We start from the raw sequence: 144,179 nt of genomic DNA, 5'->3' as shown, positions 1-144,179 counted from the left end.
AGATAATAATTACATGATTTAAAACAAGATTTGAAAGATGCAAATGGATTAAATCTTTTTTTTGCCCTAAAGCAATTTATTTGTGTTTACCAAATTTTTTCCTACACTAGCAGGGTAATTACATTCATTGATGTTCAATTTATTACATTAATATGTCATACCTTCCAACACATCTTTATTATTTGATGACATACGTGATGAAATGGATCCCTAGTATCTTCATTTATATTTTAGTGCTAAAGCATTCTGTAACACCTTATGTAACACCATTACAATTCAACAAACTACACTGCAATATATGAATTTATGATGTGGCTTAGTACTTGAAACAGTAGTTTAACATTTCATCAACACCATTGTATATCAGCTGATTATGTTATGGTAACTTAAAACACATTTAAGTAATCACTGTCCATTAAATAATATATTTGTGCTAAAAATATGTAAACGGGTTCTTTTATTCTAGTAATTATTTTCACTTGTAATTGATGAATATGAAATCCACTGAGTAGTTCTTCACCATCTAACCCTAGATCCACTTCACTGTCTAGCTTACATAGTAAGTAACTATTACTAATTATCCTACTGAATATTAAAATGAACTCGACGGCATTTAGAGCATTTCCAGGGATTCTTGTGTTCCTTCAATGTAATACATGTACATGTTGACTCCAAAAACAAGGGGAAGATTGGCAGCCATGCCCGGCTATTATCTCTGCCATTATGTACTGACCTCACACTCTGATTAACACCAGCTTAGTAGGTAATACACATGCTATATGTAAGGAAGATCCTTAGGTTCCTTCTAAACTTTCACCACTACCAAATTTTGGTTTAGAGATTCATTCTTCACATCCACCTTGACATATATGCAGATTTACATATTTTGCATTCCTCATGATTTCTATTGAATCCTTTAGTTTATTACATATTCATATCAACCCATGGTCCAGGGAGTCAACTGAATTTCCTAATTCATATGATCATTGCAGTCACAATTTGACTTGAATATTTGCATGTATTCTGCTAATCTCACATACAACCTCAGAGGTACTCATTCTGATTTGGTACAATTTGCTTACACTACTATGAAAGCTCTGCCTTACATGTCTCAGCCTGGCTAAGGTAAAATCTAGAGAAGAGGTCCCCAACCTTTTTGCCACTCTGCCTCCCAGATATTCCAGTCTGCCCCCCAGATATGCTTTATGCCCCCCCGATATGCTTTATGCTCCCCTGATATGATACGCTGCCCCCTGATATGCCACTCTGCCCCTGATATGCTTTATAGCCCCCCTAGATATGACACTCTGCCTCCTGATATGCCACTCTGCCCCCTAGATATGCCACTCTGCCTCCTGATATGCTTTATGCCCCCTATATATGCCACTCCGCTCCCCTGATATGCTTTATGCCCTACTAGATATGCCACTCTGACCCCCCCCAGACTTGCCAATGCACATCCAGACTCCCTGGTGCCTAGTGGGGGCGATGCGTGTAGACAACCTCTGCTGCTGTTCGTCACATCTGCCGGGGCTTCTATGCCGGCGCTCCGTCATAGAACCCCGGCGGAAGTGCCGGCAGCAGTGGAAGTTGTCTGTGAATCTTCTCAAACTGAACAAAACCTACATCCTTAAACAATGCATACCACTTCGCTATATCCTGCCTGATAAGGTCAATCGTCCTTATCCCCCAAATATTGTTGCCGGCATGTAAGCCTTAAAACATGGATGAAGGTAGCAACATTCAGTATAAAGCCTACCTTAAACCCCTCCAGCAAACTCTGGCCACCTATGATGAACATGCAGGCAGTATTGTAGCAGCCCCAAAAAACCAACCTCTGTTGCCAATGCACTCTTTGCAGCAAAAGGCGTTGTCTCCTTACGCTATAATGAGAACTCCACAGAGGAAATTTGCAAATTATTGGGCACCGTGTCATAAACTAATAAATCACATAATAGTACCAGTCAAACTTTATTGTAACCTCATAAAAGCATCACACCATTATGAGAATATAGTCTCACACGTTTAACAGGCTTAATCATAATTATTTGTCCCCTACGAGGTGCACAAGAAAATTCTAACTTCTTCGGTGGAGTTCTCACTTCTGATGAACTCCCAAGGTTCCTAACATAGGACCTCGATTCAGCTTGCCTCGCTGCCGAGTAAACAAAAGTATGGCCCAAGGTCCCAACCATCAACGGAGGCAAACCTAAAACTACAAATCACAACAATTGAGGATGAACATAAAAACAGAACCTATCAGACCTCCATCTCCCTAACCTCAGTGCTAGCTCCAATTTTGAAGGAATGTGGAGAAAATCATATTGGATCAACCCCACCCAGAACCTTCCGAAAAACTGCATCAAACTGGAAATGGTTAAGCAGATCTCCATCTGCATGAATCAAGAAAGATTCGCCCTGCAGTAATTAAGCCCTCATGTAAGCCTAGGCCGACCTCACTGGACAACACAAAACACCTGTTGCATTGATAACATCTCTCACACCCCTATAGCTCTGATTTGTCTCAGAACGTTTGATGAACCACCCTAAATAAATGCTTGTGACTGCTACATCCTCAGCGTTCCCATTGCAACCAGTTCACCCACTCTAAGAGCAACAAAAAGGCCAATGAGTGAACTGCCTGGAACAACTGCACTTCCAACAAGCTAAAGCACATATGCTGTAAGGCACCAAGAATCCTAAACAACTTGCCTGCCAGCCCAAAGTAATACACAACAATGATGTTGTGCTCAGCTGTAGCTCCAGAAGCCCCAGCTGCTTTTAGGATAGTCAGGTATGATCTAGCCATAATGCCTCGATTGCTGCTCTCCTGCTCAAAGTCAAGTACTCACACTATACCATTATATATGCCTGTCACAAACCTGGAGATAGCACATCTCTGCAACAGCATCAAACCATTGAAACAGGCACTACCTTCCTAAAAAAGGCCCATCTGCAAATTAGAAGATTCAGCCGCAATCAATTTATCCCAGCCTGGAATGTGCTTACCTTTCACCCACATGTTATGCTGTAAGTACCTAAGAACCAGTTGCCTAAGCACTTGAACCCCCCACCGCCGGTGCTCCCTAGCATGCAATCACAACCTCACTGTGCCACACCTCTCTTCTCCTCCCCCCATGTAGTTCAGATAAAATAAACAACAAATATAGCATTGCAGGTATAGATCACCTGAAAAACATACAAACTCAGCATTGAAAGTGTAGATCAAATAAATGATGCATAGAAGTCTTTAATTGCAGGACTTGCCAGAGCACCCAGATTATCTATATCTCCCTTTTCTCCCTATCTCTCCCTAGTCCCTTTTATTCCTCTTCTCATCTCTCCTCTTTCTCTCTCTTTATTACTACTTTCCATCTCTCCCCCTTTCCATCTCTACCTCACCCAACATAGGAGACCTGGGGCTACACAGGCAGACTACGAAGGACACTATGCTATGGCCCCTCTTGGATACTGCTGTCGCCCGCTATAGGAGGCCTGCACCGGTGAGTACCTGATGGTTCCGCAGCTTGACCTCCCGCATCCCATGTGCTCTGGACTGGGGCTAAAGCCGTGAGGGGGACCTGTAACCCCTAGCCCAACTCCTGGTTGATCGCTGATGTGCCTCCTCACATCCCCGGCTCTTTGCAACCGTTGATTCTACTATATGGGCCCGGTCCATGTCTCTGAGGAATTCCCTATGGGTGGCTTCCAGCTTTATCATCAATCCATTGACTACTACACAAACTACTGAAGGGTAATTTGTCAGGCAAAGAGGAAGGCCCCAAGCATACATACCTAGATAAACCTCTCAACTGCAACATTTTTGCACCCCATTAACCAATGACCCTTGTCATACTGACTGGCCCAGAATAGGCCTGCATCCCCCAATACCATGTAGTCTTTCTTTCATTTGCAATTGGCACAAATTCAAATGCACAAGTTTATTATAAAATACGTTTTTCTTATGACAATTAAGGACAATTCAAGGGACTTTTCCAAGCTCAAATAGTGACTTTGAACGGACTCTTGAAACAGCTGGACTATGTGTGTATTCTTTCTAAAGGTACCTGAATGAAGGTAAGATTTGCTATGAGAATTAATCATCAGAAAGCCCTGCTACTACTTTAGTGGTAGGGAACAGAATGGCCAAGTAACAGGAACATGTATAGTTACAGGAAATAAAAGTGGAAGCAACTAAGTGCATTGATGTCATAAACTTAATCTTAATCAACATCTTGGTACTGCATAAGTTATTTGTACAATAACTTTCAATAACATGTTATAGTTAATTCGTATTCCACCCAGTGCCTCTTTCCCTTTGCAAATAGTACAAGGTATACTTTAGACCTTAAGCAAACCTGCTTTTAAAACATTTCTGACACCTGTTACGGGCCAAGGTGAAGAAAGTGGAAAAGAAACACATTGTGTAAATTTAAATTTAGCCACAAAGTGCATGATGAATTCCCCAAACATGTGCCTTTTGATTGTTAAGACTGGTGCATGCCACACTTTTTCATTTAAATATAAATAAAGAGAATGTCTTTCAGACATGTTTGTGAATGTATTAGTTTTGTATAATGAAAATACTTTACAAATAAGGGAGAGGCTGTACATAGGGCTAATGAACCTTTTAGAGACATATTAAGGCAAACATTTTATGTGTATATTGGTGTGCGTGTGAGCTTTTCACTGACCAGAAGAACTCAGGAGACTGTGGAGCATGGCGGTAGTATTTACAAAGAGGCGGGAAATAATTTTTATAAACCATAAAGAAAGTATTTCATCAAAAGAAGAATAATGTACTATACAGGTGAAAACTTTAGTTTTATAAATTGTATTTTTCACAGCTTATAGAAAAGTATTTGTTTTGCAAAGTTCCAAAAGAAATATTGGTCAAGGAAGCAATGAGGAACAAACTGGGCCAGTGCAGAGGAGAGCTGGAGGGGGCAGTGTATATGTGCAGTGCATATGGGGCAGGAAGGGGCTGGAAGGTGCAGACGGAAATTACAGTAGATTGGAGGGGGCTGGTTACAGTAGAGGAGGGTAGACCAAAGTAGAGGGGGCAGGAAGGGGATGGCCAGAGGAGGTCAAAGCAGGGGGGTGCTAAAGACAGTAGGTCAGAGCAGATGGGGCTGGAAGGGGATTGGAGGAGCAGAGTGGTGCTGGAGTGGGTAAGAACAGTGTGTAAGTACTTTACCGACTTCAGCATGATCGACAATACTCACAGTCACAAGTAGGGTGACCACATTTTATTTCTGCCATTCAGGGACACACTATGAAGCGCATGAGATTACACACACAGGTGTAGATATATATATATATATATATGTATACGCATTACACATGCATCTTTAACTACATAATATCTACCGTGATTGAAATATGATTCAGAATAACAGCTGAACTGGTAGTTAGTTTTCATTCTTTAATATTAGCCCTGCTGCCGATATATATTAATATTAGCCCATGCTGCCAATAAATGTGAATATTAGACCCTGCTGACGATATATATATATTGGACCCTGTTGACAAATACATTTTATATTGAAAAAATTGGACCCTAGGCAAGCATTTTCTTGGGACCCGCTCCACACTCCCTAGCATGCAATCATTCCCTCCGGTACCACACCAAAAAAATGTTTGCCACACTGAATGCAGATTAGGGGAAAACTGTGAGAGTCAGTGCAGTCTTCCCTCCTTCTCTACCGTAACATTGAGAGGTTCTCTCCCCCATAATCATCCCCAGAGTCCATTTGTCCCCTCATTCACTAAGCCATACCTCTCTTTTACTTACTCCCTGTATAGATCTTGTAAACAGCACTTGTGTGTATAGATCAACTGAAAAGACATAAAAACTCTGTATTTGCAGGTACACATAAATAAGTTATGGAAACATAGCATTGTGCATATAGATCAACAGAATAACACGCAAACCCAGCTTTGCAGGTATAGATCAATTGGAATTCACATAAAAACTCAGCATTAAAGGTATAGATAAAATCCCCTAAATTACAGGCATAGATGATAGGTTGCACACCCCAAAGCCAACCCTGGCATCTACACTGCCCACATAGAACCTGACCAGCACCCAAATTACACACACAGGACGTGCCATCTTTGTCCCCAAACAGCCCAGCATGAGTCAACTTTGTCGCCAAACAGCCCAGTGTACAACATCTTTGTCCCCAATCAGCCCACCCTGTGTCCTCTTTGTCCCATAAACACACTACCTGTGCCATCTTTGTCCCATAAACACCCTGCCTGTGCCATCTTGGTCCCCAAGGCTTGAACACCCTGCTTGTGCCATCTTTGCCTTTCCACAATTATACATCTATGATACACACAAACACTTATACAGTCACTCACTAATTCCCACTTTCATTCACACAACCATTTATTCTCTCACTCTTTCACACAAATAATTTACACATATTTATTAATGCATGCTCGCAAATTCATTAATTCTCTCACTCATTCACACAATTCATCCACACATTAATTCTTTCATTCTCTCTCATTCACACAATTTATCCACACATTAATTCATTAATTTTCTCACTCATTCACACAATTCATCCACACATTAATTCATTTATTCTCTTACTCATTCTCACCCTTATTTATTTCAATATCCTAACCCCTTTCTCACTAGCTACCTCTCCTCCCTGTCCTCACTGTCTACCCCCTCTACCCCAGTTCTCACTATCTACCCCCTCTCCCCCCCTTTCTCTCTATCTACCACTGCTCCCCATCTACCCCTCCCCCTTATCACTATCTACCCCCTCTCCCCCTTCTCCTTTTCACTATTTATCCCCTCTCCCCTTCTCACTATCTACCCCCTCTCCCTCCCTTCTCACTAACTACCGACTGTCTCCCTTCTCACTGTCACAGTCCCGGGTCCCGGCCGGCACAGGCAAGTGATTGCCCGTACGTGGCAAACTCCGGGATCCCGGGCGGCATCCTCAGGTCCCGGCGAACGCAGGCAAGCCGATGCCTGTGAACACCGGGCTCCGGGATCGCGTGTCACTGACTCGGATCTCGGCAGACACAGGCAAGCTGAAGCCTGTGAACGCCGGCCGCCGGAGTCAAGTGTAGGGCTTCCTCCGGGGGTCATTCTACCACGCAGCAGCAGCCTGCCTGCAGCAGTGGAGACCCCCAGAGTCAGAGACTTACCCGAACTCGGTCCCTTCCTCGTGGCAGGAGCGTTTCGTTGCCACGCAACTGGAGGCGTGGTTTGGACGGCCGACTGGAGCTTCAGCGGTGATGTCATCTTGGGGCGGGGTTAGGTTCTGGCGCCAGATTTAAAAGTCAGGAAGTGCTCTATCCAGTTACCCTGTTGTGGTCTTTGCGCTCAGTTGTGTTTCAAGTTTCTTCCAGTTATTTTTTTACCCTTTGCTTGCCTGACCTCTCTTTGCCTGCCGATTTTGTACTGTTGCCTTGCTGATCCTATTGCTGAACCGTGGTTGTCTGACTACCCTCTCTGGATCTCGACTACGGCTTACCTGACTACCCTCTCTGGATCTCGACCACGGCTTGCCTGACTACCCTCTCTGGATCTCGTCCTCGGCTTGTATTGTTCCTGTGTTCGTGTCCTGATTAGGCTATCCAGTCTTTGCTAAGCCTTTCACCTTGTACTGCCAACTCCGTTCCTACTACCTATACCTACCTTATCTGGCCTCCTTGCTGTTGGGATCATCTAAATCCTGGGGTGCTGCTGCCAGGGGCTCCTCCTTTGGTTGTAGTAGTCCAGGTGGAATAACTTCCGCGGTGAGTGCCAGTGTAAGGGAGGTCGTGACAGTACAACAGGGTAACTGGCTAGAGCACTTCCTGACTTTTAAATCTGGCGCCAGAACCTAACCCCGCCCCAAGATGACATCACCGCTGAAGCTCCAGTCGGCCGTCCAAACCACGCCTCCAGTTGCGTGGCAACGAAACGCTCCTGCCGCGAGGAAGGGACCGAGTTCGGGTAAGTCTCTGACTCCGGGGGTCTCCACTGCTGCAGGCAGGCTGCTGCAGCGTGGTAGAATGACCCCCGGAGGAAGCCCTATACGACCCCGAGCTCGGTGGTTCACAGGCTTCAGCTTGCCTGTGTCTGCCGGCATCCGAGTCAGTGACACGCGATCCTGGAGCCCGGCGTTCACAGGCATCGGCTTGCCTGTGTTCGCCGGGACCTGAGGATGCCGCCCGGGATCCCGGAGTTTGCCGCGTACGGGCAATCACTTGCCTGTGCCGGCCGGGACCCGGGACTGTGACACTCACTATCTCTGACGTCATATTCCGGAGCTCAGCATAAAATGAGGGCACCGCGACCAAGCTAGAAGCCTCATGTAGAAGACTGAGAGGCTTCGATCGGTTGCTGAAAACGTATTCGAGAGCAACCGCTTGGCGCCCCTCACTCTCCTCCGTGTCAAAAAAAAGAAAAAAAGGGGATGGCATTTCAATTTCGGGACATTGCAGTACTGTCCCTGGCAATACGGGACGTGGTCCCCCTAGTCACAAGGCTATTATATATTAGAAAAGTTGTGCACTTTGGATATATGTGCAGGAAAGTGGTGTTGGTAGTAATATCTGGGTGCAGATTATTACTATTTAATACGGATTTAAAACATCATGAACAAACAGAAGCCATACTGGTCTAGAAGTAGAAGCAGGGGTAGGTACCAACATTGCTCATGGTAGCAATCAACTAAGGCCTTGTACAGACACTCTGCTTATCCCTGAGTAGAAGAGAGTCCTGCTCTTGTGAGCATACAGTCTATTAGGTTGCAATGTTGTAAATCTGCGTCTGTGGGGTACAGTATGTGCCTAGCATAACTGTAAACTTTTAGAATGTAAAAAAATTGAGAATACAAATAGCATGCCATAAACATTTAATCGTCAGAGAATAATGTGTGGCCCACTGTGTGGCTCAGATGGGAATATTGAAAATGGAAGGGGGGCAAAGGGGCAAAGAACCCACAGACCAGTTGTGTGGGGGCAATGATGGCACAGACCAGCTGTTGAAGTTGGTGGTCTGGGGCAATCTTTCGCACCAGGTGCCCATGGTTTCTAGTTACCCCTGCCCCCACCCATGTGTAATACTTACTAATAAATGAAGGACCCAGTTTATCCATCAACCACTAGGTGCCGCTGATTACACTCAAATATATACCGTATTTGCTCGATTATAAGACGAGGTTTTTTCCAGAGCAAATGCTCTGAAAAATACCCCTCATCTTATAATCAGGGTCGTCTTATAATCAGACCTCAACTAGGTCTGACTATGAGACTAAGATCCAGATGCCCCGCAGCTGCTTTTCTGGTATGGTGCCATGCTTTATACCACTCTTGCAACTGAAACTCTTTTTGAAGAGTTTCATTTAATTATTTTTTATATAGCACCATCATATTCTCCAGCACTGTACAATGGGTAAACAGGACAATATGACAAGTATTATACAACATAACAATTAGACTTACAGAAACAACAGGTGATACACATATACACACACATATGTATTAGAGGAAAGGTCCCCTAATTTGGGCCAAAAATGAGGACTGAAGCTCGCCAATAATTATCTTTGGTTGGCATTCAAAGGTACGGGAAAAACCTCTTTGGAGATGGACCTCTTCCTATACTGTAAAGAGTATGAGGGGGGAGGATGGCTAGGCCATGAGACTGCATCAGCTTCAACGTTCAGATCAGCGCCCAGTTTGTTTCTGTCAAGAATATAGTAGAGTTGGGAGTAGTAAACAAGGCTATTTTAGCCAACTCGCCTTGACTACCACTTCACATTCACTCAACCTTTAGTGAATTTACACACAAAGTTTGAAAAAGAGGTATTTAAATAAGATTAAATTCTGCCTTAATACTATATAGTACGGCTTTGGTTTTTCAGATGCCTTAAGCAAGTGCAATATACATCATTGACCTTCTTTTCCACCAGGTTATCACATTAAATATTGTGGCAAATAATGTTTATTTGCCATTATTTATTTATTTATTTTGATAATGTGAGCATTAGGCCGTTTAAACTAATGGTAGAAGAGCGTTCACAACGTGATGTTGTGTGACAGACATACCACGGTTATCCTATTAAGTCATTCTAAGCACTTGTTATAGGTCACCCCCACCCTAGATTTAGTAATTTACTGTAAATTGAATGTGCACCTAAAACTGAGATTTAATTAGAAGTTCACCTAAGAAGCTAGACATCCATCCAGCCTGTTCTGACTTATAGGAGCCCCGAGTAGATTGAAAGCAAGTGGTGCTGACTTGTCATGGCCCAGAAGATAAAATATGTTTTGTTTTGCTAAACTCAAGAAAACAAAGATAATAGAACATAAAATCACACAAATTAAGATTGTATCGTTAAATTAAAAGCAAAGACTGAGATATCTTTGCACCACATATCTCAGTTTTCCATGAAAGGAGAATAGAATGGAGGTGGAGGGGGTGAGGCTGAAAATCCAGGCATTACCACTGCAGGGGAGAGGAACAAAGACCATACTTGCCAGTATTTAAATCATGTGTCTAGACTAACCTTATGTGACGTCACACTTAACACATGTCTTGACCCCTTTTGTAAATGTACAATGCCCATTTAATCAAGAAACAGCGATAGCCCTGCCTCCTTAATTTTGACATACCCCTTCCTGCCACCTAAAAGAATCATGACAGGGGAGCTAAAGGAGGAAGTAGGCCTGGGAAGTCCCCAGCTATGACTATTGATAGCTTTATATAACTAAGGCATTTATGAGAAAGATAATTTATTATATTTACTATGTCTATTTATGTATAACCCACGTTCTGCTATTTCTACACACATTATTGTGACCTTTAAGGCTGTAGAACACCATGATACACTCATTCACAGCAAACATTCTAAGCGCCTGGTAAAAGAGGGACACCAGGAGAGGAAAGAGGGACAATGAGATTTAGGTCTCAATTCAGCAAAACTTCCAATGATCAGTGAAAATTTTCTGGATTGCATAATATTTCTACACTTACTTCCTAATTTTGATCTTTCATAAACGATAGTGCCTGCCAGCTCTGGGGAGCAATTCCTGTGCATGTACCAGGCATGTGCTATAAAGCCTGGACAGTGATTAATTATTGAATTAGGCGGAACAGACATCATTTCTTGTCAGCTTAAAGTTCAAGTTAGGAACTAGACTCTGAGGAGCCTACATTCAACCTTCATATGTATTTTCACACTGTTTAGATTCCCATACTGTTACCTGTCCCTCCCTTCTGTTCCTCCCTCTCTCTTTTATCCATTCATAAACCTCTGTGCCTTTGATCTTTTCTCTCAATCTGTCTTCCTCCTCGGGCTATTCTCATAACTCACTTATCACATTTTTCCTCTCAGCACCTTGAATACTTAATCATCAATTAATTTTTAGAAAGGGCTAACCCCACTGGCACTCAAAAGGTGGAATATTTAAGTATGTATGTGTTGCATTATTCTACATTTTGCAAGACTATTGGTGATATATATCTCTGCATCCAGACTTCAAATACACTTTTGTCTTTATTGTGTATATCTATCTATCCATCTATCTATACATCTATCTGTCTATCTATCTATCTATCTATCTATCTATCTATCTATCTATCTAATTGTAACAGCTTTGCCCTATGACCCCAAATCACCTTGACCTGCCTTACTTCTTAGGGATCTAAGTATATATGTGTGTGTATAAATATATATATATAGAAACTGACCTCTGGGGAACATTCTTGAGGGTCCTCTCTTCCCTTATGTAGACATGGAAATATACACTTAGCCTTAATATGTGTTTCAATGCTGGAAAAATGTTCAAAATGAATGAGCTCCCAGAGGGTCTCTCTAGACACTACTAGGACCTCTAATGGTCCCCCAAATGGCTGATCACTGATATTGCAATCAACAATACAGGGCTACAGAGCTTTGCTTGCTGATATCTCTGTGAACAGCTGCAGTGGGGATAAAAGTGAAAATAAAAATATGTTCAAAAATAATAAAATAAAAAATACATAGACCCCAGTGATGGTTAGAGAAATTACAGAGATCCCCAAAAGTATTCCCAGTAAAAAATGAAAGTCAAAAAGTAAAAAAAGGTTAGAAAATACAAAAATAGGCACACAAATACCTCATTTCCGTCCAACTAGAAACATAACTTTAAAATGTTTCCCTGCTCTCCAACCTTAAAGATTACAAACAACAGAACATATTGTGTAGTATGTATGAATATTTTGCATCCTTTTTTGTTTATTATTCTACTCAGAGGAATGTGACAGAACATGCACTATATGGAGAAAAGTATTGGGACACCTGACCATTACACCAATAGGGACTTGGGATAGGGATGTTGTTATTTTTTAACATATTACTCTTACTAAATAGTTGACTATAGAAAAAAAATTCTATTGAAATAAAGTCCTTAAAAAGTATACTAAACATAAAAAAGAGGAATCGTGATTGAACAAACATAGTAAAAATGGCAAAAATGCATTGGCCACTAGGGTGGGAAAAGTTAAGGGAACAGTAAGAGGACCAGAGACCTGCCAGAAAAATGTATCAGCCAGCTATATGTCATGGCCATAGAAGCAGATATAATATACTGCCCCATTGTTAACCCTACCCTGAATATGCATACTGGAAATAAGCTAGATCTTGGCACCTTTCCTCAGCTGAAACAGAATACATCTAACTCCCTTCTACACATGTGAAAATAATGCTACATATACTGGAAGTGTAATACACCAAAACTTTTTGGAACATAGTATTAACATCTCCTTCTGCTCACTAGACTTGCTTGTTTTATACAACTAGATTCTCTGTAACTTGGTAATACTAAATGTGAATGCACTTTATTACAAGACATGAAGTGTATGTAGTGTAAATACAGTGGCGAGAAAAAGTAAATTAACCCTTTGAAATTACCTGATTTTCTGCATTAATTGTTCATAAAAGATCTGATCTAGATTCACAGTGCTGGTGGAAAAATTTTTGGCAGCAAAGACCTCAAGCTAGTGCTTCTGGTAGATGCAGATCAGACCTGTGCAACCTTCAGGAGGAATTGTAGACTATTCTTCTTTGCAGAACTGCTTAAGCTCAGCCATATTCTTAAGAAGTCTAGTGTGAACGGCTCTCTTGAGCCACAGAATCTAAAATGGTTAAAGTTCTGGGCTCTGGCTCAGAAAAGGCGAATTTCCTTTTTTTGTAAGCCATTCTGTAGTAGATTTACTTAATTGAGGGTCATTGTCCTGCTGCATCGCTCAGCTTCCACTGAGATTCAGCTGGAAAACAGCAATTCTAACATTATCCTGTATGATACCTTGATAAACTTGGGAATTCATTGTTCACACTATGATGGCATGAATCATGCTGCATCCCCCATCATCCTTCACCTTTGTGATGTTTTATCATGTTGGAATGGAGTGCCCATTTTACGAAGTGCTAGGTTTTCTTCCGAACAATTCAACCTTAGTTTCATTTGTCCCTAAAGCCTTTTTTCCCAGTAGTGTTGTGGAGTGTCAATGTGCTATTTGGCAAACATAAGGTGTGAATCAATGTTTTTTGGAACAGCAGCCTGTTCAATCTTTTGTGTATGGTAGACTCATGAACAGAGATGTTACCAGTTCCTGTGATTCCTTCAAGCTTTCAGCTGTTACTCTATGGTTCTTTTTTAAAACACATTAAGCATTTCGCATTGTGCCCTTGGAGTCATCTTGGCTGCATGCCCACTTTTAGGGAGAGTAGCCACACTACTACACTCACTGGCCACTTTATTAGGTACACCTGTTCAATTGCCTGTTAACACAAATAGCTAATCAGCCAATCATATGGGAGCAACTCAATGCATTTAGGCATGTAGACGTGGTCAAGACAACTTACTGAAGTTCAAACCGAGCATCAGAATGGGGAAGAAAGGGGATTTAAGTGACTTTGAACGTGGCATGGTTGTTGGTGCCAGACGGGCTGGTCTGAGTATTTCAGAAACTGCTGATCTGCTGGGATTTTTACGCACAACCATCTCTGGGGTTTACAGAGAATGGTCCAAAAAAGAGAAAGTATCCAGTGAGCGACTGTTGTATGTATGTATGAAAATGCCTTGTTGATGAAACTGAGGGTACAATTTGCACAGGATCAGCAAAATTGGACAATGGAAGACTGGAAGTACGTTGCCTGGTCTGATGAGTCTCGTCTCGATTCCAGCTGCGACATTCAGATGGCAGGGTCAGTCTTTGGCATAAACAACATGAAAGCATGGATCCATCCTGCCTTGTATCAACGGTTCAGGCTGGTGCTCGTGATGTAATGGTGTGGGGGACATTTTCTTGGTACACTTTGAGCCCCTTAGTACCAAATGAGCATTGTTTAAATGCGACAGCCTACCTGAGTATTGTTGCTGACCATGTCTATCCCTTTATGACCATCGGTGTACCCATCTTCTGATGGCTACTTCCAGCAGGATAATGACAATGAGTTCACTGTACTCCAGTGGCCTCCACAGTCACCAGATCTCAATCCAATAGAGCACCTTTGGGATGTGGTGGAAAGTGAGATTCATATCATGGATGTGCAGCCGACAAATCTGCAGCAACTGCGTGATGCCATCATGTCCATATGGACCACAATCTCTGAGGAATGTTTCCAGCATTTTGTAGAAAGTACGCCATGAAGAATGAAGGCAGTTCTAAAGGCAAAAGGGGGTCCAACCGGGTACTAGCAAGGTGTACCTAATAATGTGGCCAGTGAGTGTTCTATAGTAGTATAATATAGTAGGTTGAAAAAAAGACTTCAGTCCACCGAGTTCAACATTTCACACATACCTAGTTCTAAAGTTGATCCAAAAAAGGGCAAAAAAAAAACAAAACAAAAAAAACCCCCTACTTGGGGCAATTACCAATTATGCCACGACAGGAAATAAAATCCTTCTTGATTGCATAGTCACAATCAGATTACTCCTTGGATCAACTTGCTAATATGTCCTTTTAAGAGTTATAGCCCTTTATGTTACGGTCCGTTTATAAACAATTTGTCTAACTGTGGACTGATGAATATGTAAACTCTTTGAGATTACCGTATTTGCTCGATTATAAGACGAGGTTTTTTCAGAGCAAATGCTCTGAAAAATACCCCTCGTCTTCTAATCGGGGTCGTCTTCTAATCAGACCTCAAATAGAGTCTGATTAGGAGACTAAGATCCAGATCCCCCGCACCGCTGCAGGGGACCTGGATCCTCCTGTCTCACCCCCCCCCCCCCCATCATACACACTTACCGGTGCTTCCTGCTGTATTGCCGGGGCAGCGGGTTGACGTCTACGCGATCCGCGTAGACAACGTCCGCTGCAGCCGGAAGGAGGTGTGGCTAGCAGCGGGGGTTGTCTGCGTCCGTCGCGTAGACCTTCCCCGACTGTCAGAGATCTCTGATCTCTGACAGCCGGGGAAAGTATACGCGACGGACGCATACAAACCCCCGCTGCCAACTCCACCTCCTTCCGGCTGCAGCAGAAGGCGACGTCAACCCGCTGCCCCGGCTGGAAGCACCGGTAAGAGAGGGCTGAGAGGGGAGAGAGGGGAGAGAGGAGAGAGGAGAGGGGAGGGGAGGGGGGGGAGAGAGTGTGTGTGTGTGTTAGTTAAATGGGGGCATAGGGCATTTCTGGAGTGGCGTTAAGGGGGCATTTAATAGAGCACTCTGCCTCCTGAAATGCCTTATACCTCCCTATATGCCACTCTGCCCCATAATATGCCTTTTAACCCCCTAAATGCCAGAGTGGCATATAGGGGTATAAGGCATTTCTGGAGGCAGAGTGCTCTATACAATGCCTTTTAACTCCCTTAATGCCACTCTGCCTCCTGAAATGCCTTATACCTCCCTATATGCCACTCTGCCCCATAATATGCATTTTAACCCCCTAAATGCCAGAATGGGATATAGGGGTATAAGGCATTTCTGGAGGCAGAGTGGCATATAGGGGGTCAAAAGGCATACCATGGGGCACAGTGGCATATAGAGGGTTAAAAGGCATATCATGGGCCACAGTGCCATATTGGTGTGGCAAGCCTGGGGGCAGATGTGCGTAACTGGGGGACAGGCTGGAAAATACAAGAAATAAAAACAAAAAAAATATTTTTCTCAATCATAGCTTTTATTAAAAAAAATAGTTTACATGAATTAACATTTACTGGTAAAACTTTTTTCCTTTAGGGTCGTCTTATATTCAGGCTTTTTCTTTTTTCCTAAGTTAATATTCAGATTTTGGGGGGTCGTCTTATAATCAGGGTCGTCTTATAATCGAGCAAATACGGTACTTTGTAACACTTTCCAGCTTTATGCAAATAAAAATTATTGACTGCAGGTCTTCTGAGATTTTTTTTGTAAGGCATGGTTCACTTTGACAGATGCTTCTTGAGATTAGCAAACTCAAAATGTTTGAATGTTTTTTTTTTATATCAAAGTAGCTAAAACACACCTCACTTTTCATTGAGAGCACTCCAGGTTTGGTAACTTCTGACTCCAATTAGGTTTTGTATAAGTTTTTTTGGCCTAGGGGTTCACATATTTTTTCAAACTCACTTTGTGAATATATATTGTACGCTACTTGTTATGTCCTGTTTATGATATGATGATATGTCCTGATTATGATGATGCTATATGAATATACAGTATACATACTAAAACTAATTTAGGTACACTTATAAATAAGATGTTCCCAGAAACTTACACAAAGATAATCAAAAAATTGTTTTGCCCATCTTACTTAGTCATTCATGTACAGAAGGAACTACTTCAAATCCACTTTGTAGAATTGTGTCATCTAAAATGTATGATTTTTATTTTACTTTATTGTATTTATACTAATATAATTCTGACGTATATGCATGTATGTAGCTTATTTATATTCATTACACACAGACTCCAAACTACTCTCGCAATGTGCAGTTGCTGTCAGTGCTGTAATAATGTTTTGGGGGACCTGTGCGACTACATGGCACCTAAAAACAGCTTGAGTTATACAAAGATGAAGAAAGTACAGAAAATTCCTTTGTGATCATTGGGCATCTGCTGTGCAGGATAACTGCCAAGTTATGCTGACATTTTAACTTCTCCTGTGCCTAATGAATGCAAATTGTCCCATGTCATTTCTTTTATTTTATTTAGCATATTTTTATTTTTAGTTTGGTGACCCTTTTTTATGAGAAAAATGAAGGTTATAAGCACTGAAATATAAAGGCTACACATCACGTTTAAATCAAAATGTAGAAGAAAGAACAATCAAAGAAAATGCAAGAAAGAAAAAAAAAGACAAAGATAAATAATGTCCCTGCAATGACATCACTAAAAAAGAATGTTATGGATGTAGGAGAGGGGTCACAAAGAAAAATGGAGAAAACAATGGCCTGATGTATGTATGACTAAGGCACAAATAATGTAAATAAAACAAATATTTTAGAAGACTGTAAATGATAAGTAGAGACTGTAAAAGGAACATAGTAAGAACAACAGAAGTGGTAAAAAGGGAGGGGTGTTAATGGGGTGCCTACATTGGCTACAGGATGAAGCCCGCTCTCTCTGATCTTGGAGTTTTAATGAAGTAGCCTGTGAGAGAATGGAAGGGATGTAACTCGCTGCACAGATGGCTCTTTGTCACTGCTGACACCTGCCATCTGCTTGTTTGTGTAAATGATGTTGGAGGGGGGATCCTGAGCTTCCAATCTGCTTAGCTGCCTCAGCCAGTTCCTAGTGACCTCCTGACCTAAAGTGTCAGACAGGTCCAGAGAGCTTTTTCTTTCCTTTCAGCTTTAGTTGGTTGTTCCTTCCCTATATTTACAACCCCTTTCCAGTCAAAGATATTCACAGCAGCAGCTGCTACTGGCCCGTGGCTCCTCTCACCAGGTTTCTGTGCTCGGGTTATCATACCCCCTAATACAGATCACTCCTCATCATGATTAAGGAAAGAAGACAAAGATAAAAGAGAACCAATTGCAGGCTTCTTCGCTCCAGATGCAGCAAGAACACATGCCACACAGACTCTTTCAGCCATTTCCCACCCTAATTTAATAAAAAAAATACAAATATGACTCTTTATTGAATTGGACATTAAACACTGCCTCCTCATGAATAAGTACCACATTTCTATAGGCATGATGTAAGGATCTCAAAACATTCCTTTATAAATAATCAATATGAATTATTATCCTACAATGGCATGAAACATATTTTGTTTTCTACTTTGCATCTGATACATAGAAACTTCCGAGAGATAACAACCATTCTAGTCTGCCCATTTTTCGTGACGTAAAGATTCAGACCATAATCAGTTCTTGGTATTGTCTTTAATCCAAAATAGCTTTATGCCTATCAAATTATTATTTAATGTTCTATATAGCGCCATCATATTCTGTAATTCCAATGCACTTGTGTTATCGTTTGATCTTCCTTAACTAAACAAAAATGAATAAAATCTGTGAATTGTATATTTCAAAATAAAGTGTCAATAATGCACATATGCGTAAGTAGCTTGATGACAATAGATGGTTCACGCTGGGTTGCTTCACAATAAAGTTTATTGTGATGGTTAACAGATCGTTACAGTCGTGTCTGTTTGTACGCTAATGATTGAATGGTTTGGGCTCAGTTGTCTGTAAACACTTTTTTTGGACAGGAAGTTCCAATGGAATGATGAAAGTACACACACACGTGTTAATAGGAATTCTGTGCCTAATTTAAGCAAAAGTAACATCTTAAAGGTTTATGCAACCAACACTCTTAGAACGTGAATTAACTATCATTTTTGTACAGTGCATGATAAAAATATCAATGTTCCGGGAAATACAACAATACACTAACTACAAAATGTAATGAAATGGGGTAAAAATGTTAATTGTTTTTAGATTGTTGTTTATTTTGATAACAGATAGTTAACTCAACCTGAAAATTAAAAGGGTAGCATCCCCACAAAGTTTAAAAATAAACTAGGACACTCTTACTAAGGTACATTAGGTCTTTGAACTGTAAAATGAAGCTGGTTAATGAGTACGGAGTTTATCTATCCACCAAATGTGTGAATTACCAAAGCATTAAAATTCCAACAAAGCTGCAAACATCCAGAGGAAATGTAATTCTTTTTGTGACTATATCACTGTGCATTTGTTATTAATCAAACTGACAACCAATGTGACATCTTCGAAGGTAACCCTGCGAGTGCCAGAGGGGTGAAAGTGAGCATGCTGCGTTGCAGAACTCTTTGGCACCCAAAGGATTAATTGGACAAGCTGATTTGTATTACAAAGGGATTTTTTAAATCACCATGCAGCTTCACTATGTAAATCCCTTGCTTAATGTTGGGCACTTAAACAGTGAGCCTTTGGCATTTATGACAGCAAGCTTTTAAGAGCAAATTTTTCTATTTCTGAGAAATAATGGCAAATGTGTGTGTTTCTGTAGTGTTTTTATAGGGATCACAGTTAAAATATTACATCTTTACCCTTGAACAGGGGTATATTTGCTAAATAGTGAGATGTTGGCGAGATGAAAAGTTCAGCGCCAGCATTGGTAACCTCATTCTGCAAGAAAGGTCAAGTTGGCCATTAATAATGCACATTTCATGTTATAGGGGTTTAACCCCTTCAGGACCGGGATTTTTAAACTAGGGTGTCGCTAAAGGACCAGAGCCGTTTTTGTGTTTTTGCCATGTCTTTCTTCAACTGTAATTTCTCTCTTATCAACTGGTGCACCCACACAAATCATATATTGTTTTTTTCAGCACAAGTAGGGATTTCATTTGAAACCATATTAAGCTGGGTAGTACATTGTTTTGTTTGAAATAAACTGGAAAAAGTGGGGAAAAAATGAAAACAGTTTTGTATACATACCAATTGTACACACATTGAATCAATGGGAAAAAATTATCCCAAATATATTCATTAAGTTGTCCTGATTTGGAAACCACCCAACATGGCCAGGATTTTTATCTATTTTGACCAGTATAGGGCAAATATTGCAAGGCATGCATCACGTTTTTGAAATGTAATTTTTTTCAAATTTGGCATGGTAGTCTAATAACTGCAATAGTTGTCACAGATAGCGATTATCCCCCCAAAATTATATGTTTATGAACAGTAGATAAGTCAAGGTGTACAACTAGGGTCATTTTGACACTTTTCAAACAGGGATTTTATCGCCAATTGCTGCCAAATTTTGAGGTATTTTTATATTGGTTTTTTTGCATATGTTGCAATGTTGCTTTAGATTTTATATTATATTTTGTATAGAATATGTGCAACTGCAGAAAAAACAAGGCCTCACATGCATGGTTCATGCACTTTTTGAGGAAGCTATGAGGGCAAAACTGGAACATGCGCATTTTAGTTTTCAAATTTGGAATTTTCAGAAATTGGTTTCCTGGGCCCATATCCCATTTGGGACATTTTGGAAGCCCCCCACTCTAAATTACCCCATAAAAGTATATATTTATGAACAGTAGATGAGTCAAGGTGTTCAACTAGTAGTAGTTTTGACAGTTTTCAGCCAGCCATTTCTTCACAGGGAAATTATTTTATTGCGTTTTTAACACATACATTTCAATGTTGCACTGAATTTCTTGCACACCATAAGTGCAACAGTGGAAGAAAACACCACATTTTGTTCACCAACATCCCATGAGTCCAACAAGGCCTCACATGCATGGTTGATGCATTTTTTGAGGAAGCTATGAGGGCAAAACTGGAACATGTGCATTTAAATTTTTTTTTTTTTTTTTTTATCAGATTACTTGTAAGTGACAGGTTTAGGCCGCTGACATCAATCAGGGAGACCGATCAATAATCAGCGACTTAAAATGTCACCGACAAGTCATCAGGTAATAATTATGATTTTTTTATTTATTAATAATTTGTGTTTTTTCATAATTAACCTAGATGACCCCTCTCTCTTTGTAGAGCAGGGTCATCCGTGGGCTGCCATAATGATCCGATCACTCCTATTGGCCAGGAGCGATCTGATCAGGCCAGCCCAGCATTTGACCTGGAAGCACCCTGGACTTTCAGGTCAGTGCTGTTATTTTTTTTTATTATTATTATTTTATTAATTTTTTAAATTTTTTTTTTTTTTTTATTATAATTTTTTTTTTTTTTTAACTCTTTCAATGCTGATGCTCCATTGAAGCACAGCACTGACTGATATTTAGTCCCCACAAGCTTGTGGGGACTAATATTAACCCCTGCAATGCTGCGATGGGGGTCATACACAATCGCAGCATTGAGGAAGAGGGGGGTAGGGGTTAACTTAGCAAGGGAGGGGGTGGGGGGGCTGGTCTCCACACTCATGTGGAGACCAAAGAACCCTGTCTCCCTGTCCCTGAAGCTGCCTCTGGCAGCTGGGACACAATCTCCCATAAACTGGAGATTGTAGGGGAGGAGTCTCTTTGATCAGTCCTACAGGACTGATCAAAGGACTTCTGGGGTCTCGTTTTTGCTGTTGGTGGGCTTCCAGGCAGACCACCAGCAGCAGAGCCCCCTACAAAACGGGAATTAACCCCTTCAATGCATTGAAGGGGTTAACGCTGCACTGACGCTCTCATGGAGCGATCAGGCAGCAGTGTGGGGGCCCATTCAACACACCACCCCCTTCCCTGAAGCTGCCTGTGGCAGCTGAAAACGCGATTGCAGATTTTTCTGTGGGAGTGATCGTGGGCTTGGGGGCGGGTTTAGAGAGGCTGTGCTGTCACCACGATTGTGGCGATGTGGGGGCAGTTTTTGGAGGAGACGTACCTGGTACGTCCCCGTCTACCGGTGACCGGTAACCAGGAAGTACCAGGTACTTCCAGGACCTGAAGGGGTTAATGAACCCAAAACTGCAGAGCATAAATGGCTAATATCTTGTATTTGCCGGGTATGCGCTGAATTCTTTGTTTTGTGTACTTTATTGATTGAGTTTAGCAGCAACCTGGGAACCTGAATGTTTAAGCTTCTTCTGCATACCACTTTAATGCTCATTTTGTAATATCTGCCCTATAATGGACAAAATAGATGAAAATCCTAGGCATATAGGGCGGTTACCAAATCACAGAAAGTTATTGAATGTATGATGAGTATTTTTCCCTGTTGGCTCCAGCTGTGTACAATTTATAAACATGTAAAACTGTGAATTTTATTTTTTTTAGCTCTACTTGTGCAGAATAAAACAATATATAATGTGCGTGGATACAGTAATTGAGAAATAGGGAATTACTGTTGATCAGAGACATTTGTCTGGTCCTGTACTTTAAAAAAGCCCTGGTCCTTAAGCTATTAATAGTGATGAGCAAAAATCAAACATATCAATTTTTGTGAGGAAGAAATTATGAAAGAATGGGTGACCTTCTCACCCAAAACCTTCATGGTCCCCATCATTACATATTATGATGCGTGAGAAGGATTTTTTTTTTCAAAACCACAGGACAGAGCCATAGGTTTTAAAGTGGCTCTAAGTATACAAAAATCAAGTATTTAAACATTTTGACAAGTTTATGTAACATCATTAATCTTAATTTTGGCCCTTGGCACAATGGAGCACAAGGGATATGCCTATCTTGTATACATGGTAGTGTAGGGCTATATAGACCTTAGATTAACCTTAGATAATGTTACTAATGGCAGTTGGGAGGAAATCGGATTTTAAAGACATGCTATATAAAATAAGAATTTCTTTACATGCTAATTTGGAGAAAATTAAAATCGGTTAACATTCATGTACTTGTTTAAAGTTTAGTGATTGCAATGCACAGGGCAATATGTAATTGGACAGGAATTCTTAACTTGAGCTATCTCTTCTCTTTCTTTTCCTACTTCTTTTCTATCATTTTAATAAATGTATATAATGTACCAATAATTGAATAAGAATGGGGTATGATGAACTCAAAAAACTGCAGAGACAAACCATACTTATCTACAGTTCCTTTAATAAGTGGATTGTAAAAAAAAGTATTATGAGGTGTCCTTCTGCCTTTATAGACTGATTTTTTATCTTTGCTATTTTTCTAATATTGAAAAAGAATATGACACTTACAGACCTTGCAGTATTCATGGCATGGTCTCTGTGATGCATCCACTTCCAAAGTGTCAAGTGAATGAAGAATGAAGTATCGCTAAGGAAAAGTAATGATTTCTACTTCTGTATAGGCTTTGCTTTGTTATACAGAGCTTTGATTTCATGTTTGAAGGCGTACTGCAAGCATAACACATCCTTCTGCAAACACCATCTTATATATTTTTAGTACTGCAAGCAGTAATAATTATTTTCCCAAGGTCATGTATATAATGCCATAAAGTTATTGAAAACAAAGTTTTAGTCCAAATACAGCTGGAATGTCTGTTTCGCTCGAACATGACACAGGTTACAATTCTATTTAATATTTTTATTACTGATATTACATACTGTATTCACATTAGTCAAGTGAGAAATCATGTACATAAATTAAAACAATGTGTCAGAGAGTGAAGACTGCACAAATTTGCAGGGTGTATAATGAGAGATATTAGTAGCAGAAAAAAGAGGTGTTTAAACCACTTTAGAGATCACTCGTTAGACCTTGTGCCTTATAACTCTTATTTTGTTTCACTCTTGTCCCTCTGGCTCTCTGTTCTGATGTGAGCTGAGTTCTGGTCAAGGTTATATCACAGTAAGAGCACGGCATGTAGCACATGGCCGTGAATTGCTTCATGAGGCTGATTCACTTGGTCAAAGATCGCCTCATGTTAGTATAAATATGCAAAGTATGTTTAAAGTTAGAAAATGAATTGATAAATAGTACTATCAGTGAATAAACTAGGGGCAGGGCCGGCCCGACAATGGAGCCGAGTGGGGCAACCCCTCCAGACGGCACTTTTAAAGGGGCGGCAATTTGCCGCCCCAAGCCCTTTTTATTTTTTTATTTTTTTATTTTTTTAAAGCGAAAGAGAGAGAAAGGGGCGCCGAGTGGTTTTCGCTTACCAAGCTGTCAGCACCCGCTCAGCGCCCCTCTCTCTCTCCTCTGCGGCGAGTCTCCCTGTTCGGTCTCGGTGCCGGCTTGTAATGCTGAGTGCCGAACAGGGAGACTCGCCGCAGGACTGCTGAAAGCAAGGTAAATACAGGGGGGGGGGGGCGACGGGGGGGGGGGAGGAAGGGTCGATAACAGGGGGGTGGCATTTTAAAATTCGCTCCAGGTGGCATTTTGCCTTGGGCCGGCCCTGACTAGGGGTACAGAGAAAGATAGAATACCCAAACCTTAACTAAGGGACACTGACAAGCAATATGTAGGGTCAACAGAAGGGTAGTTCTATTAGTCTACAGACAGATAAAAATTAAAATACATCATTGAAAAAATTTCTGCTGATACTCTTGTATCCACTAAATATACTGTAGGTGGCAATTTTTGTTTACATCTGGAGGGTAGAACTCCCAATTAAAAGGTAAATAGGCGAGGTATATAAAGCCTGCAAACTTATCATAGATATTTGGTTTGGAAGCCCAATCAATCTTAGTTTAGTTGCACTGTATTTAAGTGAGGACTCATCTCTGGTGGCAGATGAGCTTATATGGTTTGGCCATAACATACTACTGAAGCCTCATATTTATTGAAAGTAGGCCATTGTAGGTTTGGATTTGAGTATTGCTAATCAGACATTCTTTACAGTGTCTGATGGTAATACTCTGGGATCCACTACTTAAGGAAGTAGCAACTAAAAATACTGTAGGTACCCAATTTTGGTTTTTAAACAGAGATATCACCCCCACTATGGAAGTCTATACCCATTGTTCATAGATACTAATGTTTAAAAAGTTATCAAGAAAAATGTGTATGGTTTTTACCTAATGGTCACACAAGGTAAAAAAACCCAGAAGAGATGAACACATCTGTAGGGCTGCAACAACTAATCGATAAAATCAATAATCGATAATGAAAATCATTGCCAACGAATGTCATTATCGATTAGTCGATTTTTATCGATTATAGAATGAGGGTTTTTTCTGAAAAATACCCCTCGTTTTATAATCCGTTTGCGACTCACAGCAGTTACTACTTACAGTCCCTCCCTGCAGTCACTGCCGAATGACTGCAAGGAGGGACAGGGAGAAAGAAAGGGGTGGGGCCAATCGGCAGTGACTGCAGGGAGGGACAGGGAGAAAGAAAGGGCAGAACCAAACTGCTAAAGCGTCCACATGGCTCAGGAACTCATCTAACTGTGAGTATAAAATTTATATTTGGGCTGCTGAAAGTTAGGGGAGGTGGGGGTTAATTTAGGGGCAGTTATAGTTAATGGGGTGTTTAGGGTTAATTTAGGGGCAGTTATGGTTAATGGGGTGTTTAAGGTTAATTTAGGGGCAGTTATGGTTAATGGGGTGTTTAGGGTTAATTTTAGGGCAGTTGTGGTTGATGGGGTCTTCAGGGTTAATTTAGGGGCAGTTGTGGTTGATGGGGTGTTTAGGGTTAATTTAGGGGCAGTTGTGGTTGATGGGGTGGGGTATTTAGGGTTAATTTAGGGGCAGTTGTGGTTGATGCGGTGTTCAGGGTTAATTTAGGGGCAGTTGTGGTTGATGGGGTGTTTAGGGTTAATTTATGGCAGTTGTGGTTGATCGGGTCTTTAGTGTTAATTTAGGGGCAGTTGTGGTTGATGGGGTCTTCAGGGTTAATTTAGGGGCAGTTGTGGTTGATGGGGTCTTCAGGATTAATTTAGGGGCAGTTATGGTTAATGGGGTCTTCTCTTCAGGATTAATTTAATGCTGAGGACTGAGGGTTAATTTAATTAATTTAATAAAGTTAATTTAAGGTGCAATTAGAGGTAAAGGGGGCAAACTAAGGGGAATCTAAATCCTGGGGGCAGTGAAGATTAACCCTGTATTTATTTATAAAAGTATTGTGTCTGTGAAGGAGTCTGGAAATCTATGAGAGCACAATGGCATATCAGGGGGGTATACGGCATACCTGGGGAGGACGGAGTGGCATATCTGGGGGTATAAGGCATATAGGGTGTATAAGGCATATGTGGGGAGGGCGGAGTGGCATGTCTGGGAGGCAGTGTGGCATATCTGGGAGGCAGTGTGGCAAGCCTGGGCTCAAATGTGCATAACTGGGGGCAGGTTGGGAAATAAAAACAAGACATGCATTTTTACCAAAGTTTTTTTATTCTGCCATTTGTTTTTAACATCCTACGCTGCTTTATTAAATTATTTTAAATAAATGAAAAATTTACATTTTTTTATCCGATTAATCGATAAATCGAAAAAATAATCGGCCAACTAATCGATTATGAAAATTATCGTTAGTTGCAGCCCTACACATTTGCATCATCTAGTTGGCATTTGTCGAAGAAAGACTACTGATTTTTTTTTATTAGTAGATTAATTTTAATATTCCCAACACAACAATTCTGAGAGTACTGAAGTAATCGGAATGTTAGACTGTTGAAAGCAAGAGGAGTAGGATCGGACTGGGGATAACAAGTTGTCCCTGACACATAATGAGGTTAGAGTGGCTGATAGCTGGATGTGACAGGCTTCACATTACATTGTTATGCTAACGTTGCATGCGGCCAGGCATGTCCAGCCCATGGCCACACACGGCAGCACCTTAAAATGTAGTTTATTTTGCACTTTTTATAACCATTCACTAAATAGTTCTGTTATTTGGTCAAAAAAGTATTTGGAAAGCATCCATCCATTGGCCTACTAAGATTAATATGTTTTCCAAACACCTGCAACTTGCAAAGAAATTGTTCCGGTCAGAGGTTGGTACAATGGATCCTTTTGAAGCTTCTAGTCTCTACAACATTGTGTGAGTTTTGCAGGAAGCACTTATCAAATTGACCAAATGACCTCTCTGATGTACAGCTGAGTTTTCTCCAATTCGATTGGCCATAATCCCATTCTTATTCTGGCTCATGTTAAAAGAATGCCTAGATCTTAAAAGTGATAAATTCTTTAGTTACTGAAAGTATTGTACTTTCTATTATGATTTATAATATATTTTTTCTTAATGTTTTATGATAAAAGAACAAATTTAGCAAGCCATGAAAATATATCAGGATGTTGTACTAGTTGTGACCTCATCTATATTGCAAAGTAATAGTATAACAAGGATTTACAGTCGAATATGATATGTAAATAAAGAGTCCATTGTAAAGCATATAGGTAATAAGCTGTTATTGATGCTTATTAAATGTAGATTTCCATTAAAAATGAGGGAGTGGGTAGACCTCACTATCTAAGCATCTGTAAGGCACCTACCTTAAGCCGCTCCCGGCCGTCCTCTTCTCCTCCCCGGCAGAAACGCCGGCACCGCAAACTGGAGCTGGAAGCAGCCGCTCGCGCACGCGGCCGCTTCATGAATATTCATGAAGCTGACCGCCGGCTGGATTCCGCTGCGTCGCTATGGCGACGCAGGACGCGATCACGTCCCGGACGTCGGGGAACGCCCCCCCGGGCTATTTAAACCTCGAGCACAGTATCCTCAGTGCTCAGTTATACTGGTTCTGTCCGTATTACGTGAGCTCCCCCCGTATCCTATATATATATATATATATATATATATCTTGTTCCTGTTCTCCCGGTATCCGACCCTGGTCTGCTAAACGGCTTCCTGTGTTTCTCTGGTTTCCTGACCCTGGCTCTCCCTGCTACTACGTGTACCTCTGGCATCCTGACCTTGGCTATCCAACCCGACTACGTGTACCTCTGGCATCCTGACCTTGGCTATCCGACCCGACTACGTGTACCTCTGGCGTCCCGACCCTGGTCTGCTAAACGGTTGCCCTCTGACCACTCGTGCTTACGGCTACACCACCAAGTGCCCTGTTATCCTCTCCAGGCCCCTTGCGTGTGTTCTGTTCTTGAGCAAGTGTGTTCCAGTCCTGCATATCGGATTCCTTCCGGTAAGACAAACCTTACAGCATCACTGCACTGCTGCATATTCCTTACATAAATAGACTTTTACAAAATTCCTTTATGTTTAACACTGTAGAAGCTATTAGTTTAACAAAATATATAAACCCAATGGATGAATATGTAATGCTGAGTTTAAAGATAGGCTCATTCAAATCAAGCATCGAGCCATTGAGAAAAACGGCGTCACATGATCTTCCGGTGCTCAGTCATAGAAGCTCCAGCGAAAGTGCCGGCCACCAGCAGAGATTGTATCCGCGCATCGCGTAGACTTTCACTGGCTGCCTCTATTAGACATCAAGGAGTCTGGAGCACGGGGGGTAAGTCTTGGGGGTGGCATATTAGGGGCACAGTGGCATATAGGGGGTATAAGGCATATCAGGGGGCACAGTGGCATATAAGGGGTATAGGGCATATCAGGGGGGCACCGTGGCATATAAGGGGCATAAGGCATATTCGGGGGCACAGTAGCATATAAGGGGTATAAGGCATATCAGAGGGCACTATGGCATAAGGGGGATATAAGGCATATCTGGGGGGGCTGAGTGGCATATCTGGGGGGGCTGAGTAGCATATCTGGGGGTATAAAGCATATCTGGGGGCAGAGTGGCAAATGAGAGGGCAGAGTGGCATATCGGGAGTACAAGGCATATCTGTGGGGGCAGAGTGGCATATAGGGGTTATAAGGCATATCAGGGGGCACAGTGGCATATAGGGGATATAAGGCATATCAGGGGGCACAGTGGCATATAGGGGTTATAAGGCCTATATGAGGGGGCAGAGTGGCATATCTGGGGGCACAGTGGCATATCTAGGGGTAAAATGCATATCTGGGGGGCAGAGTGGCATATCAGTGGGCACAGTGGCATATCAGGGGGATATAAGGCATATCTGGGGGGGCAGAGTGGCATATCTGAAGGGGCAGAGTAGCATATAGGGGGTTATAAGGCATATCAGGGGACACAGTGGCATATAGGGGATATAAGGCATATTTGGGGGGGCAGAGTGGCATATCTGGGGGTAAAAGGCATACTGGGGGATAAGGTATATCAGGTGGTATAAGGCATTTCAGAAGACACAGTGGCATATCAGGGGGTTTATAAGGCATATAGGGATGTAAGGCATATCTGGGGAGGGTGGAGTGGCATTTCTGAAGGGGCAGAGTGGCATATAGGGGGTTATAAGGCATATCAGGGGGCACAGTTGCATATCAGGGGGTTTATAAGGCATATAGGGATACAAGGCATATCTGGGGAGGGTGGAGTGGCATATCTGAAGGGGCAGAGTGGCATATAGGGGGTTATAAGGGGGCACAGTGGCATATAGGGGATATAAGGCATATTTTGGGGGGCAGAGTGGCGGGGCAGAGTGGCATATCTGGGGTAAAAGGCATACTGGGGGGGATAAGGCATATCAGGTGGTATAAGGCATATCTGTGAGGCAGTGTGGCAAGCTTTGGCTCAAATGTGCTTGGGGGGGCAGGTTGGGAAATAAAAACAAGAAATTCATTTTCCTCAGTTTGTTTTTAAGATCCTGTTTGTTTATTAAATTATTTTAAATAAATGAAAATTTACATTTATTTTTTTTACCCGATTAATCGAAAAAATAATCGGCCAACTAATCGTTTATGAAAATAATCGTTTAATAATCGTAATTATCATTTATTTACATCTGACATAAAATCTAGCATGTGCAAAAGAAGTCTGATCCTCTCAGTCATTAGGATTATCTAAAATGATGGCTAGAGGTGAGGAGTTGGCTATGGTGTGGCATAATCCCCTAAAAAGTTAAATATGCGCAGCTCCAATCTACTAACATTCAGTCATTTTTAAAAAAATGATTAGTATTTATCTAATTAACATTTTTTTAAATGTCACAAATGAAGCCTCTGCAATGGGGACTCAGCAAAAAAACAAACATGTCAGAACTTAAAAGTGACACCTCTATGATTATTAAATCAGCATTAAAGGGTAGAGGCATTGTTATTGTGGTTTACACTATAGACAAAGCCATTATGTTATAGGCCCTTGCCAACTGATCCTACTAATAAATTGGGAAGGACGTTACACATTGCGCACTTTCACTGAAGGCTGAATAAGTGAAAATAAATTAACATTTTTATATATTAATAATTCCAGATGCTAGATTTCTTATTTAGTTGATCTAGATAGGAAATTTAATATTTGTTTGCGCTTAAGTACACATCTTTCTTTTTTGTACATTATTTACAACCATCTGTTTTCAAGATTAAATCATGCAATGGAGATATATATATATATATATATATATATATATATATATATATATATATATTTGTAGTATATTGCAATATTTTATCCATAGGTAACACATTTAAAAAAATGTTCTAGTTTACCTACTTCCATATAAAAGGAGCAATAATTTGAAAGATTTACAGTAGTATATAAACTATTACAAGAGAGAACATTTTCCTTCTACTAAACAAATGCTAAACGCATTTAGCATTACAAATAAGCATAAACAAATTTATGTGCTATAAATTTTCTTTGTGTAACAGTTTAATTTTGGATGATACATTTAAACATCCATATAGTTCCAAACCTCAAAATCAAGTTTTGTATTTCATACTAAACTACTCATGTCAGTTATATATAAGTGTCATATTGGGGGACAAAAACATAAAGTAAATGAAGGATAGCTTTAATAAACATTTAATAAACATAAAAGTATAATTAGACTAGGTATTGAATCTTTTTAACTGCACTATAAAAACATTAGGACATACTTTTTTTTTTGCAGCGGGGACATTTCCCTGTCTAAGCAGAAGGCAGTATCATGATATTGGACATTCCCATACGGTAGGTTTTAATGCTGACACTTGCCAGTAGGTCTTTACAGGAGAGAAGATATCTCTGATTGCTCACCTTGGTGGCGAATCACACATTGCGATTGGCATTTGAAGGCTATGGATCCATGCTCTCTCTTAAAAAATGGAAAAAAGTTAAAAATGAAAGAAATAAATAAACTTTATAGGGAGCCCTGTGATATAAGAAAGATTTCTAATAGCATCCCTATTCATATTGCACTGGGAACAGTGGAGTAGCCAGGACTTGGTTTTTTTTTATACACATTGGCAGAGTCAAGACAAAGATTTTTTTTTTATTTCCAGCAGGTTAGTGGGTTTCCATAAGTAGCGTCTTACATAAAATGAGTTGGGTTAGCTGACAAAAATTGAGTGGCATACAAATTTTTTGTGCAGCAATGTCCTCAAAGAAGTTAAAGAAGCTCTTTCCTGGCAGAAACTTACATGCATAGTAACATATTTTCACACAAACATACTTACATGCACACACTAACATCCAAACATACATACATACACATACTAACACATACATAAACTAACATAATCACACACACAGTAAAACGCTGACATACTTACACCCACAGTAACATACTTACACCCACAGTAACATACCTACAACCACAGTAACACACTTACACACATATACTAACATACACACATAAAGTTAAATACTTACACAGACTAACATTCTTAATTACGCACACATACTGCAACATAATTACACACACTTGTATTTATTTTATCAAAATCAAAAGACTTAAAAAATTGTTGATAATGAGCTGATGATGGAAAATCTATCACCATATATTTACATTTGGTGAATACATTATGGTACAGATAATGATTCCTTCCTAATCTTTGTATTCAATATTTATTCTACCTGTTTTTCTTTTCATGGTATTTTACTAGAATTGTCATACAATATTCTTGTCAGTTGTTCATAAAATTAATAGCAGGTGTACTCATTTTTTATGCCAAATGTTTCCAGATCTTTAGATGATTTCTAGTAGTAATAGCGAGCATTCCTTTATTGAACTTTTTCGGAAGTATGCTTAGTGGGAGGGAGGACAGCGTAATTCCTAGTCAGCAAAGGCCAACTCATGACAGAGAGAATGCAGTCTGTCTGCCAACTCAGAAGGTTTCCTCATGCTTGGCATCATCTGTTGGTATGTAAGCACTAGCCTCCATGACCTCAAAATGAAAAAGAATTGTCATACTGCACTGGTTTTCTGTTTTAATGATAATGTAAAATTTAAGCTTGTAATCAGATGGAAGGAGAAAGCAGTTCTACTATTGGTTGATCAGCACCAACCCACAAATATACTATCCGTGTTACATGTTCTCATGCACGGTATTTATCATTCTTTCTAAATCCAAAATAAAGAAGCAGAGGCTCAGCACTCAAATGATAAGGCGTGAAATAAACTCACCTTATCATTTGAGTGCTCAGCCTCTGCTTCTTTACTTTGGATTTATTGAAGGACTTGGTGGTACCCTGGCTCGTGCACCATCTCACTACTGTGTGCTGCATTCCTACCTTTCTTTTTGTGTATCATTCTTTCTACTGAAAAAACTACCGGGTGATTACAGGACCCCCAGACCTTTGGGAAGCAGCAGAGCTTTACCCAATCTTGGAAGAGAGAAAAGCAGTAATAGTTTAGGCATGGCCGGCCTTAGGTGTTGAGGCACCTTGTGCAGACTACTCCTCTGGCTCTCCTGGTATACGCCACTGTCAAACAATATGTGTTCAGCAACATCTTCTACAGTGATACCCCTCATGCATGTGTTTGTTGGTTTGTTTGGGGACTCATAGGCCACATTTGGGATTGGGTTTGAATTGGGAGCCTATAAAGAGTTTCCAAATAGGACATTGAGCAGAAAGACCGCTATTGGGAAAATATGGTTTGTAAATGGCAATACGCTACTTGTTCTTATTGACATATAACATGCAAAAAAACCATAACATGATAGGGTATTTCTAAACTCAGGACAAATATTAGAATCTAATTAGCAGGTTTTTTGTATTAGCTTTGGAAGATGGGGAAAATATATTTCAAATAAAAGTCAGGAAAAGTGTTCACCATATATTAGATGATATGATCAAAATAATGGTATGAAAAGAAACCTCTTCTTGTCCTGAAAAAAACAATATATAATATGTTTGGGTACACTAAATGAGAAAATTACAGCTAAACATGAGCACCGCAGAAAAGTTAAAACGGCCTCTGTCACGGATGGTACAAGAAGAAAAAAACAGCTGGGTCCTTAAGGGGATACAGGTTTCCATCAAAGATATGAAGGATGCTCAAAAGCCTGAACTGGACACACCAGTGACAATATATGGAAGTATATCTAAGGCACACATAATTAAAAAAGATCATTAATACTCTGCTAGTGACCTAAAACCATGTAATCAGAGCAGTCCCTTTGCCATAGTCTGCCTTAAAAGGACACTCCAGTGTCCTAATGCAGCCCACCAACACAGGATGCATATCAAAGTACTGTGTATGTAAAAAAAATACATTTAGGGGAAAGCTGCAAAACACCACACCTTAGTGGTCCAGTTGGCAGTGCTTTCTGTGTAACGAATGATAAGGGTCTCCAGAGCCTGGACCTCTCACACTAATCAGTGCTGGAGCACTGGAACAGGTCACCAGAGAGTGAATAAAAGTAATTTACTGAAACTAAAATTTCATGTAGATTCTGAGAACAGAAAGCTAAGAGGGGTGTATAGTGCCTCCCAACAGTCCAGGTTTTTGCCAGATACTCCTGGTTTTCAAGCACTGCCCTACTGTCTTGCTTTTGCAGGCAGTGGGGATCATGGACAAGTTTAACCCCTTCGTGACAATTGCCGGTCCGGGCACGTCACTGAAAATCGTGACGATTATGACAATTGACGTGCCAGGACCGGCACGTCTTTAAACGGGTGAAAAAATCGATCCGTGATCGATTTTTTCACTCAAACGGTGTTGCTCTAATGCCTCGACATCGAGGCATTGAGCAACACCAAAAAAAAACATTCCCGCCCCCCCCCCCCGATCGCTCCTAGGAGCAAAAAAAAAACATGTTTGAAAGACTGCACGTCTTTCAAACATGGCGGCGCCCGCCGCCGAAAAACAGGTTTAGGAAGCGATCGCGAGTCGCTTCCTTTGCTTAGCTGGTGTTGCTAAGATGCCTCAGTATCGAGGCATCTTTGCAACACCTGTTTAGCAAAGGAAGCGACTCGCGATCGCTTCCTAAATGCTCAACTTACCTTCCCGGTGCCGGTGTCTTCGAAACACACGCGGTGTTTCAAGATGGCGGCGCCCATCAAGCCGGGGGGCGGAGCCTGCTGACATCATCGGGGGGGGTGTTGCTGGATGTCATGGACATCCAGTGAATAACACCCCTAGTGGTCAGATCACTCATAAGAGTGATCATGATTTGATAAATCAAAGGCAATGCTTTCTAAACATTGCCTTTGATCAGTATTGGATCTGCCCCCCTCCTTCACTTGCTTCTAGTGAGGGAGAGAGACAGATCGGTGTGTTCTGGTATTTCAGGTATTCCCTAATAAAAATATATATATATTGATCCAAAGGCTCTTATAAGAGCCACCCATATAATATTAACCCCTTCATTGCCATTGATCACTGCATAAACAGTGATCTTGCATAGTGGCAATTGTTTTTGGGTTTTTTTTTTTTTTTACATGTTTTTTTACTTTTTTTAGTTTTTTTTACTTTTTTTTTAGGTTTTTTTTTTATTTTTTATTATAGCCATTAACCCTTTCCTTCCCCACTATTTTTGCTGCAATTCTTACCATGCAGCGGTATACGGCTGAGGAGGCGTATGCCTTTTTGGCCACAGATTCTGAGGCCACTGATACAGCGTCAGATTTTGACGTTGGTCAGTTCACAGATACATCTAGTGATGTATCTGTGGCTGTTAGGACGCCTACCACACGTAGTCGTGGCAGTGCACCAGAGGCATGGGTAGCGCCTAATAGGTACAAGCCAGCTATCCCTCCTTTTTCTGGAATTCCTGGCATCAATATTGATGTTACAGGATTCACTCCACTGCAATTTGTGCAGGTTTTTTTGGGAGACGATGTCTTGGGAGACATTGTCACACAAACAAACATTTATGCCCAGCAGCACCGTGCTGCTAGCCCTAATTCTTTTGGGGCAAAACAGCCATGGACTCCCATTGACGTGCCAGAATTTCTTAAATTCTGGGCACTCACAATGTTAATGGGCATTATAAAAAAGCCCTCCATCCGCTCCTACTGGAGCACCAGCCCCATCTTTAGTACCCCCATTTTTGCCCAAACTATAACTAGGCAAAGGTATGAAATGATTCTTCGTTTCATGCATTTTAGCGACAACAGCCTGTGCCCCCCTAAGGAGGACCCCCAGTTTGATAGGCTGTACAAAATCCGCCCCCTGATTACCCATCTCGCTGCCAGGTTTCCAGAGGTTTATACACCTGGAAAGAATATCTGCGTGGATGAATCCCTAATGAAATATAAAGGAAGGTTGGGATTCAAGCAGTATATTCCTTCCAAGCTCTCCAGGTATGGAGTGAAGGTGTATAAGCTCTGCGAGAGCGAGACAGGATATACTCATGCCTTCCGGGTATACGAGGGTAAGGATAGCTACCTTGACCCTCCAGGTTGCCCAGATCATCTGGGCACCAGTGCCAAGATTGTTTGGGACCTAATATTCCCCCTTATGAACAAAGGCTACCACTTGTATGTAGATAACTTCTATACAAGCGTCCCTTTGTTCAAGCTGCTGTATTGTTTCGATACGGTAGCTTGCGGTTCTATAAAAAAGAACCGCTTGGGTTTCCCACAACGCCTGGTACGAACCCGGCTAGGAAAGGGGGAGACCTCAGCTCTACGCCAAGAGGAGCTTTTGGCATTGAAGTTCAAGGACAGAAAAGAGGTGTGCATGCTGAGCACCATCCACGATGAGAGAACCGTGGAGGTTTCTGTCCGTGGCAGAGCTGGGGTCACTACAAAGCCAGTGTGCATCAGGGCCTATAACAAGCACATGGGTGGAGTTGATCTGTCAGATCAACTCCTACAGCCCTACCTCATTATGAGGAAGACAAAGGCCTGGTACAAGAAGGTTGCAATTTATCTAATGCAAATTGCAACCTATAACGCTTTTTTGCTGCACAAAAAAGCAGACACTGGGCTGAAGCTGTCTTTTTTGCAGTTTCAGCTCGAAGTAATTTCAGGTATCTTGTACCGTGATGCACCTGGTCCCCAAGTAGTGATGGGAACCAACAGAATTGGGGCTACCCATTTTATTTTTAAAATCCCCCCTACAGCAAAGAAGCAGAATCCCCAAAAGAGATGCAGGGTATGCTACAGCAGGGGGCAAAGAAAGGACACCACATTTTACTGTCCAGATTGCCCTGGAAAACCTGCACTCTGTGTCGGTGACTGCTTCAAGCTGTATCACACAGTTTCCCATTTTTAATTTTTTTTTTGTTCCTGCTCCATTTTTGTATTTTTTTTTAATTTTTTGTTACATTTACTGTTTTTTAGCTTTTATTTGCTCCACCATTTTTAAGCGTTTTTATTTGCACTGTCAAGTGACCCCTGTGTCCATTCCGTGGCATGAGGGACCACTTAAGGTGCTAGATCAAATCCCTTCTTGGAGATAGGCCAGGCTTTCTTGTAACCTGTCCCTACTGATAGTTGGGTACAAGCATTTTTCTTTACCCAGATGTAAAATTCCTACTGAATTTGAATTGCTCATGTTCCAAATGTGGCCCTTTTGCCCCCAAACAATCTGACAAACCCATGCATGTGGGGTATCAATGTACTCAGGAGATGTTGCTGGACACATATCTGGGTGTTGTGTGACAGCAACATATACCAGGAGCTGTAATTTCACACCTGAAGTACAAAGTATGTGAAAAAAACACCAAAAACAATTACTATCCCAAACTTTGACAAGGGTTGGTGGTAGGATTAGTGCATGGAAAGGGTTAAACTATCAGCATCTAAAATACCCTGGGGTGTCTAGTTTTCAAAAATATATGGTTTGGTGGGGTAAATTTAATTTGCTGGCTTCAAAGATGCCCCAAATACCACATAGAGACAGAATTACCAGATTCAGAGAAAAATGGTTTTGAATTAGCAAAACGCTACTTGTACTTATTGCCCCATAACGTGTAGAAGAAAGCAAAAAAACATAAAAACATTGGGTATTTCTAAACTCGGGACAAATAGTAGAATCTATTTAGCAGGTTTTTTCAGTAGTTTTTTATGATGAATAAAAGATTTTTCAAATAAAAGTGAGAAAATTTGTTTTTTTTTTCAATTTTTCTTCATATTTTATTATTTTTATTATAGGAAATTACATCATATGAAAAAAATTTTGGTGTCTGAAGAAAGCCCTTCTTGTCCTGAAAAAAACAATATATAACTTGTGTGGGTTTAGTAAATGGGTTAAGAGAAAATTACAGCTAAACACAAACACCGCAGAACCGATAAAAGAGCCATTGTCACGAAGGGTACAAAAAGTAAAATCAGCCTTTGTCACGAAGGGGTTAATGTCCATGGTTTTGGATTACAATGTCACACAAGCCCCTGCAGGGCATTTAACTTGGGTGGGGAAATGAGAAAATACATGCATTTGTAAAACAGACCACATGAAAATTTAAAGGGGCCATGCACCTATCATCTGCATTAAAGTGACATGTGCCAACCTGGTAACATTCGTACTTCACAATGGTTTGGAATGTGCAGCTACAAACCATTGCTACAGCTCTGAAAACCCAGAGGTCATTACATTTTTGCGGAGGAGATTTTCTAGTGCGTGAACTTCATATTTGTCTTCGGCTGAATTCCACAACATCCTTTGCCGTTGTTTTTCCATGGTAAAGAGTAAACCATCTAAAGTTCATGTGTACGTTTACGAACTGTGTACAGCACTAAAGGCCAACAAAAAAAAGCCCAAGACCTCCAAAGAACCTCAAGCAAGCTCTTCTAAAGAATTTTGTTCCAAACCTGTGAGGAAGAAGAGAGGGTCCAAAGAGATGGACAATGGTGGAGCAGATCATGGAGGGGGTTTGAAGAAAAAGTGCAAGACACACCATTGTCAACCCTACAATTGCTTCAAACATAGAAGTAAATAAAGAAAACCCACCTGGCCCAGCGGTGACTGGAGATCCCTCTGTGGGCATCCCAACTGACGAAAGCTGTGTTTCAGATTCCTGCATAGACTGTGGAAGATACAAAGTTATATTTTGTGTGATAAACGATGGCGAATTCTATTTGGTGAAGAATTGAATATAATGTGGAATTTATGCAAATGTAAATATATCTCCCATCCCATAATTTGGGATTTTAAAATACATTTTTAAAAATGTACCGTACATGTCATGTGTCTTATCTGTATTGCCATATACTTCTAATGCATTTTACCCGCTTTGTGACATAGGCTGATTTTAGTTCTTGTACCCTTTGTGGCAATGGTTTTAACATTTCTGCAGTGCTCATGTTTATCTACAATTTCCTTCTTTCTCATTTAGTGAACCCACATAAGTTATATATTTTTTTATGACAAAAAGGGCTTTCTTTAGATGTCATTATTTTGATTGTATCATATAATTGTCTATAAAAAAAAAAGAATAAAATATGGTGAAAAATTTAGGGAAAAATTTTTTTACTTGAAAAAATGATTTTTTCTGACTTTTACTTGAAAAATCTTTTACTTAAAAGATTTTATCTATAAAAGCTGATGAAAAAACCTGATAAATAGTTTCTACCCCATGTGCATTTTGGGACATCTTTGAAGCCAGCTAATGCAATTTACCCCATCAAACCATATAGGGCCGGCCTTAGGTGTTCAGGCGCCATGTGCGGACTATTCCTCTGGCGCCCCCGCCCCACAAAAAAGAAAGGAAATAAATCTTGTAACAAACAACTAGTTTTATTTAAAGATTATTTCTGTGCAAGTGCAAACAAGTACAAAAATATATAACTGGAAACACTGGTAACAATAATGTCCGTTAAATACATTAAATATAGGAAAACACAGCTGTGTAATCATTTTAATCTTTGTAACAAAAATATTTTTTTAAGATTTAAAAAATTGGACCTTAGGCAAGCATTTCCTTGGGCTCTCCTCCACACTCCCTAGCATGCAACCACTCCCTCCGTTCCCACACTAAAAATAAAATAGTTGCCACACTGGCAAATTAGGGGAAGACTGTGAGAGTCAGTGCAGCCTTCCCTTCTTCTGATCCTAGCGTGACTTTGAGAGGTCCTCTCCCCCATAATCATCCCCAGAGTCCCTTTGTCCCCTCATTAACTAAACCACACCTCCCTTTTCCTTCCTCCATGTAGTTCAGGCATAGATCAAATAAACACATGTAAACAGCAATTGAATGTATAGATCAACTGAATAAGACATACAAACCATATATTTGCAGGTATACATTACATATGGAAACATAGAATAGCAAGTATAGATCAATAGAATAACACACAAACCCAGCTTTGCATTTATAGGTCAATTGAAATTCACATGTCAAAAAAGCATTGAAAGTATAGATCAAAAAAACAGAATCAGACATACCAATCCTGCTTTTGCATGTATACAATAATAATGAATGGCAGAGGTATAACTGGAAACCGGGCCCTGGTGCGAAAAATTGCCATGGGCCCCCTAACTTCAACAGCTAGTCAGTGCCATGATTGCCCCCAAACAACTGGTCTGTGCCTTTTTTTCCCTTGGCCCTCTCCAACATACAACATATTTAAACACACTTACACAAATTACACACACTTACTCATACTCACTAACACACACTCCATCTCACTCCACTTACACAATTACACATCCATGCTCATACACACACAAACGTACTCATCCATATATATATATATATATATATATATATATATATATATATGGATGAGTACGTTTGTGTGTGTGAGCATGGATGTGTAATTGTGTAAGTGGAGTGAGATGGTCTCCTAGAGGCATAGGTCCGGTCGCAGCCCTGTAGATATGCCAGTGACGAATGGAAACATAGAATGCCAGGTATAGATCAACAGAACACACAAATGCAGCATTGCAGGTATAGATCAACTGAAAATCACATGTAAACTTAGCACTGAAGGTATAGATCAAGTACACAACACATGAAAACAGCACTGCGGGTATTGATCAACTGAATGAGACATATAAACCCTTTGAAGGTATACAAAAATAATCTATGGAAACATAGCATAGCAGATATAGATCAACAGAATAACACAAAAACACAGCTTTGCAGGTATAGATGAGCTGAAATTCAGACAAAAACTCAGCATTAAAGGTCACTTACTAATTCACACAATTCATTCACACAATCATTTCTTCTCTCACTCATTCACACAAATCGTTTACACATATCATTCAAGCAATTCTCACTCTTTATTTCAATATTCTTACTACCTCCTCCTTTCTCACAAGCTACACACACCCCTTTTTTCACTATCTATCCTCCTTTTTCTCACTTCTTCTTCCTCTCCCCATGGTACTGTCACAAAACTCATACACTCACACATTCGCTATAGGGTGTTGTGACAGACCCCTTTTAGCTATGGTCAATTTTGGGGATCTTAAAACGTCTTTTAGGGCAATATGGCTCAGAAACAGCAATATTCTGGTAACCACATCAGCCATGATTTGTAATTGCCTCCCCACTTGTTCTCCAAGTGTTCCACCCAAAGGATTCGTATCCATGGTTTGCACATGATCTGAGCACAAAATCTAACAAAACATCTCCTTGGGGCTGTATATATACAGTAGTTGTAGTGAAAGATTTCATTGACACTGATTTATTGGGCCAACATAGAAAAAGATGTAAAGTTACATAAGCATTTAGGACTTAGGAGGTCTCTTTGTCTGACGCATTGTTGTTCAATGCTGAAGTGTAGAGCCTCTGTGTGCGTGGTAAACCTCTTCAGTGCTAGAGTAACCACATTGGCTATGCTTTCCAAGACACGTATGAATTTTTCATATTGCTGACCAGCACAGGTAAAGTGCTGCCCTGTAGTACATGGGATGTATAGACTCATGGAAGGGAACCAATTAGTCAGTTACACATACTCCATACTGCAGGGCAGCACTTTATCTGGGCTGATCAGCGATATGGTAAAATTATATGTGTCCTGGAAAACACGGCAGATGTGGTCACCCTATTCAGTGCTCAAGTACTGATCTACCGTGTTTATTGTTAAACTTGCAACTGGGTTAAAACTTTGTCTGTATAGCATTCATCCCAATGTGTCAAATAACCGAAGTATACCTTTGTTTTAGGGCATGTGACTATTGATGTGGCCAGGGTTGGGACCAAAAGGTGACCAGGTTTTTAAAATGAAATCCGGGGCCTTTTTTAAAAAATTGGCAAAGGGTAAAAAAATATTTTAAAAGCATATTTTCTTCAAACTATATATGTATTTGGTATATGTTTATGAAGTGATTGTATGCTGAGGATTAAAATAGACAGAATCTAAATTCCTCGGCATCGATGTGTACTGGAAAAAAGATTACATCAGTGCTAGCCAGATAATATAGGATAGAATCGTATGTGATAGGATAGGGAGTACATCAGTACACTAAAAAAAAGTCATCATACATGGGATGCCTGAAGCCACATTTTAGTGCCACTAATACTGCAGATTGAAATAGAGTAAATAATTGTCAGGAACCACTTTTTCATTGCATGAACCATCACTTTTTCATACCTGTTGTATAGAACTATGCTACCACTAGTGGCCACCCTCCGCCCTCTGGAGCACTCAGAACTCAATTACTGGGATCAGGTGTGCCTTGTTTCCTGCGTTGAGCCCTAGTCCATACATCCAGCTGGTCCTTGTTACCTGGATTACCCTGCCTTTATGAACCTGCCCTGCCCTTCAGTCAGGGCCTTTGCATTGAAGTCTATGGACCTTCCGGCTGTGGCTCTGCACCTGTACTGTTCCTGGTTCCCTGCTTTGTGTCCTGATCAAGTGGATTCCTTGCTTTGTGTCCTTCCAAGTGGACTCCCTGCTTTGTGTCCTTCCAAGTGGACTCCCTGCTTTGTGTCCTTCCAAGTGGACTCCCTGCTTTGTGTCCTTCCAAGTGGACTCCCTGCTTTGTGTCCTTCCAAGTGGGTTGTGTGCCTTTTGTACCCTTCCAAGCGGGCTGTGTGCCTTTTGTGCCCTTCCAAGCGGGCTCTCTGTCTGTCGTGCCCTTCCAAGCGGGCTCTCTGTCTGTCGTGCCCTTCCAAGCGGGCTCTCTGTCTGTCGCGCCCTTCCAAGCGGGCTCCCTGCCAAAAGACTTATTACCTGTATTTTATTTTGCCATACGTCCGGTTACTTGCTTAGACTATATTACCCTTATTTGCTGGTCCTGTTATATACATGAAATACACTGCATTACCTGGATTTCTGTTTGTGGTGTCTTTGTTTGCATAATCATGCACCGTGGGTTAAATACTGAACCCCAAGTATCCCCTGCGCATGGGCTCCTACCTGACCGGATCACCCAAGTCCTGACAATAATACAAAACCTTCACTTTTCCTCTCACAGATTTCTGGGCCTAGAAAGTTTTGTCCTCTGAAGTGACTACAAATTCAGGAGAGCGTTTTATCTCTAGATAAGTAAAAAATAAATAGTTAAATTTATTCCTACAGTAAGTAAAGTGTCAGTAAACAGATGACCAAAGACACACATCAGGACCGGCTCTGCCAGACCGACACCCAAACACACACACCAGGACAGGCTCTGCTAGACCGACACCCAAACACACACACCAGGATAGACTCTGCCACACCCAAACATACACACCAGGACAGGCTCTGCCACACCGACACCCAGACACACACACTCACCAGGACAGGCTCTGCCACACCGACACCCAGACACACACACACACACACACACACACACACAGGGACAAGCTCTGCCATGTCGACACCCAAACACACACACATATCAGGTGTCACATTCTGGAGGTAGGCTAATGGAAGTAGTAGCTTATAATGATTATGGAGTGCCACTTAGCTGGTGTTGTCTCAGCTGATAAACAGGGTAATGTTGCAAGTTTAACTACTCAGGCTCACGTGGATTAGCCTATGAGGCTGTACTGATTTTACATTATAGGTGCCATTTTTGTACTTAATGGTTGAGTATGTTAAGTTGTCCATATGTTATATACCATGCTAGTGTGGCCACTTCTTTCTAAAAAAAATATCATGTGCGCTGTCCTTATTAAGGGAAGGGATAATAGTGGTGGTACTGAGGTCCAAAAGAGAGTTGACATACACTATATGTACAAAAGTATTGGGACACAGGTGCACTTATAAACATTTGTGAAAAAATCGGTCGTTCTGAAGAGCTCAGTGATTTCAAGTGTGGTACCGTAATAGAATGCCACTTGTGCAATTCAGTTCCTGAAATTTCATCCATGTTACATATTCCACGGTTAACTGTAAGTGGTATTATTTTTTGGAAAGTGGAAACGTTTGGGATCAGGAGCAACTCAGCCACAAGGCGGAACACCACGTAAAGCCACAGAAGGGGGTCACCAAGTGCTGAGGCATATGGTACGTAAAATGTACGTAAAATACTCTACATGGTCCATAGCTGAAGAGTTCCAAACTTCTACCTGCATTAACATCGGCACAAAAAGTGTATGGCGGGAGCTTCATGGAATGGGTTTCCAAGCCTTGCATCACAAAGTACAATGCAAAGCATCAGATCGAGTGGTGTAAAGATTGCCACGACTGGAGCAGTGGGAACGTGTTCTGTGTAGTGACGAATCACGATTCTCTGTTTAGCAATCTTATGGGCATTGTATCACCTGTAAAGTTTGGTAGAGGAGGGATAATGGTCTGGGGCTTTTTCAGGGGTTTGGCTGGGCCTCTTCCCAAAATAGATAGACCTGCACATGACACACACACACACACACACACAATATGGACAAAAGTATCGGGAAACCTGACCATCTTAATTGTGATCTATCTTGCCAGAGGAATAATAGCTGAATAAGGCATATAGAAATGGCAGATAAGAACCATTTGTCCATTTTTTTTTTTAAATATGTGAATAAGCAGAAGTTAATACAATTAAAAGTTATGTGCAGAGTGAAAAAACAATAATTAAATAAAAGGACAATGTATGTCGTGGCAAATAAATTGCTTATAAAACTCAGTTTCCTGTCCAGAACATTGGTTCCTAGGAGAGCTCTGATCACAGTTCCCCTCTGAGTTTTATTCTTTCAAAACAGGATGTGTTTTGTCTTAGTTACATCGTCCTTGATGTGTTCTTAGTTTGGCCTGATTTACTTGCTCACTGCCAACGTATATATTAATATTCACTTCCAAAAAAAAATTCTTTATCTCTGTATAACCTGGTTCCAATTAAAAATAAAACATGTACCCATAACACAAGTCAGAAAAAGAATTTGCTCTACATTCTATGTCACTAGTAAAAAGGGCAAGAAATATTAAAGTATAGGAAAAGTATTCCAATATTCATTTTATTTAAGTATATAAGTAAAGTGTACATTTAAGGTATGCTAACATCTTTTTATTGAGGATCTTTAAGACAAAAGTGGCAAAATTTACAAAGCTCTTTGCTAGATTTGTATGAAGCGACATACTAGAAATACTAGTTATATCTTAAAAGATAAATCTCATATCTCAGATTCCAAGGTTTTATCTTGCGACTCTGTTTGGTCCAGGTAAGGTAATGGTAAGAACGTATCTTGGATTTTGCTAGGGAGGAGGCAAGGCTAACTTAAGAAGGCACAGCTAGCTTTACACACGCAGTTATTTATACCCAAGAGACCGGACAGAAAGGGGATTGGGGAGAACAAGGGCAGGGAATAGTCAGTGTCAAGACACATTCACCCAGAGATCAAGGCTGGTCCTGAGGCCCAGAAATTACTGTTATTTCTTGGTTCTCCAGTACAAACCCAGAACTTCATACCTTCAGATATACCTCTTTAAGGGGGACTGTCCTTCTTTTTAAATCAAATAGCTTTTGTCCCTCTTTGCTTTGTTAATGTCCCTCATTTATAGGAGCTCAGACAACTTGCTGGGTATTAGTGTATTAGTGTTCTACAGCCCTTAAAGCCCCAATAAAATGGAAATGTGCATGGAAACAGAAGGAATTTATTTTAAAATTAAACAGTGGAAATAAACTACTTTATTCTTCTTCAAAATGCATTACTCAGATAGAAAGTCAAAAAGTCACATAAAAATCCTCCGTGTTGCGGGAGCGGCGGGTCTTGACATGCTCCGCTCCCCGGCCATTTCCCCTTTAATTGGGGTATTTCCGTGATGTCAGTGGGAATGCCCAATTACATCAGTGTCAGCGGGGATGCCTACCAATGTCAGTGTGCAGTCCTGGTTGCGTCCCTCAAGGGAAGGCTTTGGGTAGCCGGAGTTAAGAAGTTCCCAGGTATGGGTATGGAGTTTCTAGGTATGGATATGAGCACACAGGTAAACTCTTGTAATAAACACAAATAGGCCCATCTATTAGTATAAACACATGGTACCAACTAATTCTCACAATCTGCAATTTATGGATATAACTTTAATCCTGGACTTTCTGCAGATGGTGAATGATTATTTTCATTTGTATTGATATAATTGTAATAGACAATTTGTATATAATAAATATTAATTGTCCTACTTCTAAACAATTGATAACATGGTTAACTTTTAGAAACATTTGCTCTTCAGTTTAAAAATATGGTTTTATTTTGGGCATCCTGGCCTTGACTTGTTTTGTAAAGTTTTTTTAAGGAAGGTGATTCATTCATTGGGATGCTGAGATGTTGTTGTTTCCTGATGAGTCACAACTCCGAAGATGGTTTCTTAATTTGACAAATTATGTTTAAAATTTGTGATTTTTTTCTACACTTAGAACAGCCTATCTGCTTGTGTATTCATTGTCATTCAAAATTACTGCTGATTTGCATATTACACATAACAAAAGTTAACCCCTTCAGTCCCAGGGGTTTTTGGTACCTCAAAGGCCAGAGCAATTTTGCCATTTTTGCGGTATGTCGGTTCAGTGATTATTCTCCTTTCCTGTGAATAGTGTACCCATGTAAACTATATATTCTTTTTTCAAGGACAGATAGAGCTTTCTTTTGATACCATAGTTAGATGATTAGCTGAAAATTTAGGATGAGAATTTTTTATATATTTTCCCTTTGAATCCCCACAAAATTCGGTAAAGTGATGCAAAATCCCCTCCAAGTTTATCAATTAAGGTGTCCTGATTTCAGAAATACCTAACTTATATAGATTTTCCATTCTTTCCCAGCACTTATATGGAAATTTATTTGTAGAATTTTTATGCTTATGGGTTAACGGGTTTGGGGGTTGTGAACGGGAGCAGGAGGGTTATACTTTTTAGATGTTGTGTTAGGGCAATGGGATGTAACTTTTTTTTCTTTTATTATTATTATTATTATTATTATTATCTTTTTTAATATTTTTATTTTATTTTATTTATTTATTGTATTTTTTTTAAATGCAGAGTTATCAGTGCAGTATGGTTAGAGGTCCTCTTAGGGACCTCTTGAACATGTTATTAATGCCAGTGATGTCACAATGACATCACGTAGCTCACTTTATTGTTTTTTATTATTATTATTTATTGTATTATTTTACTGATTTGTTTTATTATTATTTTTTAAATCACTAACAATTTTTTTTCTTTGTTTCGTTTTTCAGCATGGAAGAAGAGTGAGAGACATGGTTTCTGCAGTGACGCGACCTGGAAGGGAATGCCCGATCGCACGATAGGGCATTTAAAAATGTTCGTGCGGGAAGCTGTTACATGAGATCGGGCAGCAGAAAGCCTCTGCTGTAAGGGGGGAGTCCAGCCTGATCTCCTGATCTCCGCTGCAAGAAGGGCAGGATGTACCAGTATGTCCATAGGGGATTCTTGGGATGTGTTTTTTGGACATACCGGTACATCCATAGGGGATTCTTGGGATGCGTTTTTTGGATGCTACATCCATAGGGGACTGAAGGGGTTAAAGTGGGGTAAAGGTGATGGAACACTCTTCCACTTAGCACTAGAAAAAGCATTATTAAACACTAATCTACATCCATCCGACAAGCCAGAAGGCTTGTTTTTTTCCCCTCAGAAATCTTGTGATGCTGCCACAACCACAAGGGATTTTGGGTAGGCGTATGTATATAAGGTTGACAATGATAGCCTTTTGCCTCTATATCCACTTTATACATTGATCCCTTGAGAGCAAAAATCCGCTATACTAAAGACTTTAGACAAAGCTCGGGAAAGAGGTTTACATATTTATCATATAAAAAGACAAATCTACTGGTAACTTTTATCTACTTTGCAATGTCTGCACAAAACTTGTATTTATGACCTTAACAATCACATAAAGCAAAAGGATTCTGTTAGCATGTAAGAATTTTAAAATGTGTATCAAGGGGCATGAAAGGGTGAGAATGCAGAGACTTGATTTGTATGGGTGGCCCTCCAGCATAGGCTTACCCAGGACTACTTTAACTATAAGCAACCCAAACACAACTCATGAGTTATTGCAGGACTAGACTGGCCATCTGGCTTCCATGGCAAATGACTGGTGTGGCACTGGCCGACATCACCACATGCTCCAGCAGCAGATTGGGTGCTGTAGTGTGTGAACAGCATGCCCAGCTGCACACTATGTGACCAAAAAAAAGTAGGATGCAGCCGCGCACATCTAAATGGTGCCAGCAACCTTAAAATGGCCATTGCCATCTTCTATTGTCATTTAATGTCTATGAAATAGAATCTATTAAAACATGCAAAAATGTGAAACCAAATAAACAAGCCTATATTTTTAACAAACACTCCATATCAAAGGAGAAGGAGAGCTTGCTGATGAGCTGTGAGAATTTCCCAGGTTTAATAAGTTCCCTGTGTAACCGATTAAACATCTTACATCCTGTTTTCAAGAATTGTAAACATTTCTGCTAGAAATGTATGTAAATGTTGTGTGATGCTTATGCTGACCATTTACCAAAAAAAAAAGTTTATCACCACCACATCTGAAATTTCCATCATATTGCAGCACTTCGCCTTTTTTGGCCAATTTTTAACCTTTTAAATGTGCAGTTGAACCCTAGAAGTCGTTTTACCACCTCGGTCCAGAGCAGAGCAAGTGAATATGAATTCTGTGTTGCACTGACTAATCCCTGTACTGAGGACAGGCAGACTGATTTGAAGTAAGGGGAGAACAAATATAATGGCCTAGGAGTATTTTATACATGTTAAATAGTAACTTTACTACCTATAGGTGTTCTTTTCTTCCTTCTGTTCTATACCAAAACAATAATAATAATAATAATTAAAAATAAAATAAAAACAAATATATATATATATATATATATATATATACACACATAAAAACAGAATGTTGCAGAATCTTGTAATACCTTTTTTATTGGACTAACAGTATTTAAAATAATAGACGAGCTTTCGGGAGTCCTCCCTTTATCAAGTCAAAAGCATTTCTCAAAAGCATTTTTCAAATTGTGAAATGCTTTTGACTTGATAAAGGGAGGACTCCCGAAAGCTCGTCTATTATTTTAAATACCGTTAGTCCAATAAAAAAGGTATTACAAGATTCTGCAACATTCTGTTTTTTTGCATTCTTATACACTGGACTAATACGGCTACCCCAAACTACAGTATATATACACACACAAATACAGGGGAATTGATCAAAGGTGGATTGTCATCTGATGTCATGAATTAACATTTACTGGTAAAACTTTTTTCCTATAGTGTCGTCTTATATTCAGGCTTTTTCTTTTTTTCCTAAATTAATATTCAGATTTGGGGGGGCCGTCTTATAATCAGGGTCGTCTTATAATTGAGCAAATACGGTATTTTGCAGCTTGCTAATTCTAATCCTGCCATCCCACATAACCTTCAACATCTGTTTCTCTTGTAACAATTATTATTCTTTCACTATGCAGATACATATGACCCTAGGGTAGATAGAGACTGTCATCATAATAATCTGGTTTTATAATAATAGTTGATATTGCAAAGGCTTGATTCAACGTAGTAACACTGAAAGTGCTTTTCTCGGTTTTCTTTTTTGTGTTAGGTTGAGAATAGGTGAATGTGAAAAAAAATTTGATTTTTATGGCCTGCTTTCAAATTCTGCTTGGATTCTTGAAATTATGAAAGTTGAAAATAGATATAGATAGATATCATACCATAGATAGATATGTATCACTCATTACATCAGATGAAAGGACGTTTTATTTTACTAAGAGGGTGGTAAATAGATGGACAACCTCACATCAGAAGACAGAGGGTAACATAGTGAGGGAATTTACACATGCATGGGGCAGGGTTTTTGCCCATTTCATCACGTCCTACTCAGAATCACACAATTTAGCCTTTCTGATTGTCAACAGGCTTGCTCAGGTTGATGATTTATTACTTGTTACATTCCTAAGGAAAATGATAGCTAAGTGTCCCCTTTAAATTGCTGTCCCCTGTGTAAATGCATGGGGGATTCCAAATTATGCACTAGCACTATTTCCTGCTCCCTGCCTTACATGAGATTTCAAGGGGGTCTAGTGAGACTGCGTATGCCCAGAAAGTACGAACAACGTAATTTAATATGTATTTCATGTGTGTAGCTGTATTGGACAATGGAAAGTCCCTTTAAGGTCCCTTTAACCAACCAACCAGCATACTGATTGGGCTATCGGAATAACAGGAGATTTCCTGGGGCCAGTCTTGAGGCCGACCATCTATTTATTCCTGTGCCTCGCCAATGAAGCTGCAGGTCCAAAATACATTTTGACATTGTATCCAGCGCAATGCTGACTGGCAGACGTGAACCCAAGGTAAAATCGAGGCTAACAAGCTGCTTGGTGGTAAAGATGGCACAGACAATTTGTTTGGGGACAAAGATGGAACATGCAATCTGTTTAATAGTACTGACAAGCTGTTTGTGGACAAAGATGGCACAGACAAGCTGTTTGGTACAAATATGGCACAGCAAAGTTGTTTGGGGGCAATGGCAAGCTGTTCGCTGATAAATATGGCACAAGCAGACTGTTTGGGGGCAAATATAGCACGGGTAGGATATTTGGTATTGTCTTAAATTCAGGATAGAGTTATGCCTTTGCCATGCATGTTTAAATTAACTCACTGTATAAACCTCTAGCACTTCTGATGGGAAGCTGTCCCTTTTATCTACCGCCAAATAATATATATATAGTAAATATAGTCACAACCAAAAAACATGTGTTCTAACTAATGTTATTATAATAATTGGAACATCTGAGTTAGTGTTTATAATTAATTTGCAAATAAATTTAATAATTTATTTTTTTAACATGCATATATAGTTCTTAATGCAGAGCAGCTGCATAAAAATGGTCAGGTATCTGGTACTTTGACACCCACTGTCACTGTATGCTCAATCATTAGCATCTGGAATTTCCATATTTTAATATTTTGTTGTGACAGTAAAGACAGACGCATGTTCTTCAAGTCAGTTTTACATATCAGCCCACACATTTTGTTAAAACTAGAGACCCCTTTCCTTTATAAACATGATATTGGCCATCTGGCATCTGACCCGCTGTCACAATTCACAAACCCTGATTGCAACATTCATCTGCAGGCCAGAATCCTCTTATTCGTGTACTTTCATGTCATGTTCTTAAAAACACATGTTGCAGAATAATTTGGTTATTTTGTAAAATTGCAACACCATTTTTATTTGGAAATGAAGTTAAATTAAGTTAAATTTAAATTAAATTCTAGTTTAGACACCATGTAGTGTTACACTGGAGGTATTTACTGGATTTGTTAATAAGACATACACATAAGACAACATGCAAATATTTCTAATACTGTATGTGACTTTTCAGTCTCATGAGATTATTTGGGTTGTGGGGCTTCCAACTTTGTGGGACCGGTTTGGGAAGGCTGTTTTCTAATCGAGCATGACTGTGCCCTAGTGCACAAAACAGGGTCCATAAAGATACAGTTGGATGAGGTTGGTGTGGAAGAACTTGACTGGTCCACAAAGAGCCCTGACCTCAACCCCATAAAACACCTTTGGGATGAACTGGAACGGAAATTGCAAGCCAGGCCTTCTCTTCCAAGAATGAACAGAAAAACATGGAATCTGACAGCAGACAAAAAATGTTCGGCCCATCAAATCTTCCCGTTTTTACTGTTTGAAAGACTCAAACATTAATCAGTCCATAGTTTTGTCTTTGATTCAGTATAGCTATATTAGTAAAGAAAGCTTCTAGTTTGAGAATATGACTCATTGTTCTAATGTTTTTCCTCCTTTTGAAATAAACTTCCCTCATGTACTTTGTTAAACACCTTCATGTATTTAAATGTGTTACATCCCTCCTTTCTCTTATCTGCAAACTATACATAAATCCCTTATTATTTCTTGATAATTTTCCTCCTGCAAACCATTCATCATTTTGACAGTCCTACTCCGAACTCCCTTCAGAATGTTGATATCCTTCTGGTGATGGATTCTTAGAACTGTACACAAGTCTGGGGTCTTACTAGAGATCTAAGTATCTCCTTGTTTCTGCTCTATATATACAGCCCTGCAACCTATTTGCTTCATTGCATTCCCTGTTTAAGATATAATTACTCCCAAGTCCCACTCTTGTGTTGTAGCTGACAGAACAGTGTCCCCAATGCTATATTTTGTCTTTGCATTTTTTTATGGTTTATGGTGTTGAAGGGGCGGATTGTGTATGTATGTGTAAGTATGTGATGTTAGAGTGGTGTGTGAATGCATTACACCCTCTTTAAATTATATGATTTTACATATCAGGACATAATAACAATTATGTGTAACTTAGCAGGTCTAAAAAGTAGGTAAATACAACATACAACTTAGATGAACAACAACACATGATATATTACACCATGTCATGACTTATTAAACAAAAATAAAAGCCAAAATGGAGAAGCCAGGTGTGAAAAACTAAGTGGCAGGTGCTGCTTTATCAAACTCCCTTGATTAATTGATCATCAGCAAGTATGCCCACTTCTATAAAAGCCAAAGTTTTAGCAGTTTGCTTCTCCGGGCCATTTAGGTGTGTGTTAACACAATGCCATAGAGGAAATACATCAGCAATGAAGCAATTGTTGTTGCCCATCAATCTGGGAATTTTTATAAACCCATTTCCAAACAATTCCACAGTGAGAAAGATGATTCTAATCTGCAAAACATTCAAGATATTCCCAGTGGTGAATGTCCCAGCACATTCACCCCAAGGTCAGCCTGATTGAAATGTTGTGGCAGGACCTTAATAGGCTGTGCATAAACAAATGCCCATAAACCTCAATGAACTGAGGCAGCGTTATAGAGAAGAGTGGGCCAAAATCCTTCTACAACCATGTGAGAGATTAATAATGCCACACAGAAAACAATTACTTTAAATAATTGCTGCTAATGGTGGTTCTACAAGCTATTAAATCATAAAGTGTACTTATTTTTTCAACCATGGCTCCTCTATTTTGACTTTCTTTTTGTTGTATTAATCATGACACAGTGTAATATGTCATCTGAGGCTGTACTCAGCTGACGCATACAGCCACACCACCCTGAATATGCCTGATCTTGTCTGAAATTGGATGCTCAGCAGTGTTAAGCCTGGTTAGTATTTGGATAGAAGACCGCCTAGGAATACCAGGTGCTGGTGCCTTTTCTTCCAATAACAGACTTACTTAGCTAATGTTTAAGTCATGGCCTTTCCATCACTGTTACCACAGTTACCTACCTTTCCACTATCAGTCTGCCCCTTTCATGCTATTTAACAGGCAAGCTCATTTCCTGCTTGCCCTTGTGTTTTGTTCCGGCTACCAAGTGCGTGCCTGTGTATGACCTGACTTTGTCTGACTTCTCCCCTGGCTACTGTTACCTGTTATTAGTACCCTGACTTTGCTGATCTCCATACTCCTGACCCCAGCTCTTCTGATTACCTGCTTTGGTTACTGACTCTGGCTTGTATTTTTGATTACGTCTTTTGGATCATGATTTTATTATATTTAACATTCTGGTTACTGGTCCTTTACAGACTGAATGTGTAAAGTATCTGTGAGTATGTGTCTGTATGTACGTGTTAGTGTAGACCTGCCTCTGGCCATCATCACACCACAACATACTAATTAATTGGAATACCCAACCACAATCATTATCCCCTAACCACCATAATTTCCATCCCCTACCCCTATCACCCCATTTTGCAATCATCCCCCTCCATTTTCATGCGAATGCTAACATAACTTCTCATCATCTCTATACACATCTTTATGTAAATTTTTACAATTTAACACAGAGGTGTAGCTAGAAATCCGGTGCAGAAATTTTCCAAACAGCTTGTATGTGCTATCTTTGCCCCTAAACAGCTTGCTTGTGTCATCTTTGGCCCCAAACAGCTTGCTTGTGCCATATTTTCCTTCAACCAGCTTGCCTGTGTCATCTTTGCCCCAAACAGCATGCATGTCCCCCAAACAGCTTGCTTGTGCCATGTTTCAAACCAAACAGCCTGCCTGTGCATATCAGCCCCCACACAGCATGTTTGTGGTATCTTAGCCCCAGCTTGTCAGTGCCCTAAACAGCCTGCCTTTGCCATCGTTGCCCCAAAACAGCTTATCAGTGCCAAACAGCTTGGATGTGCCATTGTTGTCTCCGAACATCTTATCAACAAAGAGTTTGTCTGTGCCATCTTTGCCAAACAGCTTGTCAGTCCCCCAAACAGTCTATGTTAACACACAAACACTTACACAGCCATACACAAACGCCTATACAATTACAGATACATATCATGCTCACATACAACTACCAGCCATAACATTATCAACACTGACAGTGTCAGCGGGTGGGGTATATTAGGCCACAAGTGAACATTTCAACCTGAGCGACTTTGACAAGGGCCAAATTGTGATGGTTAGATGACTGGGTCACAGTTTTCCAAAACTGCAGCTCTGGTGTTCCTGGTGTAGAGTGGTCAGAGTAGGGGACTATTCTAAGGATGGATAGCTCGGGTTCTTAGAATATTCTGTCCAAAAAAGCGACACGATGCGCTGTGGGGATCCCGAGCGGTAGCAGTTTAAAGTTTCCCCAGGACAGACCACTATATAGCTGGGCGTGTGTTCCATACCCGTGCCGGCCGACCCCCTCTCTCTTGGAAGTCACAGCGACTGGGGATCTAAAGGAGGCTCCCTCTCCAAACCACCCCTGGCCTGTACCCCACCACCTGTGGGCTAACTCCACAAAAGAGCGCTCTGGTGGGGTCAACGGTGTCCGGGTTATGAGGGGTTTAAGTCCGCGGGCAATTGCTTGGGTCCTAGCTGAGAAACAGTTCCAGAGGATTATGGCCAGGACCTGGTCAGGCAAACGGGCAGTGTGGCAGCTCATTAAAAGTCAACACATCAAGCCTGGTCCGCACTGACCCATTTGAAATGAAAATATTTGGGGCTTTGATCCTAATAATGGGTATTGTTTAAAAACAGACAATCTCCTCCTATTGGAGTACTGACCTAATTTTGTCTGTCCCCTTTTTCTTATATGTTATGAGCACATTCGGGTATTGCAGCCTGCTCAATGACCCCCCACCCACTGGTGCCAAAAAGGCACAAAATGATGCTATAGAGTCTGCTATAAGAAAAGTATTAGGAAGGGCTCCAAGTATCTCTGCCCCTCCTGCCCCTCTCTGCCAGGACTCTGCACTGATAATTATTTCATATCCTATCATACCAAAACTGACTATTACATTTTTTGTCTCTTATTTACGTTCAGTAAGGGTGAGCCACAAAGTCAAAAGGGAGGTGTCTTGAATTGGCACAAATCCATAAAATTTTGCCCTGCAAATTCCAGAAGAAAAAACATAAAAAAACATATGCATTAAAGACCTGTGCATCTGGGATATTTCTGTAATTGGGGGATGCAGCTGAACATGTTTGGCTGGATTTCCCTGCCATGAGGCATAAAAAAATCCTAAGCAACACAGAATTGTTGGTGCAGGAAATTATTGCGACGCTAACTTTGACAGTGTCCAAATGCTTCTGATGAAATTCTCTGGGTTGTCTGCTTTACAGAAATACTTCTGTGGGGTTTAAGAATTAGGGGGTGCTAAACAGTCCTAAATTAGACATAGGACCAGTAAAGCAAGATGTGAACATTTCATGTTTGGAATCGGTAATGGGCATATTCCAACTTGTGCCCTGTAATGTCCAGAAAACCAAAAGAAAACCTTTTGCTTGTGGGCTATTTCCGTAATCTGGAGATGCAGCTGAACAAGTTAGGCTGGATTTCTCTGTCATAACACATAACGTGCAAAAAATGTTAAGCAACACAGAAATGTTTTTACTACATTTTTAATCATGTAACTGTGGAAAAAAGTGCTATCTCTCCTTAAAAAAACAACAATATATAGTTGACATGGGTACATTATTCACAGGAAAGGTGAATAATGGTTGAACCGACGTATTCCAAAAAAAGCTTCGGTAGTGAATGTGTTTGTTTGGAGAGTACACATAAAACTTCTCTCTCTAAACACATCTCACTATTTCTTTTTTGTAAATAAGGTCCTGTACTTTCACCATCCTCTATAAAAACTGAACAGAATTATTTATTGAGGCAGTTGGCTAGATGTTTTAACTCCCTTCATGTGTCTTTATGTTTTATCAGGGTTTTTTTTATTAACTCGTCAATTTTCATCTCTTTCTGTGGTTTGGCACATTTCATAATTTGTTTTGCATCTTTAAGCTCCGCTTTCTATTTGCTCTCATTTTCCTCATTCTAACTTTGCTTATTACTCCTAAATTCTACCTTCTTCTCCTTCTACAGTATATGCACAACGTCTGGAAAGGGTAATAGAATGTTCTGTTCATTTTACGAAACACCTTTTAAATAACTCAATCTCAATCTAAAAATGTACCTTAATATCTTTCCATCTTAAGAACAGTATTTCTAAAACCTAAAACCTTAGTTTTAGTGTGCTGCAACTTAACTTATGTCAGTATATTAAAACCGTACTGACATTGATTTATGATCACTGGAGCTTAAAATGACATCTGAAATAAATTTTTAATCTGTAAATACTAAATCTAGCACAGTCTCCTTCATGGTTGGCGCTTCTACCTATTACTTAATGCACAATCCCTGTAAAAAATTGAAGATGTCACTACTGGCTGACCTGGCTGCTTGATTTCTTTAGTCTACATCAGGGAGATTAAAGTCTGCCACAATGATAACCTCGCCTTCCATTGACATGTTAGTCATTTCCTCAGCTAGTAGATTAAACTTCTCAGGGGTCCATATATCACACCTATGCAAAAATAATAAATACATAAATGAATGTATCCACAGTCTAAAGTTACCCAAACTGTCTCTATGCTCTCTTCCTTACTGTGTATGAGATAAACCTTACCCATTTCTTACATGAAGACAAACCCTCCCCCTTTTCTGTCTTCTCTATCCTGTCTGTATAACAAGTGTCCAGGTACAACAACATCCCAATCATTTCTATCATTGTATCAGGTATCAGAAATCACCACTAAATCCATTTTTATATATATTTATATCTTTTGCAGTAAAGATTCCACCCGCATCTCCCGAATGGCCACCTTGCAATGTACTGAAGATAGGCTCTGCAACACCTTCTGGCCTGGGGGGGCGGTAAAGCTAAGTGGCCTCATTGGCCCCTTGCCGCCCCTCATCTTTAACTCACATACATACTGGCACACATATTTACACACATACACTCACATTTACACAAACATACACACTCATGCCAACAGACATACACACTCACGCAAACACAAACTTACACTAACACACACTTACATACTCATGCAACACATAGTCCCTCTCACACACTTACAGATACACATCCATGCTCAAACACACTTACACATACACACTCATGCTCACACATACTTATACATATACATTCATGCTCATACACACTTATACATATACATTCATGCTCATACACACTTATATATACCCACTTCTTTCCTCCCTTATGCTCTCACTCACCCTCTTACCTCACTTACAGTAGTCTTTCTGACTGCTTGCATTCTGCGAGCAAGTAGACTTGCTTTTACCACAGGGTAATGTAACATCATGTTGCATCACCCTGCTGCGTTTCTGATTTGCCAGTCCTGTACAAATTTGTTCACAAAGGGCTCATCTGATCCGGACCAGCTCTTACCAAGTCAAACTGGCCCTTTGCCCCCCTCCCCCGTCCAGCCTGCCCCTGCTCTGCAATATGATGCTATATCCCAACATTCGCCTCCTAATCATCATCAACGATCGCCTCCTAAACTTAAATGGTGTCGCTGGAATGCCTCGATCAGGAGGCATCCAGCGACACCAAACACTTACCTTGGGATGGACTGTGACCGCTCCGGAGAGCGGTCACAGCCGCAGCTGCCGGTGATCTTCGCCATCAGCAAGATAGCGGCGGCCCGGGGAAAAAAAACAATAAAGTCTAAAAAGTTCGCTAGACGGTCTCCAGACCCTCTAGAGAACTCTGGCTCCACTTGCAGGTTGAATATAGGTACTGCATTCAACCATGCAAGTCAATGGAGCTCAGCTTTCTAATCACAGTGTGATTAGAAAAAATAAATAAAAAATAAAATAAAATTAATAATAATTAGAAAAAAAATTGTAAAAAAACAGTAAAATGTAAAAATAATTTCCCACTGATGTCACTATCAGGGGAACCTTCAAGTTGAAAAAAAATGTTAAAAAAAATAAAAAAAAGGGAAAAAAAATATATATATATAAAAAATATATTTTTGTGAGCAAGTCCTAAAATTAGCATATTAGCTTAAAACAATTCTCGCATGGAAAGAGTTAAAATACTGGCATATTAAATGCCCATGGGGTGTCTACTTTTAAAAAATGTATGATTTGATGGGGTAAATTGAATTGGCTGGGTTCAACAAGGTACCAATTAACACGGGGGGAAGGATGGCCACATATCTAATTTCCAATTAGAAAAATGCCAAATGTGGCCTTTTAGTTCCCCCCAAAAATGACAAACCCATGCATGTGGGGTATCACTGTACTCAGGAGATGTTGCTGAACACATATTGGGGTGTCGTGTGACAGCGGCATATAGCAGGAGCTGTAAATTCATACATAAAGTAGGTGTGTGTGGGAAAAATACACACACAAAAATACTACTGCAAACTTTGAAAAAATGCTGGTGGTAAAATGTGTGCATGCAAAGAGTTAAAATACCAGCATTTAAAATACCCTGGGGTGTCTAGTTTTCAAAAATATATATACATACACATACCTGAAGTAAAATGTGTGTGACAAAACAAATGCAAAAAAATGACTACCACAAAGTTTGACAAAGACTGGTGGTAGATATGGTGCATGGAAAGAGTTAAAATACTAGCATTTGAAATACCCTGGGGTGTCTAGTTTTCAAAAATATATGGCTTTATTGGGCACACTGAAATGGCCCGGCTCAAAGATGTACCAAATATGGCATGGGCAGTGGATCCCCAAATGCCAAAGTTCAACATTGAAAAATGTGCATGCCCCAAATGTGGCCCTTTTGCCCCCAAACAGCCAGGCAAAATCATTCATGTGAGGTATCGCTGTACTCAGGAGATGTTGCTAAACACATATTGGGGTGTTTTATGATAGTGGCATATACCAGAACCTGTTTATTCATACCTAAAGTAAAATGTGTGTGAAAAAACAAATGCAAAAAAATTACTACCATAAAGTTTGACAAAGGCTGATGGTAGAATAAGTGCTTGGAAAGGGTTAAAATACCAGCATTTGGAGTACCCTGGGCTGTCTAGTTTTCAAAAATATATGACTTGATGGGGTAAATTGCATTGGCCGGCTTCAAAGATACCCGAAATGGCACATGGGGGGAAGAATTACCAGATTTGGAAAAAATGGCTTTGAAATAGCAAAACGCTACCTGTACTTATTGCCCCATAATGTGTAGAAAAAAGCAAAAAAACATAAAAACATTGGGTATTTCTAAACTCAGGACAAATAGTAGAATCTATTTAGCAGGTTTTTTTATTACCTTTTATAGATGAGTAAAAGATTTTTTAACTAAAAGTTAGAAACAGTCATTTTTTTCTAAATTTTTCACCATATTTTATACTTTTTTTAATAGTAAATAATATGATACAATCAAAACAATGTCATCTAAAGAAAGCCCTTCTTGTCCTGAAAAAAACAATATCTAATGTGTGTGAGTTCAGTAAACGGGAAAGAAGAAAATTACAGCTAAACACGAGCAGCGCAGAAATGTTAAAACGGCCATTGTCACGAAGGGTACAAAAAGTAAAATCAGCCTTTGTCACGAAGGGGTTAAATAAACTCTCTTCCTTTACCTTGTTGATTCCCTTTAAGTATTTAAATGTTTCTATCATATCCCCCCTGTCCCGTCTTTTTTCCAGGCTATATAGGTTAAGATCCTTTAACCTGTCCTGGTAAGGTTTATCTTGTAATCCATAAACCATTTTAGTAGCCCTTCTCTGCACTTTCTCCAACATTTCTATATCCTTCTGGAGATATGGTCTCCAGTACTGTACACAATACTCCAAGTGAGGTCTCACCAGTGATCTGTACAACGGCATGAGCACTTCCCTCTTTCTACTGCTAATACCTCTCGCTATACAACCAAGCATTCTGCTAGCATTACCTGCTGCTCTACTGCATTGTCTGCCTACCTTTAAATCCTCAGAAATAATTACCCCTAAATCCCTTTCCTCACACGTTGAGGTTAGGACAGTATCAAATATTCTATACTCTGCCCTTGGGTTTTTATGCCCCAGGTGCATTACTTTGCATTTATCTACATTAAATGCCAATTGCCACAGCTCTGACCATTTTTCCAGTTTTCCTAGATCGTTTGCCATTTTGCTTCTTCCTCCAGGAACATCAACCCTGTTTCAAATTTTTGTGTCGTCAGCAAATAAACATACCTTTCCTGCAATATCACTAATAAAAATATTAAAGAGAATGGGTCCAAGTACAGATCCCTGAGGTATCCCACTGGTAACAAGACCTTGTTCTGAATATACACCATTCACTAAAACCCTCTGTTGTCTGTCACTCAGCCACTCCTTAATCCATTCAACAACATTGGGATCTAAACCCAGAGATTGCAGTTTATTTATAAGTCTTCTATGTGGGACAGTGTCAAAGGCCTTACTGAAATCCAGATACGCAATGTCTACAGCACCACCTTGATCAATTACTTTAGTCACCCAATCAAAAAAATCAATAAGCTTTGTTTGGCAAGATCTTCCTGAGGAAAACCCATGTTGTTTTTGATCTTGAAACCCATGTGACTTCAGATGTTCAACAACCCTTTCCTTTAACATTGTTTCCATTAATTTCCCCACTACAGATGTAAGACTAACTGGCCTGTAGTTGCCCGACTCCTCCCTACTGCCTTTTTTGTGAATGGGCACAACATTCGCTACTTTCCAATCCCCAGGGACAACTCCCGTTACCAATGATTCGTTAAATATATCAGTTAACGGTTTTGCTAGTACACCCCGAAGCTCTTTTAATAACTTGGGGTGTATCCCATCAGGCCCCATCGACTTATTTGTCTTTACCTTAGACAACTGAAGTAGAACCTCCGCCTCGATAAACTCACATATTTCAAATGATTCAGTCTTTTTTCCCAGCTGAGGTCCCATTCCATCATTTTCATCTGTAAAAACTGAACAGAAATATTCATTGAGGCAGTCACCTAAACCTTTATCCTCTTCTACATATATTCCTTTTGTTTTTAGTCTAACTAATCCTTGTTTAACTTTCCTTTTCTTATTTATATATCTAAAAAATGTTTTATCTCCATTTTTTACTGAGAGGGCAATTCGCTCTTCTGCATGTGATTTGGCACATCTTATAACTTTCTTTGCCTCTTTCTGCCTAATTTTATAGATCTGTCTATCTTCCTCACTTTGGGTATTTTTGTATCTACGAAAGGCTAACTTCTTGTCTTTCACGATTTTGGCCACTTCTGCAGAGTACCACAGCGGTTTTCTTAATTTTTTACTCTTACTGACCAGCCTAATACAGCATGATTAGAAATAATTACTGCATGGTCCTGGCAGGCAGGGTGGACCTCTTTTGATACCTGAAATGTTGTCGGAGTAGGTTTTGGAGATGTTACATCCAGCTGGACTTGGGCCCTTCTGGCTAGCTGTTATGGCAATACCAGTTTGTTGAAAATCTTGTATTTCTTTTTGCCCTCAGGTTCTAGAAATCAAAACTGATTAACATGACTTCTGCAGCACTGTGTTCTCAGTTGGAGTAGTGGTGTTTGTCCTATCAGACAAGGGCAGAATTTTGGTAACAGAATATGTCAAATATGTGTCGCATAAAATGTTTCGTCCGGAACAAAATTATTGCATTTATTACACAGATGTAAAATGCTTGTTGGGACTCCTCCTGTCAGAATCACCACTTACCTCCGCGGTAGGGACCCGCTGGCCCGCAGTGGCCACGAGGTCCCCAAGTTGCAAGGATCTCTTGACGTCCAGCAGCAGTCCCGCATTGAACCACAGCTGCCAGAAGAAGGCGGCTGAGCAGCCCAGCTGGCACTATGCTTTCATGCCACGACATATTTTTGGCAGGAGATTTTTAGGGGTTCTGGGACACTATTTAAGGCCCTATTCCACTCCCATCCAGTTGTCTAGTTTGTTCCTACAACTCAGCTTTCTTGTTTGTTAGATCCCTGCCTGTCCCTGAATCCTACACCAGTACCCTTCCCCATTCCTTTTCCCCAGCCTAATTATTACTGGTTCTGACATTGGTTTGGCCTGCCTTCTGTCTATGCTGCTCCAGATTAACCGTTGCTGACCCGGCCTGCCTTTTCACTGCGCTGCACCTGTACCGATTAACCATTGGCGGCCCGGTGTGCCTTCTGACTATGTTGCACCTGTACCGATTAACCTTTGCTGACCTGGCCTGGTTTCTGACTATGTTGCTCCTGTACCAATTAACCGTTGCTGACCCGGGAAAAGAGGATAATCATGTAAGTCCTGAAAACAGGTATTTAAAATGGCTACTACCATAGTATAAAAAGGTGGGTTTCATTTTTGTATATTGTATATGTTTGTGAATATTTTAATGGTAAACACTGTACACATAGGGTGGGATATGTGACAAAAAAATCATAGCTGTTTTCAAGTAGGGAAAATAAGCCCAATACGGTAATTTATAAACTTAAAAAAAAAATACAATTTTAACAGAGCTATCAGTTTTGAAGATTACCACTCTCATTTATGCAGGAAAAATGTCAAACACAGAGATCAACAAACAGGGGCGTTCTTAGATTATTTGGCACAAAGGGCAGATCCTGTATGTGGCACCAGGGCCGGCATAGCAGCGCTAGGGCCATGTAAATGTTTATGCGGCACAACAGCTGCCTAACATGGGTGCGCAGCTTACCTCTGTGGCGCTCACACATTGTGTGAGGACAGTCTCCTTTCTGCCCAGGGGAAGCAAGAACCAGTGTGCGAGCTCCACAGTGGTAAGCTGCTGGCCAGCGTAATGCAGCAGTTCGGTTTCCCAGTAGGAGGCACCCCCTGATGAGTGGCTCCCCCCTGATGGGTGATACCTGGGGCAGACCACACCTCTGCCCCCCTAAGGTACACTTCTGTCAACAGATAAATATTAAAAAAGAACACAGAGAACAATCTTAAAAGTCTTTGCTTCCACTTCTAAACAACACCACCGATACCAAGCACCACAGATCTATTCAATAAGAAGTTGAGCGAAGGAAGGATTTACCCCAACTCACTAGATTCGACTCCAGTGGTATGCCCTCATATGCCAATACTCAAAAAGTAGTAGCTTGTGAGGACTAGCGGCTTTAAATGTTGTGAGATTCAGACAAGGGAATACAAGTTCAAAGTGAAAAGAATATGAAGTCCATCCAAGCAGCCTTTGGGTGCCATTAGCTTGTAGGGAAAAAAGGCGTTAAAAATACATTGGATACTAGACATGTGCACAGCTAGAAAAATCGAAAATTTTCATTTTGTTTTTCCCGCGTTTGTTTTCAGGCAACAAATTTTGTTTCCTGGTCATTCGGCTCAGACGAAATTCGGGGGCTTTTTTTTTTTAATTTAGAATGACATTCGTGGGTGTTCCAAAAAAGAGGAGGTCCCTGACACCTTCTGGACTCATTATAAAAATTAAAAAAAGGTTCTCCCCAGGGTTAGGACTGTCAAAGAAGTGCAGCAGGAGTAGTAGAGCACTGGGCCTGGGCAGGCAGACTCTGGCAGATGATAGGCGCATGCAGCACCACAATATTTTAGAAATAAAAAAAAAATATTCCCCTAGAGTAGGAATGGTCAAACAGGTGCAACAGCAGCAGTAGTAGGGCACTGGGCCTCAGCAGGCAAACGCTGGCAGATGATGGGTACATGCAGCCCTGTGGAGCAGGACTGAACTTCCACCACAATATTATAGTTTTTTTTTTTAAATGTTCCCCAGAGTAACTTTTGGAGTTAGTTTTCGTTAGTTCGAAAAAACACACACGAAACAGGCAATTTTAATTAAAAATTTTTTTTTAGGAAAGCAAACGCACAAGTCTATTGAATACCCTTTTAAGGTGCATGGACCCTGTTTGATATCCTCCTTCCCTCATCCCTGCCCTGTGATATAGGGGGGGGGGTTAAATACAAAGTAAAAAGGAAAAGGAAAATCCCCAAACTTACCTACCCTCAACATTAAGTCACACTGGTATACGTAGGGTTGACCACATTTCCTAAATTCCATTCAGGGACACTTACTTTGAAGAGGGCATTGCATCAAAGTTATGCTTGGGACTGGTGAAAACTTATTTACCAGTGCATTTTCAGTATTTATGGAATCACTAGCTACATAAAAAGGTCATCCTCCTAAACATATTAGACATCTCTTTTTTATTGTTTCTCAATGAGCAGGGACTATTAAAACATGTATAAATTACTTACCATGTATAATAAACTGCAACAAAATCTTAATGTATAAATTAAAGATATATTGGTGTAAATATATTCTTGAAAATAAAATACTAATATAGTAAATTATAAATATAATTTATTTTCCCATTGCCAACTTTGTTTCAAAAAACAGGGTCCCATTTCCAAACATGTCCCAAAAAACACCTTCCCTTTGCCGACTTTGTAAAAAAAAAAACAGTATTGTCCCATAACAGCTTATCCATGCCAACTTTGTCCCAAAAACAGCTTCCCATTGCCAGCCTTGTCCCTTAACAGCTTCCCAGTACCTACCTTGTCCCTAAACTGCTTATCAGTGTCAACTTTGTCCCCAAAACAGCTTCCCAATTCCAACCTTGTCCCCCAACAGCTTCCGAAGGCCAACTTTATCCCAAAAAACAGCTTCCCATTGCCAGCCTTGTCCCTTAACAGCTTCCCGGTACCTACCTTGTCCCTAAACTGCTTATCAGTGTCAACTTTGTCCCCAAAACAGCTTCCCAATTCCAACCTTGTCCCCCACAACAGCTTCCGAAGGCCAACTTTATCCCAAAAAACAGCTTCCCATTGCCAACCTTATCTCCCAAGAAAAGCTTCCCAGTGCCTACTTTGTACCAGAAACAGATTCCCAGTTCCTAACTTGTCCCCTAACAGCTTCCCAGTGCCCACCTTGTGCCCTAACTGCTTATCAGTGTCAACGTTGTCCCAAAAATAGCTAACAAATACAAACTGTCACCCTAACAGTTTCTCAGTGCCAACCTTGTCCCAAAAACAGCTTCCTAGTGCCAACCTTGTCCCATAACAGCTTCCCATTGCCTACCTTGTCCCAAAAACAGCTTCCCATTGTCGGCCTTGTCCCAAAAACAGCTTCCCATTGTCGGCCTTGTCCCCTAACACATTCCTAGTGCCCACTTTGTCATCTAACAGTCAACCTGGTTCACTTACAACTTCCCAGTGCCAATCTGGTCCCAGTTTGCCTAGCCTCACTCGATCCCTCCACACAGCCTGTCATTTTGTTGGTTTTGCGGCTCCCACTGGTGCACTTGCGGCTCCCACTGGTGCACCAGCGCCGCCCACAAAGATTACTGAGTGGGTGAGTTCAATTCTTTTTCAGCCAGATGTAAACTTTACGTCCGTCTGAAAATGAATGAAACCCACCCCACTCAATAATTTTCAATGTAAAGTGCCACCCAAGGACAATGAGGCTGCCTGGGAGATGGGACATAATGTCCCAATGCTAGACTGTCCTGGGCAATCCGGGACATATGGTCCCCCTAGGTATAGTGAGATGGGTACATCCAAGCACCTTTGAGGTCCATCCAGCAATGATCAATTAAACCCTTGGTCTACTTTGCCAGATTTACCTTTGTCCAACTTGTGCATGTTTGCTACTGGAACGTAACATTTTTAGGCAACTAGCTTGTGCATTGGCATTTAAGTGAATTGACCTGTCCGCGGTACAATCAATTGTATCACAGGACCTCAAAACTAGCTACCATAGTAGTTTACTCTATTTTAAACATTTGTTAGGTTACATTACATTTTTTTGCAAACATAAATTCAAGAAATACTTGAATCACATTCAGTTTGGTGTCAAAATGTCAGTAGCTATGGGAACAAAACCTGCTCCAGTCTCTTTTCACTTACTTGTACTAACTTGTCTGAATAAACAGGTTTGAATACAAAAGATTAATGTCACAAAACACCGCTTATATAATTTGTACCCAAATTTATTACAGAGATTTCTTACCTTGGGAAATACTGTCGGTAAATTACAAATATTAAATTATAATGTTACTGATATTTAATCAAGTGCAAGAATTTTTAAGGTGCAAGGATATCTTGAGATCATTAGCAGGGTGTCTTACATCCAAGGTGAATCTAGGTAAAAAAGACACTTGCCCTCATTTAAACCATAAACATAATGTTTAGGTGGAGCAAGTCTAAAATGAGCATAGCACTGACAACAAGCCTCAGTTCAATTGCTACCATATGTCACGGGTAGCCCCTGAGGCTGAGGACACGTGGGGGTAGGTTTTAGTTTGGGATGGGGGCCAAGACCGATTCATGGGGATACTCTTTGCCTGCCTGCCCAGTCTTATGTCTAGGTCACCCTGTGCCCATGAATCAGTCATGTGTCCTACCCCAATGTGTCCTCAGCCTCAGTTGGTTACCGTGACACTTTACGTGGCAGCTGTAGTAAAAAGGAGTTATGTTATGGCCAACATGTTTTTGTTGTGTATTTAGAAAAACAGAATTAAAGGTGCTCTTCCACTCAATTTTACAGGTTTAATTAAAACATTTAATAAAAAAAATATTATTCCTAGTACTATAGAACTCTTACATATATACCCAGAAACACGCTAAGGCGATAACATACTCAGGCAGAGACACACTTACATACACAGGCAAGCACACATTAACATACAGAGGCAGACATACAATAAAATGCCCAGGCAGACACACACTAACACCCCCAGGCAGACAAACTTACATACCCAGGCACACACTAAGATACCCAGACACACACACTAACATACATAAACACATACTTGGATACCTAGGCAGACATTTGATAGCTTTTTTCTTCTAAAAATCATTGTTTAAAAGCTGCATTTTGTGTGTACTCACTTTGTCTTCTATTAAAATTAGTTGGATGAGCTGAAGCATTTAAGTGTGACAAATATGCAACAATAGAATATATATTTATATATGATACAAGAAGACATTACAGAAGCATGCTTTCTGTGATTTTTGTTTTACCAAATCCTGTACATTGGCAGTTAAATACACACCCACTACTTTAGTGTAGAATTGCTGTTCAAATAAAGCAAAATGCTGATCAACCATTTTGATCTGTATCACACAATGGGTCTACATTGCATAACTATCTTAAATGAGTGATTAAGTATGGCCATTTGCCAAGTGAAACATAATCTTTAAGCTATAAGCAAAGCTAGAAAGGCAAGTTTCTCGTGATTCAGATGTCTAAACTATGTAAAAATGATTAACTCTTTCTCTAATAAGGCACATTCTGCTTCACAATTTATAGACCAATGTCTTTTGTATTATTGGGGAGGTCCTACTCAAGCAAATGTTTTCACTTCAGGTTTTGCTTTTAGTCAAAGATAATTTTTTGGGATAAGTAGGAACACAGGGCCAGACCCTACATCAATATTTTGGCATATAGCATTTATTCTGGCAGACCCTTGATATAGAATGGGATAAACTATCAGAGTATGGCCTCATCTTGTATGCCTACTTATCCAAGTTTTTCCATTAGTCCTTAATGTAGCTTCGTAAGAGAAAATTTGAATAACGCACAATAAACTGGTTTATAGAAGGTGAAACAGAGTCTGGCTTATTGAGCAAAACACATTTTATAGTCGATTACTTAATGATGCCATGGTCTACCTTGTTTCTCACATAATGGAAGGCATCAATGTCACCTCAACGACATTCTACATTTGTTTAGTGGAATTGGCCTTTTTAAAGACACCTTGGCCTCTTCCCTAAAACTAAATCTTTACAAACCTACATCACAACAGACAAGTAACAGTTCAACATTTTAACTGATTATACTTTGATTTATTAAGAAATGATTAAATAGCTTAGTTTAATTTATGCTATTATTCTGCAAAAGCCTGTTATGTAATAATACCGTTCTATTTATTATACTTTTTTTTTAAATGGATAAATATCAGGAACACTGAGTAACCAATGATCCAGACGTAATCAAGATAATCTGTCATTTCCTCTCTATGTGTAAAATACATTTGGCAAGGCTTTACCTGTTCTTTCACTAGACAGTGTGAACAGGCATTTCCTTTTCCCTGTCTCTGCCTCTCTCTTTCGGTTTTCCAAAACTTTAAGAGATAATTAACAAGAAAACATAAAGAATTCACTAACAATTTATTTGACAGGCCTTGGCAGCCACACGCATTATACCAACTAGGATGCTAGTTCATTTTATTGAGCCTTGAGACCTTCCGTGTTATGCCATGCAAACCATGTGGCTTTGCTCTGTGCACTGTTAACTATATTTAACCTAAACACATACCCACAGACTAATGCATTACAGGTGCAACTCTCCCCACTTCAGTTAGTGGTCTAATTTAGGGAAAGTCAAAGAGCAGTAGGGGTCATGTGTACAACCATAGAACATCTTATTTTAAAGCAATAATTTTTTTTTTTTTAAAGTAGGAGGTCAATGAATAGTGAACTGGTTCACTCTGGAGCGCCTATATCTTTAACGAGTATCAAAAACAGATCGGCTCAAAATCAGTTGGCAATGAAAACACAGTGAGGCAGCATTGGCACCATTACTACATTGAAGTGTTAGTTTGAGATACATTTAATTGTAAATAAAATAGAATGTATCTCTTATATGTTGTAGTAGGTATATTACGCATGCAAGCAATATAATTGGTTTAGTTCTGTGCAGAAGTCAGTAGCATTATTAATGACTTCCATTTAAGTCTAGACTGGACTGCACCTCAAAGGCTGTGACAAGGAGCTGCTCCCCTTCTAGGCCTTATTTTCTAAATTGCTAAAATGAAAAAAAAAACCTGGTGCAAAGCTAAGGCAAATGTGTTTATTTTTTTTAGAAATTTATAGGGGCAATAAATCTCATTACAGCTCAAGATTTTCCCATTCACTACATGGGTGCCATGCAGGTGGGCCTTAATGGATGTTTTATGACTTTACCCCTACCTTAAGGGATTGATTATTTCCACTACACTGGAACATCAACAAAGATTCATGAAAAAGAAACCCAGACATATCAAAAGGCACTGGATTTTATATAAGTTTTCAGCAAAATATATTTTTATTAACTTTAAAAAAAAGTTATGTCTTGACAATATTTTAACCTAAACAAATATTATGTTTGTTAAACAAACCGTAAGGAAAAATATGGAGATTTGCCATATTTTTTCCTTCTACGTCAAATTATTACCCAGGGTTATTTAACAGTTTGCATACATGAGGAATATCAGCCAAGTAATTACTAAAAAGAAACCAAAAACCCCACATTGATGAAATGTACAAAGTGTCCAGCTGCAAGGTGGACTTTTCAATTGATGCATTCTGACATTCCAAATAGATTGAAATTCCTTTGAAAAAAATGAACAGCAGAAACCAGAATATAGAACCCAGATGGACTATATTATTAGAAGCTGTGAGTGTGAGCTGCCACCAATATCAATTGCAACAATATATATACACAACTGTAAACTGTAACAACTGTATCTAAGTGTGTGCAAACCAAACATCAATCCATTTGTTAGGCATCCTGTGAAATCAGGTACAAGATTATCCACTATCTCCAGCTTAGAAATAATGCCAAAGTATTACTAGCTGCATACATTAAATATATACACTTAAATAATACATTAAGCCCACTTGATATGGCATAAAATTATTAATAATAATTAATTAAAACTATTAAAACCATAAAATGAAAGGCTACAATGTGTTTACTCTATTGAATATTTTTGAGGCCTACTTGTAAAAAAAAATGTATTTATTAGACAAGGTATTTGCTCTGAAAAATACCCCTTGTCTTATACTCAAGGTCGTCTTCTAATCAGACTTCAAATAGAGGTCTGACTACAAGACTAAGATTGAGATCCCCCGCAGGGCTGCAGGTGACGTGGATCCTCTTCTCTGGTAGCCTCTGCTGCTGCCGGCACTTCCTCTGGGGGCTTCGATGACGGAGCGTCGGCATCACATCACCTTCCGGTGTGCATCCGGCAGCCGGTGAACGTTTGCGGAATGCACACAGACAGCCTCCACTGCTGCCAGCACTACCGCCGGGGCTTCTATGGTGGAGCACCGGAAGGTCATGTGATGGCGGCACTCATTCATAGAAGCCCCGGTAGAAGTACTGGCGACCTCCACCAGCTGCCCCACTAGACGCCAGTCTGAAGCACAGGTCACAAGTAAAGGGATGCACTGGTAAGTCGGCGGGGACAGACACACATAACCATAGAAACAAACACTCAAACAGACACACACATAACCAGTCAGACAATCACATATCCAGATACACATTAACATACCCGAAAAAACCCCACATGTTCACAACACAACATACCTCTACACATGCTATCATAATTAGACACACATTCAAACACACCACTCACTTATGCTGACTTGGCCAACTCTTCAACGTGACCCCTTTCAGCCCCTCCTACTTTCAGATTCAACTTGTATCACCTTCATTTTAGTGGCACCCAGGGCCAATCCTAGATGAAGTGGCACCCCAGGCAAGAATATTCTCTTGCCCCCCCCCATTATTTTACATAGATACCATTATTTTAGATAGATAAATATCTTTTACTTCAGGCCATATTTAAAAAGGGATCAAAATCGCAGCCAGGCAATTACAGACCTGTACGTTTAGCATCTGGGGTGGGGAAACTGTTTAAAGGGTTACTAAAGGAACATATTCAAAATTTCATCTTGAACAGGAATTTCATTAGCAGGAGCCAACATGGTCTTTGTGAAAGACAGTTCTTGTCAAACTAACATTTGCATTCTATGAAGAAGTGAGTAGAAATATAGATATGGGTCCGCTTCTTTTTAATTTGTTTATTAATGAGTGAGCATAGGCAGCCAGGTTTCAATGTTTGCCAATGACACAAAATAGGGTAGGGTAATAAAGGTTTAACTAGATGTGTCTTCACTACATGAGGATTTGGATAAACCGGGCTGATAAATGGCAAATGAGATTCGATGTAGACAAATGTAAAATTATGCATTTTCTGCATAATAATAAATATGCAACGTATCATTTAAATAGTGTTTCCTGGGGGAAATCTACTAATGAAAAAGATTTGGGAGTAATTGTAAACAATAGACTTAGCAGTAGTGCACAGTGCCAGCTAGCGGTTGTAAAGGCAAAGATATTGGCGTGTATTAAAAAGTATTGATTCACGGGAGGAAGATATTATTCTGCCTCTTTACAGGTCCATGGTAAGACCCTACCTTGAATATGCAGTTCAATTATGTCTGCCATTTATTAGAAAAGACATTATGGAACTAGAGAACGTTCACAAAACTAATAAGTAGAATGGAAAGCTTTAGTTATGAAGAAAGGCTAGAAAAGTTAAATGTGTACACATTAGAGAAACTGCATCTTAGAGGGGATATGATAACGTTATATAAATATGTACAGGGCCCATACAAAGGGCTCTCTAAAGACCTGTTCATTAATAGGAACATTACAAAGGACAAGAGGTCACCCGCTAAGACTTTAAGAAAGGAGATTTAGTCTACGACAGCAGAGGGGATTTTTTACAGTAAGGACAATAAAAGTATGGAATTCACTGCCTGAAGAGGTGGTGCTAGCAAATACATTAGATGCCTTTAAAAGGGGCCTGGATACTTTTTTAATGAGGCTGAACATAGAGGACTATGTATGATAGTATAGGAATTAATATTTATTTAGTGCTTGTCAATCCAAGGAGAAATCTAATTGGCACTTGGAGTCAAGAAGGATTTTTTCCCCCATTGAAAGCACAATTTCAAATTGCTGACATAAGGGTTTTTTGGCTTCTTTTGGATCAACAGCGGTAAACAAGGAATAGGAAAAGGGTTGAATTTGATGGACGCAAGTCATTTCTCAACCTAAACTATTAAAAACTGGGGGTCAGGTTCAAATGCAATGTAATGGTGATGCTCAACTATCATATGCACTAAATTGCAAGGATGGAATGTCCCTTTAAAAACAGAAATATATTTTTAATAAGGGAATTAAGCACTTCTAAATGCCATAATTGCCACAAATGCCATAATCCTTTATTAAAAATCTTATTCATGATTAATGAATAGATATGCGAATACACATAATGTATATTAAAACATCCTCTATCCAAAACCAGACATACCTTTGTCCAGTTAAGAAAACACAGCTTTATTTACATTACACCATCCTAACATTACCATAAAATCAACATAATATAAAAAGCTGCAGGAAAATCAAGTGGTGTTTCTTACTGCCATCTGGAATTTTGGCAACTTGCCAAACCTTTCATTTTCTATAACAACCACTAAACCCAATATGTTTGTATGTCATGACTGGGGAAAGAGATCACAACTTTGATAACGAAAGGCAAAAAAAGAAAGCGAATCAGAATTGGTTTGTTTGCATTAATTGCTCAAGTACAAATAGATAAATTTGTTTAGAAAATGTATTAATAAACTTTGCAGTTAGTTATTTAATTTAAATCTCTTACCCAGCAAGTCCATTCGCACAAATATTTAGAGACATCATGGTTGAACGTTCCAGAATTAGACTTCCAGAAAAGTACTTCCTTTAGTTTAATGGAAGTGTTTCCTTCCAGGGATTGGCAGCTTCTAGTAGCTAAACTGACACAAACCACATAGCATTAAAAGGGTTTTGGAGGGAAATCGGTTGGGCATGGCTAAACACTCTGCCCCAGAGAAAAAGGAGAGTGACTCGGAACCCCTGGGACAAATTCAGAGAGATTACATTCTAAATTCAGAATGAAATCTAATAAAACTTTTAATGAGGTAAATCGCATTTTACTGATATCTGTTTATCCACCCAGAGAATTTATATTTCTTTATGACTAAGTAAGGCAACATATAAATCCTTGGTATTTTGAACCCATTACATGGCTAGAGGAATGCCCAACACCAGGCATTCAAATTGGGATAGAAAGAAAAATAGATAGATGGCACATATTTAAATTAGAAATGTCACTGTCTCACCCTTTAATATATCAAGATTCATTTTCTTTACTGTTTCATGATCACAGGTATTCTGTACCCTGAAGACCAGAGCATTTTGGTACCTTATGTTCGACCATAATTTGCCGCTTTCTAATTTACTGATCCAACTCACATTGTCTGTTTTATAAAGGATTATTTAGACATGCTATGGGGAAAAATGATTTCAAATGTACAAAATAATCCTTGCACAATCCCTTTAAATTTACATTGTGTTCCATTTGCAAATGCGTGGAGGACTCTGCAGAACCCCCATACGTATTTGCCCCTTCCACTGCCCCCAGCTATTTTAAGTGAATGAGATGTGTTCAGCCAAACATATCCCCCTGCCCATGATATACTTACCACAGTCAGCTCCAGCGTTCAGACCTTTGTGCGCATGGACAGAAAGTGCTCTCAATGATTTCAGTGTATTCACAAAATACTGTAATGTGCATTCTTCCTTAGTGAGGCGGTCAGGGACAGTAAACCGTCCCTTAAAAAAAAATAGCCAGAACAATTTCCAAACACAAGAACATAACCAAAAAGTCTGTGGGAAGCTATATTAAATGAAAACATTGCTCTCCATACTTTGTCTATGTAACTAATTATTAGTTTTATATGTATTATATGCAATAATTGATATTCTTTTTGCATGATTTTTTAATTTTCTTTCAGTGGTGCTTCTATTTTTCTGCCCTTTGCAGTACATGAACCTTCCAAATGCCCCTTTTTGGCACTCAGACCCTCTGTTCCTTTTTTCTTGCTAAGTGTCTCTGTTTTATAGGGGTTAGAACTAGTTTTTAATATTGAAAGTTTGTGCCAATAAGACATCTATTCCAGTTCATTTAAACTGATTAACTGTGCAAAAATGGTTTTTTTGTAAAGTAAGTGCTTTGTTATTATTTTGAATTCCACAATTGCACAATATTTTAAATTACACAATTACATTTTATATATTAACTCATCATTTTTTTTAAAAAAATTTTTTGGAGCCCGAGGGGCGTGCTCCTGGGTGCCGCAACTGTGCGCAAAGGCAGCAGAAGCCAGACTACGATACAGACGATACAGACAAATTCCACCCCCCCCCCACGGGAGGGTAGGATCTTGAGTCTCACCCCGAAGAGTGAGACTCCTTGCTGGCCTTTTTGAAGAGAGGAAGGGGCCAGAAGGCTCCCAATCCTCCTCCAGCAAAGTCCAGGCTTCACTGCCTCTAAAAAGAAAACAGTGTCCAAAACGTGGTTACAAAAACGTGTGCCAAAGAATCGTGGGGGCCAAGCCGTGAATTTAAAAAAACGTGAGAAAAAACGGGGAAATTAATAGGCACTCGTGTAAAAAACAACGTGATTATATAAATTAAAGAAAAATAATTTAAGGACAGGCCATTGATGGCCTGCCGGATTCAAAAATAAATCATCTTAACCCCAAGACCACAAGGTACATGGGGAAAAGGTAGTGCTGGTAGGCCGCCAGTGAGAACGTGCGCTCACCGTGTGCAGTGGCGTGCAATACCACATTTCTGCTGGGGCAATTCCACCTCAGGCTCCATTGCTTTCCCGAACCCTAAGGCCAGAGGACCAGTGTCATTCCCCCCCCCACCACAAGGGGAACTACACTTGATCTTAGCGAAAAGGCCGAGACGCGATATATTAACTCATCATATTCAAGTTTATGCATTTCCCCTAGCCACAATTACAACCACTCTACCTCAAAAAGCCTCTGTCTGTTTGAGACACCAATAACAAAAGTTATGGTGGGTAAAGGTGATGGAAAACCCTTCCACTTAAAAGGGGTAGTAGGAGTATTATTAAACACTCATCTACAGACACCAGACAAGCCAGAAGGCTTGTTTTTTCCCTCAGAAATCCCATTGTGCTGCCACAACCACACGGGATTCTGGGTAGGCACATGCAAATAAGGTCAATAATGTTTGAAACATTGAGAGGTATTTCTGTGTAGTCACTAGAGGGAATTTATATATACGTACACAACTGCAGACTGACCATTTTATGGTTTATTACACACACCTATTTGGAATCCTCTTCTCTCCGAAAGTGATTGGCTTTATTGTAATTGACGAACTGCCTTGCTGTCTGTGGTTGGACAATGTGTCCTTTGCCACTCCTAAAGAATATCATGGTCATGGAAGTACTGTTATTCATTATGAAGAGGCAACATTAGTATATAGAAAGGCTGAGGTGGCCCTGTATAGTGTATAATGCATAAATTAATAGGTGATGAGACGTTGGATAAATCTCACTGATTTAACTATGTATTATCCAGCGCTAGCCAAGCTCTTCCTGCAGCAGAAGCATATCAGGGATGGGCCTTCATAATGTATAGGAGCTGAAACAAAACTCTCCCGTCTATTCCCCTTTTAGTAAATTGACCCAATTGTACATTGTTTGTTGTCTACGGTAACTCCCAAACACTTCTCATGTGTTTGTTTTTTCTGGAGCAATCCCAAAAATGTGTTTATTGCAAGAGAGTGTACAGGGCCCTCCTCACCTGTTATCTCTTTAAGTCAAATTCTTTTGTTATACAGTGCCTTACAAAAGTATTGGAATTTTTCCTATTTTGTTGCATGGAATTAAAAGGGATTTTGCCCATTCTTCAAGGCAAAACTGCTCTAGCTCCTTAAAGTTGAATGGGTTTCACCGGTGTTTAGCAATCTTTAAGTCATACCACAGATTCTCAATTGGATTGGGGTCTGGGCTTTGACTAGGCAATTCCAAGACATTTTAATGATTCTCTTCAACCACTGACGTAGTGCTTTTGCAGTATTGTTAGGGTCACTGAACCTCTGTCCCAGTCTCAAATCTCTGGAAGACTGCTTCTTTTTACTTGTGCAATAAGCTTGTCTTACAGTAATAATACTGTATTATAATACAAGACAGGGTTTTTTCAGAGCATTTGCTCCTCGTCTTTTATTCAAATAGAGGTCTGGCTATAAGACTAAGATCCTGATGCCCCGCAGCTCTGCAGGGGACCTAGATCCTCCTCTCTGGCAGCCAGTGGACATCTGCATGATGACCGAGCGGCGACATGAAATGACCTTCTAGTGCTCCATCATTGAAGCCCCAGCAGAGGTGCCGGGCAGAAGTGGAGGCTGCAGTCACAGCGCTGCAGAGGGCCTGGATCCTCCTCTCTGGCAGCCGGTGAACATCTGTGCAATGCGCGCAGACAACTTTAGCTTCAGCCAGTCTGTTCCGCTGGGGCATGACCTTTTTGTTGCTCAATCATAGAAGCCCTCGCGGAAGTGCCAGCCAGCAGCACGGACAGCGCACTGACGTCCACCAGCTGCTGCCACTAGACACCAGGGAGTCTGGAGCACGGAAGCAAGTCTGGGGATGCATTGGTAAGTTGGGGGGGCAGAGTGACATATAGGGGTATAAGGCATATATGAGGGGCAGGGTGACATATAGAGGGGTATAAGGCTTATCTTGGAGGCAGAGTGGCATTTAAGGGATTATAAGGCATATCTGGGGGGGGCAGAGTAGCAAGCCTGGGGGAAGATGTGCATAACTGGGGGGGGGGGCAGGTTGCTAAATAAAATTAAATAAAAACAAGAAATGCATTTTCTCAATCATAGTTTTTATTAAATATGACAAATTAGTTTACATGTGAATTAATATTTACTAGTAAAACATTTTCCCTATCGGATAGTTTTCTAGTAGTCTTCTGGTAGATATTCTGGGTTTTTTTACCTAAATTAATATTCCAATTTTTGGGGGTTGTCTTATAATCAGAGTCGTTTTATAATCAAGAAAATATGGTAGTATGCAATTTTTTAAATAAAAATCCACATGGAAAAAGATGGTTATTGTCAACATAACTTGGAATGCAAGTTGTGGTTATGTTGTCCAAAAAACTGTATTTAATGTTTTTCTGTTAAAGAACTATTGTAAAAGTGTTCCCAATTTAAGTAGTTCCATGTGTAGGGAATTACTCACAGTTACTTACAGTTGCAATACTTTATAGATATTATATTAGAATATTAGAGGGTACACCTTTCTGAAAATGATATGGCTAAAAACTTTGTCTAGTACCTGTAATGAATCAGAATTTGAATTGTGCTCGGTCACCTATTTGTACGTCTAGCAACTGCCTATTTAACACGTTACCTCAAACAGAGCCTGCAAAAAAGTTTAGAACTCTTGGACAAAATTTAACTGCCCTCATTTCACGACATAAAATCAATAAAAATGTTCTACCCAGAAGGAATACCGAATGAGCAGCATGAGGTTAAGACCATAGTTGAAATGCAACTACAACCGCCTTATGTTATTGATTCTAGTCAACAAACGGAGCAGTGTAATCTGTCTGCCTTTGTTCCGTTCACTTGGTGGTGTGTTCTCATTAGCCCCCCATGGACAGTCAACCTGTCAGCAGGTCTGTACTCCAACTGCCTGACCTCTGACTTTGACTCATTCTTCCACAAATTAATTTCCCAAATTGACAAATTAAAGTGCACAGTATGCTCAAGGTTACTAAATCACACTGGGTTCTGGTAAATGTCAACCGGCAGCGAAAATAAAAGCGTTAATTTGGAAAATAAAAGAATACTATGAAGCTGGATGTTTGGATTTCCCTTTTTTGGGAAATCAACTCTTACATAAGGAATAGCACTATGTGTCCTATATAACACTAAGTTTATCCTTTTGAATTCAGTGGTATATTTCATTTGAAGACTAAAGACTTTTACAAGCTGTTAGGTGGGACTTTTATGGGACCACAACAGGGTAGGCCTAAACCTTCTTTATAGGTTAGGTTTTTGAACTGCCAAAAGAAAGCAAACACCCCATCATAACGACAACTTTCCTCTTTAATGTTTGTATGCTTCTTTTAAACAAAATGAAGAACAGCTTAAAAAATACTGCGTTGACGATTTAAGAAAAAGTAACTTTTCTACATATCAGATGTTTAATTGTTAATATCTGCTGTTCATTTCTTTAAACAATCATGATCCTAACATAGTTTAAATAAAAGGTCACTTCAAAAAATGCTGTGCTTCTGCTATAAGAATCCCACCCTGTTCTGCACTGGCCCCACTGAACCCAGTTACAGTGGTAATCAATAATAATGTGTAAACTCAGGCATGCATAGATACCCCATGCTGATGCTTGCCTTATTTCATTTTCTTTATTATAACATTTTTATATTATAAAAAAACACAACTAGAACTCAATGTAACCAATTCAAAATGTATTTAGAATACAGCCTGCCAACGTTTGGTCCAATAAGCAAGCACAGCCAAGTGCTAATATAGTGGTGTCTAAAACAAATTTGGCAGACAACCAGTTCAGTGTACACTGCCCAGTGCTGACCAACACAAATTTGTGAAAAAATGGATTCATTAAAGGCCCTATAGGATTAAGCTCTACAACAAGTCATTGTTATTAGACACCCAGTGGCTATATGTGAAATTGCAAGTACAACAAAAGAACAAAACATTTTGGTAGTGGCCCAAATCACCCAATTGGAGAAGCCCACGTATTAGAAATGGAGCTACTCCCTTACAACTAAATGATCATACTGCTAAATGCCATTTTCATAAAGACTTTGAAGCAAGCCTAGGCTTTATGCCATTTCTGATTTAAGTGTCATATGGATGTATGATTATTCATCACCCCAACGGCTAACATTGTTTAATCGTATGGGAATGAAGTATGGCCAAAAACTTTCCTCAATGCCCAAAGCATAGCATTACTTATTCTATACAATCAAAAATTACATTTTATAATTACCATGACAATAACAGCCAAATTACCAAACTGTCTTGTACTACCTACTTCTTCATTCGAAACTTGATGTATTTTAGCCTTTTAGGAATGGAAAACATCGTAGAGGTTTTTAATGTATATTTTAGTTACCCTGCAGCCTAGTAGATGTAGGAACTGTTTTTTCTTGCCACCCGTTCAGAAGTTAAAATAGCTTACTTAAAATTAGGTTTGAACTTTAGTTTACTGCTCAGGTGCTGACTGGCAAAGCAGGAACAGACTGTTATACTGTTGTGTTTCTGCTTGCATTGTTCACAGAGGGCTGATCTGACAAGGACTGTGATAGTCCAGGTTGGACTGGCCTTTTGTGAATAATTTTGGACTGGCAGGGGGAGGCAGGAACACTGTGGTGTACTTTAAAAGCGAGGCTGCTCACAAATCATGCGAACACCAGAGATATAAGCTGTGAGCCCCTGTCATCCAAGGAGGGCAGCTTTAAAGGGCCGGATAAAAGGTATGCCACGAAGAATGAAAGCAATTCTGAAGGCAAAAGGGGGTCCGACTCAGTATTAGCAAAATGTACCTAATAGAGTGGCCAGTGAGCGTATACTCACTAACACTTTACAAATACATGTATACACAACATATACATACAATTACACATATATACATAAACACACCACTCTAACATTAAACACTTACGCATACATATGCACACAGCTCCTCCAATACCCTACACTTATAAATACATACATATATAAACACACATGCATATATACACACACGCTCCATACATTTAAACACACATGCCCACGCAATATAAAACTATAAACTCACATGCACACAACCACTCTAATAATATACACTTCAATACATTCACTCTCTGTGATAATCCATGCACCTCATACATGTCCCCCTTACATTTTTAGCTGAAAATGTTGTTAGGAGAGCCACAAGTTTATTTGCAATGTTTTAAATAGCTCTGTTTTCAGTAATTTATTTAAATTTATTTTTTTTTGCATTATACAAACTATGCCGGTACTCTCTCAGTTGGTCTTGGCCTATTACATGATGTTACAGGCCACAGTGATTTTTAGGAACTATGTGTTTTCATATGTATCTTATTCATGATATTCAAATATACTTTAAATGCAGGGTTTATCCCTATTCTAAACAAAAATACTGGGTCCAGAACCTGACATGTGCAGTGTGCCCAAAAATGGCACCATGAAATATGGGGCTGGTATTCAATTATTTCCAGCGCTGGTTTTATTTCCCAGTCGGACCCTGTCCATTACAGAAGTTTTTCATTAGTCTGATTGATCAACATGGTTTATAACTTAGTCATGATTGTTTGTATGTGTGCCAAATCCAATTTTCAGGTGACCTGTTCCACTATCTATTATGTGTACAGTCAGGGCCGGCCCGACAATGGAGCCGAGTGGGGCAACCGCTCCAGGCGGCACTTTTGAAGGGGCGGCACTTTGCTGAGCATTACAAGCCCGCACCGAGACCAAACAGGGAGACTCGCCGCAGGACTGCTGAAAGGTAAGTACAAGGGGGGTGGGGACGGGGGGAGAGAAAGGGTAGATAAGGGGGGGGGCGGCATTTTAAAATTCGCCCCAGGCGGCATTTTGCCTTGGGCCGGCCCTGTGTACAGTGGTGGTCATGGCCTGTTGGGGAGATTGAGAATCTTGGTTGACCAGTCCACTGACGGTAGATTAAGGACTTAATTACAGTTCCCACATGGTCATCTCAAGACCTATTGATATTTAGCACCAGAATATGACTTAAATATCCAGCACTCGAAACTGCTGGCCTTATACTAGGAGACTATGCCACACACAAGATGAGTGATGTTTTGATTTCCGCACATCTTCTTTCCAGTCCCTATTTAAACCTCTCAGTTTCTAATGATCCTTGCCCTCAGTGCCCGTTATCCTCTTCAGTCCTTACGTGTTTGATCCTTTGGCTTGTTATCCGCTGATCTTGATTCCTGGTATCCTGACCTCGGTTTGTTTGACAATGTTATTGTTACCCTTGAGGTGTACCTGATTCCAGTGTCTCCAACTTTGCTGTGTGTGACAGATGCTAGAAATGTCATGATTTCAGTGTGCTAGCCAATTGCTAGCAAATATATAGAAAAAAAGTTAATTTTGTGCAGTCTGTTTATACAGAGAGACATTTCCACTGCAGCTCCCATGTGGCCACTTTGCGACGCTCTGCAGTTGAGCTCTGCAGGGTGGCTCTTTGGGTGAGGATAGTGGTAGTCACAACTTTAGTTCTACCCACTCAAACCTCACCCCTTCCTTACCCACACTTCTAACACAGGTGTGTGATTTGGATGACTGAAATGTTGGGGCATATGCTTTCAAAGCAGGCGTCAGAGTAATATGTGTGATATCCTTAAAGCAATAAAAATAAAAAGGTTCCAAGAAGGCCTGTCAATTTCCTTCTGAGATAGGTACCATAAGCAGTAATACAGAGAAATAAAACCTAGTAGACACAAATAATTAAAAATATTAAAAACGTAAAAAGTTATAGAATAACTTAAAAACAATGTAAAATTAATAAAGGCTGTATATTTTTTTTACAGAAAATGTATAAACAGGTACCCAAACAACTCAGTTGCACCTCCTGCTAGAAATATACATAAAAAATAAGAACAAAATTGTGTAGAAAAACATAAACATTTCTAGGGCTGCAACTAACGATTATTTTCATAATCGATTAGTTGGCCGATTATTTTGTCGATTAATCGATTAATCGGATAAAAAAAAAGAATGTAAATTTTTCATTTATTTAAAATAATTTAATAAACAAATTATATTAAATACAAACAGCATAATAAAAAAAACTTTGATAAAATGCATTTCTTGTCTTTATTTCCCAACCAGCCCCCCCCAAGTGATGCACATTTGAGCCCAGGCTTGCCATGCTGCCTCCCAGACATGCCACGCTGCCTCCCACATATGCCACTCCACGCTGCCTCCCACATATGCCACGCCACGCTGCCTCCCACATATGCCACGCCACGCTGCCTCCCACATATGCCACGCCACGCTGCCTCCCACATATGCCACGCTGCCTCCCACACACGTCACTGTGCCTGATACGCCTTATACCCCCTGATACACCACTCCGTCCTCCCCAGACATGCCACACTGCCCTCCCCACATATGCCTTATACCCCCAGATGTCACTCCATCCTCCCCAGATATGCCTCATACCCCCCAGATACCTCATAGTCCCCTCATAGAGTCACAGACCTGTTCACAGCACACTGACACCATACTTTTATAAATAAGTACTGGCTTAATCTTCACTGCCCCCAGGATTTAGATTCCCCTTAGTCTGCCCCCCTTTACCTCTAACTGCGCCTTAAGTTAACTTTATTAAATTAATCAAATTAACCCTCAGTCCTCATCATTGAATTAACCCTAAACACCCCATTAACCATAACTACCCCTAAATTAACTCTAAATACCCCATCAAAACAACTACCCTAAATTAACCCTAAAAACACCATTAACCACAACTGCCTCAAATTAACCCCAAACACCCCATTAACCACAGCTGCTCCTAAATTAACCCTAAACACCCCATTAACCATAGCTGCCCCTAAACACCCCATTAACCATAACTGCCCCTAAATTAACCCTAAACACTCCATTAACCATAACTGCCCCTAAATTAACCCCCACCTCCCCTAACTTTCAGCAGCCCAAATATTAATTTTATACTTACAGTTAGATGAGTGTCACAGCCATGTGGTTCTGGCCTTCTGGGAGAAGGAAGGGGGCGGGGCCAGTTGTCACAGTGATTACAGGGAGGGACTGGTAAGTAGGAGCTGCTGCTGTGAGTCAGACTAAACGGATTATATAATGAGGGGTATTTTTCAGAGCGTTTGCTTTGAAAAAACCCTCATTTTATAATCAATAAAAATCGATTCAACTAATCGATAATGAAATTTGTTGGCAACGAATTTCATTATCGATTATTATCGATTTTATCGATTAGTTGTTGCAGCCCTAAACATTTCTAAGGGCAAATATTAAAAATCTATTTAGCAGTTTTTTTCATTAGCTTTTGTAATTGAGAAAATTAATTTTAAATTAAAGTCAGAAAATGTTTTTCCTTCACTTTTTCACCATTTTTTTTTTTTATTTATTATATGATATGATCAAAATAATGATATCTAAAGGAAGCCTTTCTTCTCCTGAAAGCAAGGTTTATTTTTTGGTGGTTACAGTAAATGAGAACAATTACAGCTAAACACAAACACCACATAAATGTTAAAACAGCCATTGTCACTTATTGTATAAAAGTCTAATCACAAAGGGGATTAAAGTAAATATCTCCGAAACAATTACACCAATTACAAAGCAAACAGAACAAGCTATAGGTAGTTTTAACTAAAGGGCTAGTTCAGTGCTGTGATGTAAGGTAGTATTGACAAACTATTTTTTTATTTCTTTTTCTTTCAATAAACCATTATCTGCAGACCGGTAGGTAAATTTGGGGTGACATTGCCTGTGGAAACACCACACTGAGCTGATTCTTTATGGCAATACTAATGAGGTCTACAATGCAGCTCCTGGGGAAAAAAAAACTATATCATTATTAAAAAACAAAAATAGGACACTGTCCCAGACCGTCTACTGTCCCACGTTTACTAACCAGTTTGTAGGGAACTCTACAGGTCAGTGTCACAAGGCAAAATGCATTGGATCCTTAGCCGCCGGGTCATGGATTTACAAGATAGTAAAACTTACACTGAAATTGTTATCTCCTGTGATTATCTATGACACAGTGATCATTGTGTAGGTAGGATTACTCACTGTTAAAATATTTGTGCATATGAGTCAGTTAGGCAGAACCAAGACTACTGTATAGGATGAGCATGTGCAATTAAGTACAGCGGCCTGCACGTCTGCAAGTATTGATCTAACAGCTGTGTTTCCATCTACATTCGCTGGAGAGGACAAGACCAAACAGAACAGAACAGAATCAAAAAAGCAAAAGGAAGATTTTGCACATAAGGGTCCGATGTGGATAGGTATATTTATTGATATGCCAGTGCTACTATACACTGTGACAAAGAGGCTTACCGCTTTCGTGTCCTACTGGCGCTTACTCATAGTTTGGGCATGGTTGATAAAAAAAAAAACCCAAAAACTTCATGTTAAAAATATTGAAAAAAATTTGGGAGAAAGGACAGTGTTGACCTGAAATACTCAATATTCTCCTTCCAATTCGTATAAGCACGGTGCAATGTTTAACACCTGAGCTGTCGTTCCTCAGTCCATAAAGATAAAGATTAAAACATGTAATCTATACCTTCATTCTATCTGTGGACTTGTATTACCCATGGCCCAAGAGCCAAAACCATTACACAAATGTTTCACGGTCTCCTATCCCTTCTTCAATGTTCCATCTACCCAATAGCACTATAAAAGGTAAGGGGATTTTAGGTCTAACTGGATAACATTGTAGATCTATACGTAATTGCCAGCATTGCTAACCTTCTTCTAGAGCTGATAAATAATTTTCTGATAATAAGACCATGAGATTGTGGGATGGGAGTTTAAAATGTGATGGGTCAGAAACGGTCAGAAAAAAAAATCAGAAGAGAATCAGGAGAGGAAAATTACCACCAAGGCCAAGCTGTTGATCATTTTTACAGAATAGCAAAAATCTTATGTAACAGAAAATACTAGTTCTGCATAGTTAAACCTTAACTTCTACTGAAGCCTGTAACAAAAATATATAAAACTTTGTGTGCCACCCCGCCACCTCATTTATAGAGACAATAACTCTCCACCCCCTGGCAACCTTAAAGTGCACCACTAATACATATATATATATATATATATATATATATATATATATATATTTATTATTATTATTATTATCATTTTTTAATTTGTCCCTTAGAGGTTACTCTTGTGTAGTTACTGTGGTGGGTGGTTAGGTATTTGGGTGGTTTCTAAATCAGGACAAGTTAATAAGTATATTTTTGGTATGTTTTCCAATTCATACCAGCTCTGAGTAATTTATATACCTGTGTATTATACAGAAGTGTTTAATATATATAGATTTGTTAGATCTTTAAATATAAGAAAGATCTGCATAATTATTTTCTCAAAAATACAAATAAATATTTGTTGTTTAATGCCACTTTAATATTGTTGATGCTTTTTTTTTTCTTATTTATCTCTGCGTACACTTTTTTATATTTATTTGTATGTTTACATTTTTACATGGATCAGGACACAGACTTATTGCTTATTTTGTACATGCATAGAAGCAATGTGGACAGTCAAATTAAATTACTAGGTGTTAATTACTGTCACGGCTGTCATTGATCTCCAGGTCTGGAGTGTTGTCAGTCTCCATGCCATAGTTCTGCCTCCTTGCAGCCCCTTCCTCTATCTACTGGTATGACCTGCTTCCTCAACCCAACTTCCCCACTTCCAGTATCTATCAGTGCACTATAGCCCTCTGAGTAGGTTAACTAAGCTTCAATGGTAAGAGCTAAGAAGAGAAAAATCGGGGGGGGCTGTTAGTAATCACCTAATAGAACCTAGATGGTAACCTTTATTAATTAACTAAGCCCTTTTCATCAATACATATAGATCTAAGATCAGCTACGTGTGTGTCTTATAAATGAGAAATAGTCTTCACAGTCAGATGTATGATATGCTAAGACAAATATGTCAAAGATTCTGTGCCATAAGCGATTGTTGTTGCTTTATGGAAACCTCAGATAATGTTATGTCTATCTTTCAAAGTGATAGACTGGGTGTTGAATAATCCATGCAATTAAAGGTATTGTGTGTGCTCCAATTGATGCAGGAATAAAGGTTCACTCATACATATCTAGTTATAAAAACTTGCTAAATTAAGCTTTGGTGGGCTTTGGATGGTTAAAATAACAGGATCAGAATCTTAAAGATAAAGCTGAACAAAAATTCAGGAAATTCCCATTGCAAAAAAAATATTTCAGAACATTCTTGATATTGAGGGTATTTCCCACTATTAGCTGCATTTCTCCTTAGCCAACAAAATCCACTTAAAACGGTCAGATTAATAGTTTTCTTACGAAATGAAGCAAAGTTCCACACACAGAGATATTCCCTTTTCTTTTAAAGTCAAGATTCTCCTATTAATGGGGAAATTTCCTATCAAGAGCAACGTACTCTCCTAGAGTAAATAGACACTATGCTTTCCGGGAATAACAACAGAAGTAATAGAAATGTAATTTCCTTTTATCTTGCATGCATTTCTATTTGTTTATTTGACATTTCAAGCCCAGAATATGTTTTACAGAAAAAAGCTCGATGTTCTAGTTCTCACTCACTTAATCTTGTCCTATGAAATTAATTCTGTTCACTGTACACAAGAACATTCTGCCTGTGCTGTGTCATTAACAGAGTATTAGGACTACCTCTACCCATGAGAGGACACAGCCCCAAACTCCAAACCATAAGCCTGGACTGCCACAATCTCTACAAGCCCAGCAATATCTTCTGTGATCTAGCATTGGACTTTAGTATCATTTCTCTCACTCCATCATGTAGAAATAGTGGAAAGTTTCATTTCCCCAATTGTAAAACTTCTTCCCAATTTCTGGTAAGGTCCTACCACTGCCGTGACATACTATATAACCATTATTGCCAAAACATAAAAAATGTGCTTGTAAAAACCATAGGTACATTAAATGTTTCATAGTTATGCAGATTTGGGAAAAAAAGGCAGTGAAATTCCCTAAAACCTAAATGGGAAATGATAAGAAATTATTTTACAATACCAAAGTCAATCTCTCCTACCCTGGAGAAATCTCCATTTATTTAAATTTAAATCATGCAAGTTTAGGGACAAGACCGCTTTAAAACAGTGCTATGCCTTCTACTAATTATGATCTACAATAGTTGACAACATTATTTAAAAAAGGCAGGGTTGGTTGTGACAACCTGTTCTGTTCATGAACTCTATTTTCCTCTGTTCATCATTTCTTAACCCTATGCTTACCTTTTCTTGTTTGTTACAGCTACTTACGTGGAGGATAAATCCGAATGATCCCTTAGTCATGCTGGACTTATAGCTTCGGGCTTACTTGATAGTTCAAACCACATTTCCCATAGCTTGTTCACACATTGTTCTTTAAATTAAGTGAGGGGGCATATTTTTACATGTAAGACACCAGGGTCGAGGACTAGGGATGACAAGGCCTCCAATGATGTAAGTGCGGCTAACGAGCTTACAATCTTTCACCCCTAAGAATCTTTCACCCCTAAGAATTTTATGTCTATAACAATAATGGGATAAACCCTTGAAAATATTATACATGTTTTAATCCACTTCTGATGGGTGGCTGCAAAGGCAAAAATTCAGATGGATCTGTCAAAACAGTAAAATCACTCATTGTCAAAACAATACACAGGCACATCAAATAAGTTTTAGTACAAAATCCTGGCCAGAGCTCACATCAGACCAGCAGTCAAACTAAAGTAATCCACTTTAAAAAAATAAAAATATATATATATATATATACCTTCTTTATTTTTTTACGGAGAGGACTGGCATCAGATTAACCAAGGAGCACATGGAGCAATTTCTCCAGGGCCCCAAAGTGGTAGACTTGATTTGTAGTAGACTCAGCTGCTTCACTGCTGTCATAAACTAAGCTGCCTGTGAGCTCTGGATTAATGAGAGGGATTGTCAATATATTTGGGCGCCGGCCAAGTCTTCATGTTCGTCTTCGGGGGAAAAAAATCTTCGTATTCCACAAACATTCGGCAGTTCTCATGTTCTTTGCTGGTGAATATTCCTGTACGTTCTTCGTGTTCGTTTCTTTGTTTTTTGTTGATTTTTTTTTTGCAGGCGTTAACGCAGTAAAAACACGCAGCAGCTTTGGCGCCAGGATTTTAAAAGTAAGAGCTCCTATGCCATCAACCAATGAAGGGCAGCTGCTCCAACAGAGTCGCCTCTTACGGACTTGAAACTAAATTCCCTGTTTCTCCAAGGCCAAGTTGCTCAGAGCATGTGTCTAATATTCAGACAACCACTCTGAGCAACTTGGCTTGGGAGGAATGCGGATTTCAGTCTCCATGGCAAAGGGAAGAGCAAGGTACAACTTGACCTGGGGAGACTGTTGGTCTCCCTGCTCCGGGAGTTAAAGGTCCATACGAGCGACTTTGTTGGTCACCAGCAGGGGCCTCCTCTGGCATCAACCAATAAAGGGCATATATATATATATATATATATATATATATATATGTATTTGCCCGAATATAGGCCGCACTTTAAAGACTTAAAGTGGGGGTGCAGCCTATAATTGGGGTTTAGAGCAGGAATGCGCAATTCGTATCGCCCGACGCCCGGGACATGTAGTTTTGGGCTCCAGGCAGGCAGCAGGGTTAGGATACAGATCCCCCACATCGCTGCAGGGGACCTGGATCCTACTCTCCGATATACTGAGACAGCCTCCCCTGCCAGCACTTTCCACTGGGGGTGTGCCGGCACGGCAGATTGTCTAAGCGCAGCGCGCAGGCGTTCACCGGCTGCGGCGATGCGCGTAAACAACCTTCACTGCCGGCATGTCTGCTCGATGTGCTTTAACAATATCCCTTGCCGGGATTTCCCACGGGGGGAGTTCTGGCAAGGGAAATTGTTAAAGCACATCATGTGCCGGCAGCGGAGGTTGTTTACGTGCATCGCCGCAGCCAGTGAACGGGGCCAATGCAGACTCACCGGCCCCGCTAGACACCCACAAGTCTGCATTGGCAAGTCTAGGGGGGTACATATCTAGGGGGAAGAGTGGCAGCATATCTCGGGGGGACAGGGTGGCAGCATATCTTGGGGGGGCAGAGTGGCAGCATATCTCGGGGGGGCAGAGTTCCAGCATATCTCGGGGGGGCAGAGTGGTAGCATATCTGGGAGAGCTGAGTGCCATCATATCTATTCCACTAAGTTTTTTTTTTCCTAAGAATCTAAATTTTTCTTTAAAAAAGCACCTAACTTTTCGGGTGCGGCCTATAATTGAGCCAATACGATATATATATATATATATATATATATATATATGCTCCGCATACCTGACCCAGTTAACCATTTCAGTAGTGATCTCCCAATCTAAAAAGCATAAATATTAAGATAAGATTGGTGGGTGTGCATATTCAGCTCTGTATAGTGCTTCTGACAGAATACACAGGAGAGGGAGGTAAGATTTTTTTTTTAACTTCACTGTTTCTTTAAAGAACATTTGTATTTAATACTGTGGCTTATAAGAAACCTGAATCGTCTCGCTCAGGTAAAGAAAGAAGCACATTCTCACTGAGCAACAATAGTTTTTCCTCCTTTACTCTAGTCATTAGTTCACATTTATTGACTGCTTCATGGTCCTCTAGGGAAAAGTTGGCTTATAATGTCAATTATCTTAAACACATGAGTTAAGAGCTGGTGGTGATCTAGTAACAAGAGTGCAAGGTTTATAAATGTCATTAGTTTCCATATTATAGTTATACAGCTGGGAGGAAAGGGGGATTACATTTGGATTCCATTAGTATTTAGGGAAGAAATTTGACAGCACTGTGATTTACAATACAAAACCACAGTTGGCGCTGGATTGTCAGTCTAATTCAGTAACAAGGCTATGATCCTACACATTTCTGCAACTGCTATTTTAGGCATTTGTCAGGATAATTAATATTTAAAAATCCATTAACACTTAAAATTGAAAGTAGTGTTTTTTAACATCATACATTCCTAGTCATAATTTATTATAATGTATATATAGATTTATATTAAATATATATATATATATATATATGCAATTGGGTCCAAAAGCCTGAGCTTCATCATTTATAAGTAGTAAAATATTTTAATCAGTTCATGCTTAATATTCGGGAATACACTAGATAAAGTAAGGAATATTTTAGCCCTTTTAAAAATCTTTATGTGAAATTGATATTTATATGAATATCCTATACACAAACCATGTGCTTATAAATTTGTTAAACTGTTGTGACACTTTATATTTAATTCAAAAGCTACAACGGTTGATATTAATTATAGTATCAACACTTGATATTACTATTAGTATGGTTATTGCCTCTACTACTGATCTGCAAGTGCTCCTTTTAGGGCATTTGAAGATGGACATCAGTTAAAATACTTTTTTGTCATCATGTCACAGTAGCTTACTGAAGCAATTTGAGGACACATTGTTCCCCTGAGCACTGAAAAACTCTCTCATTGCCAAACTGTAGTTAAATTGAATGTTTCTAAGAGGGCAAAACAACTCATACCGAAGACATAAACAATAATAAACCAAATCATTTACATCTAAAACAAGACGAGGCAAACCTAAAGTGATCACATCAGAAGACCAGTATTGCAAGCAAATGTCATTACAGAATAGAACATCCACAACTCAAGCCCAGCTGAACAAAGAATGTCCAAGTCAAAACATAACTGACAAACTGTGGCCTTTGTGGGAGAGAAGTGCTCTCTGAAACCATTCTTTATATAAAACAAAACACTAAAAATGCCCAAACTTTTTTCCACCTTACTGCTATTAATTATGAGATACATGTTTGAATCTGTTTTTAAAAGAAAGCTCTATAAGTCCTGAAGAGACACTGCATGATTTGTGTTGGTACACTAATCACCGGACAAGGAAATCATTATTAAACAAACATTGTAAAAAAAATAGCAATAGCAATAGGTTTAAAGAAAAGCATTCCTTCCAAATTGCATGACATTTTGTTAGTAATAGTTTTCATATTAAATATTAAGAATTGCAGGTCTGAGTATGATTGTTGTTGCATGGTTTTTGGTCATTTACTCAGTGCCTTGTAAACATTTCCCTGCACATCTCGTGCACTAGAATAAATAAAAACGAATAGCACCACAGAAATCACGGTATAGTACATTTATCAAAAGCTTTCACACTACATGCCTGGAACAGCAGAAATTAGTTGTACAATGACTGTCCCGTTCCTGCAGAATACATTGACCAATCTGTCCATGTAGCCTGCCCTAGAAATCTGTAAAAGTATTTAAGTATTTTCCCAGTGATTGTGTGAGCGTTTTTAATTTACAACACGCCATCTTGTAATTAGGATTGTTCGGATTAGGTAAAACACAAAACCAATGTATGGTGCTGGGTACAAAAAGGTTCATCTGTTATACTTCAAGTTGATTATGAGTTGTTCTTTCCCTGGGGCTCCATTCAGTAGTGTATGTATTAATGTGTAGAAAACACCAGAAATGTTTATAATTTAAATGATATAAAGTAGAATGACCTATCCATCTTAATGTCTAACTCAATTACATAGGTAGCTGTTAATAGATCATGAAGCCAAACAACATTTCTGTGTAAAGTCTTACTCCATAGCCACATCTCTAACAGTCAATAAAGCAAAAGTGCCCAGCTTTGGCTAATTTTGGGAGGTATGGGCCAGCTACTTCAGCTGTGTATTTTTGTGTATTTGTAATTCCAGTGAAAATTAAACTTATAAAATACATAACTATAATTATTTTTTTCTCTTTGTATGTATGTGTGTATATATATATATATATATATATATATATATATATATATATATATATATATAAAAGAAAGCTACCTGCTATTTATAATGCTTGATTAAAATGTAGACTGTATTTTCCTGCTTTCATAAAGTCTTTAACTTTTTACAATAGGACCCCTTGTCCTGTGACTATGCCAGCCCATTATCTGGGCTCTTCAATGCCCATCTGGCATCTCTTTTGTAGCCAAACACTCCTTCTGCTTTGGGTATCACAGTTCTATGAAACTCTGTTAGACAAAACATCCTAGCAACCTTCACATTTACAGACAAAATGCCACCTTCACTTACTGCCAAGTGCATATGGTTCTTTCGAGGTGAAGGGAAGGGTTATCTCAGAATTATTGCCCATTGTTTTCAAAAGCCTGGGCTTGCCTGGACTTAAGTGTTTTAACATAATTTCATTTAGAGACCTTGAGTTGAACTTAAACCAACAGTCCCAATTGTTAAAGGCCAATATATTATCCCCTAAGCCACCAAGCCTACTGGAAAATTTTAATGCAAAAGGAAAACAAAAATTAAGCTGCTCTAGGAACATTGCCAACAAGAAAACACTACACGTTCACCACTGGGCAGGGTGAAGAACAACACCACTCTTTATTGACAATTAGTGGGAAAACTTGCTCTATATTTACAAGCAATGCATTATTTTCAGTAACCTAGCTGACCACTGAACTTTTTTTTTTCTTCTTCTTCACATGAAGAAAAACTTTTCAAACATAATTAATTGCATGATATAGTCCTTATTCCTCAGTTTCAAAAACACATAATTCTTTCTGGGTTCGATGCACACGCAAGCCAGTTAATAGCTAAATAAAATAAGTATTTTAATTTATTTATGAATTCAGTGAAAATTGTGCATTTATTAAAATTTTGCAGCCTTATCTTGTTCAGAAACCACATTAGTCTTTAGAAGAATTTTTAGTATGTGCATGCTCTGAGAGCAATAACAATGCATTTAAGTCAAGTTTCATTTAGTCCTAATTATTCATGCTATACTGTACTTGCATACATTCTATAGTGGTAAAGATAGACTCATAGCTGACAAATTACTGTAGAGCAACTTGTCTGTCTAGGTAAAAAGTTAACTCTAGTAACAAAACTTCACAGAGCATGCACTCATACACTACACATTGAAAAGCTACTCTAATATTAACATTTGAGTTGTTTTCGAGTTGATGTGGGTCCTTGCTTCATTGTCAATTTGAGTAAAATTAAACATGTGTAAAGTGCCATGGACCCCCTTATTAACTAATGGAGAGTACAGAGCCCCACATGGTGGCCACCAGTGTTACAGTCACTACTCATAGAGTTGGATTGGTGGGCAATAACATGAAAACAAACACAAAGGGTGCGTTTTCGTTGTTCAGCCCGAATACCGAACATACGAATATGGCTGCGGCAAAACGTAGACGTAGACTAAGATCCAGATCCCCTGCAGCGATGCAGAGGACCTGGATCCTCCTGTGTTATGCCCCCCCAACTTACCGGTGCTTCTGTGTCCCCGGTGCGTAGTCCGGGCAGCGTGTAGAGCTCTACGCGATTCGCGTAGACAACTTACGCTGCAGCCGGAGGGAGGTGCGGTTAGCAGCGGGGGTTGTCTGCATCCATCGCGCAGACCTTCCCCCGACTGTCAGAGAGAATTCCCCGCACTGGGGACTCAGAAGCACCGGTAAGTTGGGGGGGGGCATAACACAGGAGGATCCAGGGCCCCTGCATCGCTGCAGGGGATCTAGATCTTAGTCTCATAGGCAGACCTATTTGAGGTCTGATTATAAGACGACCCCGGTTATAAGACGAGAGTTATTTTTCAGAGCACTTGCTCTGGAAAAAACCTCGTCTTATAATCGAGCAAATACGGTATTTTATTTACACTGTCCTTACATACACATTTACACATACACACTGCCTTTACACACACATCTGCCCATTAACACGCATATGCGCATGCATATGCGCATATACTGCCCTTACACACACCTGTCCATTAACACGCATAACACACCTGCCCATTAACACGCATTAACACACACACACCAGCTTACAAACATACAAATACCTACACTGCTCTTACACACAAACTGCGCATATACACTGCCTTTACACACACACACACATGTCCATAAACACACGTATGCACATACACTGCCCTTACACAAGCCTGTCCATACACACATGTATATAGATATACATACCCCTCCCTCACATAAAACAGCACTTGCATGTATAGATCAACAGAATAACACATACAAACCCTGTATTTGCAGGTATACATAAATAATGTATAGAAATATAGCATAGCAGATATGGATGAACAGAATAACACACAAACCCAGCTTTGCAGGTATAGATCAATTGGAATTCACATAAAAACTTAGTATTAACGGTATAGATAAACCCCCTAAATTACAGGTATACCTCACAGATTGCACACCCCAAAGCCAGCCCTGGCATCTACGCTGCCCACACAGAACCTGACCAGCACCCAGATTACACACATAGGACTTGCCATCGTTGTCCCCAAACATCCCATCATGAGTTAACTTTGTCCCCAAAGAGCCCGCCCTGTGCCATCTTGGTCCCCTGCTTGTGTGATGTTTGCCTTGATACATACAAAACCTTTTTACAGTCACTCACTAATTCACACCTTCATTCACCTAATTCATTCACACAATAATTTATTCTCACTCATTCACACTATTCATCCACACATTAAGTCCTTCTCTCACTCACTCACTCTTTATTTATTTCAGTATTCTTACGACCCCCTTTCACTCTAGCTAACTCTCCTCCCTTTTCTCCCTACACCCCTTTTTTTCTTACTATCTACCCCCTCTCCTTCCTTCTTACTATCTACATCCTATGTATATACATACAGTCTAGGCCTTTGCTTTAGTGCTCCCTCATCACTATGCGTCGGCTATTGATGCAAAGCACCGGGTGATATATCCCCGGTCATATCCCCGCAATCTACATCATTTGCCGGCGCGTAGTGGTTACTACAGACCCCGTGCTCCCCAATATTGGGCTGTTAGAGGGGGATTGTGATCTCCCCAACCATCCCTGCTCATCGGACACCTCATACCCAGACCAGCGCAATGCCCACAGGGCACCCAACGACCAGGGCTAGTTGGGGACAGCACAATCGTGCAGCTCAACACTCCCCTGAAGACCGTCCCAGGGGAGGTGGCCTCTCTGATCGCCCCTCCCCTATGTAGACGCTGCAATTTTTTAGGGCCCAGAGTGCCCATGCAGTTAGATGGTTTCCTAAATGTTGGGCTGGTTAGGGAGATCTGTGATCTCCCCAACCAGTCCTGGAGGCTGCAGCTGCTGATCGGGTGGCTGTGCGGCCCCTCGCAGCTGCGCCCAAGGCGAGTGGCTCACTCGTCTCACCCTAGCTACAGCCCTGCTCCAGGGCCTCTGTCGAGGATGCAGTAAATACTGTGTGTATGTGTTTATATATATATATATATATATATATATATATATATAGGGTAGTAGAAGCATTATTAACCCCTTAAGGACAATGAGTGGTTCCTAAACCCATTGAAAACAATGCTTTGTCATTAAAGGGTTAAACACTCATCTACAGACACCAGACAAGCCAGAAGGCTTGTTTTTTCCCACATGGTGCTGCCACAACCACAAGGCATTCTCGGTAGGCGCATGCAAATAAGGTCAATAATGATCACCTTTTGCCTCTATATCCACTTTATACATAGAACCCTATATATATATATATATACATATATACATGTGTGTATAGGTATGTGTGTCTATATGTATATATATGTGTGTGTGTGTGTATGTATGCGGGGGGGCAGAATAGAAGTTAGAAAGTGGATGAAAATCTTAAAAGTCAGACGAGCATACGATAAAAGAAAAAAAGGGAAAGAATCAAAAAGTGAAGAAAAATATGTCAGCAAGTGGGGAACAAAAAAAAGAGATAGGGCAAAATAAATTGTCAGAGAAGGGCCTTTCTTGTGGATTTCACTGATTTCACAGAAAACAGGATGGTGTAGTTGGAGAGACTTGAGATGGGGTCAGCGCCATCCATATTTTTTCCATGGAGCAGGGGATGCTGGTAAGGGTATATCTGGGCTCTATGCACACAGGTAATCGTATGGCCCTCTTTGTTGATTGGGGGTGTTTTTTAAATTATTTATTTTCAATGATATAGGTTCAGGGGAAGAGGGCTTGTAAGTCACTAACAACTAAGTTCCAACCCTTGCAAATGTGTATTTTTATCCAACTCACATGCACATTTAGCTTGGTGAGTAGACCCACCCACACACATACTTGGGTGCCAGGAGGGCAGACAATAAAAATCACTGATTAAATCTAGCTTCTTTCCAGCATTGGTAACTCATTCCCTCAAGTCATTATCTGAAACCTATGGAAAGAGAACACCAAAAAATAATTAAAAAAAAAAACTGAAAAAGACAATTTCCGTGTAACCAGCAACAACTAGTGGCTGCAAGTTTAACTACAACCTTAAGGCATCATAATGCTGTGTAATATTGCACCATGTCGCTCATGGGGTTAATTGTACTTTGTAACTCTATCCCACAGCATTCAGTATGTGGATGAGAGTACGCATGGGTTGATGAGTTGGCAGCAAGCCCCTCATAGGATGTTATATAGTGATTAACATGCAATCCAGTCTACAGTGAGTTACTAACACCCTACCACACTGTACAAAGGGTGAGGGAAGAGGTTGAGAACTTACTGCACCCCTTGGTTATTTATTGTTTTATAAGTGGGTCGGTTTGAGTTTCACTTCACTCGCTTTTAAAGAGGTGAGAGGAAACTTGGTTCCATCTCACATTCCAATTGCAATTTGCCAGCTATTCGGTGTTAATGATTGTTCAAGTTGCTGTTGTTCTTCGAGTTACATCAAAATGTTAGACTTTTTTATCGACAAACTCTACTGCTTACCTAACTGCACTCAACCTAGTGAATTAATCTTAATAGAAACCATTGGGCACTCAACTATAAATGAGTGAACTCACAGGCTGATAACACATGTTTTTTTTTTCATTTCTTTGGAACAGTGCCTTGAATCACCATATTTTGTCTTGTCATCATTATAAAAAATAATTCACTCATATTTACCGTATAAACCAGCAAAACATTATGTGTTCATAAGTTTGGCTGCAACCTACAGGTATTGCAAATGCCGTAGTTTAATGTAAAGAATTGTCTAGCTTTTTCTAGTGCATAATTCTCTAGTGGGATTCATTCAGTAGAACAGGAGTCTGCAGGTAAGTTTGAGAGTTGTTTAGTTCAAAGCATGAAGATTTTCCAAACTTTCTCACTAATTTATGAATGGGGCCAACCATGTTCTTACTGCAAGAGAGGCTCACCGGGGTGAGCTCTTTCTTATGTTTAGTGAAGTAGGTCAATTGAAACTGTAAACTCCACCTTTTGTGAATAAACCCATAATAAGGAAACCTACAGACTACTCAAAAAACATAGATTTATACAAAATGTATCAATTAAGTCTCAGCATTTATGTGCTTTACAAAAAAAGTTGTTCCATTTGCCTGATGCTTAGAACAATAGTATGCATATCACATTGCCCTTAGTCGTATGATCAGTCAAATTCGTCTGCACTCTGACGCATTGGAGGAGTACATTTAATTTAAGGTTACAATAAAGAAATCCAAGCATGTGTCACAGAAGGAAAGTCACACCTGAAGCAGATGCTCCCTTTCCACAATATGGAAGAAAGTATTTTCATTCCGGAAGGGGCGTCCATTCTGTTCATAGCTGGATGAAAAGAAGTAGGAAGTTTGGTTTATATCAACACATACATGACAATGTACCCTTTTTCACCTAAGGCGTCAGGTTGTTACACATTTCAATCTCTATTGGGACAAAGCAATGGGAATTCTTGCAACTGCATGCTAAAAAGGAAAGGAGAATGGTTGAACAGGAAATAGGTTTAAAGGTAGTCAGGTAGCATGTTTATGTAAATTACACTGATGAACTTCAATGACTTAATATACAAGAAACAGTAAAACAATTGCAGACCTGTGTGGAAAAGTACTTCCGTCCCCATGTCTTAGTTGGAAAATTTGTATGAATATACATATAAACATTAAAATAACTTAACTAGGGGTAGGTAACATCAAAAAGGAGTTAGACAGAAGGCAAGTAGACTCTCAACACTTTGAGATTACTGTGTTTTCAATTTAATGTTTTTTTTCATGTGCAGAAACACCCTTATACTAATCATTCAGCGCGAATGCGAAACAGGCTTAGTGATTAATTCCGACGAAGGGCCTGCATATGGAAATGGAAATGCCATCGGTTACAGCCATTTTACGGTAAACCATCAAGAAAATTATGTGGATCCAATGACGGGAGTAAACATGCAAGTGATTGAATGGTCATGGTTGGATGCCAAAATACTTATTTTGAAGAAAAGGAGGCTGGTTGTCAATCATGCCTTCCTTTTTACAGAGGCCCTCCCAAGGAGCCGTTTCAATCACACCTTGTTCACATTTGCTGAAAAGTGCTAAGATTTGTTTTTGGCATTTCTGAAGGACATACAGTGTGTCATAAAATTAAATATAAAGCAACATTGTTGATTTTTTTATGATAAAGTTCAGGCATAGCATAGACATTCTAAATAAACCTTTAATAATCATTTTTTTCCACAAACTGAAACATTGAGTAGACTTTGTTAGTAATCATTTTTTTCTTCACATTAAAAAGCATGCAAGTGCTCCTATTTTTATATTGTATTGCTCTGGTAAGCACATGGGTTTTAGTTACTTGGAGGATCTGACTGCTTTTTGTATGTATATACAACTTGTAAAGTATGGTGGTAACAACATTATGTTACCAGTAACTAGTTTTATGCAGTTTAGAGCATCGATTGGTAATATGTTGATGCCACTTCACTAAACATTTTAAAAGGACCAACCCGGTGAGATGCTCTCACAAGAAAGGATAAGCTCCTTCTCAATGTTAATATGGAAAACTTGTCTCACAATTTAACTTTGCATTATGTCCAAACAACACAGGTCTTGCATCACAAGCAGATATGCAGATATGATAACTATTGCAAGTTACCAATGGATTTGGAACTATTGAATTATTATTGTAGTTCCATCCTAAATCTCCATTGTCACATCCTCTGTAATCACAACTATCTGCTATAGACAGCTAAGGTTGATGTCCCTATATATTTATTTTACATGTTCAGACTTAGTAAACATAATCACAATGCCAATATGTTTCTCTGTGACACATGAGAAATAATAAAACATTTTTTTTCTATCTAGCAGCTGTCAACTACAGTTTTGTTTAGATGTCACAGAAACCCATTCTTACGCTTCAGATGGAAATCTCTTATATCCAGTCGTCCAGACTCTTCTCTGACACCTGCCCAAACATCCATACTTAAAGAAAAAGTCTGTCTAAACTTCACTGACAAAATCCCCAATACTCAATAGACATTTGCTCAGTACACTGCACGGGCAGAATGTGTGCATCTTCAATTTAATTAGAGACTTTAATTGGATGGAGTCTGAGTCAATTTTTCCTTTTTTTCCCCTCCTCGCTGGCAGCAGCAAACAAACTTTATCATTCATCCTTCACTGGTTTCATGAGGATACATCTGCCTCACTGGCATTGTCTCCTCTAACGGCCGTTGCTGACGAGGATACCAGAGCCATGCAGCAATGAAGAGAACATGTTGATAGCGCTGATCATTCAAGCTCAAAGAGAATGACATTCAGGCTTGTCAGAACATCAAATGGACTATGCAATATAATTGAAAAGGTGGTAATAATAACAATAGTAATATACTTTGAAGAAAATTATGAGGAAAGGAGATGGCTTATTAGGTTAACACTGAAAGCTTTAGTCATTGCATGGTCTTTTCATTTTTACATGAACTTTAATCTGTCAAAATACACAACACAGTCGTCATAGTTGATCCCTCACGGATGGTGAATATTTGGGCGCTTCCTGATTACAAAAAACAAACAAACCCCAAAACATTTGGATCCTTAGAAATCACTCTAATCTCTCTGAAAAACAATCACTGGAGCCCTTCACTGAAGCATCTGATAGCTGAACCAAGATGTATATTGAAATTATGTTGTAATCCAAACTATTAATATATTTCTGTTTTAAATACACATTTAGTGCGTTGTTCCTTATTGTGTACAGCGTGCACCCAGTCCTTCAGAAACAGATGGAAAGGTTTTTGGTCAGGAGCTGTCAATCCACCTCTCTAAAAATTATTCTAAGATAAGTTACAAGTATGAGAATCACCTCAACTTCAGATTTTTTACTATTTCCAATGTAGTTGGGACAGTGGCGTAACCAGAGTTGCAGTCACCCGAGGCAGAAAAAAAATTTGCATCCCCCTATGTAAACCTGCCCCTACGTGCCAGATATCAGATATAAATATTTAAAAAACTGAACCCTAGGCAAGCATTTCACTGAGTCCTTTTCCATGCTCCCTAGCATGCAATCACTCCCTCTGCTCCCATACCCAAAATAAATATTTGCCACACTGACTGTAGATTAGGGGAAGACTGTGAGATTCAGTGAAGTCTTCCATCCTTCTGACCCTACTGGAGCTCCTCTCCACCGTAATCATCCCCAGAGTCCCTTTGTCCCCTCATTCACTAAGCCACACCTACTCCCTGTTCAGATCAAATAAACACATGTAAACAGCACTTGCACGTGTAGATCAACTGAATAAGACATACAAACCATATATTTGCAGGTATACATAATGTATGGAAACAGGTATAGATCAACAGAATAAGACACAAACCCAACTTTGCATGTATAAATCAATTGAAAATAGCATGTGAACTCAGCATTGAAGGTATAGATCTAATAAACAGAATCAGAGATCAAATCCTGTAAAAATCCCTGATATCGGGCAGATTCATTCTCAGTCGGGACTGTGTTCGTTGTAGTTTATATAGAATAATGCTCACTTTCTATTTGTTCCAGGTAAATGATCTGAAATGGAGTTTAATTGATTTATCATCTGCCAGTTTAAACCACAAAGGTAAAACCTGTAAAGGGTAGAGCATTTTAGCAAAATGTATCATCTTAATGTATTGCGCTGTCCCTGTTACATGCAATGTGCTCCCTCAGCTAAGTAAATTTATTTGATATAACTTTGTTACGTTCAGTACAACTCCTGTTAAGATTTTGGCACATAAGTGCCCAATTAACCAATATATTTTGGTGTTTTATTTTATATTATATGAGGGGGTGTTTCTGAGTCCTAGGTTTAGTGAATCAGATTTTTCTAAATTGATGTTAATCCCTGTTATCCCTCCAAATGTTTTGACCATTTTCAATATAGTTGAACTTTCTGAATTTGATACAGACTAGAATGTCATCAGCAAATGCAGTCATTTTTATTTCTAATTCTGGTAAAATCAAGCACCATATTAAATAATGCAAGTGTGTGGCTGTGGTATACATTTTTGTCCAAATCAACAAAAAAAAAGGTTGTCCAAAAAAACAACATTGTAACATTCTTATAAGTTGTGGCCAAGCTAAGATATTTAACCTTTTTTTTTTGCATTTAGGCTATGCAACACTTGTTGGGGACCAAATTGCATCGGCCCAGCATTCACTACCGCTGTCAAGGCCCTCCTAACCCCATTATAAGATATTTGCCCCTTAAAAAGCGTAGCTAGTTGTGCATTAGAAGGGCCAGCAAGATTTGCTGCAGTCTATCTGCCATTAGTTTGGGCAATATTTTAATATCCTGGTCAAAGAAAATTATAGGACTGGGCACTGTCTAGATTCTAGTTGGGTTTTGGGATCAATATTGTTCTAGCTGTCATCAAGAAGTCCTGTTGGGAGACTGTGGAGTAGGACATAGTAGTACAATGAGGTTAATGTTTGGGTCAGCATTCCCTCCAAACATTTATAATATTTGGCAGGCAGGTCATCCAGGTTGATCCTCCATACCTCCTCCTATCCTGTCAGGGATTTAAGTAACTCCTTCTGCTCTGTTAACCATGTTAGCCTTGCCCCCCTAAGCAGCAGGGCTACCTATTCCTTATCATTTGGGATGGCCTGATATAAAGACTGAAAATACGATTGAAAGGCTGGACATATCTCTTCTTGAGTCATAAGAATGGAGTTATCCCTTGCTATACTCCCCTCAATATTTTGCATTAGGGAATGAGGTTTAGCCATAAAAGCCAGAATCCTACCTGATTTGTTTCCCCAGACAAAAAAAACTATTTCTGGTGTGATCTTTTTACGCCCTAGCTTTTCGAGGAGGTCCAGACATGTTATATACTGCTTCTTTGAGTCTTTTGATCAAGACTGAAGTTGCTTCAGTAAGGCTGTCATTAAGGTTCTGAAACCTAGCCGGCTGGTTCCTAGTTTGTTTATCTGTGATTTCACTCATAACCACCTTGGACGCCTCCAAGAGCAAGAGCTGATCATCAATGTGGACTAGATGATTATCCACATAGTTGGCCCAAGGTGTTTCTAGGAAACACCTGAAGATATCATTGTCTTCCAAGTATGAGGGGAATTTCCAATGCCTGTCATAAATGGTGGTTGTGGGAAATGTTATTTTAAGTTACACTGGGGCATGCTCTGATATTAAGAAAGAAATCTACTCTGGGACCAATGGAATGTTCCCTCAATATATGTGTGTAGTCCTTTGTTGTCAAATGGGAAACCAACAAACATTTTAACACCAGAAGTAGGTGTCTACTGTGCTTTTCAGCTGTTGTAGTGTGTCATTTGTGTCACTTAGTCTCTGTTCCAGTTCCTGCAACTTGACAGTGTTAGTTGAAACTTGTATGGCAAGAGATTTTAAATGTTTTTCTTAGTTCAGACAATCTTTGGCCTAAAGCTTGCAGAATTAAGTGCACTACCTCTCTTGACATCACCTCCGCCGGGGATGGTGTCTGGAACAGTTCCGAATATCCTGTCACATCACAAATAGCTAGCAAGGGGGAGGTGGTAGAAGATCCTTTCCCCAGAAACAGAAGACAAGTCCAGACCTGGACTAGCTATAGGGCGACAGGGTGATTGGTCCACTGGGCTTGTTTTTCAAATAAAGAATTGATATACCATAAAATCCTGGGTATAATATGCACCTGTGTATAATACACAGGTATAACTTTTAACTTATACCTGTGTAGGAAAAAAATAAGTACTTGTGTATAAACATTCACTCAACAGATTACGTTACTGGCCGATGATGAAACTGGTGAAACTGATCAATTATACTAATTATTGATCATATAGCAATCTATCAGGTTAAGATTTGTTAAAAACAAAAAATAAACAAATTGGAATAACTTACAAGTGACAAGTTTAGGCCACTAGCATTGAATCCAATGAACATTCAGTGGCCTAAAATGTCTCTAGTCAGTTGTCAACTGGTAGTCAGTTATGTAATTAAATACCAATGTTTGTCTATGGAGATGCCTATGCTTGATTTATACACCTATTAGGAATGGGTGTGACTGAAATACCTAAACTCAATAATTAGGAGGGGTGTCCGACTACTTTAGTCATATAGCATATATATATATATATATATTCACTGGCCACTTTGCTAGTATACCTTGCTAGTACCGGATTGGACCCCCTTTTGCCTTCAAAACTGCCTTCATTCTTTGTGGCATACTTTCTACAAGGTGCTGGAAACATTCCTCAGAGATTTTGGTCCATATGGACATGATGGCATCATGCAGTTGCTGCAGATTTGTCGGCTCCATGATACAAATATCCAGTTCCACCACATCTCAAAAGTGCTCTTTTGGATTGAGATCTGGTGTCTGTGGAGGCCATTGAAGTTCAGTGAACTCATTGTCATGTTCAAGAGACCAGTTTGAGATGATGTCAGCTTTGTGAAATGCATTATCCTGCTGGAAGTAGCCATCAGAAGATGGGTACACTGTGGTCGTAAAGGGATGGACATGGTCAGCAACAATACTCAGGTAGGCTGTCGCGTTTAAATGATGCTCAAAGTGTACCGCTGTGTGAACGTATTGCCACCTATATGGGAACAATAAAGCTTTCTGAATATAAAATCCCGAGAGTGCTCATTCTGTTATAAAAGACGTTATATGAAATATCCATACCACCAGGGTGCCAGACGGAGTTGGAGTCCATGAGTGCTGTCTCAGCGGTATATATTATTTTTATATATATATATATATATATATATATATATATATATATATATATATATATATATATATATATATATATAATACACACACATATATTCCCTGGTTGCTCAAGCACCTGAATGCTAACAACAACCAGTTACAAGAGGCTAATGGAAGTAACTGCAATTTTGTGTTCAAACACAGTTGCTTGGAAACTAATTAAATGTTTTATGTGTTCATAAGGCTTTATGGTTGACACTTTGATTTCCTCTGGATCTATTCCAAACTAGTTTAATGCATCAACACAAGATAAAGTAGATTTGCTAAATATTATATTAACAGACCAAAGAAACCTAATAACCTAATAGCTAAAATAGACTAGACTACACTATCACTTAAGTCTCAGGTTTACAAAGTAATGCTATCTGCTCTTTGGAATGATGATATGCCTAAAAATAATTTACAGGAAATGTTGGAACATACGTGACAGAGCTGTGTACACCAAGGGCAGCTGGAACTCACCAGAGTATATTTGGTGCTTTTCCAGAACAGTGTACAACTGTGTACAACTGAAATGATTAGCTAACCCACACCTAATTACATACTGACAATTACCTCAACAATATTCATTTTCTTATAACACATCCAGCAAAAAGTTGAAGAAAAAAAAAAAAATAGCACATCCTGTGTGTTAAATCGATATATATCACTCACATTCTTTTGAGCAGGCACTGCTCAATATATCCAGCTCAAGGGAGCCCCTGTATACTCTAGGGGCAATGTTCTAGAAGAACCAAAACAGAGAAAGGCGTGTCAGTAAGACCTATTGATTGTTTCATAAAAAATATATATATAAAATCATTTACCTCAAAGTCATTAGTGGGATGGGTGCATTATCCTCTATCGCCACCAGTACTTAAAATCCACAGTCGCTATCGAAGGCACACTTTCTCCTTCCCACAATGCTTTTTCTACCTCCGAAGCTTTATCAAGTATCCTCTTGTTGATTCACCTCCTTTTTCAACTCTACAACTTTCAGAAGAAAGGATAACATGGCAAGCTTAATGAGGGTTATTTGCTAAGCATAAGACAAAGCAAGAATTTAGCACATACCCAGCCAATACTATTCAAAACACACAAAAATATTGGGGATTCAGTCACGCTATCTAGCCATATATTGCTTAGCCTGCCACTATGTTATTTGCTAAGCATACCAGAGAATGTGGTTAATGTTATCTCTATGTGGAACAGCCTCATTAAATCAATTTTCGGGATTATTGCCAAAAATAGGGCTCCTATGATAGTACCATATTGAATAAAACATATCATTATCTTCGGTGCAAATAGAGAACACAATGGCTGATGCAGTGTCCATGAGTGAATTGGGAAGCTTGCTGCAGGAAAATCCGCCATACTATTATATTGGCAGCAAATGATTGTCATTTAGGGACCTTTGATCAGACATACATTTATATAGGTACTGTAGGTTAACTGATTCAGAAAAGAGGCATGATTTCCAGTAAACGAACACTAGACTGTGAAGAATTTTAGGCATGATTTTCTTCCTCAACAGCTTTTTATGAGTCTTATTGTTTCCTTCTCCAGTCAGGACAGTAAAGTGTGTAATATACAGTACTTAACAATCTAAAATATTTAATACCAAACAAGTGTGGGGCTACTAGAATGTAGAACTGCGCTAATAAAATAAGACTCTGCTTTAACATATGTTGTTTCTGCTGTACACATGTTTTTATTGGAGTTTCAAGAAAGAATATTTCATATTCCATGGGTCTCTGTGGGAGTAGATTATTTTTCTTTAATGAGAAGAAAGAAAAAGAAATAGATTGCTACTGTATAAGTAAAAATGATCAGTATGTCTAGCAAAATATTGTTTTGTTTTTGCAAATTTGTTTTGTTTTTGCAGATTTTCACTTGTCATTCGCTTATCCAGCCTTAAGATAAATACTTGGTTGTGGAATGCACTGAATTTTAACGCTATTAAGATGTGTTTTATTGCCAAGGAGTAAACTGGAATGCACCTTTATTCACAAAGGGTTTTCCGCAAAGAAATAAAACACAAAAAATAGAAGAAGCCAGTCAATCATTTAATATCATCATGTTATCTTTCTTTGATGTGGTTAAAAGACTGGAATGTTTCCTACATGTGTGGTTAGATGTGCACGCAAGCAGTGTTTTTGAAAGGGTAGTATTAAGAAAAAAAATACTTTATTGGTTTGTTTACATTCTGTGTAACATAGAGTGCCGTAGTTATACAGCTAAACAACAATATTTGGAAGAGAAAACTAGAAACAGATAGAAACTGAGTTATCCAAGTGCGGATTGAGCTTCTCATACGTGCCCCCAACCTTTTAAATGATAATTATCCATGTATTAACCATTTATCTGCTGCATACCTCCAAATTTCTTCTTTACTTGGGAAACATTACAGTTAGTTTACCTTCTGCAGGAGACCATGATGATTCATACAGAGTGTTCATACTTCCCATGCATTGAACTTAGTGAAAGCTTTGTGCCCCACATAACAAATATGAGCATATGTCAGGAGAGAAACGTGTAATAGTTGTCCTTAGACAAGCTCATTCTAAAATATAGCAGGGGGATAAAATAAACATTGTGAATTAGTTCAGAATAGCAGCCATATGAGAACGTATCCTCACATATTGGTTGTAATAAGATCTTTAAAGAGAGAGAGAGGAGAAAACACAGGTCTACTAGATTTGTGACATGAAGGTCCATGAATGGTGGGAGAATAGGTTATCTTTGCATATGTGAGGCAGTCAACGGGGTTAGCTAGCTTTCTGGCCATGATTCAGTTTAAAACTGTGACAATGGTTTTTGAGCTAACAATGATCAAGAAGATGTGAGGTGATGGAAGTGATTGTAGACAATCAAGGTTTATATGCATTGTGGTTGTGAAAGGAATTTGTTAGCACGTCATTAGCAAGGGGGTTTACAATTAAAAACTCCAGTAGAACAGTGTAATGCCAAGCCTCGAAATCCACAAACAGACTAGGGTCCTTGCTTTGAACACGAGATTGAATCAGCTTTGGTTAAGATGCCAGTGCTCAGGCTGGGATATACAGAAAATGTGTCATGGTTCTGGCACTCAAGGCCTGGGGTTTGATACCCTGAATGTAACAGTTGCCATGCGAATCAATTTTTTATTTCAGGTCTTCTACCAAAAGAGTGAAAGAAGTAATGTCACTTGTGCGCAGATCTTATTCTATGTGTGGCAGTTTAGATGGCCAAGGAAAATGTGAGAGGGTGGCTGTGTTGTCCCAAGTCAATAGTCATACACTATTTTGTTCAAAAGCCAGACCCACATAGTCCCTTGTCCCTGAGATACAGGTAAAAGCATATAAATAGAAGGTTGCTAAGAGAGAAAATGTGTGAAATAAAAAATCAAAGCTGTAAAAAGCTGTCTAGCATGTGAGTGTTTGTGGTATCTGCAGAACACACAGTAATCTGAGAAATACAATTATTTTTGCCAGGTGGCTTTAGACACCAGGGAATGTTTTCAGGCCTTCCTTTTTATGAGACTTGTTTAATCAGGTCAATTAAAGTAAAGGGAATTTGAGGCACGTATACAGAAATATGGTTGGAGGGGATTTTTAAACCAAGGTAGGTAGTTTGCCAACAGCCTATGCACAACCTGTTTTAATGTAAATAATTTTTTTTTAAACTTTTAGAATTTGATATAATATACTTTTTTTCTAAATACATTATTGTTGCATCAAATATCACATAATGTTGTATACTTTAATAGAGGTAACAAACTAGGTAACACATAGTGATACATTGCTGAAGAAAATTTAGTAAGCACTGGGCTTGTGAGAGCCTACAGGTGCTGAAAATATACAATACTAGGTCAATACCTCAAGAGAGCAAATCCTTTTTGTACTCCTAAACCATAAAACGCTAATCTTGAATCTTACCGTTAAGATTGATCTGACTTATGTTTTTAAAGAGGATCCATACCATTAAACACATACTATAACCTGACTTTGTTTTTAGCACTTTATACCATCAACCACATTTCTTAAAAAAAGTATAATATTTATTGTTCTCTTCAATTATAGAGGTAAAATGAAAATAACACCCTGGTTACCCTGTGAGATAGATCCTTACTGGTTGAACACTGGCCAGGAGGCATCTGTTGCTTGTACTCCTCAAAGCATCTGCCATCATTTTTCACTTTTCCCAGCATGCTGTGAGATGTGGTTTGTCCCAAAGGTATCCCGAGCACAATTGTCCATTCTGTCATTGTTTAGGCCAGGCTGTTCCCACGATACATCCAGTTATTATCAGACTGAAGCTTTCTCTTTGGGCTCTCTATCATCTTAAGAAAATGTCTGACCTATTTATAATGCAATATAGTTAAGTACAAGTAAAATTTAGAAATATAAAATATATTATGTGAACCTTTGTCTGTTCTTTTCATCAATGAAGCAGTTATATGTCCATGTCTGATGTTTATACGCTTTCTGCGGAATAATGACCGATGCTGTCGTAGCAAGCTGCCTTGTCCTTCTGTCAGGTAGTTGGCTTGTCAAGCTTTTTTCTCTTGCCCGACAACCTTTGGCGTGTGCCAGGCTCAAAGTAGCAAGGAGCTCAAAGTAGCAAACATCTTGTCTCTGGAGTAATGTACTTACCTTTTTCATATGCCTGCAGCCAACACAATGGATGCTGTTAGCATAATGTGTTTATTGTCTTATACCATTACACTTTATTTATAGAGCATCATCATTCTGTAGTGCCAATTAACAAGAACATTAGACAATATGCTACAATTAAAGTGACATTAACACACATTAAGACATACTGGCTCGTCGTGATTACTTGATATAGGATATAGTCACTAGGAACATAGGGGCCACAATCTGAAGTTGACCTTACTGTATACCAACTGACCACCATGGTCCTAAGATTTTATTTTGTAGCACAAATGAGCACATCAGCAGAAGTAGTAGTCAATTCTGCATCTGGTCTCCTTTAGGTAATGGTATATTTTTATTATACTTTTTGTAATTTTAAAATGCTGTTTCAGTTTTCACTCTGGAACTTAAGCAGTTAATACTGAATAACGGAATATATTCTCTGCCACCAATGTGAAGCTCTAGATTGTGTGCATAATGATTTGAGTTCCCGATTTAGGAGGTTTCTGTATACCAACATTTATTCAATATTTCTCTGATATTCAGTTCCATTCGTGAAAATTGGTTGCTGCATAAATGGAACACCATCGCAGAGTGTTAAGTGCTGTGTAAATTTAGAGCATATGGCGCTCATTAAACGCGTCTCTGGCCTCACACCATCCAAGAGACTTGTGCTATGTCTCTTCTGTCCATTTTTGTTTTATCACTTCCCCTTCATTAACTGCCACCTCCCCTCCTTTTTTGCTTCTGCTAGGGGGGAGTTACAGCAATTGTTTGCTTTTTATGTCCTTTCTTTCCTTATACAGGGGGTGTGAAGCTAGTATTTTTTCCCAGATCTTAAACTCCCCTGTTTTTACCCAGTAACAACTCAAATACAGCTGAAACCAATCAGAAAGCCGAACAAAGGTCACCCTAAAAGGGATGAGGTTTCTGCTTTATACCGTATGGCAGGTGACCATTTTGTGAGCACAAAGGATGGGTCAACACTAAAGCCAGAGTCCTTTTCTCAGGCCCCATGTTGTCCACTCCTCGCAATCTGTCTATATTCTAATGGGCATTTAGGGTCTTGGCTCTATGCTAACTAATTCAAGCAGAAGTAAAAGTACAACAACCCAGGCTACTCTTATAGACATATATATTTTTACTTATTTTTTTTATTCAAGAACATATGAGTTTAAAATGTGTCATGAAATTGTTTACTGTAGCGTAACCTATGGCGTTCTGTAATATTCCAGTCTATACAGAAGAAACAAATAGGGCAAAGCTAGAGAACTAGTAAACAATCCATTGGTTGTTAACAACTGCCATAACAATTCCCTTGTAATGCTAATTCGGATTAAGAAGTAAAATCAATTGACTCAAACTGAGCCTTTTTATTTTTACTCCAGCATGCCTAAATGGCTTCACCATAGAGAAAAGTAAAAAAAAAAATGTATTTGTGGGGCTGGTCCTTTAAGCTAAGTCCATAGCCAATAAAATATGTATTCCCAGAAGTCAAAATCTTCAAATAATCAAGTGTTTAAGCCAAATGCTCAAATTATGGTTCTGTGTAAAAGAAAATAAGGGAAGATAGGGAAGTAGGGAAATATTTATGCTTGCTATGTGTATTCTTACCATAAACACAGCTGTAGTCAGTGTATTAAGGTTTTACGTTCCATATGTGCACCCATTTGCAGACTAATCTAAAAAAAACGCATTCAGGGATTATATCAAATGATTTACATCATATTTAGTGATATTTTTTACTTTTTTCCTGATAATTCCCTTAATGTAATTAGAGGTCAAAGTGAATAATTACCTGGGAATTCACAATTAATCAAAGTTCTTAAAGCTGAATATTTTATGGAGAGATGACCAGCCTGCTTAGATCTACTACAAAATCATACCAGTATATGCTGGCCTGAACATGTAAAGCGTCATCAGTCTTTATGTATGGATAAAATAGTTAGTATAGGTCAGTATATCAAGAGGTTCAAAGTCATGTGTTTTCATGTGTTTTAGTCATTACTCAGGTGGTCCATTGTCTATGACAGTGTCAACAGATAAGGTCTGAATGCCTTAGAAGGGCTATTGACAGAACCTAATGCATAATTTTCTATGGAGGCAAAAGTAAGTGGTTTAATTGTGGCCTGATCCTAATATGCCCAGTTTACCTAATTTATAAACTGAAAGTAGAGTATTTTGCTAGCATACAGTATTTTGCGGCAAGTAGCTAATGAAAAAAGATACTTGTTTACATGGAATTCACTAGACCACCAAACTTGCTCCAAAGCATTTGAACCTGGGCCTCTAGAGGTGATGAGTGCGTTAGCCCACTGTATCTATGCTAGAAACTCTATACAACCAAAGATAAGAAGCCTTTCATTTAAAATAAATTTCCTCATTGGAGCGCAGCACGAAGCTGACTGCAGGGAGTTTTTGTGTGAGTAGCTGTCAGCTTACATCTCAAAGACAGTGAAATTCAACTAATTGTAATTGTGCTTTCTTCATATGGAGCACATATGCTGCCGCAGGCACTTCTGAACCCTTAGGTTTATTTATATGTTGTTTTGCATTTAGCTTTAGTGTTTGTTAATGACTATTTTCTATTTCGTATGCACTTGTTCAATTATTATTATCTTTTCTAAAAGTATTTCATGTTGTTTTATGTTTTCCTGACATTTTTACATTTGTGTTTTGTGCTATTTTAATCACAGGGAATATGGGGCCGGTACATTAATCATAAACAACTTGAGCAATAGCCCACAGCAGCTGATGCAGTGACAGCTACTGTTCTTTCCTTTTTTGTAAATATGTGTTTTATAATTATATATTTCTTTGCTAAACCATGCCTTAAAGGTGTCAAACATAAGTTGTGTTTTGTACTGTCCTCTTTGTCTCCTTTATGGGCCACGTGTGGATTATACCTGTATGTAAGCCATAAAGGTCTGATACCACAGTATGGTCCAGGTCTGTGCCTACTACCTCATACCTGGTTGGCACTCAAAGAACTAAAACTACAGTCACAGCATTCCAAAGCTTAATTTCTCTTAAAAGTATACATGCTACTTTACATAAAGTGGATCTTGTCTATAGCATGGCTTCTTATATTAAACAATAACTGAGAAGTTACCTGGCCTCTTATATGTCTAAAACTGAAAACTGCACTGGCATGCTAGTGGTAAATTAAAGATAGCTACAAAGTAAAAAATGCAAATTCATACTAAACATGACCAAAGAGTGAGAGTGGTAGTTGTGGCTGTACAGCAGCTAAGTAGCTGGAACTAACACATTTGAGTTCAGTGGGCTCAGAATGTGACTCCGATTTCTTTAATTTTATTATTTTGTACCAGCATTTGGAAACTACACAGGTTGTGCTTTTTATTTGTTTTGTCATGTATTGCACAGAAATAAATACAGGGTGAAAGTGTGCACACAAGTGCATGCATTTATCTTGCAAGGAATGGTATTACTTTAGTTGCTTGTTCATATAGCTTTGGGTTAGCCCATGCTATGTGTATTGAGACTGTTACACAGAAGGGTTAAGTGGATTCTTATGACATAGAATTGCATCCAGTACTTCCCTTGTAACAAAATGATTTTGCCCTAGTGCCTGTATAATATAATAACGCAGATCATGTAAATAATGCAATCTCTTTTCTACTACACTGCTCAGTTACTCATTTTGGACAGCATAAAAGCCGTGTGTGTGGGGCAGCTGGACACAGAATAAGTGATGTCATACACCAATCCTGGACAGTATAAAAAGAGGATCAGGAACTGCTGAGGAAACAGGCAGACAAAACTAAATCATAGGGATTATACACAGACATAGCTGAATTGACAGAAAAATAAACATAATGTAAATGTCAAGAAAATAAACCAGTCAGGACACAAAATGTTCAAAGCTAATTTTCTACTAAATGGAAATTGTAACAGCTGGATCATCCAAGCTGCGTAAAGGCTTCATATGGTTAAAAGGTGGGAACCTTGAGATATCAGAAATGAAACAGATATATAGGTCTTCAGAACTATAAATAATGCATTGTATACAGTTGTTTGAGTAGATGGCAGGGAGGACAAAGTTGGGCAGTACTGGGCTAATCTATAATGCAAAGTCCTAATTTTCTCTGTCTCCTGCTGATGCACTAAGCTGTGACACTTTATAGTGGACTACGGTGATCATGGGCCATTGGCAGTAAAAAATGATTGAGGTACTTGTGTTTCCTCCAGAGACCTCAATTACAGCCCTCTCATTTATCTTCATTTAAAGCTTTAAAGGTGTACGCTGAAATATGGATGTAGGTTTCTCAATATTTTATGAAGGTCCTGCCCTAGCCACTCTAGCAATAACCTAAAGCTTAAGGGTCTGGCTTTGATCAATTGAAAGTTGGGGGGGGTGCATATAAGAAAATAACTAACCTTAACTCACCAAACAACTACATGTAATATATCTATATGTGTATAGATTTCTTTTCACTTCGGTTTGTGCAATCTCTAACTCTTAGAAGTAATTTGTCCAGGAACATTGATCTCTGGCATCATGGACACATTTACTAAACTATTGCGGCAAGCAGGAAACCGTGGGTGGGCCCCTTGTCTGCTATTGGATTACTCCTCTAGCATTAGTCCTTCGACTTGGACATCTGAAGTGGTAGGGAAGCAGTCAGGTAAAACTGGGTGCTTGGATAGCAAATGAAAGGAGGGAAGTGTAATTAATTGGAAAAACTGAAAAGAGCACTCCAGCAGTATTTTCATGTCAAATGCAAGTGTACGCATTCGTTAATTATTGGGGTTAGAAAATTTTACTTTTGTCCTATTTAACTCCACCAGGGGTGGCTCTACTGAAAGCAGGAGGCGGACTTTAGTATCATCATTCTATAATAAGTATGCTATCTGAACACTGCTGGCACACATTAGATTGGCTGCCACTACTCCTCCTGATTTTAGTGGGCATTTGATATATAGAATAGAATTGCAATGTATAGGAGATATTCCTTCTGCTTACAGTTCTTGGTAATCGAGGCAGCTTAAGAAATCTAATTTTGTAACCCCAATAGGGTGCATTGAAAAATAAAAATATTTATGGGGAGAGGTGGATATAAAAGGCATGAACAGAGAACAAATGAAGGATTCAGTGCATACCTAGCAAATACTGTTCAAAAAACACCTATCTAAGGCATAACTATTTAGGGATTCCACTACACTGTATTGCCAAATATTGCTTGGCCTGCCACTATGTCAGAGTACCCAAAGTTTGGCGAGTCATATCAAACACCATTAATGACGCACTTGTGTGGCAGGTTTGCTCAGGTCCTGCAAAAACACACAGAAAAAAATATATAAAGAAAGCATATAACGCATACACATTCAGATACCGGGGTTGCTGCTAAAATAATAATGACCAATTAATACACAAAACAAAGCAAAAATTCTAAACATCTATCTAAAGCATAACTATTGGGGATTCCTTCACACTATATGGCCACATATTACTTATCCCACCACTACGTCAAAGTACCTCAAGTTCATTCTCTGGATATCATTTACAGCATCTGAAAAGGCTTTAATTTGTTTGAGAGTCTCATTTGGGTTACAATGCAGTGCAGTCCCAGTGATTAAACTCCATGGTAAGCAATTTGTTAAATTACATAGGACTTGCCAAACTAAGGGTGCTTTGATGTAGTGTCGGGATAAGCAATATATGGCCATATAGTGTGATGGATTCCGCAGTAGTTATGCCTTAGATATTTTAATGGTATTGGCTGGATTTCCTCTGTTTGTATATTTATTGGTTATTATTATCCTGGCAGCGACCCAGGAATCTGAATGTGTATACCTTTTATGATTTTTAGGTTGTGCGCTCTCCTAACTGTTGCATTGTTAAATCTGCTGGTTTAGCTCATAGATTTCCCACCTAATTTAATTTACTTGTGAACACCCTCTGTGCACCTAAATATTTAAAATATATGAAGACACCACAACAGGAAAAATATGACAGAGCTTGTCATATTGTACATATCTAGCAGAGACTTGTGTGATAGAGAGTGATTTGTGCAAAACATTCCTAAAGCTAGTAGATTTTATATTGTACATCTTAATATTATATTCAATTACCTGTGGGTTTGGTCCCAAAAATCATTTTTCTTTTTACTTTGATATTACACATTAGGAAAAAGTGCTTGGAAAAAGTATTTAATCTCTACCAATAAATTATAAAGGTTATAATAAGAGACAGAAAAGTATTTATATCTACCATTTCAATAAACACACATTATACTTAACCATTAAAATCTCCAAATTAAAGCTAATAGGGAACAGATGTCTAAATGGGCACCATTTGATTAATTACACTGTATACCAGAGTAAATGGTAGTATCAAGTATGTAGAAATTAGCAAGACAGCATCTCCACAGAAATTCACATCAAGAAATCATCACTGCGCAATGAGAATTCCACTCTAAAAGGCAGAATCAATTAATTAATGTTCAAATACTTGTGATATGTGGTAAGACAGCTGTGGCTGCCACATACTGGTAATAACTATGCATATTTTTAGTATCTCTTCACAAGTGCACAAGTGGTTTGGTCAGTGTCACAGACCTACCAGAAATCCACCTGTGCTAGTGAAGTAGCAATCCAGTCAAAACTGTTTTAATAGCAAGTGCAAACGAACATTGCAAACGATTGTGTCTTTATACTAAAAACTGTTACTTTAGGTCAAGCAATGGGATGCTCTAAGAGACATATATATCTACAAAATATGTATTTAGCACTATAATAGCTTATACTATACTATATGTTTTATACTATATCTGTTTAGCATATAGTAGCTGAGGGGTCCCTTTAAATTTATGTGGTGTCCCCCGTTTAAATGCATGGGAGGATTCCGCAGAATCCTACTAAATGCAATTGCCTTTTTCCCTACCCCACACTAACTGCTGAATCGTCAGACCACAGAGGAGGCAAGGAGCTGCAGCTTCTCCTTAAGTTAAGTCTTTTTTTTCCCCCTTTTTAAAGGACATATTGAAGAACTCACAAGGAAATTGGGACATTAAACTGTCCTTTTAAATTCATCCCGAATTGCTGGCTTTAACCTAAAGTAATTGTGAATGCATTTTCCAAGGTTTTGGTGATAATAGTTATCACATAAGAATAATCAATCGTGGTAGATCACTGCCAACTCATAGTTTATTGTATAAACATACATGAAGAATTTGTATTAAGCTGTGATGCAAAACAGATTGTAACCAGCTTCCATGCCACTTTACTATATTGTGTCATAATTTTACTTTGTTCGTGTACTGTAAAAATAATCAGAATCCTAAAATGAAAAGTGAGGAAAGAAATACTTTTCTTAACATTTTCAATCATTTTTGCCTGAATTTTGTTTATTTAAGTAATTGTCAGCACTTTTCCTGTCCTTTTTTGACCTCAGGATGCATCTTTATTTAAATGTGTTTCTATTCTAGTACCCCTGTTATGTGAATCTTGCTGCATAAACTTCCTTGGAAAGACCCAAAGGGAAGACCGTATGTCTTTGAATTCATCTTTCTCTAAGTTTATTTATAGCATATTCAGCTGTGATGAGAACATGTATTCACAAAAATCCCTGTTTTTTAATCTTTAAATTGTTGAGGATGAAATTGGATGTTCACAAATTATTGCTTGCCCCGTGTATTCTGAACCACTTTACGCATTACAACTAATAACTAATGGGACACAATGCATATATGTTTTAAGTTATGGTAGTTTTTAAGACATTTAATCATGTTCACCAAGTTTAACCTTGTCAAGATATTTTTCATTTTACTCAGGAAGACAAATAAGCATGTATGTACTGCCCAGAAATGTAAATATTTCCCCTATGACTCCAAGTGTAGTATGGTCTTTGGAGCATAAAGAAGAATGATTGTGATGTATAATGTGAAATATGGAAAGGCCTGGGCACGTGACCAGGTTATCATGTGATTGGTGGTCAGGAAGTAGTTACATTTTTGTTCCATCTGAAGAAGATCTTGTGCAACTCTACATGTTTTTCTGTTTTGGTCCAATAAAATGTATCACTAATGACTCTATCTTTTCTCAAACCAGTGTATATATTCCTTTTGCTACATTCAAAATAGGCTGCCCTCCAGCTCTAGACTATCATTGGCTCATAAAAGGCAATTTTCCATGCATTAGATTTATAGGGATTGAAAAACTAGACTTCTTAAGTATGCTGCCCACATACCTGCTCTAATTGTATACATATCAGTCAATGGGAGTTCAACAGGTGGGGAGGAGAAAAATCACACAAAACTCATATAATAATGTAACACACGTACTGATTTGCATGTGGAAAAATGGATTGGAGTCCATGCAATCATCTGAGATCATTTAAAGATTCTTGTGAGCCTAATAATTAGGGAAATATGGAATATCTGAAAGCGTGACATATTTAAAATTATTATACTAGTTCCTCCTACTATAAATTGTATCCGTGTGACATATGTTCATACCGCAAATGTCAACCACTGAAATATTTATTCATTCAATGAATATAAACCATAATGTAACAATAGTTAAATTTGTGCGAAACACTTAATGAATTTATCTTGTAAATCTTGACTCTTGGTAGAATCCTTGGATGTCTTAAAGCCATGGGCCTCAGAGCTCAGCAACCGCTTCACCTTTGAGTGGTAATGTGCTTAGTTGTGGTTAATAGTGGTTAGTATAATGGGGCTAAAGTGAATCTCATGAGATTGCCATTATCAGGTCTTTGCAACAAGGATCTGATCTCTAGAAAAAAACATTTTCTGCATGTAGTGCATCTGCTGATTAGTCCCTGACAGGATCAGCAGTAAGGATCAGTGGTATTCAAAACAAAAATGTGAGATGTCTACAAACCTGGTTGCATGTATGCTGCCGATCAGACCTTTTATAAATGTAAGATCCCATAAAATAAATGAACATGTAAACAGAGAGTTAATTCAAGTGCTATATTAATCCAACAGGTATGGGCAGAGTTCATTGGAAGAGTTTAGGGACAACAGTTGGTGACAGAATGGGCTAATATGCATAAAAAAGAGGAAAACGCAAACCTTAATGATTAGGTACTGGCTGGTGAAACACTGCTGTGCAGGATGAAGGAACAAAAGAAAGGGTATTGGGACTGTCTCCTGGTGTTATTCAACTCAGCAAAAAAGCCTTTGTCTGACCTGAAAACAAAGTTAAGTTTAAGTTGACAGCTTAGCGTTTGAAAGCAACCACTCAACCATTGTATAACACAGTCTCCTGTTTAATGTCACCATTACCCTTTTTTATATTAGGCACATTGTTATTTTTTTTTTCTTTTTGGTAAAGGTCAGTTAATATGTCAATTCAAACTATTTTTTGGCATGTTTTTCCTTAAGTGTAAGATTTGGGGCCTCTTTTTTTAATATACTGTGGGCTCTTTAGTTTGTTATTTAGTCCTTATTTTTTCTATATTATAATGTAATGTTACAAAATGTGACAACTGATGAATCTTGACCAGTATATTTATTATTTATCTTTTTAATTGCTTGTGGTAGATTTATCTCTGGCATTGAATCCAGGAATCTTCTTTAAAGGTAGGTAGTAGATAGGCTTTATTACTGAAAAAAAGTTGTCAGGTTGCCCAGTTGTAAAAAAAACAATCCACAACATGCTTAGTGCTCCTTATCTAGTCCTACCCAAAACAGGGAATGCAGAGGCAAAGGATATCTATAAAAGGACCACAAAAGGATCCACTTAGGATATACACTTTTATACGACACCCCTCTTAATTACTGATTTTGGGTGTTTCAGCCACACCTATTGCTAACAGTCATATAAAATCCAGCACATAGGCATGCGATCTCAATAGCCTCTAGAAGCGCCATCAGCACAAGTGCTGTGCATATGGAGCTTTATGAAATGGGTTTCCATGGCTATGCAACTGTACACAAGCCGAAGATCACTATGCGCAATGCCAAGCGATGGCTGGAGTGGTGTAAAGCAATTCTCGACTGGCTTCACTCTTCCCATTTAATATAACTCAGTATTTCTTATATTAAATGCTGTGGGAAGTAGCCATTCCTTATGAATTAACAATTGCTAAATACAACAGTGAAGTACAACAGTATATAACTATAAAAGATCCGTACATTTGCTAGTTTGGCTACTAAAACATACAGGTTTTTGAGCTGATCCAATTGGGACTCATTTTAACATGGCAGACTCTCATTATTATTATTATTATTATTTATTGTTTTATATAGCGCCATCAAATTCAGTAGCGCTGTACAAAGGGTAGACAGGACATAACAAGTAGTATGAAACATAACAAATTAACTTACAGAGACAACAGGTGAGGAGGGCCCTGCTCAAACGAGCTTACATCTGCAGTATTTATAATATGTGTGACAAAGAAAAACACTGAACACTCTTAAATATCTGGTCATCATTGTGAACAGTTTGGAAATTAGCTTTACTGTGATTATACATGTATAATCAACCCCCCGAAATGAGTAGCCTTCAATATTGTAAACCAAATTTGTACTCAATTGTACAGAAATGAGGAATATGATGGTGCTATATAAAACAAATAATAATAATCATCATTTTAATATTGGTTGATTCAAATATTCTGTTTACTATTTTTGTTTTCTGACACATTTTTTCTGGCTTTGAGAATCCACAAATACATATTTTTTGTATTTTGCACATAATCAATTCATAAGTGACTACAGGTAAAATATATGCTATTGGTATTTTTTATATAATCGTTTTTTTGATCTACTGGCAGATACATTGAGTACTGATCTGTATTTTCATATAAAATATGTGAAATATGTCTGTAAGTTGCCATTTTTTGTGGAGACTTCAAGTATGGGACAAATCTTATGTCCATGCAGGACATATTTTTCATAATTAACAGTTATATAAATTATGTAAAAAAAAAAATTTAAGCCAGCATGTTCATTCATTTGCTTTTCCAAACAAACCTGTAAAATCAACTTATGCAGGTTCACCACATATCTAAAACATTCATCAGATACTTCAGGGCAAGACAATTTCAGGAAAATAACACTTACTTTCCCAACTGGACCCAATTAAAAAACAAAAAGCAGCGTCGTGATTCAGGAGCAGCTGTCACAGGCACCTGTTGTGCAGTCCATCCGTTAACAGTAAATTTCTACTGGATCTCTGAAGAAGCCAAGGGTCACCTGATGCTGGCACTAATTGTCCACAACTGTGTTCTACCAAACCTGAATACAAATTGATTTTGTACTTAAAAAACATAAATGTCTATTTTAGTGATTGGGTTCTTCAACTTCTAAGCAGCAATTTACTAAACCTCAAGGCTTTGTTCCCATTTGCTGCAGAGGAACATTATGGGGCTCTTGACATTGCTCTTCAGATTTTGCGCTAGGCAAAAGAGTCCTGTTTTTTATGCAAATGCTGTTAGTAATGGTGTGCATAGATTTGGCAAGGAAATGCAAATTGTAAACCCTGTTCATCCCACTGATGCTGAAAGACTTAAATATTGCTGTACCAATGCAGAATTGAAGGAGGCTCCTGTAGCATGCTACTCCTGACTTGACTTGAATGTCTTCTGCAATAAGTTGGGCTTGTCTAATAATATCATTTCAAGAAATACATTCATATTCATAACTGTTCGTCACTCCTAGGTTCTTACCACCTTGAAGTGTTTCTTTTAAAATAACTTAGGAACCCCCCTTAAATATAGGTCTCCAGTAATCAACCCTACACATCTCAAAAAGCCTCCAGGTTACAGCGTGATTAACGTATTTAAAGAAAAAAAGAGCAGTCCAAGAGCAGTGAAATGCTACACTAATGCATCTAGGCATGCTGGGTCTTGCCTTATCAATATTTGTCCAACGGAAACAGCCAGAAAAATGGTAATAATACCATACATCTAATGTGGCATTTCCCTAGTATAAATTATAAGAGTGTCTCTATAATTATAAGAAAGTTCTTCCCTGTGTCAAAGAGCATAACTCCTAGCTAAAAGTTTCTTAAACAATAAAATGTTTCAATGGCAAATCATAGCTTGTACTAATGGAAACACTGTGCACATCAACATTTGTGTTTGTCTAAAATTTCGACGGCAGCTGCTGGAAACCTTCACCAATGAAGAAATTTTAAAAAGTTGCTCAAGCATTTTGATTTAAAACAAATTAAGGTGAAAACGTGCTGACAACAAAAGTACAAGGGAAACTTTTTTAAACAGATGGCCTAAGTAAACAGGTGTTTGCCTTCACTGGAGACATTTACTTTAGACAGAAAACTAGCTGGGTAGCATTTCACTCATCTTCCTTTGTCTTGTAATTGTGGCACGTGTGTGTCAGGTTAAGATGACCCTGAAAAAAAAGAACCACACAAAAAACTTAATGAATGTAACGTAACACAGTAAAAACTGAAATTCCATTCAAATGGAGGAGCAACTGAGCTTTTTATAGAATCCACTATAAACCAGCAGTATCATGAACTACTGATTTTTTTTTCCCACTCCATAGTTTATGCGTTCCTGGGTATAGACTTCATATCATGCTAATACATTTCTGTGCCAGCTGTCCAGTTTTGGTCAGGAGTCTCAACAGTGACTTTTTTGGTAGGGAGGGGGGTTGGTGAACTAAAAAAACCATGCACTCTCTGGACCAGTATGGATTTATTGAAAGAGCAAACAGTCAACTTTCGGTTCCTATAAGGAACCATTTGCTGAATCAAAACAGCTGAACCAAAAACAGCTGTGTTTTCTTTTAATTGAGACCACTTTAAAGGCAGAAAATTGGCATATTTAGTGAAGCATTCAGTCAAAATATCACTTCTTTGAATGAAGACAATGCTATATATTTTGTGTATTTTCTGTCTTTTTTAAATGTTTAAATTCTGCACAATGTTGTAATTACAGGAAACAGTAATCTTTGTTTAAAATCTATATAATTCATCTTCTACTGCTGTCACTACTGGATTTAATTAATTTAACCAGTGTTATGTCTAGCATTAGATGAAAAATTAAACATAAGATACAATGTTATCTTAAATGAACGATAGAGCCATTTTTGCTTTTTTGGGGCAAGATGCCACTTTAAAAACTTTTGTAAAAAAAACCAAAACCTAATATTAAAATATCAGCTCTAGGCTACCTAATTGTTTTTGTAATAATAACAGCCACTTTTATACCATTATAGTATGCCTAGGCCAGAAAACATTGCTGCTTAGGAACACTATACTTAAATAGACATCATCCTCCTAAAAAGATTTAAAATATTAATTAATATTAATTGAAGCCCAAAGAATAATCTGTATGATCTGCTGGAAAAAAATTAAATGTTTGCTTTTAGAAATCTAGTGCATCAGGGGCATCTTATATTGCAGAAAACACAGTACGTATTGTGATATATCATCATTATCAGCTAGAAGACAGTACAGCAAATGTTATGTTTGCCACTATTGTATCTTTTGAATAACATTATCATTATCCACATGGCTCAGTTTACTATTCTTATCTGTCCATCCCATAGGAAAGTGTGTTGTTGGTGCATAGTAAGCATACTGTGGTAGAGAACAATAGGAGTATGTTCTGTCATTGTAATCTGATGATGCTGTTTACTATGCCTATTTTCCCTTTTTAGATCTAATGGCAACAACCAACCTATAAAATCAACTTTAATTGAATTATCAATGGACAGCATATGTTTTATTGCAGCGTTGTACTTTTGCTTTATTGTAAAAAAGGAGAAGAATTTTTTTTGACAACACCTCTACCGTTCAACCTTTCTTCTAGGAACTACTTACACAAAGCCCCCAACATTTTAAATATTTACCCCTTTATTATAAAAGATACTTTACACTTCTAATGCAGGACATTTTTGCATTTTTAAGGATAAGTAGAGATTTTGTTCCACTCATACATATCATATTTAGTAGCACAAATCAGGCAGCACCGTCAGGCCATTTAGAGGTAAAAATTGCACAGTCAAGCTATTTAGGGGCAGAGATGGCAAGGGCAGGCTGTTAAGGAGGCAGTGGTGGCACAGGCAGGCTATTTAGGGGCAGAAATGGCACAGGCAGGCTGTTTAGGGGGTGGAGATGTCACAGGCAGGCTGTTTAGGGGCACAGACAAGCTAGTTGGGGACAAAGACTGCACAGACAAGCTGCTTGGGGACACTGACAAGCTGCTTGGGGGAAATGATGGAACAGGCATGCTGTTTGGGGAATGATGGCACAGACAAGTTGTTTGGGGACAATGGTTGCACTGTGGGACATATTACTAGTGAAGCTGGGGTGCCCCAGGACAATTTTATAACCATGGCCCTGTTATGCCTCTCCTGTGGCACGTGGGCACATGAGCTTGACCACGCAATAAAGTATACACCGATCAGCCATAACAATATGACCACTGACAGGTTAAGTGAATAACACAGATAATCTTGTTATCATAGCACCGCTCCCTTACATACTACATAAACAAAGGGAGGTACCCCTCATCAGAGGGGTAACAGGTGTTTTGATACTTTCTCCACTTTTTCGTTTTTAATTTCTATTTTAAATTGTATTTAATTTTTATTTATTTTTTGAAGATGGAAAAATGTCTTTCTTCCTCCTCTCACTCTGATCTATTCCTTTGCTGTCACACAGTGATAAAGAAGCCAGGGTCTTCACAGATCACATACACTTCTGAATCTTGGCTATACAGTAGCATTGTTATCCTCAGAGCTGCTCTAGACTCAAAGCAGGACCCCCAGACATCCTCTCTGAGCTGCCAATGTTGCTGGTGAGTGCTGGGACATGATGTCTAAATTGCCTATTAAAAGTGTGCAGTGCATTGAAACAGCAAGTGGTGGAGACTGTACCAGGTTACTGTACTGCTGTATTGGGGTGATCTACCTGCTGATGCAAAACTCTCAGCTTATACTATAATAGAATAGTACAAAAGAATATTTGTTAGAATCAAGGGTGAAGATATCGAGATGCAGGAAATCATCAGCAATATGAATAGTGCAATAAAGTTACATTATTGGCAAACAGCAAGTAGACAAAATTCAGATAAGTAGTCAGCAATGCAGGGGTTAATGAGGAGAAACAAAGACCAAAAATACTTTCAGCAGTGATGGGGTTAAAGAGCAAGTCTAAAGACCACTATTACTTGCTGCTGAAATAGTCTTGATTAGGTAGGTAGGTAGGTAGGTAGGTAGGTATCTGGATCACAGAAACATCTGACTGCTGCAATAACAACAAAATAACTGCAAACTGAATAAAGTCCTGTTTGTCCCTTTTATACAGTGCTTGATTATGAATCCGCCCCCTTGTGTGATGTCATCTTCGTGAGCCTTGCCATGTCTTTGCTGCAAACCCTATAAAAGGGTGCAGTAAGCACATGCTTGTCCCATAATGCTGGTGATGATCCCAGTTTGTTTTCGGGCCTAATGTTCCAGGGAACTACGGAGGTGCCTGCTGCAGAAGTGGGTACTCGGGGGATGAGCTCCGCGAGTACCCCTGACAATACTAAAATACTATATCCTGATGTGCCAACACATTACCAGGAGTACTAGTACTGAGGCCTCACGTGGGTGTCCCAGACGTTGAGGTTTTTTCTAGATCTGAGATAGACCACAACTCATTCTTCTGTAATATTTTCGACCACCCACTCTGTAATATTCAATACAAATTAGTAAACTCGATGGGCCCATTAGCCTTACTGTTAGATAAGGCAGAGGACGAGTAAAATCAGGTTGATTGCAGAGCGCCTTTAATAGCCTCTTAACTAGCCTTAATTAGTCATTAGTAGAGGGACTCTGGGGATGATTACAGAGGGAGAGGACCTCTCAATGTCATGGTGTGGTCAGAAGGAGCGAAGACTTCACTGACTCTCACAGTGTTCCCCTGATCTGCAGTCAGTGTGGCAATTTTATTTTATTTTTTTGGTGCGGAAGCGAAGGTAGTGATTGCATGCTAGGGAGCGTGGACGGGGTAGGGTCAAATTTTTTCACTATAAAGTATATTGGCAACAGGGTCTAATATTTATATATATATTGGCAGCAGGGGCAAATATTTATATATATTGGCAGCAGGGGCTAATGTTTATATATATATATATATATTGGCAGCAGGGGCTAATATTAATATAAATTGGCTGCAGAGGCTAATATTAATATATATTGGCTGCAGAGGCTAATATTAATATATAGTCAGCAGGGGATAATAATACATATTGTCACCAGGGGCTAATATTAATATATATTGGCAGCAGGGTCTAATATTAATATATATTGGCTGAAGGGGCTAATATTACTATATAGTCAGCAAGGGCTAATAATATATATTGTCAGCAGGGGCTAATATTAATATATATTGGCAGCAGGGTCTAATATTAATATATATTGGCTGCAGGGGCTAATATTAATATATAGTCAGCAGGGGCTAATAATATATATATTGTCAACAGGGGCTAATATTAATATATATCAGCAGCAGGGGCTAGTATATATATATATATATATATATATATATATATATATTAGCAACAGGTGCTAATAGTTATATATATATTGGCAGCAGGGGCTAATATTTATATATTGGCATTATATATATTGGCAGCAGGGGCTAATATTTATATATTTGTCATTTATTCCAAGCCTGAAAAAATGGCACAAAAACTAAACCATTTGGTATATATCAAGTATATATATATATATATATATATATATATATATATATATATATATATTAGGCCTTTGCCAGTTTTGTCAATTTGTACGAATCTCCAAAAAGGCCCTTACAAAAAATTACTGCAGTTTTTCTGAAGTAATACTGCAGTTTTTTGGACATGAAAAAACTGCAATACTGCACTTTTGCTGCAGTATTACTGCACATTTACGGCAGTTTTACTGCATTTGTACTTCACTGTACTGCAGTATTACTGCACATTTACTGCACTTTTTTTTTTTATATTGCAAACCTACAGTTGTACTTCAGTGTACTGCAGCTTTATTGCATTTGTACTTCCGTACAAAAATAACTGCAGTAAAACTGCAGTACAGTGAAGTACAGATGCAGTAAAACTGCAGTAAATGTGCAGTAATACTGCACTAAAAGTGCAGTATTGCAGTTTTTTCATGTCCAAAAAACTGCAGTATTACTTCAGAAAAACTGCAGTAATTTTTTCGTAAGGGGGGGGAAGGGACTGACAACGATATATATATATATATATATATATTGGCAGCAGGGGCTTATATTTATATACTGGCTGCAGGGGCTAATATTTTTAGATATTGGCAGCAAGGGCTAATATATATATATATATATATATTGGCAGCAGGGGCTAACATATATATATATATATATCTTGGCAGGAGAGGCTAATGTTTATATATATTGGCTGCAGGGGCTTATATTTATATATATATTGGCTGCAGGGGCTAATATTTATATATATATTGGCTGCAGGGGCTAATATATATATATATATATATATATATATATAGTGTATATGTAGCGTTTTATATTTGCCCCCACCCCTAAATATGGAAGCTGGAGACGCCACTGTAGAGAGTGAGTGAGAGTGAGTGAGAGTGTGGGAGAGTGAATAAGGGTGAGTGAAAAAAAGACAACGGAATTCAGAGCTCTTTGATCCCTTTTAATTTGTTTTGTTGTCAGTCCCTTCCCTTTTTGGAGATTCGTACAAATTGACAAAACTGGCAAAGGCCTAATATATATATATATATATATACTTGATATATACCAAATGGTTTAGTTTTTGTGCCATTTTTTTTTCCAGGCTTGGAATAAATGACAAATCAAATATGTAAAAGGCACTTCACATGTCCTTGCAAAGTTTCTCTATCAATGATTACATAGGATGGTTTAAAAATGTAATGCTATTTGCAAGCCCATGGACTAGACCTCTCTAGAGTGATGGTATTTATAATTTTTGCAAGGTTTATTTCCTGCAGCTGCATTTGCAGGCTCATACAGGGTCTGGGAAATCAACCTATAGCAGGCTAAACAACTTGAATAACTTCTACCACAGGCACACCCTATAAATACCTCACACAAAGGAAGGGTCAAGGATATTGCGAAGGCTTATACAATATCTGGAGCTTGAGACCATTGCAAACATCAACACAGCATGCACCCTATAAACATCCTGCATATTTTATACAAAGAATGCACAAACACTATATAAGCCTAACATTAACTATTATACAGTACATACAACTGATACACTAAACATCATATGCGCTCATATTACGCATATCATAAACACACATCTAAAGTTTGTAAGCAGGGACTTCTACTGTTTTTATCAAAAGCTTTTAACACCATTATTTGCAGCCCTAAACACTACATCTGATTCCCCGTAACAGCTATATTTTGGATATTCTTACAAGACTTAGTTAACTGTACACAAGATGTAATATTTGTCATGACTAGCAAGCACTTAAAGCAACTTACACAAAAAAGTATGCAGCTACCATGCTGTTTTGTTATCCACAATTTCAATGCATTAGTTAACAACAGTACGTTATTAAGTAGAAAAAATCTTCCAGCTGCAATACTCCCAAATACTTTTATTTTAATGTGTGAATTCAGGATCTTCTTAATAAAAAAAAAAAATAAAAAATCACCTCTTTTTTTCCCTGGGTAATCTCCTTTCAGGTCATCCAGGAGGATGAGGAATATGTGTTCCATTTATGAATGATGCCTTGTAATTCACCCAATAATGTCTTGGTATCATAATATAATACAAAAATTGCATATTCGTATGTTTTTCAGTTGATAAATATGAATGGTTGTTTGTATGGTGATAAAAGACAAGTATATACACATACATAATTTTACATAATAATGATGAAATTTGTTGTCAATGATTAACATAACAACAGCAGCTGTGTATAGCAAAAATGCTTTATGTATAGCATAACAATGCCTCTGTGGTTACAGAAATGAGTCTCTCTTATAATTTGTTACCGCAAGAACCATTCCTATGTTTTGACATGCAATATCCTATGGTGGTTTGTAAATACCCCAGCTGTTCCTATCTATTGACTTTGTAGAATGCAGTCACCCCCATAATTGAAAGCCTGATGTGAATTGCATTGTGAATTTATAGGTATGCTTCTTAACCATCATCATTGTAGTGACTATACGGAGAGCTACAACCATGCATTGGATAACAAGATACACTATATGACCAAAAGTATGTTAACACCTGAACATCACATGAGCTTGAGGAACATCCCATGCCAAAGCCATTGGTATTACTATGGAGTTGGCCCACCCTTTGCTGCTAGAACAGCCTCCACTCTACTAGAAAGGCTTTCCACAGGATTGTGTGGCGTATCTGTGGGAACCTTTGCCCATTCAGCCAAAAGAGCATTTGTGAGGCCAGGCACTGGTGCTGGACAAGAAGATTTGGCTCACAGCTTGTGTTCCAATTCATCCCAAAGTGTTCAGTGGTGTTAAGGTTGGCGCTCTGTGTGGGCCACTGGCTGACATCATCAGGAATGCCCCCGACATCAGCGGGACCGCCCACTGACATCAGTCGGCAGTCCTGGCCGCATCCCGCAAGGGTAGGCTCTGGGTAGCAGGAGCCCACAAGTTCCCAAGTATGCTTATGTCCACCTTAAATACAGTTCACTGTGAAAAAGTCAATCATCTTGACTACATTACAAGCACGGTCTTCAGGGGAGGGCTGGCAGCCTAGGGCCTGGGGGGCAAGTCAAGTGAAGTGGCTCCGCCCCCTCGCACTCACCCCTCACGCTGCTCCCATCACTATGCGGCCATCAGACTGCTGGAAAACTTATCTAAACGGCCGCTGGGTGCTGATGCCACGGCCGGAGCTACTTTAATCCTTTTTTTCATTTATTTAATATGCCGGATCTGCTTGCCATATTAATAATAAAGTATTAAAGTAGCGCCGGCCGGCGGCATCAGCACCCAGCGGCCGTTTAGATTAGATTTCAGGCGGCCTGGGGGGCCTGACGGTCTTAGTAGTACTTTTTATCTTGCTCTTTCTGTTATTCCATATATTCAGTAACCTGCCACTTTCACTTACATAGCGTTTCTCAGATTCACAACTTTGTGACTCAAGACTTCATCTAAAGCATACATGCTCTAATCATTTCTCATCTTGAATACTGTAACCTCTTTTGTTTTATTCCATATGTCCTGACTTTCAGTCCCTTCATCCTTCGCCTTAACTCTCATCACATTTTCTCCATTGCCAATTAGTTTAGTCTTGTTTCATCTATCCTGTAGAATGCTTAGATTAACACTTCCCTTGCCTCAAAACAGGTATATAAAAGAACTTTGCGTTATCACTGACCTAAACACTGACCAAAACACAGATGCACAGATTAAGTTAAGTTTCTGTGAATACAGGCGATATTATTCTTTTCATAGAAAATCTCAGAATCAACGTAACCTGTGTTCGATTTCACAGTTAAGTTTACTTTAGTCAAAATTAGATGCCACTTACTTTATGAACAGAACCTGTACAGAGTGAGATACAGACAGTCTCAGGAAAATAGTCATCTCAAAAACATAAGTAGTTTACCACCATCTGCATCAGGATTTCTCTTTATGCCCTGAAATGTTAGTCTTAAAACATGCTATTTCAGGCAGAATTCATACCCTTTCCACTTATAACTATTATTTTTAATTCTCCAAAATGACTGAAAATTTATTTTGGTGGCACTTCCATGCACCACTGTCACAACAACCATAGATAAAATAAATGTAAAATAATGCACCATAGGAGGTCCATTTTGGAGGTTTTCTTTGTTTTGTTTATCCAGTGATTTTGTGCTTACTGTACTAGAAAATTGCAAAGTGTTTGACCTTTGTATGACTTGGACTGTGAAGTAACGGTGACTTTTTAGATTTTAAGTAATTTTAACATCTTCCCTATGCCTACTATCTATCTATATATATATATATATATATATATATATATATATATATATAAAGTCCAAAATGTTTTTGGATGTTTTATATATATATATATATATATATATACATATATATATACACATATATATATATATATATATATATACATATATATATACACATATATATATATACATATATATATATATATATATATGTGTGTGTGTGTGTTATTAAAAAGGTATTTCTGTTGATTTGAACAGCCATTGGATATCATAAGGCTGTCTTCATGAGTCAACCAGTTATCTGAGGTAATCCTTCAAGGACCAGAATAGAAAGAAAACATTGTATAGGCCTCTAGAATTGAATTGTAATACTTTGTCCCATAAAAATGCATATAAGACAAGTGACAAGTATTAGTCGTCTGTGCAGCGATGGCACAGACAGCACTTTGTCCCCAAAGATGGCACTGACAAGCTGTTTGGTGGCACTGAAAAGGTGATTGGGGACAAAGATGACACTGGGTCTCATTACAAATTGGAATAAAAAGGTTTTTATTTTGCTTTATTTGCAGCTCTTTCAACCACCTTACCGCAAAATCACATCTGCTCCCAGCGTGAAGATGTCATCATGAAGGCGTTGCGGGAGAGTCGCTTTAATTGTTGGTGGTGTTGTATTAGCATCACAAGCTTGGCATAGCTGCTACTGACACTTTGTCTCTTCAAGTGGGCTCCCCAGGACAGCCAGGCCCCTTGCAACTGTAATAGTTGTACACCCTAATGGAGGCCCTGCTTACATGCCCAATATTCAAGCCTGCCATTTTAAAATGATAGCACTGCACCTAAACCTTCACATGATGCTTTGTTCATGAGGTGTTTTAAAAGTCAAATGCAAAAAATATATTTCTCCAGGTTTAATCTCATTTTGTTTAAATAAACCTTACCCTTTATCTGCATGCCTGGAGGCTGCCATTGTTGTTAATCATGTGATGTTTTGGGTGGCTGTGCAAGCACTATTCCAAGCTGGCTCTTCGTGGCAATGCTAATGAAGTCCATCTGCAAGATCGCAAGTCAGAGTGTCTGGCTGCCTGATTAAGAATAAGTTATTCTATTGTTTACCACAATGCAGAACGATCAGGAGTCAGGGTGTTTGTCTGACAACCACAACACATACAAAAACATTTTATAACGCACTTACAAAAAAGTGCTGTTCTTGATGCATCATCTGTTTAAATGTCCCCTTATAAGTGAAAATATTTGTTCTATATTTTTTTGAATAATAAAAAAACTCTTATGTGTATGGTTTTGATGAATTAATTTGCAAATTAGTCTTCTTTTTCAAACAACAAAGAATAAAATTCAAATCATTATTTAATGTCTATAACAAATAATGCCTACCTATAAAAATATGCTAAGGGATGACTGACTGTATTCAACTCAGGGCCAGGTCTAGCTATTGGCCCACTAATGATGCAGCAAAGACACATTTGACAGACAACAGACCCAGTTCTGGTTCATGGTGTTAAGTCATTGTTACTGTAGATACATTGGTGGCTGTTTGTAGAAATGCAAGCAAAACACTCAAAAAACTTCAGGTAATAGTCCAAAAGATTTAAATTAGAGAAGCCCAGAGGACAATCCCCACCCCCACCTCCCTCAGCAGTACTCCCCTGTCCATAGCTGTTTAATAATTGAGTACAACATAATACTTAATACCAAGTCAATAACATCTTTGAAAAGATTAATGGCATTGAAAAAATAGATTTTTGTGCCTGTCTTTTGTTTGAAACAGCATTAATTTGATGATTAAGCATAATATAATTAATCATGTAAATAAAATAGGACACTTGACATTATCTGAATGCTGGTTCTAACTGGTTTAAGTAATGACAAATTGTGAGATTTCTTGAGGTTTCAAGTCATTTCTATAAGCACTCGTTTTCATGACCCCGTCTTCAACTTATGGCCTGGAGGCCAAGAAGGCCTTTGAGTGGCCCTTAGACCATCTGCCCTAGTAATTTTATTAAGGGTTTTCTAGCAGCTGAGTGCTTTTTTTCACTAAAACTAATTTTTGATCAATTTTATTGCATATGGTATTAATTTGCCTTGCATTTGGAAACAGTGTTTACCTTTTGATTGTTTTATAAATAATGTTGTAATAATAATTCTGATGAATGTATATCCAAAATTCAGCTTTTAATATGGTAAAAAAAAAACAAATACAGTTTATGTATACTAGGTCTACATAGGAAAAAATCTAGAAAAACAAAAACTGCCCATATTAAAAACCAACAACATTGATAAAGCAATTCATACACATCACATCATTAACATTGCAAAGGACTATCTATCTATCTATCTATCTATCGATACAGAAAGAAAGTAAGCCCTCTTTGAATTGTATGGTTTTACATGTCAGGACATAATAACAATCATCTGTTCCTTAGCAGGTCTATTAGGTAAATACAATCTCAGATGAACAACAAAACATGACGTTACACCATGTCATGAGTTATTCAAAACAAATAAAGCCAAAATGGAGAAGCCATGTGTGAAAAACTAAGTAGACCTTATGATTCAATAGCTTATAGAACTGCCTTTAGCAGCAATCACTTGAAGTAATCGTTTCTGTATGACTTTATCAGTTTCTCACATCGCTGTGGAGGAATTTTGGCCCACTTTTCTTTACAACGTTGCTTCAGTTCTTTGAGGTTTGCAGGTATTTGTTTATACACAGCTCTCACAGGTTACGCACTGCTTAGTCTTCTTATAGGAAGCAGGACCACGGAATAGGCCCAAGAATGTATGAAATCCTGTATTAAAAGGTAAGATGGGTTTGAAAAGCAGGGCAATGACTTGAACACCAAACCAGGGGGAAAAGTAATGTTCCTTGATGTAGGAAAGCTGAGGTCAAGTAATCAAACCTAGCAATAATTATTGCATCAAGAATAACAGCTAAGCTGGCTTCTTGATTGGACCACAAACATGTTAAAATGGGGCTATTCATAACTACTAAGTCCAAATCATATTGAAGTTCTTACAAAACTTCCTGGATAGTGCACCTCTTCCACATAGAAGCATCATTATGGAATACAGATAGGAGAGCCTGTGGGTGTTTAAAACTAGAATTTTATTATTTGTTTTTTCATGGTAATCTAACAGCAAACACCAAGAGAGGATATTCCTGTATTTGTTAGCATACATTTTGAGCTGGGTAACACTTTGGATAATCTTTCGCGCCTGGAAGACAGCCAGGATAAAAATTCATTACAACGGATTATTTTTAGTACACAGTTTCCGGAACACCACTTTCTCATAAATATATTCTCCTTGAATCCCTTTTAAACTCCTTTGGTGAACAATTACTAAGTAAGGAACACTGGGTTGAAATAAATAAGTTTACTCTTTAACTTGTTCATTGCCACAGATGTGCATAGTTCTTTGGAAAATATATATCTCATATTATAACAGTTTAAATATATAGTATATAATAGACTGAACGGCAGTCTGTTCCCTTCCTAGATTTAGTCATGCAGATAAAGCTCTTGTACTAGCTACGACTCATTCCAACTAAATCAGGTTTGTTTAGTTAATCCCAATGTGATCACATGTTTTGCCTATACTAACTACCCTGGGACCTAGTCCAAGGTTCCTATCTTAGTCCACTTTCGACAAGTGGGGCAATCTGTCTTCCACATGAGATGGGACTGAGCCCTGTAGGTAATAATCCTAAAAGAAAAGGAAAATCTGGTGATGAGACCCTGTATAAGCAGCAAAAGAACAGGAACTGTACCAAACATACACTTCCAAGATATATATATATATATATATATATATATATATATAGCGAAAAAACGCTATTGTACATTAATTGTAAATACAGTGGGGCAAAAAAGTATTTAGTCAGCCACCAATTGTGCAAGTTCTCCCACTTACAAAGATGAGAGAGGCCTGTAATTTTCACCATAGGTACACTTCAACTATGAGAGACAGAATGGGGGAAAGAATACAGGAAATCACATTGTAGGATTTCCAATGAATTCTTTGGTAAATTCCTCGGTAAAATAAGTATTTGGTCACCTACAAACAAGCAAGATATCTGGCTCTCACAGACCTGTAACATCTTCTTTAAGAGTCTCCTCTGTCCTCCACTCGTTACCTGTATTAATGGCACCTGTTTGAACTTGTTACCAGTATAAAAGACACCTGTCCACAACCTCAAACAGTCACACTCCAAACCCCGCTATGGCCAAAGAGCTCTCGAAGGACACCAGAAACAAAATTGTAGACCTGCACCAGGCTGGGAAGACTGAATCTGCAACAGGCAAGCAGCTTGGTGTGAAGAAATCAACTGTGGGAGCAATTATTCCAAAATGGAAGACATACAGGACCACTGATAATCTCCCTCGATCTGGGGCTCCACGCAAGATCTCACCCCGTGGTGTCAAAATTATCACAAGATAATCACGGTGAGCAAAAATCCCAGAACCACACAGAGGGACCTAGTGAATGACCTGCAGAGAGCTGGGACCAAAGTAACAAGGCTACCATCAGTAACACACTACGCCGCCAGGGACTCTTATCATGCAGTGCCAGACGTGTCCCCCTGCTTAAGCCAGTACATGTCCGGGCCCGTCTGAAGTTTGCTAGAGAGCATTTGGATGATCCAGAAGAGGATTGAGCGAATGTCATATGGTCAGATGAAACCAACGAAGAACTTTTTGGTAGAAACTCAACTTGTCGTGTTTGGAGGAGAAAGAATGCTGAGTTGCATCCAAAGAACACCATACCTACGGTGAAGCATGGGGGTGGAAACATCATGCTTTGGGGCTGTTTTTCTGCAAAGGGACCAGGACGACTGATCCGTGTAAAGGAAAGAATGAATGGGGCCATGTATCGTGAGATTTTGAGTGAAAACCTCCTTCCATCAGCAAAGGCATTGAAGATGAAACGTGGCTGGGTCTTTCAGCATGACAATGATCCCAAACACACCGCCCAGGCAACGAAGGAGTGGCTTCGTAAGAAGCATTTCAAGGTCCTGGAGTGGCCTAGCCAGTTTCCAGATCTCAACCCCATAGAAAACCTTTGGAGTTAGTTAAAAGTCCGTGTTGCCCAGCGACAGCCCCAAAACATCACTGCTCTAGAGGAGATCAGCATGGAGGAATGGTCCAAAATACCAGCAACAGTGTGTGAAAACCTTCTGAAGACTTAAAGAAAACGTTTGACCTCTGTCATTGCCAACAAAGGGTATATAACAAAGTATTGATATGAACTTTTGTTCTTTAAAAATCAGACAATGCGATATATGGCTTTTGTTGTCTCATTCTGTCTCTCATAGTTGAAGTGTACCTATTGTGAAAATTACAGGCCTCTCTCATCTTTATAAGTGGGAGAACTTGCACAATTGGTGGCTGACTAAACACTTTTTTGCCCCACTGTAAATAATAAATATGTGATAATACACAAATATACATATATCAATAAATACCCATAAATATCTATAAATATTTAACCTCAATAAATTACAACATTTATTGGCCTATTCAGCTGTTGACTAGTATTGCCCACTGTTGCTGAGTCTGTACCTTACAATTATTCCTAGATCCTTCTCCTTAGTAGTTTTACTGAGGGAGATACAATTTAATGTATTTGTTGCATTGTTATTATGTTTCCCATAATGCATAACTTTCCATTTGTCTGTATTGAAATTCATTTACCGCTTGCCTACCCAGTCCCTCACTCTGTCTAAATCCTTCTGCAGAGAGGCAACATTGAGGTTAGACTGTTATTACCCTACCTAATTTTGTGGTACTAAGAGGTGGCTCTCAATGCAATATGGGAGATCATTAATTAACAAAGTAAAACGAAGAGGACCCAGGACAGATCCCTGGGGCACACCACTTAATACCTTGCTCCAGTTTGAGAATTTACCATTTACAACCATTTTTTTCTTTCTCTTTCCAATCCAGATATTTGCATATATTGGCCCCTAAGCGTATATACGTCAATTTGTACAATAACCTATTGTGTGAAGCCGTATAAAATGCCTTAGCAAAGTCCAAACAGATCACATCTACTGCCACTCCTAGATCTAAATTTTTACAGTAATAGAATTCTATTAGGTGGGTTTGACAAGACCTGCCTTTCAAAAAATCATGCTGACTTCTACTAATTCTATTCTGATTTAAGGTGTATTCTTGAATGAATGCCCTTAGCAACCCTTCAAATATTTTCCCCTTCATTATTAGTGAGGTCAAGTGTTTGCAAGAAGGAAATAGATGTGAATACTATTCTTTTCCAAGTGAATTGGTCATAACCACTAAAGAAGATTAATGCCATAATCTTATTTTTTTGGGTGATATTTACTTCAAGATTAAAAAGATTATTTAACCTCAGGGAGGCTGAAGTTTATATGGCAGAATTTCCAGAACAGGTAGTTAAGATGGCTGCTCCCATAGTACACACACAAGGCAAGGTTTTCAGTACATGTATATCGCTTATTTGAATTGCAATCACTATTACATTTGTAATTTGTTTACCGGTTGTGAAATACAACACCAAATTGTATTTACTTTGATATACTTTCGATATACTTTCTTTTTCGTCTGCACATTTGCCCTTGATAGCGTCCAATCTGTCTTACTTCATCTTCTTTGATGGAAAATTTGCACATACAAGAAAGTCATTGTGAAAAACTGTGAGTTTGCTTACTGTGTTAAAGCAAGTTTTGGGGAAATACTGTGCGTCTTACTAATTTTGCTAAAGGAACCTGTGTGCTTTTGTCTGCAACCTGCTGATTTAAAATGAAGTGGAGATTTCCTCCGAGTGTAGTCCTATGTAGTCCTAGTGATTGTAAACCTTGTTTTTTAACCCAGAATAGTTGTTACTACTTTCTGATCAACAAAGGCACATTTTCCATTGTGTTATTAAACACAGAACTAGTCTAAACTAAACTAAAAGCCAGGAAACAGCCTCAGTACGTACAAAGGGTGTTCTGTAAAGGACATGCTTACTGAAAACAGACAAATCTGCATGAAACAGTACACCTGGTTTTAGAGGTACCCATTGAGTCACTGGTAACACACCTCAAAAGTGTGGAAAAATAGTCATGTTTATGTGCAAAATATACATTTTTAAACATACACATCTAGCAAAGCAACATGTATTATTAATATTATTTATTTTGGAAAAATACTTTAAAAAAGGAATTCCTTCATTAACAAGAAAAAAAAAAAAAAAACTGTAAAAAAATCAAATACCATTTGCACAGTATTCCATAAATACATATATATACACAAAAAAATATAGTCACATAGACCCGAAGTGCCTTTGTACATATTTACCAAAGTTTAAATTATAAAAATGAACATCACATGTACAATACTCAAATTTTACAAATATCGTAAAAATAGTCTTACAGGTTCCAAAAAATAACACATTTTTTGACCAAGTAGAAAACATCTTTCAGTATCAAAAAGACATGAAGGCAGTGTCTGTCTGCAGTTTAGCAACGGAGTGGCTCATCAGAATCCAAAATATACTACTCAGGCAGTGCACTGTTCTTCTGCATAACATACAAGTCCTTTCATTAAATATATATATATATATATTTATAATAATAATTAAAAAAAGCAACTGTCCATAGTGCAACGGAGAAACGGCAGTGCAACAGTTTTTGTTTGGACACGGAGACTAGCTTGGGGGTGTCCGTTTTGCAGTCAATTTGCTAATTTCAGCAGAGAACCAGCTCAGACTGAATTTAGTGTCTCAGCAGCAGTCGACTAAGGGATGTCCCTCTTCTCTTTCATCAGCAGCATTCACATGGGCATCACCTCTGAATATACGACATGAACCTATGTTGTACAGCGTCCATATTACACCTGTGAAGAATAAAGAAGAAAAATCTATTAGCCACGCATTAGCTAAATGTTATTGTAAAAAAATTGGCTCTTTGTTTTGATTAGAAAATTATCAAATTATTTAATTTATTATTAAATTAAACTGTAGCTTTGCATCCAGTATTTTTATGTGGTCTACTGAATTTGCAGATGACAGATAAGTTACTGAATAAACTGCAACTGATATATCATGATACAAAGTGAAAACAATAAAAAAAAATTTTTGTGAATAAACGTTGAAAGACTAAAGCTCAGCATATTTGGTGATTTTGGTTTTAAACCATTAAAGGTTTCTTTCTAACTTAGTTCCTTCCACAATACTCAATTACGATACCTATATTTACACAACAGACAGCTCAATACTAACCTCAGTTGCTATGATGCATTCATCTTTTTCATCTGATATCACATACACTGACTGATACTTTGTTTCCTTCGAAGTAGAATAGACAGAATCTGCTCGCCTTCTTTCTGATGAATTGCTGGAGGGAACAAATGCAAAGCGCAATGTTAGCATACTTGGAAAATGTGAAATAGTGGAATCATGGGAAATGTCCTAATGCTTTAATACAGCATAAGTGCAAATGAAATGTACCTTTTTGGGTGTACTGCATGCATGTCTTCTGAATCTGAGTCACTTGAGCTGCATTTTGCTTCACATTTCCTACGCTCCTCCTTTGCCGAGTCTTCGTGCTTCAGCTCATGGACCAAATTGTAATCCACAGATGAGTACCTGGTTTTGTAACCATTTTTGTCATTGTTACTTTCACTGAGAAAGTCCACTTTCTTATTGGTGTTTTTGATTTGGGTGGTGCCTATGATGCTCACAGAAATATCCTTCTCTCTTTGACAGTTGGTCAGGTTATTCATGGTCTTGGCCTCACCATGACTTGCGCTGGGCATATGGCGCCTCTTCTGCACTTTAAGCCGCACACATACAATCACAGCCGCACAGCCTAGCAGAAGCATCAACACCAGGATTATCCCAGCGCACACTGCAATCCATGGAAACTGTCCATTTTGCCCATCTGTGTACTTTTCAGTAATGTCAACAACAACTGTGTTGGCTTGCGGTTGCTCGGGCAGCAAGAACTGGCAATTAAGCCCACCGTAGCCACGGGCACACTCACACGCATAGCGATTATTTCTCTCATGACATGTTGCGCCATTGTGGCATGGGTTGTGTTCACACTTGCTGACTGGCATGCTGCAGTTCTTTCCAGTGTATCCAGGAGGACAGGTGCAAGAATAGTCATTAATCCCATCCTGGCATGTCCCACCATTCTGGCAGGGAAAGGAAGCACAGTCATCCAAGTTATCATCACAGTGTCTCCCAGAGAAGCCCTCCTGGCACTGACACATGTAGGAATTTCCAAGATCTTCACAGCGAGCTCCTGCAACACAGCCAAGTAGGGAACGGTCAATGAAAGCACGTGGGTAGTATACACAACACAGAGAATATACTATGATTACTAGAACCAATGAAATGTTGTTATTCAATAATTTACTTATACAACAATATATGATACAACTTTAATATACTTATTTACTTATACAACAAATGCAGCACTAGGTATCTACATATGCTGTGATAAAGTCATATCTTTTCACCGAAGTAAAATATATTTAAATGAACTGCTAAGTACAAGCAAGCCTGTGTTGTAGAATGTCTTTGTGTATGTTTTGTACACAAAGATCAACCATGCCTCTAGGTGGTTTAGTCTTTGTCTGGTCCTGTGTGTGCTAGAAAATGCTAGATCTGTTTGAGTAGTTGTACAAGTTTCTAAACTATATATTGTACTGTGGAGCTTGAAACCTATTCTGTTTACTTACCATTTGCACATGGGTTTGAGCTGCAGTAATCAATTTTCTTCTCACAATTGAATCCAGAATAGGCCACTGGGCAGAGACAGCTGTATCCACCATCTGGGTTATCTGTGCACCTCCCTCCATTGAAGCAGGGTCCATCCGCACAAGTCATGGCACTGAGCTCACAGTTTTTACCATAGAAGCCTGGTGGGCAGGAACATGAATAGCTATTCTCCAAGTCCTGTCAAAACAAATGGAGAGTGGTTTGTAGCATAGGTTTTAAGCAACAGAAAGGAATTAAGCTGTAGACTCATTAACTTAGGTCACGCATGAATTACTAACCATGCCATTCAAAAAAAAAAGGGTGAATTTCTAAATGGAAATAGATACTATTGAATTGTTGATCAATAACCCTGTTTCGATTTTCAGTTTACTATTTATGGTGAATCATTTTCTTGTTTGTGTGTTTTTTGCATCTACAAAGGTGAACTATGCTGATGAGCTTTCACATTCGTAAAAGCTACAGCTCTAATAGTAAAGATACCAAGCTTATTACACGGTTCAGTAGATTTTGGCCTTCAACCAGTAATTGAAAATTTCACAATTTTTTTCACAACATTTTTTGGTGGTAAAAACAACTAAGTTTTGTATACTTACTGTGCAGCTGCCTCCATTTTTGCACGGATTGGTGTCACACTCATTGATTTCAATCTCACAGTTAGACCCTGTGTACCCGGGACGGCAGGAACATGTGTAGCTTCCCTGGCCAGTGTTGGTGCAGGTAGCTCCATTTTTGCAAGGCTTGTGGTGAGTACAGTAGTTAAGATCTGGAGGAAGAAAATGGTATGAATCTTAGGTATGGGTTTTTTTTTCTCCTATGCACAATCCAGTTTTTTTTTGAGAGCCCAATTAATGTATTTTGCACAATACTTAAGGGGAAATCGTAGCTCACCTTGGTTACAGAAAAGGCCACCCCAACCTTCTTGGCAGTTGCATTGCCAGGGCTGTTGACAGGTTCCATGCAGGCATCCTGGATAGCGGATACATTCATCACAGTATCGACCTTGCCAACCAACTCGACATCTGGACAAAGAAAAAGAGCAACAATGTGGTTACATATCAGGTACACTAAACTTCAAGTGGAAGGTAGGTTAAAAATTGGATCGTTTTGTGGTCTGATTCCAAGACAAAGTTAAATAAATTTGAATTTAAAATTACAAAATGCGTGCACATATAAACCATTGGGTTTTTGTTTGAGAAGAACTTACTTGCATTCCCCAGGTTTTTCACAATATCCATGGTGTTCATCGCATCCAGGTAAACAGATGGCTATAGTATGAGAAAAAAAAAAAAAAAAAAAAAAGAGACATGAGCATTAAGTCAAACAATTTGTGCACAAACATATAAAGGGTTCTGGTGCACACTCTCATAATAAGAAGTCTGATATCTTCTGTGGTTATCGATCCTGCCTGGTAACTGGGTGCTTTACTGGTCACTTGTAAACAAGCCTTCTCTCCAATACATTTACACGCAGACAAAAGAGGCCTCACAATCCTCACCACCCCTCCCCCTTTGAAACACACTTTTTCCCAGTGAGGGTCAGAAGTCCTTTTTTTTTTTTTCTTTTTTCTTTTTCCCCAATTCTATACACACTGTTCCTCCCCTTAATATCCCAGCGAGTGTGTGCAGATAAGAGTGGACAGCTGGTGTGCAGGGTGCCAGTACAGGACAGCTGCTCTATTGTCTATCCCTCACAGCAGCTGCCCTTCTGCAACAATACCCCACACCCTTCAACCAATTACAGGCGGGGGTGCTGCCTCTCCGTCCAATCATGGCAGAGATCTAATCTGTGGCACGCGTGTGATTTCTCCGCAAACTTTTCATTATTATTATCATTCAAATAAATGGCCTAAAGTTCTCAAAAGAAAGAAGGGGCACCAGGCTCACAAAAGACATTGGGGGAAGGGGGTTCTTCCAACTTCCCTTGCTTAATAGAAGCTTGTTAAGCAGGCAGTGCAATTTTACACAGCCATGTGAATCTAAGCAAAAATACTACACAGAATTAAAAAACAAAACTAGGAAACACAAGTAATGACGTGATTTGTGTGATAAATCTATTATCAGGAAGGATAAATTTTAGGGTGCATCAGCCATGGAAATCTAACACAAGATTATTTTGAATACAGGTGATGATGATCATGCATTTTCTTTCTTCTGGGAAGAAGCAGACTATCTAATGCCCTGCAGATCTTCTCATTAGCGCTCCCCATCTGTGTACTCTTAAGACACTTACGTTCAGTGCAGTACTGGCCCTTCCATCCGGGGTTACACACTTTCTCTCCCTTTTCACCGCAGGAGAAGTGTCCAAATGCGTCATCCCTGGGTCGACAGTAGTCAGAGCAACCTTCTCCGTAGTAGTGTTCATCGCACACAAAGCGGTATGAGTACTTGAGCTCAGTTCGGCCACTACTGTGTAAATCCTGAGACCACTCTTCACCCACGGTCAGGTGCCTCTGCGTAGTAAGGCGACTGATCAGACGATCTGGGTTTTCTGCCAAAAATAACATAAGATTTGTTGCAATGGATACCCAAGCTGGCAAACACTCTCTGATATTGCCTATGTTTATTACTAAGCTCAAAATGCTGATTTGTCAACTAAGATTCTCCAATTCCAATTTATTTGAATTCAACATATATGGTGTTTACTTGGCACAATATTAGACTCCAAATGAGACAATGAACTAGCCTCCTTGTTTGGTAAATGTGCCAAACTAACTTGCATATCACTAGTGGCGACATTAAATGTTCACACTTTGAAATTTACCAAGCAGATCAAAGCACCAAAAGGTGTTAAGTGCATTGTCACCTCATAGTGATAATTCGCATGTAATCACAAGAATGTTTTGAAACTATACCTTCATAAACAACATTTGGTGACTTGTTTCCTTTGCAAAAAAGGCTACTTTTTGTTCCCGGGGATTTCTTAAGAGAATCCGTTATTGATCTAGAGGGAACTGTAGGGGTGGCAATTTTGCCAGTTCTCCAAATGTATTTAATATGTCTTACCTGTGCTCAGGTCATCTGGGGAGTCTGTGTGTAATGCTTCAATTATAAGAGAAAATGTACCCTGTGGAATAAAAAAAAAAAAAGAGAATATCGGGGTTAAAAACAAAGCTAGGAAATTAACAACCTTTTTCAGTGCTCATTAGGTGAGGATCTATCAGTAGCTTTGGCTGGTTGTATGTTTTCACTTTTCCTAAGGAAATGGGTGGACTTTTATTTAATAGTTATTTCCTGGTATTTGCTTTTATTTTGTTTGTTTGTTTTATGAGTCAGCCTATTTTTAACCCTTCATGTGTTAAGAGTGTCCCTGTGGACAGTTAACCCCTCTCTTTTAACCCTATAACGGGGGTTAAGGCAAAAGGTTAAAAGGGAATAGTGATTATAGAACCCACTGGGCTGTTATCATTAATCTTCATGCTTCATTTTCCCAGTTTCACACATTTAGAATGGATGTTAAAACAACAACAAAAAAAGAATCCTTTTGGGACTTTCACACTGTGCTGATAATTATACAGCCAGTTCCAAAGACAAGAGGGGCTGAAGTGGCAGCGGCATTTCCCACACCTAACTAACACTTGGTTTATTTTAGAAAAAAAAATGTGATGCCAAATAAAGTGGGTTTTTTTGGTTTAGAGCTATGCTGCCCCATTCACATTCAAATCTAGTTCTTTCAGTTGGCTTGTCTTTGAGCTCTGCTTATTATTCATCCCCTGGGGTATACAGACAGATGTAGCCCCCAAAATAAACCTTCCCTCAGGCCACCAGCCTTTATCTGATCTGTCCAGCAAGTCTTTCATCCAGGGGTTTATTTCACCTCCCGTAATCTGACCCCACCCTGCAGACAGCGATTTAATCTCCTCCATCAGCTACTGTTTTCCTTATAACCAGCCACCCCAGCGTCACCCCTCAACGGCTACTATCCTAAGGGCTTTCGGCGACCGATCATAATCGTCATACATGAAGGATGTTCTGAATCCTGGCTGCCTAATGTCATAGACACCCACGTTGTGTTATCAGTTGCAGATCCGCCAGACAGCTAGTCTTGTATGGAGCCGCCATGCAGGGTGATATCGTGTAATTCAGCCATTCATAATGTTGTATATGTTGCTGCTGCTGCTGCTGGTGATGTGTGTGCAGCTACAGAGCAGTGTGTCAGGTTAATTGCCTGCCCAGCCATCCCCACAGCATTTCTCCCCGGCATAAACACATTAGATCACTCACAGGCCAGGTGAATCCGAAAGGGAATCTGATGGGGTTTGTGAATGACGGATCCGAGCTGCTGCTGTCCGGCACATTGAAGGAGTTGGACCCCAGGACTGGAGTGACAGCGCTGCCGTACGTACACGGGGGCTCCGGGGACACGCTGGTCTGGTAGTGCTTGAGGCAAATCCTGAAGAAGGTCTTGCACTCGCACTGCTGCAAACCCTGGGAACCGGACGCTCCGGACGTCCCGGGCCGGCAGCAGTTCTTGTTTCCAACCAAACCCTTCTTATTGACAAACTCCTGCAACTTCAACTCGAAGAGTCCAGAGCAAGAGATCTGCGAGGCAAACAAATCCCACATGATCACATTCTGCACATTACCGATCGATCAATACAGAGCATTAGCGACGACTGCTTCATCTTAAATAGCGCGATGACCTGAGTGCCTGTGCATACATCGTACACATACAGCGCATCCATGCAGATACATACAATGTAATAAGACATGCCGAAAGGTACTGAATTCACCGCACCGGTTCAATAGCAGATCGGGTGACAATTCGAATTAAACAATGCAGGATCGGGCTTCTTACCTGGTGGAGCATAGAAGAGAAGATGAGAAGACTCAGTGTGAATTGCCGTCCCATATTGGCTGAGCTGCTTGCACTTGTATAGGTTAAAATGTACGGGCAGCCTGGCCACGGACTCGCATGCAGCTACACTGCTACAATGGGATCTCTGCTTTCCCTTTTCAATTCTCTTTTTCTATTCTTTAGATACGCCCTTTGAGTGACAGCTATTCTGAATAGCAAAAAAAAAAAAAAAAAGGTGGAGACTGGTGTTAAGGTAAAGAATGTAATTCTTCTAATCCACCTTGCCTTTAGAAAGGTCCATAGGAATCAAGTTTAAGAACTCAAACAAGAATCCATCTATAAATGAGCAGTGGCGTTTTCTTCAGTCGATCTGGGATTAAGAATAGAATTTGGTTCCAAATCCAATGTGTAATTCCAGTTGGGATATAGTGTTCTCCCGATGTCTCTCTTGACTTGTTGATGTCCCCAAGAACAAGAAAAGCAAAAGTAAAAAAAAAAAAAAAAAAAAAGGTCTGCCAGTAGTCAGTATTTGTTATTTGTTATGATCACAAATTGGTTGTATGAAAAGAATCCGCGATGTGCTGTGTTGAGATGGGGAGATGGAGTATTGTAAAGATGTGTCCAATTGTCCCTGTCCCTTCTTCTCCTGCCAGATCCAGTTTAGCCCTTGGCTCTCTGTGCGTAAAGCAGGGAGTAACTGCCTTTAGCTGGCCGCCTGCCTCTTTATATGGAGCCCACTGCCTGCATAGCTAATGAGATGCAAATAAGCAGACCCCCAATCTGTCCAGAGATGTCACAAAGGAGCCACTTTTTAAAACCCTCCTCTCAATGGATCGCCAAATGGTCACTGAGCTGTAAAATGGGCAATCCTCCCTCCTCTAGCCCCCTCCCCTCGCTTATTTCCCGTGATCTCTACATAGCACACACACAAAAACACATATACATTCTTCAAATTGTTTCCTTAAACATGCTTTTCAGTGACACCATGCATACCTACAACGTTATATGTACTCTGCATACATATATATATATATATATATATATATGTATGCATGTATATATATATACACATCTATATATGATGTATATATATATATATATATATATATATATATATATATATATATAT

The 144,179-nt window shown here is 39.1% G+C and overlaps 1 protein-coding gene and 1 non-coding gene across 2 annotated transcripts; one reads left to right on the top strand and one right to left on the bottom strand.

The window, feature by feature from the left end:
- The first annotated feature begins 36,286 nt into the window (after positions 1-36,286).
- Positions 36,287-36,416, top strand: LOC149283380 (small nucleolar RNA SNORA35). The gene has a single exon (XR_016277930.1). It is a non-coding gene; the product is annotated as a small nucleolar RNA SNORA35 (small nucleolar RNA).
- Positions 36,417-55,957: 19,541 nt separating this feature from the next.
- Positions 55,958-143,104, bottom strand: LOC149283379 (delta-like protein 1). Its single transcript, XM_089497613.1, has 14 exons — positions 143,051-143,104; positions 142,477-142,794; positions 141,259-141,319; positions 140,486-140,743; positions 139,461-139,521; positions 139,145-139,275; positions 138,850-139,019; positions 138,217-138,433; positions 136,979-137,777; positions 136,751-136,865; positions 72,838-72,967; positions 67,527-67,601; positions 61,647-61,761; positions 55,958-56,072 (listed from the first exon to the last, which is right to left on the bottom strand). The coding sequence occupies exons 1-14, from the start codon at positions 143,102-143,104 to the stop codon at positions 55,958-55,960; spliced, it is 2,619 nt and encodes an 872-aa protein (XP_089353739.1).
- Between the last annotated feature and the right edge of the window lie 1,075 nt (positions 143,105-144,179).

The sequence above is a fragment of the Sceloporus occidentalis genome, unplaced genomic scaffold (assembly GCF_023333645.1).
Source record: "Sceloporus occidentalis isolate IW3139 unplaced genomic scaffold, rSceOcc1.0.p SCAF_105, whole genome shotgun sequence".
Classification (NCBI taxonomy): Eukaryota; Metazoa; Chordata; class Lepidosauria; order Squamata; family Phrynosomatidae; genus Sceloporus; species Sceloporus occidentalis.
Note: the sequence above shows the minus strand (reverse complement) of the source record. Positions and strands in the feature narration are given on the sequence as shown.

What these genes read in the sequence shown, in the direction of transcription:
- LOC149283379 (XM_089497613.1), bottom strand. Translation starts at nt 143,104, where the DNA reads ATGGGACGGCAATTCACACTGAGTCTTCTCATCTTCTCTTCTATGCTC. An exon ending in TGGCCTTTTCTGTAACCAAG is followed by an intron (nt 139,020 to 139,144) that starts GTGAGCTACGAT and finishes TTCTTCCTCCAG; the next exon opens with ATCTTAACTACTGTACTCAC. An exon ending in GAACGCTGGAGCTGACTGTG is followed by an intron (nt 67,602 to 72,837) that starts GTAAGTATATCA and finishes TATCTCTTAAAG; the next exon opens with TTTTGGAAAACCGAAAGAGA.